Source organism: Oratosquilla oratoria, chromosome 7, assembly GCF_046742065.1.
Source record: "Oratosquilla oratoria isolate Oo_2021 chromosome 7, ASM4674206v1, whole genome shotgun sequence".
In the NCBI taxonomy this organism is placed as follows: domain Eukaryota; kingdom Metazoa; phylum Arthropoda; class Malacostraca; order Stomatopoda; family Squillidae; genus Oratosquilla; species Oratosquilla oratoria.
The window spans coordinates 44243433-44387611 of record NC_134783.1 but is presented as its reverse complement, the minus strand read 5'-3'; the positions used below and the strand labels follow the sequence as shown (position 1 = coordinate 44387611).

General features: G+C 38.0%; 1 protein-coding gene, 17 non-coding genes and 1 pseudogene across 18 annotated transcripts; 11 read left to right on the top strand and 8 right to left on the bottom strand.

The window, feature by feature from the left end:
- Positions 1–49184: 49184 nt before the first annotated feature.
- Positions 49185–70897, bottom strand: LOC143026798 (protein FAM200A-like). The gene is made up of 5 exons (XM_076187573.1): positions 70655–70897; positions 55682–55894; positions 54114–55348; positions 49320–49525; positions 49185–49273 (listed from the first exon to the last, which is right to left on the bottom strand). The coding sequence occupies exons 1-5, from the start codon at positions 70895–70897 to the stop codon at positions 49185–49187; spliced, it is 1986 nt and encodes a 661-aa protein (XP_076043688.1).
- Positions 70898–73105: 2208 nt separating this feature from the next.
- LOC143027261 (U2 spliceosomal RNA) lies at positions 73106–73260 on the bottom strand (annotated as a pseudogene).
- Positions 73261–73529: 269 nt separating this feature from the next.
- On the bottom strand, positions 73530–73646 carry LOC143027269 (U5 spliceosomal RNA). The gene has a single exon (XR_012966595.1). It is a non-coding gene; the product is annotated as a U5 spliceosomal RNA (small nuclear RNA).
- Positions 73647–74326: 680 nt separating this feature from the next.
- Positions 74327–74519, top strand: LOC143027256 (U2 spliceosomal RNA). Its single transcript, XR_012966584.1, has one exon. It is a non-coding gene; the product is annotated as a U2 spliceosomal RNA (small nuclear RNA).
- A 5090-nt stretch (positions 74520–79609) lies between these two features.
- Positions 79610–79802, top strand: LOC143027259 (U2 spliceosomal RNA). Its single transcript, XR_012966586.1, has one exon. It is a non-coding gene; the product is annotated as a U2 spliceosomal RNA (small nuclear RNA).
- A 1391-nt stretch (positions 79803–81193) lies between these two features.
- LOC143027264 (U5 spliceosomal RNA) lies at positions 81194–81309 on the bottom strand. The gene has a single exon (XR_012966590.1). It is a non-coding gene; the product is annotated as a U5 spliceosomal RNA (small nuclear RNA).
- A 706-nt stretch (positions 81310–82015) lies between these two features.
- LOC143027255 (U2 spliceosomal RNA) lies at positions 82016–82208 on the top strand. The gene has a single exon (XR_012966583.1). It is a non-coding gene; the product is annotated as a U2 spliceosomal RNA (small nuclear RNA).
- A 3985-nt stretch (positions 82209–86193) lies between these two features.
- LOC143027254 (U1 spliceosomal RNA) lies at positions 86194–86356 on the top strand. The gene has a single exon (XR_012966582.1). It is a non-coding gene; the product is annotated as a U1 spliceosomal RNA (small nuclear RNA).
- Positions 86357–88455: 2099 nt separating this feature from the next.
- LOC143027267 (U5 spliceosomal RNA) lies at positions 88456–88572 on the bottom strand. Its single transcript, XR_012966593.1, has one exon. It is a non-coding gene; the product is annotated as a U5 spliceosomal RNA (small nuclear RNA).
- A 1711-nt stretch (positions 88573–90283) lies between these two features.
- LOC143027263 (small nucleolar RNA U3) lies at positions 90284–90489 on the top strand. Its single transcript, XR_012966589.1, has one exon. It is a non-coding gene; the product is annotated as a small nucleolar RNA U3 (small nucleolar RNA).
- Positions 90490–93769: 3280 nt separating this feature from the next.
- Positions 93770–93932, top strand: LOC143027276 (U1 spliceosomal RNA). The gene has a single exon (XR_012966599.1). It is a non-coding gene; the product is annotated as a U1 spliceosomal RNA (small nuclear RNA).
- A 9295-nt stretch (positions 93933–103227) lies between these two features.
- On the top strand, positions 103228–103420 carry LOC143027258 (U2 spliceosomal RNA). Its single transcript, XR_012966585.1, has one exon. It is a non-coding gene; the product is annotated as a U2 spliceosomal RNA (small nuclear RNA).
- Positions 103421–103569: 149 nt separating this feature from the next.
- Positions 103570–103686, bottom strand: LOC143027265 (U5 spliceosomal RNA). The gene has a single exon (XR_012966591.1). It is a non-coding gene; the product is annotated as a U5 spliceosomal RNA (small nuclear RNA).
- A 707-nt stretch (positions 103687–104393) lies between these two features.
- Positions 104394–104586, top strand: LOC143027260 (U2 spliceosomal RNA). Its single transcript, XR_012966587.1, has one exon. It is a non-coding gene; the product is annotated as a U2 spliceosomal RNA (small nuclear RNA).
- A 7576-nt stretch (positions 104587–112162) lies between these two features.
- LOC143027253 (U1 spliceosomal RNA) lies at positions 112163–112325 on the top strand. The gene has a single exon (XR_012966581.1). It is a non-coding gene; the product is annotated as a U1 spliceosomal RNA (small nuclear RNA).
- A 2512-nt stretch (positions 112326–114837) lies between these two features.
- Positions 114838–114954, bottom strand: LOC143027268 (U5 spliceosomal RNA). The gene has a single exon (XR_012966594.1). It is a non-coding gene; the product is annotated as a U5 spliceosomal RNA (small nuclear RNA).
- A 951-nt stretch (positions 114955–115905) lies between these two features.
- LOC143027266 (U5 spliceosomal RNA) lies at positions 115906–116022 on the bottom strand. Its single transcript, XR_012966592.1, has one exon. It is a non-coding gene; the product is annotated as a U5 spliceosomal RNA (small nuclear RNA).
- A 9963-nt stretch (positions 116023–125985) lies between these two features.
- Positions 125986–126191, top strand: LOC143027262 (small nucleolar RNA U3). Its single transcript, XR_012966588.1, has one exon. It is a non-coding gene; the product is annotated as a small nucleolar RNA U3 (small nucleolar RNA).
- Positions 126192–129614: 3423 nt separating this feature from the next.
- LOC143027275 (U1 spliceosomal RNA) lies at positions 129615–129777 on the top strand. The gene has a single exon (XR_012966598.1). It is a non-coding gene; the product is annotated as a U1 spliceosomal RNA (small nuclear RNA).
- The last annotated feature ends 14402 nt before the right edge of the window (positions 129778–144179 follow it).

The following is a 144179-nucleotide window of genomic DNA, read 5'->3' as shown; positions in this document are numbered from 1 at the left end:
CACCATCAATGTACCTCCTTTTTTCTGACATTCTGCATAACATCCATTCAACTTAGGTGCCTTACCTGTTTTCATCATCTTAACAACTGCCTTCATTTCATCATTCCTTATTTCTCCTCCATTTTCCTCATTCATCACGGTAATTTTCTTAGCGCTTCCCACTGCAACTACCTTTCCCTCCCAATCCTTCTTCACATTTAGCAACTCCCTAAAATACTCCGTCCATCTTGCTCTTACTGCCTTCTCTTCCATTATCATCTCTCCATCTGCACCTTTTACCTTTTCTTCTCTACTTGATTTACCTCTTCTTCCTCTCTTAATTACTAAAACATTTCTTTATTTCAATTTTTTGTCATACTCTTACCCCATGTCACATCTCTCCTCTTTGCCTCCTTTATCTTATGCTTTACTTCTCTTTTCTTTGTACCTCTCATATGATTCCCTTGTCCTATTTTGTAACCAATTGGATATTAAAAGAAAGTAAAGAAGAATTTATGGACAAAATTATAACATAATAAGTTGCTCACTCAAGGAAAAATACCAAAGGACTGAAAAAATGCAAATATTGTACCAATATATAAAGGAGGGAACAAGAACCAACAAATTAAACTGGTTACCCTTACAAGCACTGTAGCCAGAATTTGTGAGAAAATGATCAAAAATAGATGGATAAAACACCTGGAAGAAAACAATATAATAAACCCAAGACAATTTGGATTCAGACAGGGAAGACAATGTGCCACAGACTTAATCTGTTTCTATGCAAGACTGATATATAATACAAGAATGGGATGGACGGGCTGATTGTGCTTTCCTAGACTTACAAAAACCTTCGACAAAGTACCACTCAAAAAATGATTAAAAAACTGAAAAACATAGAAGGGATACAAGGTAAATTACTAAACTGGGTGGAGGATTTCTTGCATGGCAGAAAAGTGAGAGTAATGCTCAGTGAAAAGAGTTCATCTTGGGAGGTGATTAGTGGAGTTCCACATGGATTGGTATTGGTTCCAATAATGTTTGCTATTTATGTGAATAATATGGATGAAGATGTGGATTGTTACATGAGCTTTGTTGCAGATTATGCTAAATTGCTGAGGAAAGTGAATACTGAAAGGGATTGTGAATCACTACAGAGACCTAAACAAGGTTTGGAAATGGAGCCAAAAGTGGGAAGTAGACTTAAGCATTAAGAAATGTAGGATAATGGAGTTTGGAAGAAAAAAATCAAGACAATATAAAATTGGAACGAAGGAATATAAAATTGGAACAAAGGAAGTAAAGAAAGAGGGATCTGTAAAAGACCAGGGAGTAATTGTTTCAAATGACATGCCCCCTGATAAACAGATAAACAAAATTGTCGGAGAATCTTACAACTTGCCAAGATCAGTAAAGGTGGCTTTTACCTATTTAGACGAAGAAATGGTAAAAAAAAAAAAAAAACTGCTAGTTACACTAATAAAGTCTAAAGTAGAGTATGCTGCAACACTGGTCACCCAGTACCAAAAAGAATATATAGAAAATTGAAAGAATCCAGAGAGCAACCAAGAAAATGGCTCCAACACTTTCAAACCTGTCATATGAGGAGAGACTGTCTAAATTGAAATTATTGACTTTGTAATAAAGAAAAGAAAGAGGCGACCTGCAGACCATTTACAGAATCATGAAAGACATGGAAGTCCTTGATAGAGAGGACTTACTATTTGGAATAAGAGAAATACAAGGGGAAGTGAAAAAAAAATAAAAAAGGACAGTAACTAAAAAAAAAAAAATCCACACACAATGGTGTATACCTGGAACAAACTGGACAAAACAGTGTGTGCAAAAACTATACATGAGCAAACTAGACACTGCAAGATATAAAGATGGGACACCATGAGCATAGCTCCCCTTCCCATAAGATATAACTAGGTAAATACACACACTCACACAAAACCTAGATCTGTCCAAGACTATATATGTCAGCAGTAGGGTCCCCACACAGTGAAGAATACGAGCATTATCAAGAGAATACGAAGGGAAACAACCAGACTGGTCCCCAGCCTAGCAGGTAAACCATATAAGGAAAGATTAATGTTACTGTTTCTGCCAACTTTGGAAAATTGAAAGAGGTGATGATTGTAAATGCAACTAAAAATATATATATATATATATATATAAAAACATGGATTTATTTATTTATTTTTTCCAGGCCCATAGACCATGATTAATTTGTGCATACCTTATATATCCTATTTTATGTGTATGTTTAACCATTCATGACTAGGAAATTTGGAGTGTTTAATCTTTGAAGATTATTCTAAGATTAAATTTTGTAAGGTAGCCATGTTGGCCCATATACAGTATCTACACTTGTTGCAGCATCTGAGTCCTGACAAAAGGTCAATTACTTGTTTATTTTTATATTGTGTCTGATGTCTCTTTGGATAAGGTAGATACGCATATGTGGAGGGAGGAATCAAGTACTAACACCTGTTTTCATATACTTGATATTTAATATCTGAACAAATTTGGATGTGTAAATTATTATTATTATTATTATTATTATTAATTTTTTTTTTTTTTTTTTTTTTTTTTTTTTTTTTTTTTTTCCATCACTGGATAACAGTATTCAGTTCACCAAAGGGGATATAATGCATTGACAGAAGAGATCTGATTAAAGATGGTAGGACTTTAAGAGGTCATGGGAGCAAATTGAGAAAGGCTACATGTCTAAAGAATGTAAAGCAATAGTTTTGCATATAGATGCATAAATACTTGGAGTAGCTTGAAAGATTATAGCCCAAGCTTAAACAATACACAAGTTCAAATCTGAATATGATAATTGGAAATCAAGGATATGGATTAAGTTGAAACTGTACATTTATTTGAGGCTTGGTATAATAAAAGATTAGAGAATAGAAGATGGGACCCAACAAGTGTTACTCCTTTTCTGTATACTACAGTTGGGCAAGTGCAATTAAGTAAATACAGGCATAGGTCTGAAGTGCATACCTCAATCTAGAGAAGGCTTTTGATAAAGTACCTCAAAGTTGACTAATTTGGAAATTGGAACACATTGGATGACTGAGAGGTAAACTACTAGAATGGAGGAATTATTTCTTAAAGGGGAGATACATGAGGACATAGTAAAGGATAAAATGTCAAACTGGAGAATAGTAATGAGTGGAGTTCCACAAGGTTGAGTGCTTGCACCTATATTGTTTCCTATCTTTGTAAATGACATAATGGAACTTACAACAAGCTATGCCAATATGGTTGCAGATAATGCAAAAACCATGAGAAGAGTGAAAAATGAGGACTGTAGACTTTTGCAAAAAATCTAGACACCATTTTTGCAAGGAGCTTAGAATGGGAAGTGAATTAAATACAAAAAAAATGCAAATTACTTGGAATGGGCACTAATGGCAGAATACCATCCATGAAGTAAACCCATTACAAAAAGAGGTAAAGATTTGGGAGTGTCGATAACATACTACTGATCACCTGACATCTATTAGCTGTAATGTGGGAGAGACATGGACTGCTGCAGAAGATTAAAGTGGCTTTTCCAATATGGATGAAGAGATGATGAAAAAACTCATTGAAACTGATCCATCCAATACTAGAATATGCATCAGTAGTATAGTCCACACAGTGAAGTAAGATTAAGAGAGTACAAAGGGCTGTAACTAAACTGGTACCCAGCCTGGGAGATCAGCCATATGAGAAAAGACTTAAAGCACTGTGTCTGCCAACTTTGAAAAACCAAAGAAAAAAGTGATATAATGAGAGTTCAGGTTACTAAGGGGGATAGATTGCATTGATAGAGATCTTTTGATTAATCTCTTCAATACAAGTCAAATCCTTGTGGGTTGTTGTTGTCGTTCCCTAGACTGTCTGTCCGAGCAGTCCCGTCTCCCCAAGGAATGCCATAGCCGAAACTGGGTTTTCCCACAAATCCTTTATAGAGCGTATGTTGTGTTGTTTGCGTGCATGATTGTGTATAATGCAGTCTTCCATTATGTGTTGTATGGTATGGGGTGAAGTGTTACATCCTGGGCAGCTGTTCACAACGCGGTCATCCAGCCTCTTCTGGTAGCTTAGAAGTGCTGGGTGGTGACTGCACCGCAGTCTGGCCAAGTGGACTCTGTCCTTTCGTGGGAGAGAGGATTCAGAAGGGTGGATATCAGGGGGTCTGGCATGCAGCAGTGTGTTAATGGAGTGGTGAGTGAAACATATTCATAATCCTTGTGGGTAGTATTAGCTGCCTGATGCCTGATGGGATCCACCTTACCCGCAGAGGCAAAGATGTTCTTACAAACCTCATTGTGGGAGTTTGTAATGAATTAGCTCCTTTTTTAAGGTAGAAGCCCAAACGGAAGGGGATATAGAATGTACTTGGGAAAACAATGTAGAGTATAGCATTAATGTAGAACAATGTGCCAGTATAGGACAAAATATAATTTTAGGATATAATGTCGCTAGAGGACGAAATGTTACATTAGGATGTAATGTCATAGGACAAAATGTCGCAATGGGATGTAATGACAGTGGAGGACAAAAGATCATGATGGGAAGTAATGATAGTGGAGGACAAAATATCACGATAGGATGTAATGATAATGGAGGAGAAAATATCACGGTAGGATATAATGTCAGTGGAGGACAAAATATAATTTTAGGAAGGGATACCGGACAGAATGTCAATGAAGGCCAAAATATCATGATAGGATGTAATGACAGTGGAAGACAAAAGATCACGATGGGATGTAATTATAGTGGAGGAAAAAACATCACGGTAGGATATAATGTCACTGGAGGACAAAATATAATTTTAGGAAGGGATGCCGGACATAATGTCAATGAACAACGGGAGGCCGGCGTGAATCACGGTGACGTAGGGGGACAAAATGTACAAAAGAGATCGGATGACCGTGATCGACCAGATGTCCGTTGTCATAGGTTGAGGCTTCACTTGAGTTGATATATTAAACTCGCTGTAATCGAACAGTGTTTATATAGTTCCTGCAATATGAGACCTCAGATTATGATCACCTCTTTAAAGGTCAGATATCAACAGATATACCATTCGCTAAAAATCATCGTATTGCTCGAAAAAGTACTTTTTAAAAGCATACAAATAAAGTTTTTACCTATTACAGAAGAATTTATTCAGAAAATTCACTTTTAATTGCGCCTCGCATACCACTTTTCCGAAGTCTAGATATTCAGAATAACAATATTGTTTGTTTGGCAACTGTGACGTCACGAACGCGGAATTCCCCGAACCTTTCCCGAAGATATCAAGACTTCCATAACTTTTTGTATTTACAGTTTAATGTACATAAAAAAACATACTGACAGTATTCTATATAATTCCACCATCTACATCTTATCAAATTTGGCAAAAAACAGTTTTGTCTTCATTTCATTGCGTCGTCTGCTATTCGAAACATTCCGCCCGTGCGCTTCGGGAAAGGTTCGGGGAATTCCGCGTTCGTGACGTCACAGTTGCCAAACAAACAATATTGTTATTCTAAATATCTAGACTTCGGAAAAGTGGTATGCGAGGCGCAATTAAAAGTGAATTTTCTGAATAAATTCTTCTGTAATAGGTAAAAACTTTATTTGTATGCTTTTAAAAAGTACTTTTTCGATGATTTTTTGTGAATGGTATATCTGTTGATATCTGACCTTTAAGGATACATCCACTGCACCAGGATAAAAAAAAAAGATGTACAAGTTCACGTAAGAATATTTACTATTATGAATTATGAATAGGCTTCTTACTTACAAAGTAACGAACAGAGGGGCGGGGAATCTGGCGTGGGTGCCTGCACCCCCGACTTTATACCTCAGCCGCACAACACCGGTGCCACAGCCCAAGTGCCAACTTAACCATTATACATTGCCCTATCTCTATCTGCACAACTCCACACACCACTTTTATCCTTTATTCATGCATGGAGAGGGCTCACAGTAATTCCCTAGCTAATATCTTAACCTATGAAACAATGAGGTAGCGAGAAAGGGGAAAGCACTACTTCGTCTTCTTCTTCTTGATTAATGTTACCCCCTTAACCTCGGCTGGTGGACGGCGTCCCTTCTGTAGCCCTCCGCCGCTTGCCCGCGAGGAGTTTCGCGCGCATTCTAGGTCAACGGTCTCGGAGAACAAGGAACCATTGTTCTAACGACCCCCCCTTCGATACAGGTCCAACGCCTTTCGCGCACATTCATCACCGCGAAGCACTGCCGCACACAAGAGGTCCGTTGTTCGTTCACACACATCCATAGGGATATGGGCCTGAGAGGGTCGGGAGAAGGAGGGGGGGGAGGTACCGTCAACTTGGCGCCACTCCATAATTGGACTCGCACTGTAGGACTCACCGAGGGTTGCATACTATAATGTAATTAAGCACAGAATCACTAAGGGTTACATACTATAACATGAGTAAGCATAATGAACAGCTATGTCACATCACAATGTGAGTACGTGACACCGTGATGGGGGAAATGTTAATTTTGATGGGAGAAATGTTAATGAGGCATTGAATGTCAATGAAGGATCAAATAATAATATAGAGCAAGGTATAAATAAAAAACAAAATGATAATGTAAGACATGATATTGAAACTCAAAATGTGTCAAAAAGAAATAATCACGATTTTCTTAAAACCATGTACTTTAATGCTCGTAGTATTAGGAACAGATTTCAAGAAATACAGGCGTATGTCAAAAGCGAAAATCTCGATATGATAGGAATAACTGAGACATGGTTAAATGGTACAGAGTTCGAAGCTGAATTTAATATTGCGGGATTTAAACACTTTCATCAGGATAGAAACCACAAGAAAGGTGGGGGTGTTCTGTTGTACGTTAAAAACAATATTCATGCTTGTGTTTTAGAGAAAGTGAAACAGGATGCATATGATAGTTTGTGGGTTGAGTTAACCCAAACAAATGGACTAAAAATGAATATAGATGTAATATATAGGCCAAAGACATTATCATTAGCAGACGACAAACTGTTATTTCAAGAACTGTCTAGTTTCTGCAACCGGGATTTATTGATAATGGGTGATTTCAATTTTACTGACATTGATTGGATGACCCTTGAACATGGCCATATAGGTAGTCGCTTGATTGATTTTCTTGGTGACAATTACTTAATTCAGCATGTAAAAGAGCCCACAAGATATGGAAACTTACTCGATCTATTGATCACTAGCCGCGAAAGCATGGTAACTGATGTAGAAGTTGGTGAATCTGTTGCAAATAGCAATCACAACTTAGATTCAAACTCCTAAACAATTTTAGAATAGATACTTGTGTTTCTAAAATACCCGATTTCAGTAAAGCTCAGTTCATAGAACTACGTCAGGAGCTTCAGCTTACAGATTGTGAGGCAAAATTAAATGAAAGACCTGTAGATCAGATGTGGGAAATCTTTCAAAATACGCTCACTAAGATGATTCAAACTTACATTCCTTTTAAGGACAGACATCCCCCAAATCAGGCTCGCCCAAAGTGGCTCGACAAAGAAACTGAAAAAAGTATTGCTAAAAAGAGACAGGCTTATAAGAAATATAAGTGCTCGGGTGCATCTAATGACTATGAAAGTTATGTATCAATACAGAGAGATTTAAAAAAGACAATAAGAAAAAGAAAACTACAATACGAAATGAACATCGCTGATAAATCCAAAGAGAATCCTAAAGAATTCTATAGTTACATTATAGATAAAAAGGTTGTTAGGAATCACATTGGTCCGCTATTATCTGCTGACGGTCAACTTGAATATTCAAATGAAGGAATGTGTAATATTTTAGCTCTGTATTTGTAAACGAAACACCTCAAAGTGAATTCCAAACTGAAACCTGTGAAAAGTCTAGGGTAAACTTACTACGGTAAATATAACAAAAGAAAAAATTAAAAGGTGTATAGATAAACTCAAAGTTAATAAAATACCAGGGCCTGACGGTTGGCATCCAAGAATCTTAACCCCTTCCATACGGTGCCGCACACGTAGGCGTCATGAGGAGCAAGTGGATTCGCGACGCTGCCATATCGGCGTCTTGATTATATTTATTGTAGTCGCCCCTGTGTTTTTATATTCTCCCAAATGTGCCCTGAATCCCATTCTCTGTGGTTTTCAAAATTCGCGGGTGAAAGAGAGAACGATCGATATAAGCGGTGACTATATTTTATGATGCGAGTATTATTATGACACGTCATACGGCTGGCATTGGCTGCTGCCCGCGAGATTTAAGTCCCGTACTGAAGTGGTTAAAGGAAATGAAAAATGAGATTGTTGTTCCATTAGAAATTATTTTCAAGAAATCCATCATATCCGGAGATGTCCCAAGAGAATGGAAGCTAGCTAACGTTACTCCCATATTCAAAAAAGGTGACAAAAAGAAGCCAAATAACTATAGGCCTATAAGTTTAACTTAAATCGTAAGAAAAATAATGGAAACTATCATCAGAGATGCTATCGAACATCATTTAGAAAGTAACCGTTTGATAAATGATAGCCAGCATGGTTTCAGACAGAAATGTTCTTGCATGACTAACTTACTCGAATTCTATAACACAGTTATCTTGAATTATGACAAAAGAAACAATATAGATTTAATATATCTAGACTTTGCAAAAGCTTTTGATACCGTCCCACACGAAAGACTACTTACTAAATTAGCTTCACACGGAATAAGTGGTAGCCTATTAGGTTGGACTACTAATTGGTAGAATGGTTGAAAACAGAGTTGTTTTAAATGGAAAAAACTTCTAGATGGAAAAATGTTATAAGTGGAGTTCCTCAGGGTTCCGTTCTTGGGCCACTTCTATTCATAGTATATATATAAATGATATAGGCCATGGACTAAAATCTACTGTTTCCAAATTTGCTGATGATACAAAACTGTGCGGAGTGGCAAATGATCACTCAAACCAATTAGATATTCAAGAAGATTTAGATAAATTACAGCAATGGTCTGAAAAGTGGCTAATGAAATTTAACACAAGTAAATGCAAGGTAATGCACATAGGTAAAAATAACAGTAAGTATGATTACAAGTTATTTGGAAATTCGTTAACAAAAGTGGATAGTGAAAGATCTCTGCATAATTATCAGTAACAACCTCAAATCATATAAGCAGTGTATTTCAGCCTCTGAGAAAGCAAATAAGATTCTAGGACTGATTGCGTGATCTTTTGATTTCAAAAGTCCATCACTCATTAACAAGCTATATAAATCGTTAGTTCGTCCACATTTGGAATATGCTGTTTCCGTATGGTCACCGAATCTCATTAAAGACATTGACAAGTACAACGGCGAGCCACAAAACGGATTCCAAATATCAAAAATAAATCATATGAAAATCGACTAAAACATATGAATCTGTTTTCCCTAAAAAAGCGTAGACTCAGAGGTGACTTGATACAGGTCTTTAAAATTCTAAAGGGAATTGACAACTTCAAAAGTGACCAAATTTTCACATTGAATGAGAATCAGACAAGAAACAATGGTCTCAAACTATCCGGAAATAGATTCAATTTGGAAGTAGGTAGAAACAACTTTGCCAACCGTGTAGTTAATGAATGGAATAAACTTCCTGCACAGGTAGTGCAATGTAGTTCAGTTCGAAGCTTTAAGAATCATTTAGATAAACACCTAAGCAAGATGCTGTAATGATTATAATTTTATATTATTTGTTTTTGTTTTGTTATCATTTGTCCGTCTGATTTTCATTTATTATTAGTTATATGTTAATTTATTATTATTTACTATTTACCTGTTTGTTTATTATTTAACTATACCTATGCATATATGTATTTGATTTATTTACATTACGAGTATTATAGTTTTTATTTATTATTTTATTATTATGTTGTTGTTTTTTTGCATCCGCCCTAGATATGGACCAAAAGGTCTCCTGTCGGCATGCTCCGCCTTTGTAATCCTTTGTAATGTATCACAATACTTGCATTATAAAATATAAAGTTACAGCTGATTACTTGTTCTCTTTCATTCTGAATGTTGATACGTACATACATATACCAAAGGCTTTTTCCCTCTTACAATAGAGGTAGCCAAAAAACAAAGGCATAAAATCCACTACCACCCATTCCATCCCCACATACTCCACTCCCATTCACCCTCTCCCTCCCTCTTTTCTGTTGATAACTACAGGAAATATGATCAGGCCAGTTCACAGAATATGGGGGTCACTCAGCTACAACTACAAAATATAATCAAGACGCTGATGCCGGCTTCCCCACATACCCATTCATTCCTCATGATGTCTAAATAGGTGTCATTGTATTGAAGGATTAAGAGTTTGAGGACTTTAAAAGGTCATGGAAACAAATTAAGGACATGTCTAAAGGATGTGAAGAAATACAATTTCCCATATAAATGCCTAAATACTTGGAATAACTTAGAAGATATGGCCTAAGCTTGACTAAAATTATTCAAAATTAAGTATATAGATTAAGTTGGAACTGTACATGAACTGGAGCCTAAATATGATAAAATTGGAAAGTAGATGGAACTCAAAGAGCAATACTCCTTTCTTGTATACTACGATTAATTAGAAACTTAGTCATCCATAATATTTATGGTTTTGATTATTTGTGAGTTGCCACCAGGATGGGATTTCCAGGGTAATGAGCAGAGCAAGCTGAGAGATCTGGGGACATATTCAGATGCTATCCATTTAAACACTGAATATACAGTATTTTTTATAGAGTGTGAAATATTTGTTATCACCCATTGTGGGGCTATGGATTTTCTACTTTGTGAAACTTAAGGTAACAATGAGCTGTTTCTTCTGATACAACATCATTTCTCCCTTATTTCTTTTCTCTAGTCTTGGATTTCTTCTTCCTTGTATGCCCAGCTGTAACATCACATTATACTTATGTCCAATTGTTGCTTCTACAACAAAGCTCTAAGGTTGGGTATAAAATGTGAAAGTCTGGAAGGTGTTATCATTTTAACTTTATTGTATCCTTTCTGAAAACTACTTGAAGTCTGTGCACAATACTATAGGAAGGCTGTATTCTTTTCCAGATATGGATTGCACACCATTACTGGATGCTTTAGGCTAGGATTAGTATGTAAAATTGCGAAGGTATGTTACATGTATTTCTTTTTCATTGTAGCCTTCGTAAAAATTACTTGTATTTTGTACACATTATCTTTAGGAAAGCTGTCTCATTCTTCAGTTTATATTGAGGAAAGAGTATAGAGAGTACATGGACAGTTGAAAATGGAAGCTTTGAGAGGGGAATGGGTGGAGTATATGTTGAATGTAATGGAGAACATGGAGGCTATTATTGTTGTGATGGATATGCTAGGATAGTGATAATTGAGAACAAAAATGAGAAAATAAAAGTAGTTTTGGAAAAAATAAAAATTGGAATGATAACTGGATTGGATGGGTGTCAAGTGTAGTGTTGGGTGGGGTGGCTGGTGGGTGTTCAGTATATGTCTAATAGAAGGTAGTGTCCCAGTGGATTGGAGGAATGCATTTGGAATATCATACATAGTGAAGAACTGCAAATATATAGTAGTTTTAGAGTGATCGGTCTGTGGAGTGTGGTTTGTAAGGTGTATGGGCAAGTGTTGATTGAAAGAATTAGATGAATAGATGGGTGAAGAGCAGTGGGTTTTGGAAGAGAAGAGTGTACATTTAGTTTTTGTTGTTAGTTACCTATGTGAAAAATACAAGGAAAAGGTAAGGATATTTATTTTTCTTGCCACTTTCAGGGACTTGTAGATGTAGAGATCACAGAGAAGTTTTGTAAAGTGTGTTGAAAATAAATAAAATATGAGGGAGTATGAAGACATTTCAGTATTTTTACATGAGTTGTAGGACATGAGTAAGGGTTGGGGATGGAAGGAATGAACGAGTTTAGGGTGAAGATGGGGCTGCATCATCAAGGTTGTGTGGTGCCGCCATGGTTATTCAGCATGTATATGTAAGGGATGGCAAAGGAGATAAATGCAAAAATAAAAGGTGAAAGTTTGGAATTGGCGGGTGAAAATGGAAGGGTATGGGAAATAAACCAGCTGTTGTGGATGACATTGATTTTTTGGTTTATGATAAACAGAGGCAGAGAGTGACAAACTTGAAAGGGTTTGTGTTGGGTGGTATCACATACTGTGGTGCCATACAAAAAATATATATATACAAAGGCATATACTATTATTATTTAATTATTGAATGGGTGGGCGAGATGTTTGTAACACTGCTGTAAAATAGTATTTAATCAAGAGCACCCTCCTATGAGGAAAATTAAATGTAATTGTGACTTAGGAAATATTTAGTAGAAATTACTTCCACCACCCAAATCTTATATATATATATATATGATTTGAAAAAGAAAAAGAAAAATGATTAAACGATATTTTATCCGTCATGAACTAGACTCAGTATTTGAGTTGGTGCATTGAATCATAAAATGTGACTCGAGCAGTTCCTGCAATCCAGATTCTAGATAATCATTTAAATCTCACTGGGATTAAGAAAGGTGGAGTGCAATTACTTAATATATACATAGATTATAATTTGCCTTTAACTTACGATGAAGTTTGGTGTGAACAGAGTGCAAGCATGGTAATCAGGGGGCCTGAAAATGCCTGCGTGTCTTTTTATACTACAGCCATACAACACCAGTCCCATGGCACAGATGCCAATGTATGCTGGTGTAACCTATCCTATCACTACCCAGCTCCACACAATTTACCCATTTCTTTATTTTTGTGTGAAGAGAGCTCACAATATATCAACTACTACTCATCAAAAATGTGAGCATAGGGGGGCCTAGAGGTGAGAGCCCTACTTTGAGTCATCTTGATTACAGAAGGATCTGATTGTGTAGTCCTCCACTGTCTGCTTCTAAATCCCCTGCAACTTGGATGACAAAATAAGATCTCTCTACAACTAGAAATCTTACTCGTTGTCATTGTCATCATTGGCAGCACTCATGTCCAAGTATATGCAGCTCACTGACATTTCCTTCTATGTGAGATGAGCCCTATATGAGCTCGGAAGAGGCGGCCACAGCCCCCCCAGGGAAAGGTTGGGGGGTTCTGGGGATTCTCTGCTCGTCTTCCATATATTTCTTTTTACTTCTATTTGCTGCCTTCTGTTGTTCTCAAAGGTCTCTGTTTTTTCGCAAATGGTTCTTCTCCAGCTCTCTATTGGTGGCCTCTGTTTCCCAGTTTGTAGGTCTATGTCAACAGCCTTCAGGATATGTTTGATATGGTCTTTAAACCAGCATTTTGGTGCACCGTGAGGTCTGTTCCCAGAGTCGAGCTCTGAGAACAGTACTTGTTTTGGCAAGCAATTGTGATGCATGCGGGCAAGATGACCAGCCCATCGTAGTCAGTGACATGTTATAGTTGCCTCTATGCTTTCCATCCTTGCGCAGAGGAGGACCTCGTTGTTTGTGACCCTGTCTTGCCACTTTATCCGCAGGATCTGACGGAGTTTGGATTGGTGGAATCTTTCCAGTTTCACTGTGCCCTTCTGGGAAAGTACCCAGGTCTCACAAGCATAGAGCAAGGTGGAAATTACAACAGCCTGATAGACCATGAGTTTTGTGTTTTGTGTCAGTCCTGGGCTGCTGAACACTGCATGTGCAGCTCTGATTCTGTTGTTGACATCTCTCTCTGCAGTAGTGTTTACATCTAGTATACTGCCAAGGTATATGAAATACCGTATATTTCCACGTATAAGACGACCCTAAAATCCAAAAATTCACCCCTTAAAATTGGGGGTCGTCTTATACTACCATTATAAAAATCAGACCTTGAATTCTACGTGAGATGACTTGGTAGGCTAGCCTGATAACCACCGATACACAGGAAATGATTCACATTATGATAAGAACTGGTAATAAAGGTAATTAAACCATATTTACCTAATATATTATTGGCATATCTTTATAGTAAATGGCAATTGTTAATAAATTCGAGGAATAATTCTATATTAATGAAATTACGGTACTTATAACTACTCTATGTAAACACATTTAACACACCTAAAAAAATGTAAACATCGAGCACTGGTTGCGTTCGTAGCAACCTTTTTCTTTCGCTAACTTTTCAGTAATTTTTAAGACTGAAAATAACAATTTTGGATTACAGTACATAAAACGTTTATTTATCAATAAAAAAATATATTTCAGTAGTTGCATTTAAAACAGAAAATTTAGAAATTATAAAATTATAAAACTTAATTTCTAATCATCATCAATATTACACATCAAACGTATTTCTAAAACCTTTATTTTCAATACAATTACTTTACATTACATTTAAAACTTAAAACATTATTAAACTTTATTTCTTTATTTATTTATATAAAACCCTTCAAACTCGTCACAATCATCACTCTTTGTTTCGAAAAGTTGTTTGAACATATCACAAGATTCCTCAAATTTGCCGTCATCGTAGGGATCCCAGTCCGGTTCCGGTGAGTCGACTTCGGCTTCGTCATCACTTTCATACAATAAATCATCTTCAGTGCCATCCATGGCATTAGAGATTCCACATTTTTTAAAAGATTTTACGATACTTTCGACCTTAACACTTTCCCAAGCTTTAATAACAAACTCGCAGAGAACATCAAGTGATGCACTATGCATAGCTCCACCTTTTGTAAATGACTTCTCTCCATTCGTCATCCACTCGTTCCATTGATACCTAACGTTATCTTTAAACGGTTTGTTTAAACTTACATCAAGTGGCTGAAGTACAGAAGTTAAGCCACCTGGAATAACAGCAATATCAGTATTGCTTCGTGCCAACCGTGTTTTAGAATTTGAAACTTGCCTCGTATTTTGTCTCTTAGTTGGTGGCTCCATGATTGATATGAGCAAGCAGCTGATTAACGCAAGATCGTTGTGTGCGGTGGAGTGAGCTACGTCGAACCAGGAACGTAAACAAATAATTTTTTTTAGTTGACGTGTGCTCTCAGAAAATCATGATACATGATTTGCTTTGTTATTTCATTTATTTTGAATTTATAAGGATACAGTAAGTAATTTATCTGGTATAAGGATACAATTAAGTAATGAGAAAGAAAAGAGAAAAAGCGGAAAAAACAGCTGATTAACGTAATCAAAACGAATTTTATATGTTAGGTTTGATACACTGATGCTTTTGTAATTTAGCAGTCGTCTGATACTACCGATATGAGATAAATTCATAAAATTTTGCTCTAATTTTGTACCTCGTCTTATACAAAGGTCGTCTTATATACAGAAATATACGGTAGTCAACATTTTCTAGCTCCAGACCTCTGATGGATATCTTGGAGTGCACGCGACTTAGACTAAGCTAGTCTCTACTTTCTTACAGCCTCTTATCTTACTCCACATTCTTAGATAAACCAACACGTTTTACAACATACCTAAAAGCGGGGGCTGTGGTTCCAACATGGCTTGGCACCATACCAGCGTCCTTTGTCAGTGACATGTCATGAAACATGACCATCCCATTCTCCTCCTTTAAGGCCATTTGTGCTGTTCTAGTAGCAGTATCCAGGTTGAGTAATTAAAGAATATCTCAAGTTTTCAATCTGTTCATTATTAAAGTGTAACAAATAGTGTAAAGAAAATATATGATCTTATTCAATAATTACAGTAAACTCAACTGAGTGCATGACAGTATTAGATGAGCCAATATGTTATTATCTCATCCTTGTCAGGGGATGTGTGGGGATCTAGAAAAGTGTCTTCTTTGGTGGGTTTATTTTGTTTGGTCCACCATTGTGCAGGGGTATAAGTACAGAAAAGTAAATAACATACAAATTTACCATGTAGTGCATGAGTATTGTGGGTGTCTAATTTGATCCTATTTATAATGGATCAAATAGCAATGTGTGAGGGTCAATTATCTCTGTTTTATAACCCTTCCTTCCCCATGAATACAAAAAGGTGATACCCAGTCTCTTTCAAATTACTGGTTTACAGATTTAGGCAAGTGTGAGGAAGTCCTTTTTTAGCCCTAGGAGGGATAGCATTACCTGGGGAAGCAATTCGTTTGTTGACGTGACTGTAATTGTTAGCCTTGATCTCTGCTTGTACAGGGGTAGCTGAAATTCCTATAGGCTCTTTAGTAACTTCCATAGCATCATAGCTATTACTGCCTGAAGGTAACTGGTCAACATATCTCATTACTTAATTTCCTTTTCCTTGTACTTGATAATGCATGTTTCCCAGTCTACTTGTAACAGCACCTGGAGTCCATTTCTCCTCTGTGCCATATGGCGACTGGAACTGGTGAAGACTGGAAACTCTTACCTTCTTCTTGAATCTCAGTTGTTCCCAACCTACATGTTCAATTTTACTTATGAAGTTTGGTAACAGTAAATCAAGTTTATTTCTAAGCCCTCTCCCTATCAAAAGCTGTGAAGGAGGTACTTTTGTATTATCATGTGGAGTAGTTTGATGCACTAAAAGAAACTTGGATATACATGAGGTAACATTTGATACAGTAGTCTGTGTACACTTCATATTGTCTTAGAAAGGTTGCACAAACCTTTCAGCCTCTCTATTAGTGGTTGGATGATAAGGTACTGACAAGTAAGATATATACCATATACAGTTAAGAAATGCTGAAATTCCAGAAAAGTGAACTGGGACCTGTTGTCTGATACAATGCGTTCTGGCAGTCCATGTGTGGCAAATAATGACATCAGAGCTCTAATAGTGGATAAAGCTGTAGTGGACTGTGTTGGAATTACTCAGGCCACTTACTAAGCATCTACTACAATCAAATAAGAATGGTTTAAATATGGACCTGCATAATCTATATGTAACCTTTGCTGTGGGTTTTTGGGATACTCCCATGGATGCAAATGGGACCATGCTGGTTCATGGTGTATTGCACATTGTACACATTTCTTTACAAAATTTCCTGTCATCATCTACCCTTGGCCACCTTACAAACGATCTAGCAATGGCATTAGAGCTAATACCTTGATGAACTGCATGAATTTCATCTGTCTCAGTGATTGTGGGATGACCACTTGACCACCTCTCAAGATGCAATTTTGCCCAACACTTGAATTCTGACCACACATCTTTGTATGGTTTACATGCCTCACTCATCGTGAATGAAGGTCCTCCAGCAAGAAGGCTTTGCAACATCTGTAGAGTGCATCTGCATTCTCCATCTGAGCAGTTTGTCTGTACTCCATTGAATAATTGTATGCTGACAGTGTAACTGCCCATCTCTGTAACCTAGCTGCTACTAATGTAGGTAATCCTACTTTGGGACCCAATTTAGGCAACAATGGCTTGTGATCTATCTGTTGTCTACCAAATAAGTACATATGGAATTTCCTTATTCCATACACTAATGTTAAGCCCTCTTTCTCTATGTAAGACTAGTTCATTTCTGCTCTTTTCAATGCCCTAGAAGCAAATGCTGGTCTTCTGCTACCATTTGGTATGGCATGTGCCAGGATGGCTCCTAAACCTACTGATGGTGCATCACAGACTGATATGGCTGATAGATCTTTTTGAAAATGAACAAGGAAATATGGAGAGGGTATTGCCCTTTTTACTTGCTCAACAGCTTCCTGACATTGTGCTGACCAGTGCCGTGGCACTTCTCTTTTTGGCAGTTCATGAAATGGATGAGCAATTGTAGCAAAGTCCTTTAAAAATCTGCCATAAAAGGTAACTAACCCTAGGAATTACTATAATTCCTTCACATTTTCAGGTGTCTAGGGATCCTGAATTCCTTGTCTTGGGTCTTGTATACTGTGTCCACCTATGATAAATCCCAAATACTTTACTGAGGGTACTTGCAGTTGGCACTTTTTTGTGTACCTTCAGACCATTTTCCTGTAAATGCTGTAGCATGGCTTTCAACCTGGTCTGTTCATGGATATCTTTACCAGCTATAGAATGTCTATGAAACCAAAAACTCCTGGCCTACCAGAGAATATTTTGTCCATGGTTATACAGGCCTTCTAGCTAATCAATAAGGCAATCTCTGAGGACAGAGTCCAAAGAGTGCACACTCTCTGGGATTTCTCATCCATGATCATTTGCTGAAAACCATGCTTCACTTCCATACACTGATGCCTACATAGGCGGCATGAGGAGCAAGTGGGAACTCGATGATGCCGGCATCGCCATCTTGATTATATTTATTGTAGTTGTCCCAATGTAACTTTCATTCTCTCTAAACTGGCTTCATCATATTTTCTATGGTTATCAAAATACACGGGTGAAAGAGTACGAACGATTGAGCATCGACTTTATTTTTTTATAATGCGATTATTATGACGCAACATCGCACGTCGGGCAGCTAATGCTGCCAGATGTGCGATGTGCCCCGGAGTGAAGAGGTTAAGGGGGTTGTCGTGCTCGAAAACGAACTTCATCAATTATGATGGGAATTTTGCAAATATTTAATATGTTATATATACATATACAGGTAAACGTCGACTTACGATGGCCGCGACTTACGATTGTTCGACTTTACGATGACGACGACGACGATATGATATATTTAACCCCTTCCATACGGTGCCGCACACATAGGCGTCATGAGGAGCAAGTGGATTCGCGACGCTGCCATATCGGCGTCTTGATTATATTTATTGTAGTCGCCCCTGTGTTTTTACATTCTCTCAAATGTGCCCTGAATCTCATTCTCTGTGGTTTTCAAAATTCGCGGGTGAAAGAGAGAACGATCGATATAAGCGGTGACTATATTTTATGATGCGAGTATTATTACGTCACGTCGTACGGCTGGCATTGGCTGCTGCCCGCGATATTTAATTCCCGTACTGAAAATACATATTATAGTGTTTGAATATGGTAAAAAGGATAAAAATAATTAAATAAACTACTGTACATGTTTAATAGGCTATATTCAGTATCTCTGGTGGTTAATATACAGGTAGGCTAGGTACAGTGACCACGGAACAGAGTGATACACAAATTGGGGATCGACTTACGATGAAATCGTCTTACGATGGCTCTATCGAAACCTAATGCCATCGTAAGTCGACGTTTACCTGTACTGAGATGTTCACCACCAATTTTCATATCATTTGGTTGAAAAACAATGAAGTTATTAATAAAAAAAAAAAGTTTTTTAACCAATTACAAACTTTCTATCTCCTCGTTTATCCATTGACTGAACATGCTGAAGAAATACTACAAATGCTCTATAGCAATACCTAAAAAATTATCGTACAGTTTTTGGAATTTCCTCATAGTTTAGGAGAAAGAATATATATATATATTTGTTAATACAATATATCGACTTCTATAAAAAAAATGAAACACCCCATGATAAAAAGTTTGCAAATTTATTCAGCTTTCAAATGATCTAAACCCCATTAGAATTGGCCAAGTAGTTACGGAGGAGATAGAAAAAATGTAGAGAAAAGGGTAGTTTTGAGATATTGAGCTTTGAAATTCAAAATACATTTCCCTACATTTTTTATATATTTCATTTAGATTTTTTTCTCTGCGACAATCTTCATGCATTCTATGTCATTCACATGTTATTAAAAAGTGTAGCTGGTACCTGGTCCCCCCTTTTACGAGGTATTAGCAGCTCAGAAGGCGAGGGTTTCAGGAGGCACCACCTCCCTCATTGTCGCCAGGTTCGCTTACTAGAAACCTCCCGGCTGGAAATCAGAGCTGAACGATAGTTTTCTCTTCCTCTTTCTGGTCTTTGGTGTCCCTTTCCGTTCTGTGTCTTTGTCTTGTTCGTCAAGTGCTTTTGTAATGATGGGATTGATTCCAACCAAGTGAGAAAGAAGATTATGTGTCCTTCCAGAGTTATAATCAATGACAGTCGCTCTTGTGACGAAAAGCACTCGGAGCGTTTCATTTGAAGAGGCACGTGATGGTACGTCACACATGCTCAATGTTTGCGGTGACGTCATTTGAGAAAAGAGGATATGGAGGGGTAGAGGAGTGAGATAATGCGCGCTCAGCGTAGCCAAGCCTGGGCGCTCGCAGCAGCACTGCTATGAGTCATCTCTAATAATAACCAAGGCAGAAGTGCACTCTTTCTCAATGATTTGATTCAGTTTCTTAGCTTTCATGAAATGCACGTTTCTTCTTCAAATGTTTAGGCATTCTTGAAATTATTATAGCTTCAAATAAAAGTAAATAAAAGTTCTCCAAGGAGCAACAATTCGCTTTCTCTGCCTACTCACAATAATTCTCTCAGTTTACTCACGAGTGCGAAGTGCTATCCCCACGTGTAGGACTAGTCTATATTAGTGAATAACAAAATACATCGCATTTGTGCCATTTTTATTGCAATGAAACAATTTAGTCGAATATATGTGCAGCGAAGGTGTACTGGGGAGTGGGTGGTGGTCAGAAAAATAGCCCTAACTCCTTTATTTTTTGGTATTTCGCTGAAATATTTCAGGACTGGCTTGCCAATGGCCTCTAGATGACAGGGATTTTTTTTTTTTTTTTTTTTTTTTTTTTTTTTTTCTTTCTCTCCTGGAAATTCATCGCGACGGCCCCTTTAAATCTATTTTTGAAAATATATACTATACCAAAGGCTTTTTCCCCCTTACAAGGGAGGTAGCAAAAAAACAAAGGCATGAAAACCATTCCCATCCATTCCATCCCTAATACACTCCACTCCCCTCCACCCTCTACCCTTCCTATTATCTTGGCACCTCCTGGATGACAGGTTGTCCCTGCATCTTACCCACTGCCCTGGGTCAGAAGCGGTGTCACAAGACACAGCACATCCACAGCAAAGGTGCTTCATTAAATTGGCAATGCCCCCCCTCTCTGTCTCCTCATGCAGAAAAGGAGAAGACTGGGAGAAATTCCTTTGGGCTGTGTCCAATTTTTGTCACACATACTCATGTTCACTCCCTCCACATCTGCCTTCCATACCTCTATTACTAGTCTTTCATCACTCATTCTTTCCATATGTCCAAACCATCCCACTACTCTTTCATCCACCCTATCTCCAACTCCCTTACCACCCCCGTTCTCCTCCTCACCTCCTCATTCCTCACTCTATCCAGCCTAGTAACCCCCCATCATACTTCTCAGACACCTCATCTCAAACACATTCCTACTCCTCTCTTATGTTCCGTGTTTCTGCCCCATACAGTGCTGTCAGAACATTCGCTCCTTCATACAATCTCCTCTTAGCATCCATTCCCAAATGTCTATTTCTCATTACACTTTTTAATCCACCAAGGCATTTACTCACTTCTCTCAATCTATATTCTACCTCCACCTCCCCTCCTCCCTTTCCTGCCACATTTGCACCCAAGTATCTAAAACTATTCACTTCTTCCAGTCGCTCTCCCTTAATGCTCACTTCCAGTCTGTTGCCACTTTCACCCCTTGTACATCACATCACCTTCCTTTTACCCACACTTATCTTCAACTTAATTCTATCACACACTTTCCCAAACTGTCACCAACTTCCTCAATCCCTCCTCTGATCCTGCTACAAGTGCAGTGTCGTCTGCAAACAACAGCTGGCTCACCTCCCACTTTTCTCCATTTTCTTTAATCATCTCCAATCCCTGACCTACCACCCTTGCATTTACCTCTTGCACCACCCCATCCATATATAAGTTGAACAGCCAGGGTGACATAACACATCCCTGACGAAGTCCCACCTTTACCTCGAACCACTCACTCTCTCCATTTCTAATCCTGACACATGCTCTACTACTCTCATAAAAACTCTTGACAGCTCCTAAAAGCTTTCCTCCTATCCTGTATATCTGCAAAACCTCCCATAGTGCCTTCTTGTCTACCCTGTAGTAAGCCTTTTCCAGATCCATAAAAGCCCAAAAAACATCCTTCCCCTTTCCTATAGCTTTCTCACATATAAAAATCTGATCTACACAACCTTTACCCGTCTTAAGTCCACACTGTTCCTCACCAATAACTCCCTCTGTTCCTCTCCTAATCCTCTCAATCAAGATCCTCCCATAAGCCTTGCCAACTACACTTAACAAGCTTACCCCTCTGAAACTAGTACACTCACACTTGTCCCCTTTTTCCCTGTAGAGTGGAACTATACAGACACTCCTCCAGTCCTCTGGCACTCTACCCTCTCTGAAACAACATTAAATAACCTCACCAGTCAGTTTTTTTTTTTTTTTCCATTCTGCATGGCATCCATCCAGACCAGGTGCCTTACCTGCTCTCATCATCTTTTTTGAAAGTACCTTGCAATTTCCTAAATGAGAACATATCCGTCAGGTTTGGCAGTGGGTGCTGTGCTACTTGGAGCTGAGGGTTCAGTGTGACCTTGTAATCACTAATCACCACACAATCTTATTCCTCCATCCTTTTTTGGTATTTGAACTAGAGGTATACCCCAATCTGAGTATGTTACTCTTATCCACCTTCCTGTAGCTTCTAATCTCTTGTTCTACAGCTGCCTTCAGCACAAAGGGTATTTGCTTAGGATAACAAAATTTTGGCTGTGCATCTGGCTTCAGTGACAGGGAAGCTTTCACATTCTTTACTGTCCCTTCACCTGTGAATAATTCTTTGAATTGTGATAACAAATTTGTCAGTGAGGCATGGTCCTTCTCTGGTTTATTACCCTTGTAAATATTTGATCCAGCCAATCAATGCTTGTTAAAGTCTGTCCTACACCCGACTAATAAGTGGAAAATCTTCACAAACTAGGACTCTTACTCAACATCCACCTTTGCCAAGCCAACTACATTAATAGAATGATTGCTATAGTCTTTAAGTACCCTACTATTAGGTTTTATTTCTATGTAAGGCAGTTTTGTGGCTATTTCTACTGGTATGGATACATCCGCTACTGTATCTATCTGCATAACTTTCAACTTGTTATTTACATGTTGTCATCATTATCATATTTCTATCCCTATTTACAGAATTTATTTGAAAAACAAGTTCCACTTCTCTTTCCTGGTCTGACTATCATTGGTATATGAGGGATCCTTTGGATCAGATTCTTGTGTACTGTATCTTTTTGTATTTATAATTCCCTTTCTTGGGTCCACATAACTTGCTGAAGTGCCCTACACTTTTAACAAGTTTGCCCACTGCTTAGACATTTATAATACTGGGGCAATGACCTGCTGTACCTCAATGATTACATGGACCTATCCTACTTGACTATTTTCCTGAAGCTGGTTAGATTGTCTGTGTGACATTCTGAAACTGTGGTTTTGTTTTTGGTTGCACCATAGCTACCTTGCCTAACTGCTGGTGTGTTAGGCTAGGTTTCCCTTTTATGCTACAAGCATGCATATTTGCAGCTTCTAATGCTCTAGCTATCTGTTGTGCTCTGCTTAACATTAACCCCTTCAATATGGGCCACATCGCATGTGTGGCAGCATTAGCTGCCAGACGTGCGATGTTGCGTCACAATACTCCTATTATAAGAAATAAAGTCACTGCTCTATCACTCGTTCTCTTTCACCCATGAATTTTGATAACCATAGAAAATATGATGAAGCCAGTTTACAGAGTATGTGGGTCACGCAGGTATGACTACAATAAATATAATCAAGACGCTGACGTCGGCATCCTTGCGTACCCACTTGCTCCTCATGATGCCTACGTAGGCGTTACCGAATGGAAGAGGTTAAATCCCTTTCCTACAGCAATCTCTTCCTCAACTCTGAGGACTTGCATTTGGCAATGATTTGATATATAAGAAGTACACGAGACTTACCTGTGATCAAGTTGACGTGTACTTGTGATTTTGGGAGTCAAATCACCTCTGCCATAGTGGAGATTTCACATGAGATGTCGCTGTAGCACTCCAGACGTCAGATTTTGTAGCAATGAACACCCATATGACCCAAACTAAAAAATTTCCAATCATAACTAAGTTATGTACATGAAATAAAAAGAAAAGGGGGTGGGAAGTGGAGGGCATGTGAAATCTCCACTATGACAGAGGTGATTTGGCTCCCAAAATCACAAGTACATGTCAACTTGACCACAGGTAAGTCTCGTGTACTTCTTAATTTCACCTCGTCAAATCACCTTCTGCCGCGTGGAGTGTTTCACATGAGGCTTTGAAGCCATGTGGGTGTCGTGCCTGTACACTTCGTCCTTGCATAAGAAATGTAATAATGGGTCGAAAAAAGCAATGATTCCATAAGTGTAATTATTATTATACATACAGATTCACTGCATATATGATATGCAATACTCATTACATTTTCTCTAATTTGCATATGTATAATAATTACAACCAACTTTTGTCCAAATATGCATAATCCTGTATAAGTGGCCTTGATTTCTTTACTATATCCACACTGTGTGTTAACCATTTTACAATCACAATTTAAGATGTAACATGATCTTAGAAAAGTAACAGTACCTATACTAGTACTGCCTCCTGAAAAGGGTCTACATCTGAAACGATGTGTTTGTCATAAAATTTTGCAAAAGTACTCTCCTGTGTCCATCCTGCTTTTGCCATAATACAAGAGATAGGTACTGCCATAGCTTTGGCCTTTGATACTGCTGCTGGCCCAACAATACCTGCTGTAAATTTTGTTGTGTCCACTTCCGACCTACTAAGCATTGTCTTAATCCATCATGCAATGGTGTCATTTGTGACAGACTTGTGTGGCTAAGTAGTAATCTATCCTTATCTTGGGAAAGGCCCCGTCTGAGTTCTTCCGTTCTTGTTAGGTAATGCTGTAATGTTGCACATACACATAAACTAGTGTCCCTGGATTAAGCTTGAAACTTCACTGCACAGACATTAAACTTGAGCCTGCACTGCTTAATGTTACCCTGTAATTGAACTAAAGTATAATCTTGCTCCATGTGAGTTCCATATGTAACCAACAGATGCAATGTTTGAACTCTAGCAGCTTGGGTCAGTGCCATTAACATACATACATACATATACCAAGGCTTTTTCCCCCTTCCAAGGGAGGTAGCCAGAAAGGGAAAGGCATAAAAACACTCCCACCCATTTCATCCCTAAATACACTCCACACCCCTCCCACCCTCCCTTTCATCTGAGCACCTCCTGGATGACGGGTCATTCCCGCACCCTGCCCACCGCCCTGGGTCAGAAGTAGTGTCGCAAGACACAGTACATCCACAGCAAGGCCGCTTCATTTAATCGGCGACCCCCCCTCTCCGTCCCCCTTTGCATATAAGGCGAGGACGGGGAGAAATCCCTTCGGGCTGCGTCAAAATTCACTCACACATACTACCCCCCCCCCCCGCCCATTCCTCCTCATGCAGTCACAACATCATCCATATACAACCATTCTCCACTCACCTCTGTCTTCCGTCCTCTCCCTTCCTTCCTCAACAGACATTCCCCTCTTCCCCAAAGCCCCCTTCACCCCATCCATCCACCTCATCCTAGGACATCCCCTCATGTTCACTCCCTCCACATCTGCCTTCCATACCTCTTTTACTAGTCTTTCTTCACTCATTCTTTCCATGTGTCCAAACCATCCTAATATTCTTTCATCAACCCTATCTCCCAAATCCTTTTTCACCCCTGTTCTCCTCACCTCCTCATTTCTCACACTATCCAGCCTAGTAACCCCCACCATACTTCTCAGACACCTCATCTCAAACACATTCAAACTCCTTCTCTCTTCTCTTATGTTCCACGTTTCTGCCCCATACAGTGCTGTTGGCACAATCACTCCTTCATACAGTCTCCTCTTCGCATCCATTCCCAAATGTCTATTCCTCATTACACTCTTTAAACCACCAAGACATTTACTCGCTTCTCTCAATCTACATTCTACCTCCACCTTCACTCCACCTTTTCCTGCTACACTTGCACCCAAGTATCTAAAACTATCCACTTCCTCCAGTCGCTCTCCCTTAATGTTCACTTCCAGTCTACTGCCACTTTCACCCCTTGTACATCTCATCACCTTACTTTTACCCACATTTATCTTTAGCTTTCTTCTATCACATACTCTCCCAAACTCTGCCACCAGCTTCCTCAATCCCTCCTCTGACCCTGCCACAAGCGCAGTGTCGTCCGCAAACAACAGCTGGCTCACCTCCCACTTTTCTCCATTTTCTTTAACCATCTCCAATCCCTGACCCACTACCGTAGCATTCACCTCTCGCACCACCCCATCCATGTATAAGTTGAACAGCCAGGGCGACATAACGCATCCTTGACGAAGTCCCACCTTTACTTCAAACCACTCACTCTCTCCATTTCTAATCCTGACACATGCTCTACTACTCTCATAAAAACTCTTGACAGCTCCGAGAAGCTTTCCTCCTATCCCATAAATCTGCATAACCTCCCACAGTGCCTTTCTGTCTACCCTATCATAAGCCTTTTCCAGATCCATAAAAGCCCAAAAAACATCCTTCCCCTTTCCTATAGCTTTCTCACATATCTGTCTTACCACAAAGATCTGATCTACACAACCTCTACCTGTCCTAAATCCACACTGTTCCTCACCAATTACTCCTTCTGTTCCTCTCCTAATCCTCTCAATTAAGATCCTCCCATAAGCCTTCCCTACTACACTTAACAGGCTAATCCCTCTGAAACTACTACATTCACACTAGTCCCCTTTTCCCTTGTAAAGAGGAACTAGACAGGCACTTCTCCAGTCCTCCGGTACCCCACCTTCTCTCCAGCAAACATTAACCCCTTCCATACGGTGCCGCACACGTAGGCGTCATGAGGAGCAAGTGGATTCGCGACGCTGCCATATCGGCGTCTTGATTATATTTATTGTAGTCGCCCCTGTGTTTTTACTATATTTTATGATGCGAATATTATTTCGTTACGTCGTACGGCTGGCATTGGCTGCTGCCCGCGAGATTTAAGTCCCGTATTGAAGTGGTTAAATAACCTCACCAACCAGTCCACCATCACTGAACCTCCCTTTTTCAGACATTCTGCATGGCATCCATCCAGACCAGGTGCCTTACCTGCTTTCATCATCTTTACAACTGCCTTCACCTCATCCTTCCTTATTACTCCTCCATTCTCCTCACTCATCACTCTCATTTTCTTCGCATTTCCCACTGCAGCTATCTTTCCTTCCCTATCCTCCTTCACATTTAGCAACTCCCTAAAATATTCTGCCCATCTTCCCCTTACTGCCATCTCTTCCATTATCATCTCTCCATCTGTACCTTTTACCTTTTCTTCCCTACTTGATTCGCCTCCTCTTCCTCTCTTAATTTCTTTCCAAAACATCTTTTTATTACTTTCAAAATTTTCTGTCATACTCCTACCCCATTTCACATCTGCTCTCCTCTTTGCCTCCTTTACCTTTTGCTTTACTTCTCTTTTCTTTTCTTTGTACGTCTCATATGACTCCCCCGTCCTCTTTTGTAACCAATCTGTGAATGCTCGCTTCTTCTCTTCTAAGGGTCAGAGTGTGCAACGGGTACATAGATTTCAATTCCTTTAGAACTGGTTGAATGTTCCATGTTTCTGTGTATCTAGGTAAGGGTGGTCTCAGATTAAATATCCCTTTCATGAATCTGATGACCAATGGGTGATTACCAGCTCTGCAGCCATCTACAACAATGCCTCAAGACGAGATAGCACTTCTTGCTGTGTTGATGGTTTCATAACCCACATTCCTGTTGAAAGTTTCAGACAAAAATTTATGTTTGAGACAGTGGGATTAAAGGTATTAACGTTCCACCTATCACAAAATTTTGTCCATCTCTTAAGGTGCGGTCGGTATTGTTTCTCTGTACCTGGTTTCCAAGAGGCCAGGATGATGTCCGTACCCACCTTAGAAATTCCTCTGTCTTGCAAGTGTTGCCTGATAGGAGGCACGCCATCAGTTGTGTGTGGCGCATGATTGGGTGCTCATCCCCTGAAGATGGGTGCATTATCACGTCCTTCTTCTGCGTAATGGCGCGAGGGTGATCGATCAGCATCCCGAGCAATGTGCCCATCCATGGTTGTGGTAACCATAGTGGAACAAAGGATTACAAAGGCGGAGCATGCCGACAGGAGACCTTTTGATCCATATCTAGGTCGGATACGAAAAAAATATCATATTAATAATAAAACAATAAATAAAAACTATAATAATGTAAATAACAAATAAAATACATAAATAAATGCATAGGTATAGTTAAATAATAAACAAACAGGTAAATAGTAAATAATAATAAATTGACATATAACTAATAATAAATGAAAATCAGACAGACAAATGATAACAAAACAAAAACAAATAATATAAGATAAATTATAATCATTACAGCATCTTACTTAGGTATTTATCTAACTGATTCTTAAAGCTTCGAACTAAACTACATTGCACTACCTGTGCAGGAAGTTTATTCCATTCATTTACTACACGGTTGGCAAAGTTGTTTCTACCTACTTCTAAATTGAATCTATTTCCGGATAGTTTGAGACCATTGTTTCTTGTCTGATTCTCATTCAATGTGAAAATTTGGTCACTTTTGATGTTGTCAATTCCCTTTAAAATCTTAAAGACCTGTATCAAGTCACCTCTGAATCTATGCTTTTTTAGGGAAAACAGATTCATGTGTTTTAGTCGATTTTGGTATGATTTATTTTTGATATTTGGAATCAGTTTTGTGGCTCGCCGTTGTACTTTTTCCAGTCTGTCAATGTCTTTAATGAGATTCGGTGACCATACAGAAACAGCATATTCCAAATGTGGACGAACTAACGATTTATATAGCTTGTTAATGAGTGATGGACTTTTCAAATCAAAAGATCGCGCAATCAGTCCCAGAATCTTATTTGCTTTCTCAGAGGCTGAAATACACTGCTTGGATGATTTGAGATCGTTACTGATAATTACGCCGAGATCTTTTTCACTATCCACTTTTGTTAACGAATTACCAAATAACTTGTAATCGTACTTACTGTTATTTTTACCTATGTGCATTACCTTGCATTTACTTGTGTTAAATTTCATTAGCCACTTTTCAGACCATTGCTGTAATTTATCTAAATCTACTTGAATATCTAATTGGTTTGAGTGATCATTTGCCACTCCGCACAGTTTTGTATCATCAGCAAATTTGTAAACAGTAGATTTTAGTCCATGGTCCATATCATTTATATATACTATGAATAGAAGTGGCCCAAGAACGGAACCCTGAGGAACTCCACTTGCAACACTTTTCCATCCAGAAGTTTTTCCATTTAAAACAACTCTCTGTTTTCGACCATTCAACCAATTACTAGTCCAACCTAATAGGCTACCACTTATTCCATGCAAAGCTAATTTAGTAAGTAGTCTTTCGTGTGGGACGGCATCAAAAGCTTTTGCAAAGTCTAGATATACTAAATCTATATTGTTTCTTTTGTCATGATTCGAGATAACTGTGTTGTAGAATTCGAGTAAGTTAGTTACGCAAGAACGTTTCCGTCTGAAACCATGCTGGCTATCATTTATCAAACGGTTACTTTCTAAATGATGTTCGATAGCATCTCTGATGATAGTTTACATTATTTTTCCTACGATTGAAGTCAAACTTATAGGCCTATAGTTATTTGGCTTCTTTTTGTCACCTTTTTTGAATATGGGAGTAACGTTAGCTAGCTTCCATTCTCTTGGGACATCTCCGGATATGATGGACTTCTTGAAAGTAATTTCTAATGGAACAACAATCTCATTTTTAATTTCCTTTAACCACTTCAGTACGGGACTTAAATCTCGCGGGCAGCAGCCAATGCCAGCCGTATGACGTCACGTAATAATATTCGCATCATAAAATATAGTCGCCGCTTATATCGATCGTTCTCTCTTTCACCCGCGAATTTTGAAAACCACAGAGAATGGGATTCAGGGCGCATTTGGGAGAATGTAAAAACACAGGGGCGACTACAATAAATATAATCAAGACGCCGATATGGCAGCGTCGCGAATCCACTTGCTCCTCATGACGCCTACGTGTGCGGCACCGTATGGAAGGGGTTAAGATTCTTGGATGCCAACTGTCAGGCCCTGGTGTTTTATTAACTTTGAGTTTGTCTATACACCTTTTAATTTTTGCTTTTGTTATATTTACTGTAGTAAGTTTACCCCCGACTTTTCACAGGTTTCAGTTTGGAATTCACTTTGAGGTGTTTCGTTTACGAATACCGAGCTAAAATAATTGTTTAAGATATTACACATTCCTTCATTTGAATATTCAAGTTGACCGTCAGCAGATAATAGTGGACCAATGTGATTCCTAACAACCTTTTTATCTCTAATGTAACTATAGAATTCTTTGGGATTCTCTTTGGATTTATCAGCGATGTTCATTTCGTACTGTTGTTTTCTTTTCCTTATTGTCTTTTTTAAATCTCTCTGTATTGATACATAATTTTCATAGTCATTAGATGCACCCGAGCACTTATATTTCTTATAAGCCTGTCTCTTTTTAGCAATACTTTTTTCAGTTTATTTGTCGAGCCACTTTGGGTGAGCCTGATTTGGGGGACGTCTGTCCTTAAAAGGAATGTAAGTTTGAATCATCTTAGTGAGCGTATTTTGAAATATTTCCCAAATCTGATCTACAGGTTTTTCATTTAATTTTGCCTCCCAATCTGTAAGCTGAAGCTCCTGACGTAGTCCTATGAACTGAGCTTTACTGAAATCGGGTATTTTAGAAACACAAGTATCTATTCTAAAATTGTTTAGGAGTTTGAATCTAACTAAGTTGTGATCGCTATTTGCAACAGATTCACCGACTTCTACATCAGTTACCATGCTTTCGCGGCTAGTGATCAAAAGATCGAGTAAGTTTCCATATCTTGTGGGCTCTTTTACATGCTGAATTAAGTAATTGTCACCAAGAAAATCAATCAAGCGACTACCTATATGGCCATGTTCAAGGGTCATCCAATCAATGTCAGTAAAATTGAAATCACCCATTATCAATAAATCCCGGTTGCAGAAACTAGACAGTTCTTGAAATAACAGTTGGTCGTCTGCTAATGATAATGTCTTTGGCCTATATATTACATCTATATTCATTTTTTGTCCATTTGTTTGGGTTAACTCAACCCACAAACTATCATATGCATCCTGTTTCACTTTCTCTAAAACACAAGCATGAACATTGTTTTTAATGTACAATAGAACACCCCCACCTTTCTTGTGGTTTCTATCCTGATGAAAGTGTTTAAATCCCGCAATATTAAATTCAGCTTCGAACTCTGTACCATTTAACCATGTCTCAGTTATTCCTATCATATCGGGATTTTCGCTTTTGACATACGCCTGTATTTCTTGAAATTTGTTCCTAATACTACGAGCATTAAAGTACATGATATTTTTTCCTCCACTATAATTACATCCCAAAGTGATCTTTTGTCTTCCACTGACATTACATCCTATCTTGATATTTTGGCCTTCATTGACATTCAGTCCGGTATCCCTTCCTAAAATTATATTTTGTCCTTCACTGACATTATATCCTACCGTGGTATTTTCTCCTCCATTATCATTACATCCTATCATGATATTTTGTTCTCCACTATCATTACTTCCCATCGTGATCTTTTGTCCTCCACTGTCATTACATCCCATTGCGACATTTTGTCCTATGACATTACATCCTAATGTGACATTTCGTCCTCTAGCGACATTACATCCTATCATGATATTTTGGCCTTCATTGACATTCTGTCCGGTATCCCTTCCTAAAATTATATTTTGTCCTTCACTGACATTATATCCTACCGTGATATTTTCTCCTCTATTATCATTACATCCTATCATGATATTATGTTCTCCACTATCACTGACATATCCTACCGTGATATTTTCTCCTCCATTATCATTACATCCTATCATGATATTTTGTTCTCCACTATCATTACTTCCCATCGTGATCTTTTGTCCTCCACTCTCATTATATCCCATTGCAACATTTTGTCCTATGACATTACATCCTAATGTGACATTTCGTCCTCTAGAGACATTACATCCTATCATGATATTTTGGCCTTCATTGACATTCTGTCCGGTATCCCTTCCTAAAATTATATTTTGTCCTTCACTGACATTATATCCTACCGTGATATTTTCTCCTCCATTATCATTACATCCTATCGTGATATTTTGTTCTCCACTATCATTACTTCCCATCGTAATCTTTTTTCCTCCACTCTCATTACATCCCATTGCTACATTTTGTCCTATGACATTACATCCTAATGTGACATTTGGTCCTCTAGCGACATTATATCCTAAAATTATATTTTGTCCTATATTGGCACATTGTTCTACATTAACCCCTTTCATACGGTGCCGCACACGTAGGCATCATGAGGAGCAAGTGGATTCGCGACGCTGCCATAGCGGCGTCTTGATTATATTTATTGTAGTCGCCCCTGTGTTTTTACATTCTCCCAAATGCGCCCTGAATCCCATTCTCTGTGGTTTTCAAAATTCGCGGGTGAAAGAGAGAACGATCGATATAAGCGGTAACTATATTTTATGATGCGAGTATTATTATGACACGTCATACGGCTGGCATTGGCTGCTGCCCACGAGATTTAAGTCCCGTACTGAAGTGGTTAATGTCATACTCTACACTGTTTTCCCAAGTACATTCTATTTCCCCTTCCCTTTGGGCTTCTACCCTAAAAAAGGAGCTAGTTCATTACAAACTCCCACAATGAGGTTTGTAAGAACATCTTTGCCTCTGCGGGTAAGGTGGATCCCATCAGAAGCGTAAAGGTCTTGGCGCCTAGAAAAGAGATACCAAGGATCAAGAAAGTGGTATTCCAATTGTGTGCACAACTGCGATATCCTATCAATGATCCCTATGGCTCTACTGTTCCAACACGAGCCTGCGTGGATCCTCGGGAGGATCCCACAGACTACGTGACGGCTCCCACGTTCCTTCATCTCCTGAAGGAGGACCTTGTATTTCCGAACAAGCTCCTCTGATCTCACCCTACCTACATCGTTACTTCCCGTATGAACAATCGTAACCGTGTTCTTCCGTCCTTGCTCCCTGATGGGCCGGGTACAATCGACGATCCCACGGCCTGGTTGACATATAAGCTTGCAATGTCGCTTAGTCTTCCGCTGCAGGATGTCGTCATAGCCTCGCACCATGGAGTCCCCCACCACCAAGAACTCCTGGTTTTCAGCAACTTCATCCTCCAGTAGAGCAAAACGATTGGCTAGAGCCAGCGGTTGCTCGACAGGGCACACGTCTACCGAACGCGGGCTCGACAAACGGGACCCCACGGAGCACCACTCGCTCATGGCAGTGACAGTAGGGGAAGAAGTGGAACGCTCTTTGGGTTGTGGGGAGGGTTCACTCTTCTCACGGAGCGCACTCCTGAGAAGACGAATTTCCTCCTCACACATACTGAGACGGACCTCTAGGTTCACGCAACCTTCACAAGCCATTTTGCTCCCCCTTTAGCAATAAAAACGGCGCAAAGAGAAAATACAAATCAACAACAACAAAAAATCAAAGCGGACTCTAATAAACTAAATATGCGAAGTTTACTCTGCTTACCTTATACTATTTCTCCTACCTTTGGAGTACGGTAACAGAAAACTGTTTTGAATTTAAATAGAACACTACACTTTATCTTATATATGTAACTGTATAGCGCTATACGTATACAATCACAAAAACACAACACAATCACTTAACACTATTCGGAGATATAAATTTCACAGGTATTCGCTAGCTGGTGTCTGTGCAGAAAAACGAGGTCTCTAGCTGAGGTCACGAGCGGACTGAGCTGAGGTCACGTGCTGACTGAAACAACCATCCACACTCTCGCCCCTTCCGCTTTTATCTTCTGACTCACAGGTTGTAAGCTGATCTGGACGCAAGTCGGACTTTATATATACAGACGCTCCTCTACTTACGTTCATTCGTTTTACGTTTTTTATTTTATTTTACGTTTGAACTGACTGTAAAAAATAATAATAATAATTTTGAGTGAATTTTTTAGTTTAGTGCGCTCTCCGAAGTTCAAATGATACTTACGCATGACGCTACATCCATTGTTTACATGGCACACACGACCGACTGAACGTGCCTTGCCTCCTCCTCCTCCCCTCCTCCTTCTCCTCCACCATCTCAATTTATGTTGCTTGAATTTAATTTATTTGAAATTAATGTTATTATTTTACAATGTTATGTTTATAATTGATGATTTAGGGGTGTTTTATAAGATACGGTAATAGAATTTATGGATGTATAGTACAGTAACAACTTACGTTCATTTTCACGTTACGTTCGGCCGTTCGGAACATAACTAAAATGTAAGTTGAGGAGCGTCTGTATACAGTATATATTACCCTTTATATATATATATATTACCCTTAAACCTCTTCACTCCGGGGCACATCGCACGTCTGGCAGCATTAGCTGCCCGACGTGCGATGTTACGTCATAATAATCGCATTATGAAAAATAGTCAGTGCTCAATCGTTCGTTCTCTTTCACCCGTGGATTTTTATAACCATAGAAAATTGATGAAGCCAGTTTAGAGAGAATGGAAATTGCATAGGTATGACTACAATGAATATAATTAAGATGGCGACGTCGGCATCATTTAGTACCCACTTGCTCCTCATGCCGCCTACGTAGGCATCACCGTATGGAAGTGGTTAATTTTTTTTTTTTTTTTTACTGTATATATATATATATATATATATATATTTAGCATACTGAAATAATCTTAGCATCTTTGAACTATGTTGTATACTATTTTTTAATCTTTTTATAATTTTATCTGATTTTTTTTGGGAAACGTAGCCTAGGCCTAAGCATACTGAATTAAATCCTATCGTCTTTGACCTATGATATTTAATACTGTATTTTTTAACCTTTTTATTATTTTACCATCAGACTAGGAAACGTATGCATACTGAATAAAATCGTATTATCTTTGAGCTATGTTGTTTAATATTCATTAACTTTTTTATCATTTTTGTTAGGAAACATAGCCTAGGCCTATGCATACTGAATAAAGTTTTGTCATCTTTGACCTACAAATACTTTTTTGTTGGTTAGATTAACATCATTCCAAGGCAAAATTAGGAATTTTATTTATTTCAAAACACATTCTTTTCGTTTACGTACTGTACCAAAAATATTGTTATCAAGAACAGACTAGGCAAAAACGAAGTTTACTGTTACATTTTATTAATCGCAAAACATAAAAGTTCAAAATGCTGCACAACAGACTAGGCATAAGAAAAGTTTTACTGTTACATTTTATTAATTGCAAAACATATAAAAATACGAAATGCAAGGCAAAATTAGGAATTTTTTTTATTTCAAAACATTCTTTTCGTTTATGGACTGTACCAAACATATTGTTATATACAACTTACTAGCCTAGGCATAAAAAAAGTTTTACTGTTACATTTTATTAATTGCAAAACATAGAAATACAAAATGCAATGCAAAATTAGGAAACATTTTACTTCAAACAAAATGAAAGAATGTTTAGCTGGCTGGGATGCTGACGCTGCCGGAAGCCTGCCAAAACTATCGTACTCGTGTCTTGCGACGTGCGGAGTAATTGTACTGCACTGCCAGGCATAACATTGCAATTCTATTACTCTATTAAATGTTCAATATTATTGCACTATCTTGTGGACGCAAGGTCGATCAGTCATAAGTCGCATAGGTCGTAAGATGACGACTACCTGTATACTCTTACACATTTTTACACACATTCAATTCACTTTTTGTTTTTCTCTGTCATTTCGATGTATTGTTTGGTTAACAATAAGGTGGAGGAAAACGTTGCACGTCAAGAGTTAATATATTGTACGTGAAAAGTACAATCTACGTCTTCACACTCTTTCACCACAGTCAAGAAAAAATGACCTGATATGCACCCTACGAGAGCTCACGCTGTTCACTGCATGCGTGACTAAGCACCGGGTGGTCTGATCCAAAAACAGTTGCTAAATCTAATTTATACAATTATTTTAATTATTCACTCGCACACAGAAATTTTACATTCATACACTTTCAGTTACATGACAACTTCAAATTTGATAGTAATAAGGATCTATATCCCATTCACTCAACTTTCGCATTACAAATAATTTGATAATTACTTAAGATGTACCAATGGCAATTATGGAAGTTCTCGAAGATTCACGCTGTGGCACGCATGTACAAACACACATACAGAATTCTAACTACGCATTTACTAAATCTACATGTAGCATAATGCTAGCAACTTAGAGTACAATAGATGTGCTATACCTCATTGCTAAGGTCAGCACCACATAGCGTACCAAGCTTTTGTTAAACATGAAAAGTCAATGTAACTGGTCAAAGTGAATGTCTTTAGACACCATGGCAGAAGCAAATATTACTATGAAGCCTGAATCCTAAGCTACATGAAATGTTTGCACAAGACATTCAGTCTTGTTCAGCATTGTTTTTAGAAAGCAGGGGTAGAATGCCGGGTTACAGGGCATTTCACTACAGGACAAGTTTGTTACCAACCATTTTGCTACATTGTTCAGTTGTTTTGGTCATTTTGCTACAATGTTCGGTCATTTTGCTACTCTGTTTTATGGATAAAAGGAAACTATTTTGACTAAAAATCTGTGACTATACCCGTTGCACTGAGATCTGGCCGTTAGGGCGGAGCACTGGGAGTTCCCCTGTGGTGCCACATATAATTATTCTATAATTTCATTTTATTTTATAATTCTATTTTATAATTTTATAATGTTGCCTCATATGATTATATTATAATTTATTGTCACACACCACCACTGAGATAAAAATCAAAGCAATGTTTTCTATACAAAGGTTTCGTTTCTTTAAGTCTAGATATGGCATATGTGCATGAGAGAGCGACGTTGCCGCTACATCTAATCTCTGGCCCCGCCCCCCTCATACTGCATTCAGAAAACATTGCATCCACATGCACGTTCTCGCCATGGATGCCCACATGTGGCAACACCGGGAAATCTCCTAGCCCCACCTTATCGACCAATTCTCCTTGCGCTGACTATAATATGTAGGTGGAAATGAAACATGACATTGCAAAGAATGTACATGATGCACAAGTACTATGTTGTAAAAAGCACACATTCATAACAAATTCAAATTGTAGCATGGGGCTTTATGACAGCAGTCATCCACACTGCACTTTTCACAGCCATCATTAGACCATGACCATTTGCATTTTTTAAATTCATGTTGCACATGTTTTTTCCTAATATTTTTGTATTATTTTAATTATCAATTATTTGAATTATTAATATTTTTTTTTTTTTTTTTTTTTTTTCCTTACGGCCTACAGAAAAGTGCTGTTGGATGCCCTGGGGGCATGCTGTTAAAAAACTTAGAGTACTTTTGACTTGTAACATAAGATATTCTAAGATGATGTGAATGATTCCCAAGACTGTCTTTGGGTTATCTGCCCACAGAATGAAATTGTAAAAGGTCACCATTCAATTTTACATTATCATGAAAATTGAAGAAATTAAACAAATAGAAAGTTTCTTATTTTATTCATTAAAGTTAACAGGAATAACAATATAATTATAACAAAAGACATAATTGAATTAAGGATTTACAAACCAATTCTAAACATGATTCCAAGTTCTTAAACACAATTTTAACAGGGGTGAAAGAAAAATAGTTACCAAGAGATTCACTGTCCAGGCTTCCTGCGTCACGACCATAGACTTCACACCTAATATCCTAATTAATAGCTGAGTTAAAATATATAAACAGGGGGAGCAAAAGACTTACATTAACACAGCTGAGGAATCTATCCGAGGCTGACACATCCTCCTAATGGGCTATCTGAATTCTTTCTCACTTCCATGTGCACAGAGTGCCCCATCGCAGAGAACAAACTCACCCCTGATTGCACCATAGAATCAGCATCTATGGAGTTTGAACCTGATTAGCCAAGACGGACTAAACTTATTTGCACGCTCGCTGGCGAAGTTACTTGTGCACATATGACAAAAACATATTACACAATACATACATACATATACCAAGGCTTTTTCCCCCTTACAAGGGAGGTAGCCAAAAAGGAAAAGGCATAAAATCATTCCCACCCATTCTATCCCTGAATACACTCCACACCCCTCCACCCTCCCTCTTATCTTAGCACCTCCTGGATGATGGGTCATCCCTGCACCTTGTCCACTGCCCTGGGTCAGAAGCAGTGTCGCAAGACACAGCACATCCACAGCAAGGCCACTTCATTAAATCGGCGAACCCCCCCCTCTCCGTCCCCCCATGCATAAAAGGAGAAGACAGGGAGAAATCCCTTCGGGCTGTGTCAAATTTTGCTCACACATACTACCTCACCCCCCATTCCACCTTATGCATCGCAACATCATCCATATACAACCATTCTCCATTCACCCCTGTCTTCTGTCCTCTCCCGTCCTTCCTCAACAGACATTCCCCTCTTCCCCAAAGCCCCCTTCACCCCATCCATCCACCTCATCCTAGGACGTCCCTTCATGTTCACTCCCTCCACATCTGCCTTCCATACCTCTTTTACTAGTCTTTCTCCGCTCATTCTTTCCATGTGTCCAAACCACCCTAATACTCTTTCATCAACCCTATCTCCCAACTCCCTTTCCACCCCCGTTCTTCTTCTCACCTCCTCATTTCTCACTCTAGCCTAGAAACCCCCATCATACTTCTCAGACACCTCATCTCAAACACATTCAAACTCCTCTCTTCTTTTCTTATGTTCCATGTTTCTGCCCCATACAGTGCTGTTGGCACAATCACTCCTTCATACAGTCTCCTCTTAGCATCCATTCCCAAATGTCTATTCCTCATTACACTCTTTAATCCACCAAGGCATTTACTCGCTTCTCTCAATCTACATTCTACCTCCACCTTCACTCCACCTTTTCCTGCCACATTTGCACCCAAGTATCTAAAACTATCCACTTCCTCCAGTCGCTCTCCCTTAACCTCTTCACTCCGGGCCAAAATCTCGTGGGCAGCATTATCTGCCAGACGTACGGTGTGTCGTAATAATACTCGCATCATAAAATATAGTCACCGCTTATATCAATTGTTCTCTCTTTCACCCGTGAATTTTGATAACCATAGAAAATGTGATGAAGACAGTTTAGAGAGTATGTCATTACGCAGGGGCAACTACAATAAATATAATCAAGACGCCGATATGGCAGCCTCGCATATCCACTTGCTCCTCATGCTGCCTACGTATGCGGCACCGTATGGAAGAGGTTAATGCTCACTTCCAGTCTGCTGCCACTTTCACCCCTTGCACATCTCATCACCTTACTTTTACCCACATTTATCTTTAGCTTTCTTCTATCACATACTCTCCCAAACTCTGTCACCAACTTCCTCAGTCCCTCCGATCCTGCCACAAGCACAGTGTTGTCAGCAAACAACAGCATGCTCACCTCCCACTTTTCTCCATTTTCTTTAACCGTCTCCAATCCCCGACCCACTACCCTTGCATTTACTTCTCGCACTACCCCATCCATGTATAAGTTGAACAGCCAGGGCGACATAACGCATCCTTGACGAAGTCCCACCTTTACCTTGAACCACTCACTCTCTCCATTTCTAATCCTGACACAAGCTCTACTACTCTCATAAAAACTCTTGACAGCTCCTAGAAGCTTTCCTCCTATCCCATATATCTGCACAACCTCCCACAGTGCCTTTCTGTCTACCCTATTGTAAGCCTTTCCCAGATCCATAAAAGCCCAAAAAACATCCTTCCCTTTTCCTATAGCTTTCTCACATATTTGTCTTACCACAAAGATCTGATCTACACAACCTCTGCCCGTCCTAAATCCACACTGTTCCTCACCAATTACTCCCTCTGTTCCTCTCCTAATCCTCTCAATCAAGATCCTCCCATAAGCCTTCCCAACTACACTTAACAAGCTAATCCCTCTGAAACTACTACATTCACACTAGTCCCCTTTTCCCTTGTAAAGTGGAACTATACAGGCACTCCTCCAGTCCTCTGGCACTCTACCCTCTCTCCAGCAAACATTAAATAAACTCACCAACCAGTCCACCATCACTGTACCTCCTTTTTTTAGACATTCTGCACGGCATCCATCCAGACCAGGTGCCTTACCTGCTTTCATCATCTTAACAACTGCATTCACTTCATCCTTCCTTATTTCTCCTCCATTTTCCTCACTCATCACTCTCATTTTCTTAGCATTTCCCACTGCAACTATCTTTCCCTCCCTATCCTCCTTCACATTTAACAACTCCCTAAAATATTCTGCCCATCTTCCCCTTACTGCCTTCTCTTCCATTATCATCTCTCCATCTGCACCTTTTACCTTTTCTTCTCTACTTGATTTGCCTCCTCTTTCTTAATTTCTTTCCAAAACATCTTTTTATTACTTTCAAAATTTTGTCATACTCCTACCCCACTTCACATCTGCTCTCCTCTTTGCCTCCTTTACCTTTTGCTTTACTTCTCTTTTCTTTTCTTTGTACCTCTCATATGACTCCCTCATCCTATTTTGTAACCAAAGTGTGAAAGCTTGCTTCTTCTCTTCTACAACCTTTGTTTCCTCATCCCACCATTCACTACTCTTCCTTATATTTCCTCCTGTCCTTCTTGTTCCACACACCATCTTTGCACACTTTGTGACTCCCTTCTTGAACCATCCCCATTCCTCCTCCACACCTAGCTCTATTCTATCCTTCACTCCCTTGTACTCCTTCTCCTTTTCCTTTTCTCTAAGCACCTCCCTACCTTTTGTCCCTTTCCTCTTTCTCCATCTATCCTCCACTCTCAACTTACCTTCCAAAAAATGATCTGATATTCCCCCACCCTCTCCCCTTAGCACATGTACATCCTTAACTCTTCCTATCATAGTCCTATTTACCACTACATAATCCATCAACGCTCTATCTACCACCCTTCCATCCACCACCCTCTCCCATGTGTACTTATGCTTGACTTTCTTCTGAAACACTGTATTTGCTATCATCAACTCTCTAGACACATTTCCACCATCAACTCTCCACTACGATTCTTTCCTGGAACTCCACATCTCCCAACCACTCCATCAATTGGACCATTTCCTACCCTAGGATTAAGGTCTCCCAGTACTATTACATTGACATTTCTCCCTAAATCCTCTATGCACTCATTTAAATCTATCCAAAAGGCCTCCCTTTCTTCTACATTCTTCTCACTGCCAAGCCCATATGCACTTACGAAGACCCACATCTCCTTTCACAGTTTCACCTTCATCCACATTATCCTTGAGGAAGGAAACCTCCTTCCACTCCACTACATGTTTACCTATCTCTTCACTTACTAGAATAGCCACCCCTTCACTCCTGATAACCTCCCACTTACACTCCCAAACTTACTCTCACCCTTCCCTTTCAACTGAGTTTCACTCAAAGCCAATACATCCATCTTTCTTCTCACAAACATACTACCTATCTCTTCCCTTTTACTCTCATCTGTACCACATCCACGCACATTAGAAAACTCCCAGACCCTCTTGTGCCTTTACTTTTTTGTTTAGGAATGTCCCCTGTAGGGCTACAAGGAGAAGGATGCCTAGTCCCAATCCCCGTCCCTTTCTTCACGCCTCTTACGATCCAAGTGGGAATACTTGGTGGCAGTATTCTTTTCCCCCACCACAGGGAATTCCCCCACAGCAGAAAATGAATACTCAGAGAAATGGTACAGGACAGCAGCAAGGGGTTGGGGGACAGCATAACGGAGGGACAGTCATAGTATAAAAGCGTCATAATTTCTCTATGAAGAGTTTTCCTTTATCATAGGCAAAATGATGTGTGACTCTGGTCCATAGGGGTGCCCCATATAGACCCTAAAGTATCTACTGCATGCTACTTTGCCACAATAACAAGCAGCCAATACCCCAGACACAATACCTTCAACTAATACATAATTTACATTACATCGACAGAAAAATATAATTTTGTCTTGACATGTTTACAGAATAGTACACAAAAATAATAATGCATCTTATGGAACTAAACATGGTTCAATAGAACATCAAGATGTTGACCCAAAACGTTTGGATATCTCCCCACATGTGACATCCAGAACGTAACACTCGATTCCCATTCTTTAGATAACTGACGTCATTTCACAAAATAGTAATTATATTTCTACATATTATATATATATATATATAGGATACTCATATATGTAACAATGTGTAGTTGTGCTTATTACAAAATCATGAATTTTGTTTGGTTGCAAGAAACATAATTGTAATTTGATAGGCCGCGCCTATGCCATAGGTTTACTGTTTGCACTAAATATAAGCCCTGGCAATGTAAGTTGAATCCTGCAACCCGATTGGTTTAAGCTTTAAACGGAATATTTTGAATTAAAGTTTTTATAGCAAGAATCGTACAGTTCAACCAATTGTGTTTCCAGGGTCTGACAACAGGATCCGAGATTGGAGGAAGACCCTGGGTACAAGGTTGATGGCCCCTTGACCAGGTAACGCTACCTCCATGGTTTAGGTATTTCCAGGTCTATACAAAAATATTTGTGATATTGGTTGGTCATATCTCTGTGCCCCAGGACTGATGATGCATATCTTTGGTTGCCTAAAAAGGCTGGAAGATATGCTTCATATATGTATATATATAACCACTCCTCGTTTAACGACCTACTCGGTTAACAACAATGCGGAGTAACGATGGGCTTTATGACAGACCAATATTCGTTTAACGTAAATCTCCCGAAGTTACGACGTCATGTACGATTAGTTGGCTGAGGCAAATTTGTATGATGTTATAAATGAACTTGAACGGTGGATATTAGCTGTGAGGTAAAGTGTTCTAAAGCTTAGATCTACATTATCATCCTGCAAGCTGCAAAAACTACCGGTATTGGTAAATTTTTAGTTTCGACCATGGGCGCAATATAGCAATAGAAAATTAATTATTAATTTTGTAAATTATAATGTATCAATGTAATGTGCAATTTTGTGAGCGGAAAAAAAAAGGTGCTAAAACAGATTTCATAAGTAACGAAGTCATGTCAGATGAATGGTACGCCATGTTTGTTATGATAGATGCCGACGTCGAAGAAATGAAAGGATGATAAATTCGTCTAACCTAAACTAACGTAACCTAACATGTATTTGATAAATCATTACCTGCAAATTAAATGTCATCCGGCTCGTCATCGTTGTGAGAGACGTTGGCAGGCTTTTCAACCACTCTCTCAGCTTGCGGGGTATACAATGTTCTTGCATCTTGAAGGAATCATGTATCTCTGCTCCATAACACTCCTTCAAGAAAATATACCTGGCGAGGTACTGTCGGAAGTACCGAGGCTGTCAATTGACAGACAAGATGGCGTCCCGATCCTATGCTACCGACTTCGTTCATTAGCATATTTGCTTGTAGCAAGGTATTTTTTATTTTCATTTCCGCCCACAAAATTGCATATTACGTTCATACATTTTAATTTACAAAATTAATAATTAATTTTCTATTGCTATATTGCGCCCATGGTCAAAACTAAAAAAAATACCCCGGGATTTAATATGGAATGTCAGCATATGCAGATTTGGTCATACACGGTAATTTCAGGGACCTAACCACCGCGTTATTTGAGGGCTTTCTGTACTATCAAAACAGTAAATAAAGCTTTAACCTCTTCAGTACGGGCCAAAATCTCGCGGGCAGCATTATCTGCCAGACGTACGATGTGTCGTAATAATACTCGCATCATAAAATATAGTCACCGCTTATATCGATCGTTCTCTCTTTCACCCGTGAATTTTGATAACCATAGAAAATGTGATGAAGACAGTTTAGAGAGTATGTCATTACGCAGGGGCAACTACAATAAATATAATCAAGACGCCGATATGGCAGCCTCACATATCCACTTGCTCCTTGTGCCACCTACATATGCGGCACCGTATGGAAGGGGTTAATGTAAAGTATAAAAGAGGGAAAATACACGAAAATAAAGATACTTGTATTGCTGGACATTGTACATACAGTATATGTATACACTTTCAGTTAACGACGGCGACGCGGGTCCCAATTGTCGTCGTTAAACGAGGAGTGGTTGTATATATATATATACAGTATATATATATATTTAACTATGCCCAGTAGGACCTCATCACCTGGGAAGCACAGGGCAAAAGAATACTTACAAAGGATTACAAAGGTGGAGCATGCCGACAGGAGACCTTTTGGTCCATATCTAGGTCAGATGCGAGAAAAAAAATCACAATAATAAAATAATAATTAAAAACTATAACAATGTAAATAACAAATAAAATACATAAATAATAAACAAACAGGTAAATAGTAAATAATAATGAATTGACATATAACTAATAATAAATGAAAATCAAACAGACAAATGATAACAAAACAAAAACAAATAATATAAAATAAATTATAATCATTACAGCATCTTGCTTAGGTGTTTATCTAAATGATTCTTAAAGCTTCGAACTGAACTAAATTGCACTACCTGTGCAGGAAGTTTATTCCATTCATTAACTACACGGTTGGCGAAGTTGTTTCTACCTACTTCCAAATTGAATCTGTTTCCGGACAGTTTGAGACCATTGTTTCTTGTCTGATTCTCATTCAATGTGAAAATTTGGTCACTTTTGATGTTGTCAATTCCCTTTAGAATTTTAAAGACCTGTATCAAGTCACCTCTGAGTCTACCTCTCTTAAATTCCAAGTCTCTGCCCCATACAGTGTCACAGGCGCAATCATTCCTTCATATAGTCTTCTCTTTGCATCCATTCCCAAACGCCTATTTCTCGTGACACTCTTCAATCCCCCAAGACATTTGCTATCACTACAATTTACCTTCACCCCCACTCCTCTATTTCCTCCCACATACGACCCCAAATACCTAAAACTATTCACTTCCTCCGGCCTCTCTCCTTTAAGACTTACTTCCAACTCGCTGCTATCCTCTCCTTTTGTACATCTCATCACTTTACTATTACCCACATTTTCTTTCAACCTCCTCCTATCGCATACCTTCCCAGAATCCGTCACTAACTGCCTTAGACCCTCCTCTGCAATTATAGAAAAAATAGTTGAATCTACTCTTATCAAACAGCTACCAAATTTTTACTTCTGAAGGACAATGGTCCCCTGGTCCCCTCATTTCTAAAGTTGTTCAACCAGACCTGACGCCATCTTCAACCAACGCTCAAACCTGACCACATGTAGTATGGTTGCCTTCCAACGTCCCCACTATCCTTCATCAGAGTATATATACTCTACCATTATTTACAGCTTCGCCCATCATATTTACTTTTGCCACCATTTATCTCCACTTGGATTGTAAGAGACGAGAAAAAGGGACGGGGATTGGGACCAGGCATCCTTCTCCCTGTAGCCCCACAGGGGACATTCCTAAAAAAAGTAAAGGCATAAGAGGGCCTAGGAGTTTTCCAACCAGCACCCTAAGGTTTGGGTCTTTAAATGTGCGTGGATGTGGTACAGATGAGAGTAAAAGGGAAGAGATAGGTAGTATGTTTGTGAGAAGAAAGATGGATGTATTGGCTTTGAGTGAAACTAAGTTGAGAGGGAAGGGCGAATGTAAGTGGGAGGTTATCAGGAGTGAAGAGAGAGCGAGGGAGAGAAGGGGTGGCATACTAGTAAGTGAAGAGATAGGTAAACGTGTAGTGGAGTGGAAAGAGGTTTCCTCAAGGATAATGTGGATGAAGGTGAAACTGGGAAAGGAGATGTGGGTTTTTGTAAGTGCATATGGGCCTGGTAGTGAGAGGAGTGTAGAAGAAAGGGAGGCTTTTTGGATAGATTTAAATGAGTGCATAGAGGGATTAGGGAGAAATGTCAATGTAATAGTACTGGGAGACCTTAATCGTAGGGTAGGAAATGAACCAAATTACGGAGTGGTTGGGAAATGTGGAGTTCCAGGAAAGAATCATAGTGGAGAGTTGATGGTGGAGATATGTCGAGTGAGTTGATGATAGCAAATACAGTGTTTCGGAAGAAAGTCAAGCATAAATACACATGGGAGAGGGTGGTGGATGGAAGGGTGGTAGATAGAGCATTAATGGACTATGTAGTGGTAGATAGGAGTATAATAGGAAGAGTTAAGGATGTACGTGTGCTAAGGGGAGAGGGTGGGCGAATATCAGGTCATTTTTTGGTGGAAGGTAAGTTGAGAGTGGAGGATAGATGGAGAAAGAGGAAAAGGACAAAAGATAGGGAGGTGCTTGGAGTGAACTCTTTTTATGAAAAGGAGAATGAGTACAAGCAGAAGGTGAGAGAGGAGTAGGAGGGAGTGAAGGATAGAGTAGAGCTAGGAGTGGAGGAATGGGGATGGTTCAAGGAGGGAGTCACAAAGTGTGCAAAGATGTTGTGTGGAACAAGAAGGACAGAAGGAGATAGAAAGAAGGGAAGTGAATGGTGGGATGAGGAAACAAAGAAGGTTGTAGAAGAGAAGAAGCGAGCTTTCACAGATTGGTTGCAAAAATTGGGAGTCATATGAGAGGTACAAAGAAGAAAAGAGAAGTAAAACACAAGGTAAAGGAGGCAAAGAGGAGAGCAGATATGAAATGGGGTAAGAGTATGACAGAAAATTTTGAAAGTAATGAACAGATGTTTTGGAAAGAAATTAAGAAAGGAAGAGGAAGTGAACTAAGTAGAGAAGAAAAGGTAAAAGGTGCGGGTGGAGAGATGATAATGGAAGAGAAGGCAGTAAGGGGAAGATGGGCAGATTATTTTAGGGAGTTGTTAAATGTGAAGGAGGATAGGGAGGGAAAGATAGTTGCAGTGGGAAATGCTAGGAAAATGGAGGAGAAATAAGGAAGGATGAAGTAAAGGCAGTTGTTAAGATGATGAAAGCAGGTAAGGCACCTGGTCTGGAGGGATGCCGTGCAGAATGTCTAAAAAAAAAAAAAAAAGGAGGTACAGTGATGGACTGGCTGGTGAGGTTATTTAATGTTTGCTGGAGAGAGGGTAGAGTACTGGAGGAGTGCCTGTTTGGTTCCACTTTACAAGGGAAAGGGGGATAAGTGTGAGTGTAGTAGTTTCAGAGGGATTAGCTTGTTAAGTGTAGTTGGGAAGGCTTATGGGAGGATCTTGATTGAAAGGATTAGGAGAGGAACAGAGGGAGTAATTGATGAGGAACAGTGGATTTAGGACAGGTAGAGGTTGTGTAGATCAGATTTTTGTGGTAAGACAGATATGTGAGAAAGCTATAGGAAAGAGGAAGGACGTTTTTTGGGCTTTTATGGATCTGGAAAAGGCTTACTACAGGGTAGACAGGAAGGCACTGTGGGAGGTTGTGCAGATATACGGGATAGGAGGAAAGCTTCTAGGAGCTGTCAAGAGTTTTTACAAGAGTAGTAGAGCATGTGTCAGGATTAGAAATGGAGAGAATGAGTGGTTTGAGGTAAAGGTGGGGCTTTGTCAGGGATGCGTTATATCGCCCTGGCTGTTCAACTTGTACATGGATGGGGTAGTGCGAGAGGTAAATGCAAGGGTAGTGGGTCAGGGATTGGAGATGGTTAAAAAAAATGGAGAAAAGTGGGAGGTGAGTTAGCTGTTGTTTGTGGACAACACCGCTTGTAGCAGGATAAGAGGAGGGACTGAGGAAGTTGGTGACAGAGTTTGGGAGAGTGTGTCAAAGAAGAAAGCTGAAGATAAATGTGGGTAAAAGTAAGGTGATGAGATATACAAGGGGTGAAAGTGGTAGCAGACTGGAAGTGAGCATTAAGGGAGAGCGACTGGAGGAAGTGGATAGTTTTAGATACTTGGGTGCAAATGTGGCAGGAAAAGGTAAAGTGGAGAAGGAGGTAGAATGTAGATTGAGAGAAGCAAGTAAATCCCTTGGTGGATTAAAAAGTGTAATGAGGAATAGAGATTTGGGAATGGGTGCTAAGAGGAGACTGTATTAAGGAGTGATTGTGCCAACATCACTGTATTGGGCAGAAACATGAAAATAAGAGAAGAAGAGAGAAGGAGTTTGAATGTGTTTGAGATGAGGTGTCTTAGTAGGATGGGGGTTACTAAACTAGATAGAGTGAGAAATGAGGAGGTGAGGAGAACAGGGGTGGAAAGGGAGTCGGGAGATAGGGTTGATGAAAGAGTATTAGGGTGGTTTGGACACATGGAAAGAATGAGTGAAGAAAGATTAGTAAAAGAGGTATGGAAGGCAGATGTGGAGGGAGTGAATGTGAGGGGACATCCTAGGATGAGATGAATGGATGGGGTGAAGGGGACTTTGGGGAAGAGGGGAATGTCTGTTGAGGAAGGACAGGAGAGGACAGAAGACAAGAGGAGAATGGTTGTGGTTGTGAATGGAGAATGGTTGTGAATGGAGAATGGATGAGGTTGTGATGCATGAGGTGGAATGGGTGGAGGGATGGGGGACAAGGTAGTATTTGTGAGCAAAACTTGACACAGCCTGAAGGGATTTCTCCCCGTCTTCTCCTTTTATGCAGGGAGGGGACGGAGAGGGGGGGTCGCTGATTTAATGAAGTGGCCTTGCTGTGGATGTGCTGTGTCTTGCAACACTGCCTCTGACCCAGGGAAGTGGACAGTGCAGGGATGACCTGTCATCCAGGAGGTGCTAAGATAAGAGAGAGGGTGGAGGGGAGTGGAGTGTATTTAGGAATGGAATGGGTGGGAATGATTTTATGCCTTTTTCTTTTTGGCTACTTCCCTTATAAGGGGGGGAAAGCCTTGGTATGTATGTATGTATTTCATTTATTTTTTTCTTAAAAAAAAAAATATAATTGGATTCTTCAGCTTTTGATCACCCCCCTATTATTTCCCAAAAACTAAGCAGAAAATAGGCAAAATTATCCAGAATTTCAGATCCCTAGCATGAAATAAAACAGTATTTTCATTGTTTTGAAACAAGAAAATAGGATGGTTAATATAAAATGCTATGCACATAGTTGGGAAATCTAAAAGTTGAAAGTAAATAAATAGCACAATCAGACTGCCCATGTAAAGTGCGACAGATGAGTTGTTAAAAGGACTAGGCCTAAGTAAAGTAGCACACTTGAAAAACGGGATCGATAATTATAAGAAATAGCACATACTAGTAGGGGAAAATGTCATACCGTGAGCACGTTGCATGGTCCTAATCATTGTTTCCCCACCAAAGCTATTGACCAGTAGGAATCTAGCCAACCCTTGGTGGCCTATGCATAAAAGTAGCACACTTGAAAAACGGGAAAAATTGTAGGCCTACAAAAAATATATAGGTTCATCGATTCTCATTCTGGATTATCGTTCAGCTGCTGGTAAAAGTTTAGGTAGGAAATCATTTCCATCACTGTCCTGACCCTTAATTGCACTGAGAGGCCTGTGTGACCACAAAGAGCAACAGACACAGAATGGATAAGACTCACCCTCACTGGGAACAGCAATTGGTCTTCTGCCCTTCATTCCTCCAAACTTTGGCAGAATCGCCTCGGCATGTTTGTCTACTTTGTGGATGCCATCTTGATATTTGTTAAAGCTAGGTGGTGCATTAATTTGAGGGACTTTACAAAGGAAAAATTCTTGTCTTGCTGCCATCTTCAGGAGCTCGATATCATGAGCAATGTCATGTAGTCTGGCATGTTAGCATGAAGTCAAAGTTGTCAGGTGCAAGGGTTTGTCGGATGCACTGCTGGCACCATTATCCGAGGAGCATGTTTCCCAATTTCTCAAGCATGGCTTGCAAAAGTTCTAGACATGTCCTGTGATACCATGTATTGCAACCCTCACACATGATAACATCAGACCAACACTTATGCTTGCAATCACTGCATGGATATGACTTCCACCTTGGCATCCTGTTTGGTTTGACGATGTTTTCTAACGAATAACAAAATAATTCAGCATGTAAAAGAGCCCACACGGTATGGAAACTTACTCGATCTTTTGATCACTAGCCGCGAAAGCATGGTAACTGATGTAGAAGTCGGTGAATCTGTTGCAAATAGCGATCACAACTTAGTTAGATTCAAACTCCTAAAGAATTTTAGAATACAGACGCTCCTCAACTTAAGTTTTAGTTACATTCTGAACGGCCAAACGTAAGTTGTTACTGTACTATACATCCGTAAATTCTATTACCGTATCTTATAAAACACCCCTAAATCATTAATTATACACATAACATTGTAAAATAATAACATTAATTTCAAATAAATTAAATTCAAGCAATATAAATTGAGATGGTGGAGGAGGAGGAGGAGGCAAGGCACGTTCAGTCTGTCATTTGTGCCATGTAAACAATGGACGCAGCGTCATCCGTAAGTATCGTTTGAGCTACGGAGAGCACGCTAAAGTAAAAAAAATCACAAAAAAAAAAAAATTACAGTCAGTTCAAACGTAAAATCGAAAAAACGTAAAACGAATGAATGTAAGTAGAGGAGCGTCTGTAGATACTTGTGTTTCTAAAATACCCGATTTCAGTAAAGCTCAGTTCATAGGACTACGTCAGGAGCTTCAGCTTACAGATTGGGAGGCAAAATTAAACGAAAGACCTGTAGATCAGATTTGGGAAATATTTCAAAATACGCTCACTAAGATGATTCAAATTTACATTCCTTTTAAGGACAGACGTCCCCCAAATCAGGCTTGCCCAAAGTGGCTCGACAAAGAAACTGAAAAAAGTATTGCTAAAAAGAGACAGGCTTATAAGAAATATAAGTGCTCGGGTGCATCTAATGACTATGAAAATTATGTATCAATACAGAGTGATTTAAAAAAGACAATAAGGAAAAGAAAACGACAATACGAAATGATAAATGATAAATCCAAAGAGAATCCCAAAGAATTCTATAGTTACATTAGAGATAAAAAGGTTGTTAGGAATCACATTGGTCCACTATTATCTGCTAACGGTCAACTTGAATATTCAAATGAAGGAAAGTGTAATATCTTAAACAATTATTTTAGCTCGGTATTTGTAAACGAAACACCTCAAAGTGAATTCCAAACTGAAACCTGTGAAAAGTCTGGGGTAAACTTACTACAGTAAATATAACAAAAGCAAAAATTAAAAGGTGTATAGACAAACTCAAAGTTAATAAAACACCAGGGCCTGACGGTTGGCATCCAAGAATCTTAAAGGAAATGAAAAATGAGATTGTTGTTCCATTAGAAATTATTTTCAAGAAATCCATCATATCCGGAGATGTCCCAAGAGAATGGAAGCTAGCTAACGTTACTCCCATATTCAAAAAAGGTGACAAAAAGAAGCCAAATAACTATAGGCCTACAAGTTTGACTTAAATCGTAGGAAAAATAATGGAAACTATCATCAGAGATGCTATCGAACATCATTTAGAAAGTAACCGTTTGATAAATGATAGCCAGCATGGTTTCAGACGGAAAAGTTCTTGCATGACTAACTTACTCGAATTCTATAACACAGTTATCTCGAATTATGACAAAAGAAACAATATAGATTTAATATATCAAGACTTTGCAAAAGCATTTGATACCGTCCCACACGAAAGACTACTTACTAAATTAGCTTTGCATGGAATAAGTGGTAGCCTATTAGGTTGGACTAGTTATTGGTTGAATGGTCAAAAACAGAAAGTTGTTTTAAATGGAAAAAACTTCTAGATGGAAAAATGTTATAAGTGGAGTTCCTCAGGGTTCCGTTCTTGGACCACTTCTATTCATAGTATATATAAATGATATAGACCATGGACTAAAATCTACTGTTTCCAAATTTGCTGATGATACAAAACTGTGCGGAATCGCAAATGATCACTTAAACCAATTAGATATTCAAGAAGATTTAGATAAATTACAGCAATGGTCTGAAAAGTGGCTAATGAAATTTAACACAAGTAAATGCAAGGTAATGCACATAGGTAAAAATAACAGTAAGTACGATTACAAGTTATTTGGAAATTCGTTAACAAAAGTGGGTAGTGAAAAAGATCTCGGCGTAATTATCAGTAACGACCTCAAATCATCCAAGCAGTGTATTTCAGCCTCTGAGAAAGCAAATAAGATTCTAGGACTGATTGCACGATCTTTTGATTTCAAAAGTCCATCACTCATTAACAAGCTATATAAATCGTTAGTTCGTCCACATTTGGAATATGCTGTTTCTGTATGGTCACAATAAATCTGCATTGTCAGTTGCTTGTTTCACCGAGATCCAATTTTCATCTAGTTTTCTGTACAATTGGGTGATAAATATTTGTTATGCTTATTTGATAGAAATTTTTCTTGACTAATACAAACTTTGATGTGGTGGTCAAAAATTATATCTGTGCTTTGGAATGTTTGCAATCTTTGTTATCTCTGCATATTTTTTACTAGATTTTGAGTCCCTGTATTCATCAAACACAGTGACTGTATTTGTGTGGTAGTACTGTTTGATGTGAGAGATGTATACATCATAGACCTCATCATGAGTCATTACTTAAATGTGTGATGGCCATACAACATGAAGGAGAAAATCTCCATCAACAATGAAAACTGCATCATCCAGATCTTGAAATGTGCTAATATAATTGAAAACACTAAACATTGCAGCTTTGTTTTTCTCATGCCCTGTTCAGTGGCATAGGAGCAAACTCATATTCAAAATATTTCTGCAGATCATCAGCACTGTCTAATGCAGTGGTTCTTAACCTTTTCATTACCACGCCCCCCCCCCCTACGAACTACTATTTTTTCACGCCCCCTTGCATATATAGGTAAATATTATTCTCTAATTTAAAAATAGAATAGAAACGACAATGTCTTTTTAGTCCATTTATTAAGTATAAATTGCAATAATTTGATATTTGACACTTTCGAATAGGTACATGATTAATGAGATTCTGGATTCTGGATTCCAAGGAAAGACCACCTCGCTTGCGCGGGATCGGGTTTTGTGGGAGGGGAAAAATGTCTGTAGGAAAATGAAAAGATAGTAGCGTATAAAAGAGGGCTATTGCCACCGAGCGATTTGCAAGCGATTAGGGGCTTGTCGGTGGTCGTGACTCGGGAGAACTGGCCTGGGAGCTTGGACGGCGGCGTCAATGCCGGGAGGAAGAGCAGATTATATCACCAACGTAAGTTTGGAAAATGGTAGGAGACGTAGTAAGAGAGAGGTGGAAAAACGGATAAATCTTTAGTGGGAGGTAAACTGAAATGAGAAGATGTAGTATAAGAGAAAGTTAGAAAGGAAGCGAATTTTAGTCGAAGGAAAAGTAAGTGTAGATGTTTGTGCGTGGGATGTGGCTATGTTCGTGAGAGGTGTGTGTGTGTAATTTACGGTGAGTAGATTTCACTTCCCGCGTGTAGAGGGCGTTCCTGATTAGCCCCAGGTAAGGCATGAGAATTCCTGTTTTACCCCAGGTTGGGTTTGAGCTGTTTGCATATTTTTGTAGCCTGTCAGTTAATGGGCTACATGCGATATTATTATTATTATCATTATTACCATTACTATTATTATTACATTATTATGGCTATCACCAGTCAAGCTGGAGAAGGGGTGTATTATTTGTAGGTACAGTTATACACGTCATATCGTGTACACCGCACGTGGGACGGGCGCAGCTGACAGATAGTCTGTACGGTGTGGTCTAGGTGTAATATGTTGTATCAGATGTTTGTGTTTGTCGTGCAGTTTTTCTAGGTGTCTTGAGTGAAGTTTGTTTGTGTTGGTTGAGTGGACGGATGTTGGAAATTTGGTGTAGAGACTCAGTGGTTCTGAAGTCGCTCCATCGCGAGCCCATGATGAACTGGACAGCGGCATTCTGAACCTTCTGATGCTCGTAGTTGTTAGTGGCACATGTCAGCTGGCTTAGTCCCGGGGACTGGCACAGAATCGGTCTGACGAGGGCTAGGTACAATCGACGTTTGGTTCTCAGTGTTGCAGTTTTGAAGCGTCTGAGCTTACCCAGCACAGGCCTAGCCTTCGCTCCCTACTTGCGGAAGTGTGGGGTCCAGGTAAGGCCACTATCAAGTGTGCTACCCAGCACACGGGTATGGTCCTTCGCTGGGATGTTTGTGTTGTTTATTTTAAGAGGAGTGTTTGTGATTGTTCTGTTGGTTCGTTTGCAGCAGAAGTATACAGCATTGCATTTCGACGCGTTGGTCTTAATGCGCCACTGTTGCTCCCACGCGTGTGCCCCGTCTAGGATGTTTTGCTTTACGTGTAACGCTCCCTGCAGCGTTTTTAATGAGATATTTGGCACTGCTTCTTAGCTACCCGATCTAGAATACGCGGTCGAATGCTCGAGAGTGCACAACGCAAGTCGCCTTCAACGTTGAGGTGGCTTCTGTACTTAGTCTTGATAGAAACGAGCGTGGAAAATGCCGTTTCACACATATATGTGGATCCAAACATTGTTAGAATCCGAAGAACCTGGTGTGAGGTCAAAGGGTAAACATGAAGGTATTTGACCCAGAAAGTCTCCAAATCCATATCTTTGAAGTCTTCTTTAGCTGTGGAGTCGAACTTCAACTCTAGGAACTCTTCTTGGACTTCTTCAGCTACATCAGCTACTTCACATTGAAATGGATTCCTGATGAATTTCCATGCTTCACGCTTGTCGTCTATATCTGGGAAGTATCTGACAAATTCCGATTTCAAGTCACTTAGATGAGTGATTATTTGCTCTTTTAACTCAGAGTCAAGGTTACTGTCAGCGAGAGCCGTATCTAAGTTTCTAAAACTGGCTACATATCCCTGTAGAACTCGACATTTCCAAAGATCGAGTTTGGCCATGAAGGTATGAATGGTGTCATGGTGCACGAGGATATTGATGTTTTTTCCTTGTAGTTTGAGGTTCACAGCATTCAATGCCTCAAAAATATCCACCAGGTAGGCTAAGGTTGCATGAAAGCCTTCAGACTGAAATTTGTCATAAAGGTCTACTTTCTGCTGTGAATCTAGAAATATTTCTACTTCTTCTTGTAACTCATAAAGCCTTCCAAGCATATTTCCTTTTGACAACCATCGCACGTTCGTGTGAAAAAGCAAGGCTTCATGTTCGGATTCCATATCCTTACACAGCAGTTTAAAAAGACGACTGTTCAAGGCTCCAGCTTTGACAAAATTGACAATCTTGATAGCCACATTCAAGACGTCCATCATTTCAACAGGCAAAGTTCTGGATGCTAAGGCTTCCCGATGAAGTATGCAGTGTGTACTCATTACGGAAGGATTTCTTTCTTTCACCTTTGTGACAAACCCAGACCATAAACCACGCATGGCTGGTGCTCCATCAGTACACACTCCTACCAGCGACTCCCAAGAAAGCTGATTTTCCTGGAAAAAATCTGATATAACATAAAAAATAGCTTCTGCTGTTGTGAAACTTTCCATCGGGTGACAGAACATAATTTCCTCTTTTATATTATTGCCTGATACAAAACGAGCATACATCAGAAGCTGAGAACACTGAGCGACATCAGTCGTTTCATCACACTGGATGGCAAAAACAGGGGAGGCTCTTACTTGGTCGAGAGTCTGAACTTTGATATCTTGAGATAATTCATCTATCCTTTTCTTGACTTATCATTTGACAGAGAAATCTGGGAAAGCTTATTTGCACTATCTTTCCCCAAAACGAGTTCTGCTGCACATAATATACTTGGTTTTATGAGAGACTCTCCAATGTTATGACTCTTCTTACTCTTTGCAATCAACATAGCGATCTCATAGGAAGCCTCAACAACCTTTGAAGATTGCTGCCGAAATGACCCACTGTTGTCCAGTTTAGCTCGCTTCAAGGTGTCTTTTTTTAGTTTCAAAGAATGCCTTCGGCTTGTCAACTAAAGCAGGATGTGATGTTCTCAAGTGGCATTCCAGGCGTGAAGGCCGCATTCCATCATTGCTCAGAGTCTTGTAACATATCACACACTGTGGAACCTCGGTGTCACCCCTTTGGAGAGACACAAATCCAAATCGAATGTAATCTTCAATGTACTTCCGTTTCTTAGCACTCATTGCAAAATACTTGATGTTTTGTATCTATGTAAATATGTAGAACAAATGAGGCCAACACAACAATAAGCAATAATCACACAATGACTGGTGAAATGCAATTGTCTCAGTCACACCGTCCCACACATTGATAGCATCGCGCGAGAATTTACTAGCCAATCAGCTTCCGTCTTATCATGACGTCATCGTACGATTCAACCGATGAAGACAACCTCGGAAGAAACGCTCTGCCTAAACGGGTCTCACTCTAACGGTTCATTAGTAAGAAAGAATTCTGTAATAATTCATATGCTTATGCTTATAGTACTGGCCCATGCTGTTGTAAAAGTAATCACTAACTGGAAAAACTTATACTTTTCATCTGAAAGCTCGCGCCCCCCCTGGAAATGATCCACGCCCCCCTGGTTAAGAATCACTGGTCTAATGTGTGTATTATTCTTTGAAAGAGAAGAGTTTTGCTAACAGGAACTATATCTTCTGGAATTGTGACACTTGAGTTAATTGTTGCCAGAGGTAACACACAGGAACAAATCGAGACTGGATTTAATACTTATGTCAGAACCAGAAATTGTGGACAGAATTGATAACAAAACTCCAATAGGAAAGAGTAACCATGTGCTAATAGAATTTTAACTAAAAGACTTAAGAAGAAATGAGAAACATAGAAAAGGAAGACTAATGTACAACAAAACGAATTTTGAGAAACTTAAAAAATTCTTTTATAATGCAAACTGGGAAAAATTCCTAAATGAAGAAACAAAGATGGAAGAGAAATAGAATATACTAAAAGAAATTTATAATGAGGGAGTGAACAAATATGTACCACAACAAAAGCAAGAAAGAGTAAACATAAAAAGCTGGTGCAACAAAAAATGTAGTGAAGCTAAGGATAAAAAAGACAAAGCTTGGAGGGGGGGGGAAATGTCAAACATATATGAAACTAAGAAATGATTATGTAAAAATATGCAGAGATGAAAAGAGAAATAATAGAAAAATGCAACGAACCTAAACTATTTTACAGGTATGTAAATACATCATACATATACCAAAGGCTTTTTCCCCCCACATGGGGGGTAGCCAAAAAGAAAAAGGCACAGAAACCACTCTACCCCCTATACATTCCACTCCCCTATCTTGGCACCACCTGGATGGGTCATCCTTGCATCTTGTCCACTGCCCTGGGTCAGAAGCAGTGTCGCAACACACGGCACATCAGCAAAGGCCGCTTCATAAATTTGGTGTCCCCCCATGTAGAAAAGGAGAAGATGGGGAGAATCCCTTCGGGCTGCATAATTTTGTTTTTTTTTTTTTTTTTTTTTTTTTTTTTTTTTTTTTTTTTTTTTTTTTTTTTTTTTTTCTCATACATACTTCCTCACCCCCACTCCCCCTCATGCATCACAGCATGGTAAATGGTAAACTGAAAAATAAGAAATAGAAAAGCTGTGCCAGGGAAAATATGAATGTACAGAAGAACTAGAAATGGCAGAAATTATGAGCAATCATTTCAAATATGTATTCACAATTGAGAACCCAACTAACTGTGAGGGAATAGAGACAATCCCCCCATGAAGAAAATAACTGTAACACACAAGGAAATCAGAGACCAGATAAAAAAAAAAAAAAACCTTGATGTCAGAAAATCACATGGTCCAGGTGGAATTGTAAATTGGATACTGAAAGAATGCATAAAGGAGTTAACGGATAAAATATACAATATAATTAAATACTCACTCAAAGAAGGAAAGGTACCTCGACTGGAAAAATGCAAATATTGTACCAATATATAAAGAAGGAAACAAGAAGATCCAACCAACTACAGACTGGTCTCCCTAACAAGCACAGTAGCAAAAATATGTGAAAAAGTTATCAAAAGTAGATGGGTTAAACATCTGGAAGAAAAAAGTACACTGAATCCAAATCAGTTTGGATTAAGACAAGGAAGATCATGGATAACAAACCTGATCTGCTTCTATTCAAGACTTAATAGAAATAATACAACAGATGGATGGATGTGCAGACTGTGCCTTTCTAGACCTACAAAAAGCATTTGATAAGGTACCATACAAGAAACTAATAAGAAAAATAGAATCAATAGGTGGCATCAGAGGAAAATTATTGGAATGGAAGGAAGACTTCCTATCTGGGAGAAGAATGAGGGTAGTAATTAGAGATAAATACTCGAATTGGAAAGAAATTATAAGCGGTGTCCTGCAAGGTTCGGTACTGGCTCCAATTATGTTTGGCATATATATAAATGACATGGATGAAGGAGTAGTGTTGTATGAATTTCTTCGCAGATGACACAAAAATACTAAAGAAAGTAAGAATGGAGGAGGAATGTGAATCATTAGTTGGACCAGGACAAAATCTGGAAATGGACTCAAAAGGGGGAAGTGAACTTCAGTATCAAGAAGTGTAGTATAATGTAGTTTGGAAAAAATAAAAACAGAATATGAAGAAATTATAAAATTGGTGAAGAAGTCAAAAAAGTGAACTCGGAAAGAGACCTTGGAGTAATAATTAATCAGCAAAGACATGACACCAGACAAACATATCAATAAAATAGTCGGAGAAACCTTCATTCTATTTAGGTCAATGAAATTGGCATTTGACTACTTGGATGAGGAAATTATTAAAAAATATTAGTTACACTAATAAGACCAAAACTGGAGTACGCAGCAACACTATGGACACCCAGTACTAAAAAGAATACAAAATTGGCACCAACTCTCTCCAAATTAACATACGAACAAAGATTGTCCAAATTGGAATTACCAACTCTGGAATAAAGAAGAGAAAGGAGATCTGCTGACTATAGAATCATGAAAGGAATGGAAATCCTAGATAGGAATGATTTACTAAAATGGGACAATGGAAAAACAAGGACACAAAAAGAAACTCAAAAAGGATAACTATAGAAGAGATCTGGAAAAAAAATAGCTTCCCACATAGAATACTGGATACCTGGAATAAGTTAGATAAAGAAACTGTGTGCAAACACTATTCAGGATTGTAAGAAAAAACTAAAAGATACAAAGATAGGTCACCATGAACATAGCTCCCTTCCTGTATAATACAACTAGGTAAAACCTTCTCATACCACTCTTCATGAGGGGCATTTTCCATATTCCTCAACTCAACTACTTAACTAACTTGTGTACTCTTCTGAAGTGTTTATATACTCGCATGGTCTTGATGTCACTAAAAGAGTTTGTTAGGGATATTCGAATCTTTTCACACATGGATGTCTAGACTATACAGGAGTCCCTCAAATAATGCGGATTCGAATAACACGGATTCAATCATACTCGGATTTTATTTCAAAACCATCTCAAATGTAGAGAACCGTTTTAAAATTCGCGCTGAGTCGGGCACGCATATGCACACACGTGGCAACATCACAAACATTTGTGGTGACTGCTTTCTATTTTACCATATACAGTCGATCCTCATATAACGCAGTCATTATGTACACTGGGAACTGTTCAAACAAGGGTGTGGGGCGAGGGGATAGCCATGAGTGGCTGCCTGCGGTTACGTGTCAACATACGGGTACTGATGCAGGAGGGAGGGAGGGGAGGAGAGGGGGAGTAGGGGGGTAGCCAACAAGCTTTAGCTTGTCGCTTCCACCACCTACGCCGTGCTATCGTGAAATTTTACCGCCCTAACCTGTTGAAGTGTAATGTTTCTTTCATTTGGAACACAACTCATAAGTCTGATAATGACTGTGCTTGTCGTGTCTTAATTTCTCTTATGAGGTTCTTGTTGTTGTTGTTGTTGTTGTCGTTCCCTAGACTGTCTGTCTGAGCAGTCCCGTCTCCCCAAGGAATGCCATAGCCGAAACTGGGTTTTCCCACAAATCCTTTATAGAGCGTATGTTGTGTTGTTTGCGTGCATGATTGTGTATAATGCAGTCTTCCATTATGTGTTGTATGGTATGGGGTGAAGTGTTACATCCTGGGCAGCTGTTCACAACGCGGTCATCCAGCCTCTTCTGGTAGCTTAGAAGTGCTGGGTGGTGACCGCACCGCAGTCTGGCCAAGTGGACTCTGTCCTTTCGTGGGAGAGAGGATTCAGAAGGGTGGATATGAGGGGGTCTGGCATGCAGCAGTGAGTTGTCTTTCAGTGTGTTAATGGAGCGGTGAGTGATATGATTATGAATATGTTTCCGGAGGCTGGTATTTGGTGGTTGTGGAGGAAGAGAAGAGAGTATCTGTGCGTGATAAAGGTCTTTGGGTGTTGTTTTAATGTTTCTTGGTGTGTGTGGGTGTTCTGCTATGTAGTGTAGCGGGTGTAATGTGTTTGTGGTGGCTGCGGCAAGTGTTTGTGTGCCTCTCATGTCGAGGTGGTCCTTGACTTTGAGGACTTTTGTTTCATGGTGTAAATGGTCTGTAGGTGTTGTATTTGTGCAGCCTGTAATTGTTTTTAGGGCTTTGTTTTGTATGATTTGAAGGGTGTTGTGGTGTGTCTCACTGAGATTAGGAGCCCATGCAGGACTCGCATAATTCAACACTGAGCGTATGCATTGTTTGTATATTGTTATATTAGTTTCTTTGTTTTGTCCAAATGTTGTTCCAGTGATTGACTTAAGTGCATTAAGTCTGGGTGTGCATTTGTTTTTTATGTTTGTGATGTGTTGTTTGAAAGACATGGATGTATCGTATGTTACACCAAGAATTTTCGGTGTGTTTGTGTGTGGTATTAGAGTGTTGTTGATGTAGAGATGAGGTATGTATTTGTGTTCTTTTGTCCAGTTGGTGAGAAGTGTTGCTGTAGATTTGGTTGGAGCTATTTTGAGTCTGTTTGTGATGAACCATGTGTTGAGTGTGTCAAGGTATGGCTGGATTATTTCTGCAGCTTTGTCTGTGTTACTATGTGTGCATGTGATTGTTATGTCGTCTGCGTAGGAAGAGATTTGTATTTCTGAGGTGTCTGGCGTGGGTAAGTCATGCATGTATAGATTAAATAGTGTGGGGGATAGAACCGAGCCCTGTGGTACTCCGTTCTTAATGTTTCTGATGTGCGATGATTGGCCATTATATGACACGTAAGCATTCCTACCTGCCAGATAATTGGCCAGCCATCTTTTGGTGTTATTGTGCATGTCTGTGTTATATATTTTATTTGTTAGGTTGTGGCGGGGGATAGCATCAAAAGCTTTACTAATGTCTAATGTTATAAGAAGTGTTCTGTGGTGGGGCCTATCTGAATTGATGCCATCTAAAATTCTTTGTGTGAGGTTTGTCAGGAGAGTGTTTGTGGAGTGTAGTGGCCTAAAACCGTGTTGTGAGTCAGCAAGGGGAATATGTGGTGTGACAAGTTTAAGTATTAGGCGTTCAATGACTTTAGAGGGGGTGCAGAGAAGTGTGATTGGGCGGTGCGATGTTGGGATTGTTGGGTCTTTGTTCGGTTTTGGAATGGTGATTATTTTACCATGCTTCCAGATGTCGGGTATAGTGTTGTGTGAATAGCTGTAGTTTGCAATGTTTGTGAGTGCGTGTATACCTTGTGGTCCAATGTGTTTTAGGTGGATGTTGCTTATGTTATCAGGGCCACAGGCATATGAGTGCTTGAGACTATGTATTATGAGTTTTGTCTGACTGTCTATGAAGGGTATATAGTCTGAGTCTGTGGGAAAGTCTTTCTTACGTCGAATGGTGCGTCGGTCGTCAGGGTGAGAAGTGAGATGGCTTGTCTGTGCAAAATGACGTATGAGTGCGTTTGCTTGTTGTCTGTTTGAGGGTAGATTATCTGTTGTTGTGATTATTGCTGCGTGAGAGCGTGTAGTGTTACTGTTGGATAGTGTAATGCTGTTGAGTGTTTTGTACAATTTGCTGGTGTTTGTTCTGTGATCAAGTGTATTGATAAAGTTTTGCCAATTTTGTGTTTTTTGTTCATGTATTTTAATGGCAATCACAGTGTTTAGTGTTTGTATTTGGTCTGCTATGTTTTGAGGGGTAGGTGTGGGGGTACCGTGTTTAAGTGTGTCACGTTGTCTGATGAGGCTTTGGATTTCTGGTGTGAAGTTGGGGTTGTGTGATATTCTGTTGCCTCTAGGGATGTATCTCGTCTGCATTTTGTACGATTGTATTAAAAGTGTGTACAGCATTGTTTATGTTTGTGATTGGTGTACTGTTAAGTGTTTCAAAATGTTGTTCTGTCTCTTCAGTAAAAGCTTCCCAGTTAGCTCTCTTGTAATTGGTGTAAGTGTGTCTGTGGCCGACTGGGGTGCATCTTGTTTTGGTGGTGATGATGATTGGAAGGTGGTCAGAGCCAAGGGTTTCGACCACTCTCCATGATGTTGTTGGGGTTAGGCAGGGGGAGCAAAAGGTGATATCAGGAGAGGAGGGAGTGTAGAGGGCTTGGTGTGGGATATGTGTGTTGTTCATGATAGTCAATGAGTCAAACTGAGTCTGTATATCAAGCCCTCTGTCTGTGTCAGGGTTGTCGACATACCAGGCAGACGACTTGGCGTTGAAGTCTCCACCCATGATCAGGTTGGGGATTGAGGCTAGTTGGCTAAAATGAGGCCTGAAGGTGTCTGGAACTGTGGGGGATGATTGGGGGGGAATGTACATGTTAACTATTGTCAGTGTTGATTTGTTACCTGTGCGGATTCGAATGGATTGGATTTCTGTTGTGTTATCTGTGGTAGGGAGGAGAATTTTGGTTGTGGCACTTGTGTCCACAAAACAGATGGAGTGGTGGATCAGGGTGATGAGTCCACCGCCATAGCCGTCAGTCTGGTCTTGTCTGATGGTGGTGTAATTATGAAATGATGGTGTTTTGTGTGAGTGTCTTAGTTTTGTTTCTTGTAAAATCGCAATGTGTATTGTGTTGTTTAAGAAAGTGTTCAAGTTCATGTTTTTTCGTGTTAATACCGTCAATGTTGTGTTGTAATATGTTGATGTTGTGTGTTTTGTATGTGTTGTATGTTGCCGTTTGGGGTTGAGGTTGGGGTAGTAGTGGGGAAGGTGTAGGATCTGGGTCAGAGGGGGGGAAAGGAGAGATCGGGGACAAAGGAAGGGGAGTACTAATCGGGGGTAAGGGCAGAGGGAAATTGTGAGTGGGTGAGGGTGCTGGCTGTGGTTGGGGAGGTGGGAGTGGAGTTACTGGAGGGCAGGTAGAACATGTCCAAGTGTTTGTGTATTGGTTTGTGTCAGCAAGTGTTGTACTAGTGAGGTGGGCCCAGTTTTTGCACATATTGCACTGAACTGAGCCCTTTGTCTGTCTGCTCGAAGTAATGGGTTTAGAGCATGTTGGGCATGTGTATTTTGTGGTGGGCCCAGGATTGCTCTCTACATCTCCAGCTAAAAGTAGAAGAAGAGGGGTGATCGCCGGAAAATCACCCCTTGGTGCAGAAAAAACGTAATATTGCATGTTGGGAAAAAGGATTGTGGTACTCCCCAAGGTGGCGTAGCTCCTCTTGGGGATCGGTGCCACCTGCGTAGAGCCGGTGGCCAGGGGTAGTTGCTGCCGTTTGGCCCCCAACTCTTGGGGTTGGGGGGTGGTCCCACGACGTAGACGCTGCAGCTCCAGGACCTGAGGTTCTTGTTGTTACTGGCGGTGGTGGTTTGGGAGATTAAAAACAGACATATACATGCTTACACACGTGTATACACACACATGTAGACACATGTTAGACAACCAGTGTACACCTACTCGGTTAACGACAACTCGGAGTAACGACGGTCTTTTTAACGTAAATCTCCCGAAGTTACGACGTCGTGTACGATAATTAAGTGGGCTGAGGCAAATTTGTATGATGTTATAAACGAACTTGTACGGTGGATATTAGCTGTGAGGTAAAGTGTTCTGAAGCTTAGGTCTACATTACCATCCTGCAAGCTGGAAAAACTACCTGGGGTACAATACAGGTACTCCTCGTTTAATGACCTACTCGGTTAACGACAACTCGGAGTAACGACAGGCTTTATGACAGACCAATATTCGTTTAACGTAAATCTCCCGAAGTTACGACGTCGTGTACGATAATTAAGTTGGCTGAGGCAAATTTGTATGATGTTATAAATGAACTTGTACGGTGGATATTAGCTGTGAGGTAAAGTGTTCTGAAGCTTAGGTCTACATTACCATCCTGCAAGCTGGAAAAACTACCTGGGGTACAATATATACCGGTAGTGGTAAATTTTTAGTTTCGACCAAGGGCGCAATATAGCAATAGAAAATTAATTATTAATTTTGTAAATTATAATGTATCAACGTAATATGCAATTTTGTGAGCGGAAATAAAAAAAAATGTGCTAAAACAAATTTCGTAAGTAACGAAGTCATGTCGGACGAATGGTACACCATGTTTGTTATGATAGATGCTGATGTCGAGGAAATGAAAGGATGATAAATTCGCCTAACCTAAACTAAACTAACCTGTGTTTGATAAATCATTACCTGCAAATTAAATGTCATCCGGCTCGTCCTCGTTGTCGTCGTCGTGAGAGACGTTGGCAGACGACAAGATGGCGTCCCGATCCTATGCTACCGACTTTGTTCATTAGCATATTTTCTTGTAGCATGGTATTTTTTACTTTCATTTCCACCCACAAAATTGCATATTACCTTGATACATTTTAATTTACAAAATTAATAATTAATTTTCTATTGCTATATTGCGCCCATGGTCGAAACTAAAAAAATACCCCGGTATTCAATATGGAATGTCAGCATACGCAGATTTGGTCATATACGGTAATTTCGGGAACATAACCACCGTAAATAAACAGTAAATAAAGCTTTAATGTACTGTATAAAAGAGGGAAATACACGAAAATAAAGATACATGTATTGCTGGACATTGTACATACAGTACATGTATGTATATGTATACACTTTCGCTTAACGACCAATTCGGTTAATGACGGTGCGCTGGTCTCAATTGTCGTCGTTAAATGAGGAGTGGTTGTATGTTGTGAATGCGCGTGCGTGTACACACAAATACGAACACAGACATACGCACGTACATGCTTACTTGTACATGTGAACACAGACACATACATGCACACACACATACATACACACACATATACATACACACACACACACACGTGTATACGCCACATACACACACATATGTATATACGCCACATACACATATGCATATACGCCACATACACACACATGTATATACGCACAAACACATACACCACAAACACCACATACACACACACACGCATGCACACACACACATGTACACATACACATACATACGGTTCTCGGTATTTAATATGGAAAGTCAGCATACGCGGATTTGGTCATACGCGGTAATTTCAGGAACCTAACCCCCACTTTATTTGAGGGACTCCTGTACCTATAAAATGAACTTATCACTAACGTCTGTGATCTGACAAGATGTTCAAAACGTACTTTTCTATGTTTGGTACATTCGTATTTATTCTATTTGAAATATGATGTGAATTATTATACAGTACTGTATATTCATGCAAAGCCATGACACCTCTCTCCTTAAAATCTGATAACTCGTATATCAAAAAGGACATTTTGGTTGCCAAATACATGTTTTAATATTTATATTGAAAGTTTTCAAAAACAAATTCCATCTCGTCAGATGGGGCTTGGATCTTGATATGGCCATGTTAGTCAAGAAAACAAAGAGGGTTATGATCAGCATGTATGGTTAGACCAGGCTCTGGCGGTCATAGGCTGGAGGAATTTTATTTTGTCTTCAGGGTTGCCCAAAAATTACACAATTATAAACAAAGTAAATAAAGTATTTTGACCCCGAAATTTACCTTAATTTCCCTAAGGGCGCCCTTAGGCATGTTTTGTACGTCAAAACTATGCATTTTCTAAGGCTGATAACACAGTTATAATTATCAAGATATTGATTTGAAATTTATGTTACTATTACTTCTTGTGTAGATTAACAATTTGAAACAGCCATTTTTTTTTATTATTATTTAGGGTCAGAGGAGGGATTGAGGAAGCTGGTGGCAGAGTTTGGGAGAGTATGTGATAGAAGAAAGCTCAAGATAAATGTCGGTAAAAGTAAGGTGATGAGATGTACAAGGGGTGAAAGTGGCAGTAGACTGGAAGTGAACATAAAGGGAGAGCGACTGGAGGAAGTGGATAGTTTTAGATACTTGGGTGCAAGTGTAGCAGGAAAAGGTGGAGTGAAGGTGGAGGTAGAATGTAGATTGAGAGAAGCGAGTAAATGCCTTGGTGGTTTAAAGAGTGTAATGAGGAATAGACATTTGGGAATGGATGCGAAGAGGAGACTGTATGAAGGAGTGATTGTGCCAACAGCACTGTATGGGGCAGAAACGTGGAACATAAGAGAAGAAGAGAGAAGGAGTTTGAATGTGTTTGAGATGAGGTGTCTGAGAAGTATGGTGGGGGTTACTAGGCTGGATAGAGTGAGAAATGAGGAGGTAAGGAGGAGAACAGGGTTAAAAAAGGATTTGGGAGATAGGGTTGATGAAAGAATATTAGGATGGTTTGGACACATGGAAAGAATGAGTGAAGAAAGACTAGTAAAAGAGGTATGGAAGGCAGATGTGGAGGGAGTGAACATGAGGGGACGTCCTAGGATGAGGTGGATGGATGGGGTGAAGGGGGCTTTGGGGAAGAGGGGAATGTCTGTTGAGGAAGGAAGGGAGAGGACGGAAGACAGAGGTGAGTGGAGAATGGTTGTATATGGATGATGTTGTGACTGCATGAGGAGGAATGGGCGGGGGGGTGGGGGGGGTAGTATGTGTGAGTAAATTTTGACGCAGCCCGAAGGGATTTCTCCCCGTCCTCGCCTTATATGCAAAGGGGGACGGAGAGGGGGGGTCGCCGATTAAATGAAGCGGCCTTGCTGTGGATGTACTGTGTCTTGCGACACTGCTTCTGACCCAGGGCGGTGGGCAGGGTGCAGGGATGACCCGTCTTCCAGGAGGTGCTCAGATGAGAGGAAGGGTGGGAGTGGTGTGGATGGTATTTAGGGATGAATTGGGTGGGAGTGTTTTTATGCCTTTCCCTTTTTGGCTACCTCCCTTGGAAGGGGGAAAAAGCCTTGGTATATGTATGTTTTTTTTATAATTTTTCACGAAAAAAACAGTAAAAAAAGATTAAAATCAATATTTCAAAAACTTGGGTCTTAATTTATCATCAGAGATATCGATAGTTATTGCACCATAAAATTCATGGAATTTGAACAGTAAATAAAGAAGTTATGACACTTTATAATAAAAAAAAAAGTTAGTTTTGAGATACGGCTAATTAAAGATTCGGAAAGAATTTTTACACAAATTTTTTTCTCAAAATCAATTAATGCTATGCTGAATATTCTATTACAACTACTATCTTATTTATCTTTGTATAGAGAAGACTGGATCTCTCATATTTTGGCTCTAGGGTTCAAGAAAGGCACTTGGTCCCCCCTACCCACCCGGGCAGAGTATTACTTCAGAGGGTATTGGAACTGCCCTCCTGCAGAGTAGTCTCTTTTGTCAATTGTTGCTCTCATCTTCTTATTAGAATCCTTCTGCAGAGTAGTCTCTTTTGTCTATTGTTGCACTTCTTACTGGGTCCTCTTTCTGAGGATAATAGCCTTCTTTTCTCCATCTTGCTTAGGCTTCTGTCAAGTGCCTGTGACCCGAGCTTGAGCTCTTTCAATAGCCTTCCTGGTAACCAAAGCTATGGCTTAGAATTACACTTCTTGCAATAAAATGCAGCTATGACAGTCCCAACAGCTTGTTCTTCCCTTCAAGAAGGCTTCTTTTTGTTTTCTTCCCTCCTTTGCACACTATCTCAACGTTTTCTTCCTCTACCAACTTTCTCATCTTAGTGCCAAACTTTTTTTGATAGTGATTTATGCACTCCAGTTTATTTACTTGCACATTATTATATGGTCCTTTACCATCATTTAGGGCAATAACTGCTTTGTAAGCAGATGAATCTGTCCTATAAAGTTTTCATACTGGAAATTATAATCCGTTGAATGACTGAATAACTTAATGGCACCCTCCTTCTCCATGGCACCACTAGTGCCTTCAAAATTCTTGCTGCACTCGTGATTTCTCCCGAGTTCTGTAAACTTTTCTTGTGATATATATATTCTTTTTCTTTAGCTTTCCTTCCAGTCCATTACACTTTTCACAATACTTACTCAGTATCTCATAATCCACCACGTGTCCAGTATTTACTTCAATTATGAATCCCATACCTTTAAGAGAAGTATGCCCCCTCTTTTGCCATGTACCATTGTATGATATGTCAATATTTAGATTATTATTTTCATCAATAACATTGTTAGTATTTTCTAAATAATATCTCCTTATGGCTTGGTGCATTTCTTCCTGCTTTTTTGCAAAATAATCATGCATTCTTTCTTTCAAATAACTAACATATCTATAGTACTTGTAACAACCCATTGGATACTTTGCTAATATACCCTGAAGTCTTTTCATACCCTTCCATAATTGAATGATAAACAAAACCAACATTTCTTACAAAATAATTATCATCAGCAACAGTCTCAGGTTCTGATATAAATTCATTATTGCACTGTCCACACATAATTTTGATTTTATCTTCAAAACCATCACTATTATAGTTTAAAGTTTTTAGAAAAAGGACAAATAATAATGATTATGTACATTTTTACTCTGCTACGGATAAGAAAACTAAAATAGGAATTATCATAGGTTTATATCTTTGAGCCTTAAGAATATGTTCAGAGGATTATTTGGATGAAGAATTTAAAAACATTTTGAACGCTTTTACTGAAATAAAATACCCTCCTTATTTTATCCTTAAAGCCAAGAACAAAGCTGGAATTATTCATAAAAGAGTAGGAAAAATAAAAGAATGTACGAGGATCATATTACCTAATACCTCAGTTGCAGACAATATTTCCCCATTATCAAACAAGGCTGGTGTTAATGTTGTTAAAACCAGCTCGGTAACAGTTGGCAATCTTATTAAAAGCCGAAATAAGAGCAGGGAAAATATTCGTCAAGCAGGTATTTACTGTGTGCCATGTCTAGGTTGTGAAAAGGTCTACATTGGTGAAAGTTTCCGTGGTATTGATAAAAGAATATTAGAACATAAATATGATATGAAAATGTACAATATGAATAATGCCATTGTTAAACATAGATTCGATACAGGCCACAATGCTGACTGGAATAATTCCAAGATTATAAAATATGAAAACCATACAATGAAACGTAGATGTTTTGAATCTGTGTTTATATCCCTCATTGATAATATAAATCAGAACAGTGGATTTTTTGTAATAAATAAACCATTGGCAATTTTAATAACCAAGTAACAAGCAATTTGCGCAAATTGTGTGTACACCATTTTTATGTTTGTTTCTCCCCGCAAGCTCGGGCTATATAAGGAGTAAAATGTTTCTCAACTGTGTTATTTCTGAAGAAGCCCTGCTGGGCGAAACGTCAAATATATGGGATCCCATACCCTGCGTTTGGCCTCTCTCCTAAAGGACATCATCTATCTTGAAATTCCTAATCTGTGAATTTTTATCATAATGACTTTTCATTCTGGATTGGGCTTGTTTCAAATGTTCCTTAGCTAAATTCCAAGCTTGTTTCAACTTTCCCAACTGTCATTTTGATTAACTTCTATAGGATTTTCAGGATTTGTCCATTTAACTTTTAACATTGTGTCCAAATATGAGTTCAGCAGGGGAAAAACCTATACCTTCTTGTATTGAAGTTCTAGATGCAAACAGCAAAGAAGGGAGTCCTACTTCCCAGTCTTTTTCATTTTCTAGCATATTTCCTAAGCATAGATTTTAGAGTACCATGAAATCTTTCTAATGCATCTTAAGGGGGTACACTACACCTGGGGTCATTTTCTAAACTATTTAGAGTAAATAGCTGAAACTTCTCAGGTAAATAGCTATCTATGTTGCCTACATTTTAGGTGAAACAGAATGATGTATGTACACATGTGCGTATACCAGTAGCAACATTTAAAAGTGCACAGCACCATAATACATTGACCAATTTGTTTTATACATTTGGCTATGATTAGTCAGTAGGTACAACTAGGGCTGGTCATTGAGTAATTGAACAATATCCTTTATACTTTTGCATACAAGCATTTAAATTTTAATGTCCGGCAAAAATTGTGAAAAAAAAAAAAAATTGATCTTGCTCCCATTATTACTCCTAACTCTTTTATCCTATTCAAAACATTCGAATGACTGGCCGTAGCAGTTACTAAAAGCAATATTCCCTGTAAGTTTCATCCAAATCTGATGTATTTTAGATTTTTTATGATTAAAAAATATATATATATCAAACAGAGATGTGGCAACTTGAAATATAAATATATCTGTAACTTGGTTATAGTTTCACCAATTTGACTGAATTCTGCATAGCTTAATCCTTATTATATAATGGGTAAGTACAATAAAAAATCGTCAACATATTTCAATTATGAGTACTTTAGATACTGAAAAACTAAAGTATAAGTATATCACAGTAGTGACGACGCACAGACACCATCATATAATTTGCCTTTTTTGCACCTTTGTCGGTTTCTTCATATGAAACCTCACTGCTGGGGGTCTTCAGGGTATCTAAATCATTGGAAAGAGGTTTATTTTAACCAGCAGTGGGTGCCTTCTCTTTCCTCATCAGATTTCATTCACCAGGCAATCTATGTTGGTAGGGCACCCCCTCCAGTATCATATGATGTCCCCTCTTCTTCCTGTGCCTTGATCTTTTTCCTCTTGCTTTCTTCTTTGCACTCAACCTTCCTCTTTGAATTGTTTAGTCTAATATTGTCCTTTACCTTTGTCACTTTTGCTGCAATTTCACCAAGGTTCTCCACCTCAGCTGCTGTATGGCCAAGGTTGAAATTTGCTACACCGCGATGCACACCGTACAGCATTCGTTGTAGACCATCTCCACAGTGTAAGCCGGCCTCCACAGCTCTGTTATGTACTTCATAACTTTCATTCCCACCGCCAGGTGAAGTACACCATTTGCTTTTTTCAGAGCACAACTTACATTCTGCCTGAAATGTCTTCACCATTCCACATTCTCCTATCACTTCAACACACATCTTCTCACCACACTGGCATCTAGCAAGCGAATTTATCCACTGCAAAAAACTGCTCTTCTCCACAATCATAAATTCACATTCATTCTTATCTCCCCTCTGCACAATTTCAGAACTAATATCTAATTTTCTTGCTACATTAGAGATGAATGAAGTAATTGATGGTGTAGAGCTGGCCACAGGTGTCGGAAGAGGTGAAGTTTTGGCTAGTCTTCTTTGACCGATTGCCATCTTTATCTGTTGTTTTTTTGTCATTGTGGATCTTCTTGTATTCTTTTTGTTACCCATGATGACTGTACTAATGAGTAATATACACTATCTAAGGTAATAAAGTGCTAGGAAACCCCACGAGACATGCGCCCTCACCCTTTCAGAGCTGAGTTGGTAAACAGTCAGCCAGGCTATCCCTCCACCTTCCTCCCTTCCCCTCCACCGGTCCACCCTCGTACGGTCCGTTGAAGCACTGGGCGAGCGTAAATTCAGCCTAATTTCAACTTTATTCGATGAGCCTGAAGGTCCTAAGTGGCATGCCTCCCTCTAGTGTGGGTTGTGCCTTTAACTCCATCTATTTACCCCCCCCCCCCACCTTTAAATTGCGCGCGCGCGGCTGGAAAATTATTTGTCGGCATTTATTTCTAAATGGTATACGAACATTTTGAACCCAGTTTGGAAAAATGCTATATCTTAACCAAATTCACACACACCCAGGTGTCGCATACCCCCTTAAGATTGAGGGTGGTAGGGTGAAAATACATTTTGATGTATTCCTAGATTTCTAAGAGTTTTTGAAATCTGAATATGTAGAATTACTACTTTGATCACTGTATTTCTTCAGGAAAGTCTACTAAGGAGAAATATTTAAATAACTTCAATATATATATATATATATATACTGTATATATGTATATATATATATATATATATATTTTTTTTTTTTAATTAGGGAGGTATTGAATATATTTTGTGACATCAAACACTACCTCTTCTGACTGATTGATAGGTTTAGGATCTATTCCTGCCCTAATTTTCCTGGTCAAACTTCAGCCTCAGCATTCACTATCTGTCCTACAACTTGAGTTTTGTTATGTTGTGACTGAGCTAATTCTATTTCTAATATTTTTTAACTCCAATTGTTCAATTGTAGCACCTTTGTGTATCCATTCATTTTCTTCCTCCTCTGACACTATACCCTCATCTAATATATAAGCTATTAATTCATTAAGGATTTCTCCTCTACTGGGATAAATTTGTAACCCATATGTTTCTGTTTTCTTGATTAGCTCAGGCTTTTTTATTTCTTTTATTGACTCATTTTCATTTCTCCTTACTTCAGTAAAGTTTACTCTTCTGATGCATTATTCATTTTTGCAAATGTTAATTGTTCAGACTCTCTCTTGATCTTAGGCAAAGGTCGCCACCTATCAAGTCACTCTCTTGGGGCTATATTACATATACCAAAGGCTTTTTTTTCCCTTTCATGGGAGGTAGCCACAAAGGCATAAAATCCATTCCCATACAAACCTCATATATTCCACTCCCATCCTCTTATCTTGGCTCCTCTTGGAGGATGGGTCATCCTTGCATCTCACCCACTGCCCTGGGTCAGAAGCAGTGTTGCACATCCACAGCAAAGCAGCTTCTTTAAGTCGGCGACCCCTACCCTCTCTTAAATAAACATTAACCTCACAAGCCAGTCCACCATCATAGGAGAGGGGGGAAAAATCCAACCCAGGTGCCTTACCAGCACTCATCTTCTAAACTACATTCACTTCATCTTTCCTTGTTTCACCTCCATTGTCCTGATTCATCAGTTATTTTCTTAGCGCTTTGCAATGCTACCTTTACCTCCCTATCCTTCTTCACATTTGTCAACTCCCAAAAATACTCTGCCCATCTTCCTGGGTGTTTAGACTAAACATATACAGTAAAACGAACTTATCAGAAACGTCCGCTGTCTGGCGAGATTTTCAAAACGTAATTTTTTGTGTTTATTCCATTTGAAAAAGTATGAAATATGATATATAAACATTCAGATATGAAAACCATTATCGCCAAATGTTCACATCATAGTACATGTAATTATGGTCACGATACATATGTTGTATCTCAATTCTCAGGAAGTGGGGAGTGAACTTTCCTCGCAATTTAATATGTTTTCATAAGGAATTTGTTTCTCCCCATGGGGAGTGGACCGATCCCGGAGGTACTGCAATACCAGGCCAATCCGCGGCAAAGGTGGAGTAAGCCCCGAGCAGTTCGCCAAGACACAAAAATCAGATTAATATCGTAGACCCCACACGACAAACAGCGTTTGTGTGACATTTAACCTAAGGAATACTGAGCCTCGTCCAACAGAAAGCAGTACGTCAAGTCAGCAAGCTACCGGAATTACTTAGCAATCTCAGCAGACTTTATTGACACAGAAGATAACATGATCCCGAAGTTGGTTTTCTCAAGATGAGGCACTTTATCACATTATTGAAACGTTAATTGTTGCTATTACTCCAAATGTGGGTAAACCGATCTTACATTTTTAAAGCGAGGAACTTTGCTCACTCCTTGCTACATAACCACTTTTGTATTCCGATCATATTTAGAAATTTTGCCAGCCTACAGAGTGGGCTCAAGTAAAAACTGCCTGGACTCATTATGTTGTTTCCCTCCACGGAAATCTTTAGGAAAAGGCGGAAGATTTATGCGTTTTGAAGAGAAACCAGAGTTACCCCCCCAACCACCTCCCGGCTGCGGTCGTTGTGGTGACGGAGTGCACAAGATTTGTATATGCAATTGTATCTTTGTAATTAATAGTGTTGGTAGCACTTACATCGTGTATTTGCCATGTAATATTGCCTTTTTCGAACGCACTGACTTGATATTAATAATGTGGATTTTAAAGTATGAATTGTTTATGCCTTTGCAGCTCTTACAAGTTGGTTTGAGAAGGGAACACATTCTGTAGATTACGTGTAGTAGGTAGATGTTTTCACAGTGGTTATAGATTACTGATACTGGTGTATGAAAATTAAATTTTCAATGTACGTACCTGTAGACACCTCTATTAAAGAGGATGACCCAGGAAGATCACTCTCCCACCCCTCCTCCCTCCACACCACTGCAACCCTATTTCGCAACCTAGAGTTGCCAGTTTGGTAAAATTGAATAACTATGTAGCGATAAGTATACTATTATTGTATATGTATTGATCAGTGGTGTGTATAACTTTTTCTGTATATAGGATTAGTTATTTTCAATGGGCCTATAAGGCAAGGAATAAGTAAAATACAATAGATGAGTGAAATGAAAGTAATATTTCTTTGGATATGCCCTTTTAGTGCGGGAATTAGTTTTACCGGGAGGTGTTCGGACAAATAGGATTGGAGGTGTTGGAATGTTTTTGTGGGTATCGCTTCTCGGCCTTTTGGCTAAGATCAAAGTGTAGTATCTGTTCTTATCAGCTTAATATCTGATACGGTCCCCATGTGGGGCCTACGATATTAATCTGATTTTTGTACTTAGGCGAAGTGCTCGGGGCTTGCTCCACCTTTGCCGCGGATTGGCCCGGTATTGCAGTACCTCCGGGATCGGTCCACTCCCCACGGGGAGAAACAAAATACTTGGTGATGAAAAGTTCTCATGACATGAGGGATATAGGACATGTCTTCATCCTAATACAGTGGAGAGGCTACAATGACAGATGTTAGGTGGAATGTACGTGTGATCAGTATTCGGGTCTATCTTTGAAAAAGGTGCACCCTCCACACACAAGTTTCCTGATAATTAAGGTGCAGCATGTGTACCGTGACCATAGTTACATGTATTATCCTATATTTTTTGGCGGTGACGGCTGTCATATCTATGCATGGTTTTATAAATAATATAATTCACATTATATTTTATTATAAGTAAAATGGATAAACATACCGAATGTACAATACGACGCCCCTTGGGTTTTAGGGTGGAGGTGTAGAGGGCTCGTCTAGCAGGCTGTGGCAACGGAACGGCTGGAGGCTGAACCACCGCCTCAGTTGGCTCCTGCTCCCTCTATGGTGTGATAACTGCACTCACACCATCACTAGGTTCTGCTGTACACTCAATCAATGTCTCTGGCGATTCAGGAGACACAGAAGATGGCAACACAATGGGTGGTGATGCTACCACATTCCCCTAGTGGTCCACCTCCCACAGCACCCTCTTCCACAGTCCCAGTGTGATATCGGCTTCACTTATTGAGTCTACAGTCATCACATTAACATTATGACGTGACTTTTTTCCTCCACCACATTCGAACTTCTCAGAGTTCACAAACAACACCAACTGTTTATCTGTGTAGTGTTTTGTTCGTTCCATGGCTGCCAGCACTACTTACAAAAAAAAAAAAAAAATGTAACACTTCATATTGTATCATGTGAGTCATGTTTACGAGCGGAGTGTTCATTATGACTTTAAAACACACTCAAAACTTTTTGTCAGTCATCACATTATGACGTGACTTTTTCCTCCAATCTAACGTAATAACACGAGATATGCCATATGGATACACAAACTTACCTGGGCTGTATACAAATGCAGAGCAGGGATTTCAGTCTCCTCACACTGGCAGCACATTCATTACTGACGCCGTAAACAATAGAATTTGCCAAATATCAATTTATGTGGACACCACAACCCGCGAAAATATAACTATGCATTACGTGATTCCAAGTGGCACACGTCTAGTAATCCAGGGTTAACGACCTAAGTGAATCGCGACAACCTTTTCAAAGCCCCAAGTGTAGGCCCGTACTCGGCGGGTGCGGGACAGTTGCTCACCGTACAAGTTACAAATAGGACATTTGCTCACCAAAGGATTATTTTTTACTTTTCTTGAACTTAATAACAAACAATATGACGTCAACCTGGCAGAATGTCTCAACAAACAATATACAGGATTTTTTTTTTGAAGTATTATTACAACAATAATACACAATATACAATCTTTCATGTTTAAGTTTTTAATTCATTATAAAATTCAATACCAATTTCTTCCATCAATATATAGTGATTACAGTTATACAACTGGTGCAGTACTGAAGTGAGTTCATTGTCCTTTGCGGTTTACAAGTCCAGTCTAATGGTGTGGCCAACTGCATTTAGAAAGTCAGAAAGACACTGACTTCCTGCAGCATACCCCTGGCACAGTTGTGGACTTCCGACAGATTTCCCGTCTCTCTTAATACGAAATGTTGACGGTGTAAGTTAATCTAGGTGACCGTCCCACCGAGTTAATACTGGGATACTCTGTGTAAACTTGTATACAACTTTCAGCAACAACAAAACTACGTACCTGTGATCGGCAGGGAACTCATCGAACAAAGCATCATGTATATTTATGTAATTATTTAAATCATTCATATTGGTTTGGATATTTCATGTAACTCAATTTATGACTTATCGTGTCCTTGGAGCCACTTGGAAATCTTCTTCGTCTTTGTTCTGGTTAATGACGGTGATGTGTGCGACGACTTCGGGCGTGGCATGGAGTATGAGTATGGGAATGGGAAAGGATAAAGGAGAATGGTTCTCTCACAGAATCATCTCACCGGTTTAAGACACGCTTCGTCGTATATGCACTTCACACATATATGAGGTCTGTGATTGTGGTAAATTCATATCACTCCCCAGTCACGAATCATTAACACTTTGATCAATTACATTTCTTGTCTTGGACTTGTCTTGTCCTCAACTAGTCTATCTAGTCTATGAAATTCGGGAGTGAAGCTCCCACGGGCTTTGGTGTGACTAGTACTCAAGTGCATTATAGGGGCGAGAGGGTCCCTTGGTCCCGAACGCCTAGTGACCTTTGACCTCTCGTTGCCAAGGGTCTACGGGAAGTATTGATTTGATTTGATAAATTTATTACGCCTAATGGCGGCAAGCAATTTACAAACTGAAGCAGTTACAGTGATGAATGTCGCGCAGGACATTGTGGAATATAAATAAATCAAAAGTCACATAACATATACAATACAATATACTATTTATATAATCCTTATGTAATTGTGATAATACTTAATTACATAATTATACGGTGCACCACCAAGATACAATACTATTATGATATATGCATTGGAATTTGCATAGTTAGTAAAATGCTTTGCTCAGTAGCGGTAAATAAAATATAAACTTATTGAGTTACAGAAAGAAACGTGTTGCGTGGGACATAGTAGAATTCAAATTGATAAACAACCACCAAAATATGGATATCTCATTAGTAGTACATCTAAATTTTCATTCTGTAAGAGATATTTACAAACATATATTAGATCTTGTCCCTGTGGTAGTAAGTCTTTTACTGTGGGACATGCGAGACAATAATGTTCGAGTGTGTTGGCCTTGGCGAGGTGACACAGCTTGCAGGTAGAGTAGTGAGACACATCCTCAGTCTGGCAGACCTGCCACACTGGTCGGTAACCCAGCCGGAGTCTAGCACTCACTATATTGTGTCTACGGACCAGTAGTCCGTGTCGACGATATTTGTGTGAGGTGTCAATGAAGTTATCATAGTGCTGTATGGAGACACTGTGAGCTCGCTCGGCGTTTCTACGATTCGCTGTTAGGGTATGCATGGCTGAACACAGGATAGTTTTGTAATGACGTAAGGAGGGCGGGGTACGTATCACTGGTAATTCGAGATCACACGCAGCCTTTGCGAGACTGTCCACAGTATCGTTACCCGCGATGCCTACATGAGATGGCACCCATAAAAAGGACACAACCAATGTATTATCATGGGCATAGGCCAATCGACACAATATATCTCGCACTATATGGTTATCAGCAGGTCTTGGAGAGGAAAGGGCGTGAAGGGCAGACTTAGAGTCGCAGATGATTACCCCATTTAAACGTCTCTCAGTAAGGAGGGTAACAGCATCTAACAGTCCATTTAGTTCACAGTAGGTGGAACTTGATGTGTCGGGCAAGCGACGGCCAATCCACCCATCTCCCCCTGGTGGTTCCAGAGTGGGGGAGAATACAGCACACGCAGCACTCCCGTCCGCCTGCATTGAGTACGGGAAGTAGAACTTCACCTTAACTGAAGTGAAAATGTTGCACGATACATATTATATAATCCCCATGCATGGGAACTATAGATGGGTAATGCACCAGAACCAATATTCAAGACGGAGAAGACACCAAGTGGTAAATAAAATGATTAATAATGAAAATGACATATCGGTAACTCGACATTCCTTAGAGGGGTTAGACAACCGGCTTGGTAACTAAGGGTGTCGAGTCCTTACATAATGCTTTATATAATGTTTTCGTATATAGAAACAAAAATGATAGGCCACTCTATCTAAATGGAAAAAGTAAGACTATAATTTGTTATGCATGCTTTCATGCACTAAGTTTCTAGAATACAAATTTCATACAGCTTGATATGCTTAATTGCTGTATTTCAATCTTAATCCTAATTGTACAGCTATTAATTCACTAAATTAACTGAGGACGTAACCACAGATGCCTATATTAATTTGTAATAATAGTTTATTTACTCCAAAAAATGCCTCTGTCGGGATTTATTCCCGACAACAGATTCCAGAGGCGGTTCTGCATCTGATGAGACACCTTCTTCACTCGCTTCTTTCGTGGTTGCCTGTATATTATGTTATTAAGTTTGTATATTATTGCTGTAATAAACTTCAATATAACTAAGAAAATAATGTATATTATTTGTTAAGTTCAAGAGTAGTAAAAATGAATCCTTTGGTGAGCAAATGTCCTATTTGTCACTTGTTCGGTGAGCAACTGTCCGTACCCGGTACTCGGCTAGCGCCAAGCAAGGAGTAACAAGCTTTTCAAAGTTCCAAGGGTAGTGTCTTTACTTAGCGAGTTAAATTTTGTGAGAACCATTTATCTATATAACAGGTTATCAGTTGTGCAAAAGCAAGAAAAGAAAAGAAAATCTTGTCAGGCTATAGAACACCAATGTGTCCCGTATTTAATCATAATGTCCTTCATGGTCCACTGTGTTTGGAGACCAATGTATAGTGTAGAAAGTAAGTTTGAAAACGTGCATAATTTGAAAGCTTTGGACTATATAGGAATTAGTAATCTCAACAGGAAATACCATGATGACGAAGTTGGTTTTCCCAAGACGAGTCCCTCCATTACATTCCTGAGGCGCTGGCTGTTGCTTTTACTCCAAATGTAGGTAAAGCAGTCATTAATTTTTAAAGCAAAATAACTTTGTTCGCACTCTACTAGATACTGTTTGATGAGATGTTTTTCATTCATATTTATGAATTGTGTCTGCCCACTCGAGAAGAATGTACGTACCTGTAGACTTGCACCACTATTAAAGAGGATGGCCCAGGAAGATGACTCTCCCATCCCCCCTCCCTCCACACCACTGCAACCCAACATCGTAACGAAGAGTTGCCAGTTTGTTAAAATTTGATAACTATGTAGCGATATAAGTATACTATTATTGTATATGTATTGATGACTGGTGTGTATGACTTATTGTGTACATAGGATTAGTTATTTTGAATGAGGTTATAATGGAAGGAATAAGTAGAATACAATTCGAATAGTGAAATGAAAGTAATATTTCTTTGGATATGCCCTTTTAGTGTGTGAATTGGTTTTGCCGGGAGGTGTTCGGGCAAATTGGATTGGAGGTGTTGGAATGTTTTTGTGGGTATCGCTTCTCGGCCTTTTGGCTAAGATCAAAGTGTAGTATCTGTTCTTATCAGCTTAATATCTGATACGGTCCCCATGTGGGGCCTACGATATTAATCTGATTTTTGTACTGAGGCGAAGTGCTCGGGGCTTGCTCCACCTTTGCCGCGGATTGGCCCGGTATTGCAGTACCTCCGGGATCGGTCCACTCCCCACGGGGAGATACAAATGACTTATTGATGAAAAGCTCTCATGAAATGAAGGGTTTAGGACAGGGGTTCTCAGCCTTACTTGGCCCATTCACCCCTTCCACCATTTGTCAGAATGTCACCCCCCCTCCTTTCCAAGATTGTCTGTTTCAAAAGGTGCATTCTAAATAATATGCAAATATGACTAAAAACCCTTTTATTTTTTCCAAATTAGTATATATTTTTCCCAAATTAGTATAAATCCAGCCCAGGTGACAGGCCAGATAGGCCAAAAGCTATAATTGCTTTCCTCACCCCGTAAGCTGACTGTGGTCACAAATCCCCAAATTCCCCCCTGGGGGTGAATTTCACCCCTAATGAGAACCCCTGGTTTAGGGTATGTGTCAACATCCTAACACAGTGGAGAGCATACAATGATGTATGTAGGTGGAATGTACGTGTGATCAGAAGTCGTTTGTACCTCTGTAAAGGGACAGCCTCCACACATAGTTTCCTGAGAATTAAGATGCAACATGTGTTCCTTGGCCATAATTGCATATAGTATCCTATATTTTTTGGCGGTGGTGGCTGTCTCGTATATTTATGGTTGTATAAATCATATAATTCCCATTTTATAAGTAGAATAGACAAACATACCGAATGTAGAAAAGCACGTTTTGAACGTCTCGACAGACCGTGGATGTTTCTGATAATTTGGTTTTATATATAAACCGAACACCCATGTTATTCATCTAGGGGAGGCGTGAGAGCGGAAGGAGTAGTAATTTACACGATGAAAAAAAGTGTGTGTGTGTGTGTTTGGGGGGGGGGTGCTTAGGGTGGAAGTCATTCCAACCTAATTTAGATATATTCTCCCGATCACTGCATAACCGTTAGGAAATCGTATAACTTCCATATTTCGTGTCACTTTTTATTTAATTGATCTCCTGTACCTAATGCACGTATGAAGTATGTCTTGTGTAAATAGTTTGTAATGCACACCTGGATTTTTAAGTTTTGTGATAACCATGTATCTATATAAGAGTTGTGCAAAAGTAATGAGATAGAAAAAAAAAAACATCATGTGTCAGACTATAGAATACCAATGTGTCCCGTATTTAATCATAATGTCTTCATGGTCCACTGTATTTGGAGACTAATGCATAGTATAGAAAGTATGAAAACCTGCATATTATGAAAGCTTTCGTCTGTAAATAATTAGTTGGCAATCTCAGCAGACTTGCCTGACGCAGGAGATACATGATCACGAAGTTGGTTTCCCCAAGACGAGGCCCTCCATTACATTCCTAAGGCACTGAATGTTGTTATTACTCCAAATGTGAATAATTCGATTACACATCTTAAAGCAGGAAACTTGTTCAAGCTACCTCGTTTTCATTCCTAATCATGAGTTGTGTCAGCCCACAGAGGGGCTCAAGTAAAAACTGCTTAGACTCGTTATGTTGTTTCCCTCCACGGAAATCTTTAGTAAAAGGCGAAAGATTTATGCGTTTTGAAGAGAAACCAGAGTTCCTCTATTTACTTGAAATTAAAAGTGCCTCCATCCCGGCTGCGGTCGTAGTGGTGACGGAGTGCATAAGATTTGGATATGCAATAGTATCTTGGTAATTAATAGTGTTGGTAGCACTTATATCGTGTATTTGACAGCATGTAATATTGCCTTTTTGGAAGGTACTCGACTTGGGATTAATAATGTGGATTTTGAAGTGTGAATTTTATTACGCCTTTGCAGATTTGACATGTTGGGTTGAAGGAAAGACCTTCTATAGATTACGTGTAGTAGGTAGATGTTCTCACAGTGGTTATAGATTACTGATACTGGTGTTTGAAAATTGAATTTTGAAAGTATGTATCTGTAGGCTTGTACCTCTATTAAAGAGGATGGCCCAGGAAGATGACTGTGCACCCCTCCTCCCTCCACACCACTGCTACTCCACTTCGTAACGTAGAGTTGCCAGTTTGGTAAAATTTAATAACTATGTAGTGATATAAATATACTATTATTGAATATGTATTGATGACTGGTGTGTATGACTTGTTGTGTATATATGATGAGTTATTTTCAATGAGCCCATAAGGCAAGGAATAAATAGGATACAATTAGAATAGTGAAATATGAGTAATATTTCTTTGGATATGCCCTTTTAGTGTGTGAATTGGTTTTGCCGGGAGGTGTTCGGGCAAATAGGATTGGAGGTGTTGGAAGGTCTTTGTGGGTATCGCTTCTCGGCCTTTTGGCTAAGATCAAAGTGTAGTATCTGTTCTTATCAGCTTAATATCTGATACGGTCCCCATGTGGGGCCTACGATATTAATCTGATTTTTGTACTTAGGCGAAGTGCTCGGGGCTTGCTCCACCTTTGCCGCGGATTGGCCCGGTATTGCAGTACCTCCGGGATCGGTCCACTCCCCACGGGGAGAAATATAATAAATATTGAAAGAATGGTCTCAAGATATGAGGGAAAGATGTGTTAATTACATCCGAACACAGTAGAGGGCATGGAATGATGGTGTTATACAATGCACGTGTGATCAGTAGTCGGTTCTACTTATGTAAAGGTGCACCCTCCACACATGGTTTCCTGAGAATTAAGATGCAACATGTGTTCCGTGACCATAATTACATGTAGTATCCTATAATTTGTTGGCGTTGATGGCTGTCGTATATGCATGGGTCTATAAATAATATAATTGACATTATATTTGAAGTAGAATAGACAAACAGCGAATGTAGAAAAGCACGTTTTGAAAGTCTGGACAGACCGTGGATATTTCTGGTAATTATTGTTTTATATATAAACTAAACACCCATGTTATTCATCTAGTGAAGGCGTGAGAGTTTTTTGTTGTTGGATCTTAAGGCTATGGACCTCTAAGGGGGGTCATTAATCCTAGTGTGAACCTGCGATCCTCTAAAATTGACCATTACAATTTCCACAACAGTCCTGTAACATGTGCGCAAATAAAGCACTACTTTGTCATTGGCCAAAAGATTTGTCACGTTTAAGTGAATGCTGTTGAGTCTGCAGTGATGTATAAACGCCTTGCGCTGTGTGCTATATTTGGTGCAGTGTATGAGTATGTGTCTTATAGATAAAGCACTACTTTGGCATTGGCCAAAAAAATTGTCACGTTTAAGTGAATGCTGTTGAGTCTGCAGTGATGTATAAACGCCTTGCGCTGTGTATTCTATTTGGTGCAGTGTATGAGTATGTGTCTTATAGATAGTGTAGTGTTGTAGGTGTTGCACTGGGGAGGAAATATGCCAGTGATATAAGGATCTAGGTGAGTGTATATGGAATTCATCCACAGCCTTGCTATGGCGATTAGCTCTTGTGTATAATGTTGACCAGTGTGTTATGTGCTCATTTTGTTTATGTTTGATGTGGAGATTGTCCTACAGGTGTTGCCAGTGGGCGTGTAATTGTTTTCTCAAGATAGAATGAAAAGTGCCTATATCTATATAATAGAGTCATATTGTAACGCAGATTTGGCCAGCGTGCCCGCTTTCTCGTTGCCGGAAATCACAATGTGGGTGGGAAGACAAGAGAGAAATTGACTTGTTGGTCGTCGGAAGTGCGCTAATGTTTTTGCCCAAGAGGGAAATCCCCATTTGGTTACCTGAATTAACAGCCGCGTTGAATGACACGCTGTATGCAGTGTGGGGACGGGGTCTACTCTAAAGTACGACAGATTGCTACTAGATTTGGCCGGGCCGGAAGACCTAGAAGTCTCACGAGCCAGGAAGGACTCGTGCGGATCCCGGAGAGGTACGAAAACACAGAAAGATCAAGGTGAGGCAGCTGGGAAATGCCCAGAAGCCCCGGGTATAGTAGCAGTGTTAACTGCCAATATGAAAGCCATCCAACGTTATGTTGGATTATGAGAACTAGTCAACTCTAGAGAGTAGTTCTAGCAAGTATGACTATGTGCTGCCAATTGCTGCTGACGTCTGATGATTAGATCTCCAATTCAGACGTTCATTATTCATTTGCGAGTCATCAAGATATCCGTCCAAGTTCCGAGGCGCTTCAAAAGTTCCTGTAACTTTGATATTTTTACTAGGTAGGGGTGTGCCCAGTGGGGACAGGATCTACGCTAATATACCCGCACAGACGGTTAGAAAATTAATAGTTCAGCTTTACTTTTGTGAACTTTTTCACCATTTTTTGAGGAGTGTTATTATTTAAAAAGTAACATACCTGATGAAAGTAATCATTAAGGTCAGGATGCCTATATTCCATTACATAATGTTGGAAGGTATGTGAATTTGTTTGTCTACACAACTTACATGGTACATCATCGCCTACATATTGCCAACAATATCTGTATCCCAGCCTCATTCTCATGGTTAATATTGTATCTACTGTACCTTCGCTCCAGCCTTACCATAAGTGACTCTTGTATTTTCTTCAATTACGTACAAATAATGTTCCATACTTGCAGTTCCACTGTTTAAGATTCGTTGAATTTCTTTTGCCTCCCATTCGTTTCTTTCGGCCCATTGACTTGTTGATTTCACTGAAACTTACTATGTTTTTAATATCTATATGTTTTTGACCTGTGGCCTCTTTTGCCAGTTTGTCAGCTACTTCGTTCAAATGTATGCCAATGTGGGAAGGTATCCAAAAGAAGTTCACAGAATAACCTAACTCATACATTTGAACCACCAGTTTCTTACATTTTTCTATCACTTGGGCATTCGATGGGTTTGTATTGCAAAGAGTGCACTCTGGTTGTCGCTAAAAATATAGATATTCTTTTTATGATAAATTACCCCCCTTAGTCCTTCATACATAGCATGTAATTCTGTGACTGTCGTTGAGGCTTTGTCCTCTAGTCTCTTTGAGATTAAAGTGTCCGTACTTATTTCGTCTTGCAAATATGACTACACCACACCCTGCTCTAATCCCATTTACTAATCCATCACAGTAAATATGTATGGAATTAATTCTTTGTACTTTATTGATTTGGGACAAGAATTGCTGCCTCAGTTTATTAGTGTTCAAATCACATTTCTTAGTGTCCAACTTGTTTATGTTTATTGGTACTTTCAGTGTGGCCCAAGGTTTATTTATTATTATTTTTTTTTTTAGGTAGTGTAGGACAATATTCGAGTACTTCATAGCCCATTACTGCTTCACGCAGTCTTGTCAGGTATTTGTTCTTTCTAACCGTGTCTGAAGCTATTTCCTCTCGTAATTTCCTTTCACCGTTTCTTATCATTCTTACAATTGACCTTACTGCTAGTTCTTTTACTGTAATTGTGATGCTTGAAAGATTTAGTTCTAGTCTCATGATTTCGATTGGTGTAGTTCTCGGACAGCCTAATATAATTGTCATGGCTTTATTTTGTATCGTTTCTAGTGGTTTCAGTTTGTTTCTATTAGCAATGGTGCAGCATAGCCTATCAACGATCTGATTGTGGTTATATACATCATTCTTAGGACAGGGATTCCAATTCCTGTATTGGCCAATACCTGCAACGGCTTTAGTCTTGATGTGCAGACATGTTTCAAATGGTCTATTTCATTATTTCTCATCAGAAATACAATATGCATACCTAAGTATTTATAATTGAAGACTTTTTCTAAATTGATTCCATTTATTTCAAAGGTTTTTATCATTCGTGTTTGTACTTTGCTTTTATTTTCATTTATTACTAATCCCATGTCTAAACATAGACCCTTAAGTTCTGCCAATGCCTTTTGAATTATGCTTTCGTTTGCACAATGTAGTACTATATCATCCGCATAACCGTATGAAATTGCGAAAGTAGGATTAGAATAAATAAAAGAATTGGCAACTGCAGCACGACCGTCTGACGTCATCGTGAATGCCGAAAATACCAAACATATGAATATTATTTACTAACTTTATCAGGATCACGGAAATGTTGAATGATGGTTTTATGATTGCGAATTAAGGTGTAGCTTATAGATTATACTGCTAATAACAACATATCACTTTGGGGCAAAAGACACGTCTGCCAAGAAATGAAACTGCCGACAGTAATAATAATAATAAATACCAGTGAAGTCAGTTGAACCGGTCGAAGTTAATGTTAGACACCATTGGAAAAACAAATGTTATTACAAAGTGTAAATCCTGAACTATACGAAATGTTTACACAAGGCATTCGGTCTTGTGCAGCAGTGTTCATAGAAAGCAGGGCTGGAATGCTGTGGCCACTGACAGTAATAAGAAAAGTAATCTTGTTATATATAATTTTTAAATCGACAGGAAATAGTATTTAACAACAAACTTACAATATGGTAGTTATCATATATATATATATATATATATATATATATATATATATATATATATATATATATATAAACGCGGTGAGTGAGCAGCGTCATGTGATTGGGGCCCGGTAGAGTAAAAGTTGAGCATACTTACCTGGCGCAGGAGATACCATGATCACGAAGGTGGTTCTCCCAAGACGAGGCTCTCCATTGCACCTCGGAGATGCTGACCCTTGCGATTGCCCCAAATGTGGGTAACTCGAGCGCGCTATTTGTGGTAGTAGGGGACTGCGTTCGCGCTATCCCCTTATAAAGTTTGATACATGAAAAAAAAAGAGAATATATGGTAAAGAAAGGTATGTTATTCATTGTACACTTACATTCTATACCTATGTATATAGTACGTAGTTGCACACTTTTTTTGTAAGTTTCATACAAAGGCGGAGCATGCCGACAGGAGACCTTTTGGTCCATATCTAGGTCGGATGCGAAAAAAAAATCATAATAATAAATTGATAAATAAATAAAAACTATATTGTAAATAACAAATCAAATGCATATAGTTAGATAATAAACAAACAGGTAAATAGTAAATAATAATAAATGAAAATCAAAACAGACAAATGATAACAAAACAAAAACAAATATGAAATGAATTATAATCATTACAGCATCTTGCTTAGGTGTTTATCTAAATTATCTTTAAAGCTTCGAACTGAACTACATTGCACTATCTGTGCAGGAAGTTTATTCCATTCATTAACTACACGGTTGGCGAAGTTGTTTCTACCTACTTCCAAATTGAATCTATTTCCGGAGTTTGAGACCATTGTTTCTTGTCTGATTCTCATTCAATGTGAAAATGTTGTCACTTTTGATGTCAATTCCCTTTAGAATTTTAAAGACCTGTATGAAGTCACATCGGAGTCTACGCTTTTTTTTTTAGGGAAAACAGATTCATATGTTATAGTCGAGTTTGGTATGATTTATTTTTGATATTTGGAATCAGTTTTGTGGCTGGCCGTTGTACTTTTTCCAGTCTGTCAATGTCATTAATGAGATTCGGTGACCATACGGAAACAGCATATTCCAAATGTGGACTAACTAACGATTTATATAGCTTGTTAACGAGTGATGGACTTTAGAAATCCAAAGATCGCGCAATCAGTCCTAGAATCTTACTTGCTTTTTCAGATGATTTGAGATCGTTACTGATAATTACGCCGAGATCTTTTGTTAACGAATTTCCAACTAACTTGTAATCGTACTTACTGTTATTTTTACCAACGTGCATTACCTTGCATTTACTTGTGTTAAATTTCATTAGCCACTTTTCTGACCATTGTTGTAATTGATCTAAATCTTCATGAATATCTAATTGATTTAAATGATCATTTGCCATTCCGCACAGTTGTGTATCATCAGCAAATTTGGAAACAGATTTTAGTCCATATATACTATAGAAGTGGCCCAAGAACGGAACCCTGAGGAACTCCACTTGTAACATTTTTCCATCTAGAAGTTTTTCCATTTAAAACAACTCTCTGTTTTCGATCATACAACCAATTCCTAGTCCAACTCAATAAATAGGCTAGCACATATTCCGTGCGATGCATGGTTGTTATTAGAGGGGCAGTTTTACACATTGAAAGACATTTGTGGAGCAGGCATCTGTAGGATGTTCGCCTGCACACTTACCGCACATGGCTAACATTTAGGGGGGGGGGGTTCCTCCAAGGCAGGCTGTTGTTGATCATACACGAGCGATGGTAGTGGCGGTGTAGTCTGCCTTGCAGGTCTCCCAGATGGCTCTGTTGATGTTGTGCAGGGCGTCGCTGACCGTGAACTTGATGGAGATCATGTCAAAAGTGACCAAATTTTCACATTGGTAGTGGACAGCGTTCTAAAAGTTGAATTCAGCATCTTTTTAGCGAATTTATGAAGAGTTCACTGTCTGTGAGTACCTTGAAGAGATCTTTTAAATTGTCAGGTCCTGGAGTTTTGTTATTCTTTTTTTATCACTATGATTGCTTGGACCGTTACTTGTTTCTATATTTTTTGTAGCCAGTCTTTTGGGCAAAACCACTATGGCATCGTAATGTTCAATTAGGTGTCATGGAATATTGGTGAGACAACAAATATAACTTGCGGAGGGAGATACGTAATGTTCACCCACACTTTTGAATAGAATAAATATATCATGTATTATGAAAGTTTTCGACTGTAAATGAATTTCTTGGCAATCTCAGCAGACTTTCGTTAAAGATTAAGTTTGTTTTCCCAAAACGAGGCCCTTCGTTACAATTATCTTTGCCCTAACTGTTCCTATTACTGCAAGTGTGGGTAAACACATTTAGCATTTGTAACAGACTACCCACATCTCATACTTCATACATATCAACAATTTGTCAGCCCACATAGTGGGCTCGAGTAAAAAGTGTCTAGACTCATTAAGTTGTTTCCCTCCACGGAAATCTTTAGTAAAAGGCGAAAGATTTATGCGTTTTGAAGAGAAACCAGAGTTACTCCTACCACGTGAAAGTGAAACTATTTCAATCCCTTCTGCGGTAGTAGTGGTGACGGAGTGGATAAGATTTGTGTATGCAATTGTTTTTTGTAATTAATAGTGTTGGTAGCACTTACATGGCGTACTTGAAAAGATGTAATATTGCCTTTTTCCAAGATACTCCGACTTGGGATTAAGAATGTGGATTTTGAGGTGTGAATTTTTTATGCCTTTGCAGCTCTTAATTAAATATTGTGTTAAGAAGGGAGTACATTTTGTAGATTACGTGTAGTAGGTAGATGTTTTCACACTGGTCATAGATTACTGATACTTGTGATTGAAAATTGTATTTCCGATGTTCGTACCTGTGACCTCTACTTCTATTAATTAATGAGGATGTCCCAGGGAGATCCCTCTCCAACCCCTCCATCCACCACTCCACTGGAACCCTACTTCGTAACCTAGAGTTGCCAGTTTGGTCAAATTGAATAACTAGCGACATACTTATACCATTATTGTATATTTATTGATTACAGTTGTGTATGACTTGTTCTGTATATAGGATGGCTTATTTTCATTGAGCCTATAAGGCAAGAAATAAGTAGAATATGATTAGAAGAGTGAAGTTACAGCCCAGGTGACAGGCCAGACAGGCCAAAACCTATACAGTATTTGCTTTCCTCACCCCGTAAACTTACTGTGGTGACAATTGACCCCCAGAAAACCCAAATTTCCCCCCTGGGGGTGAGTTTCACCCCAAATGAGAACCCCTGGCCTAGTTGCCTTATGGTTTCTTGCAGTATCCTTCATTATGTTCCTACGAAGTTAGATAACTTTATGGATAGGAATGGTAGGTGATAAGGGACATGAAACTGCTTAGTGTATGCCTTATGGTCTGTAGTATCATTCATTCGTTTCTGTGGTGCTTACAGCAACCCTTTTCATAACCTGAAAGTATTTGTTCAGAACACGCGTTGCAGATTGATTTGTGAAGGACTGACGATTCTACTAAACAAATCACTAAAAGCGGTGTTATAGCCATCGAAAAGAACCTTACTCTCACGCAAATAACGAAAAACGCAGAGACTGACAACTTCACACCCTTACGGGTCGATACCCCCCCCCCTAAAAAAAAAAAAAGTTTGAAGTCAACGCACTATTGGCAGTTGTTCTCAGTCATTATGGTGGTAGATGAAAATTCTTGGTTAATATGTGTTGTGTAAGCCTTTAGTTAAAGAAGGAAATGACATTAAAAATGAATCAACAAAAGTTTTTATGAAGGAGTGACTGTGCAGCTGTTTTTAGGTACTTTGCGCTACTATCTGTTATTAAGATAGTTAAGCTTGCCGTACACTATAAAGAAATGTATTGATGATATTTCCATTTTTGATATACGACAATTGACAGAATATGGCAAGGTCATTCCAATGACGCAATAGAGGAAGTGTAGGGTTAAGGTAGGACTTGAAAAGTTAATTTCCACCGAAAGTCTTGATCTATTTGTATTGACTGAAGAATGCATTGAATTGAAAATAGATAAAAAAAAAAATTGTGTCCATATTTGGTGAATTTGGCCAAGAAGCAAAAGTGTTTTTTACAGGCATGATGAGTTGAAATTTTTGTTTGAATTGAAGAAAGATATATATTTGTATAAAGAATGTATGAGGAAAGACCGACCTATAAGTCCTGATCCGTTGTGAATTAGGTGTAAGAAAATTTGTGTTTGAGTTGAAATCATACTTCAAAGGATCATTTCTATAGTGTGATTGCCGAGTTCCTCGTCCGTAACTCGGTTGATTTCCCCCCACGATGATGTGGCTTAGTGTATTCCTCTGAGCGGGAAGCGGCCGTTGTTTCTTTAGGAATGACGGCATTGAGGACCGTTCCTGCTTGCCTTCGGGCAAGTTGTGGAAGAGGATTACACAGGCTGAGTGGCGGGAGCAATCCACTAGGAAGTACTGTTTTTTTACACCAGGTCTGTAGACCTAATAAATCATCATAATGAAATATATTAAATGGACATTTGCGATGGATAGATGTTGCATGCTTCGCGCGTTGAGTTATACTTCTGTTCTACTAATACTCTTAAGTAAAATGTGTTACCACAACTCGCAAAACATTAAAAAGGATGAGATCTACTGTCGGCAATCTTGTGTTGTATAAAATTGCCATTGTAAATATATGTATAGTGAATTTTGTTATAGCTGGTGTATATGAATCATGTTACTAATGATTGGAGGTGTGCTGAATGTGTATGGTCACCAAATCTCATTGAAGACATTGACACATTGGAAAAAGTACAACAGCCAGCCACAAAAGTTATTCTAAATATCAGAAATCAATCATACCATAAAAAAGCGTAAACTGACGGGCGATTTGATACAGCCCTTAAGATTGTAAAGGGATGACAGCGTTAAAAGTGACGAAATGTTCACAATGAATATGAATCAGACAAGCTGTCATGAAGTAGATTGAGTTTGAAAGTGGGTAGAAACAACTCCTACGGTGTAGTAAATGAATGTAATAATTTTCGTGCACAGGCAGCGCACTGGAATACATTTCGAAGATTTAGAATTAACATTTAGATAAACACCTAAGCAACAAGCTGTGAGGATGGTGAGCTTCAAAGAGAAGATTTCCATAGTTTTCGCGTCTCCTCGTTTTATACCAAGGCAAGGGACGCACAACAGGTGCCATTTTATAATTATAATCCTAATCTATCTCTACCTGGCTTCACAGTCCATCAGCTTTATTTTTGTGCGAAGAAGGTTTACAAATGATCAATTTCTAGTTATTTAACAAGAAAGGAGAACACCTATTTTAATGCGGACACTACCTCAAGTCATCATTGATGGCGACCTCGGACAGAAGTACCCGAGTCGTGTAATCCGCTGATGGTCTGTTAGACCTGCAACTGGGACACTCATGAAAAAGCTTAATTCATGTTTAAATGGGATCTAATTGAAGGTAGCCTAGCAATTGGTTGAATTTAACATCAATAGACATTTTTATTAAGGATAGCGTGCAAAATTGAATATTGCTCGTGCTAGAATGTTGGTTAATGCGCCGAATCTATGACATAATACCTCCGCCCAAAATACTTCCAGCCAAAATCCCACACCCAAAAGACCTCCTAAGCCATCCATAATGCCTCCATGCAAATGATAAGTGTTATGATAAGGATATTTGGGAATGATATTGTAAACAACATGTAGAGTATAGAATCCTATAGAAAGTATCATTAGTTTCCATTCAGAATTATAGTAGTATGGTAGATCAAAGGAATAATCAATTCTGTATAGAAATTGTTAATCAAAGGAATAATTAATTCTCTATAAATTTTTAATCAAAGGAATCGGACAAAATAATACAATTACTTCTGTTGACATTTTCACCCATAGGTAATTATTTAATAAATGTGATACAATTGTCCTTAAAATCAGAAATTAAATGAAATAATGTATTTTACCCTATATCAGTACCTGGTCGCCATCTGTAATGGCATATGATTAAGCCGATTTTCAATCAAATAAATAAATAAATAAAATGAAATATCTCTGACTCCAAGACAACACTACTTCATTAATCAGGGGGGATCTAAACAAAAAATACAATTTTATCCTATTTCATCAATTATTCACCCGTCATGGTCTATTTTCAAAGGCATACACCATTTTATTTATTCCTGCAATTACATTAAAAGGAACTTAACCAATGAGAATGCTTAATTACTGAGTGAGTGGATTTCTGTATAATAAACCATGAGGATCATCATATTTTTCAATTGTCTCAATTATTTTTACCTATGTGCATTACCTTGCATTTTACTTGTGTTAAATTTCATGAGCCACTTATCAGACCATTGCTGTAATTGATCTAAATCTTCATTCCGCAAATTATAATTATTCCAATAATCTTGAGAATTTAAGATTATAACCTTGTAAGCAGTACAAGCAGCACAATATGCATGGATGTATTTTGGGCATTTTTGGAGGTATTTTGGGTGGAGGTATTTTGGGCGCCTTCCTATGGCGCAATATCTGCGAATCTTTGTGTCAGTGACGCGTTATGGAATATGACACAAATGATTAATTTGTGAGTGTCAGGCCACTACATATAAAATTTGCAGTGATGACTGTGTCGTGCATTTTATTTTATAGTGCCTGGTGGTTCATGACGTAAGAAGACAAAAATGTGTTTAGTATACTGAGCATGAGAAATGGCATGACAAGTATAAATAGTCAATTGGCAAAGGCATAATAACCCTACGTAAATTAATCTATTCACTCCCATGAATGATTGCAAGGTAAAATAGTTATGCGAATAAGTTACACAATAATGTGAGCTGTAGGTGTTTACACATTACGTGATCGTTGCAAAGTTGCCGCCGAAGATCGACATCTTAAATCTCCCAATTTTCTACACCTTTTTCTTCCATGCCAATTCCACCACGGATTGTAACTGGACTTTATTTGTTCATCAATTTATATGGTGTCTATATAATTGTTATTTTGTTGTATTATTTTGTTAGGTATACTGTATTGTTATTGATTTTTTATTTGATTTTTGGTAGTGTGTTGACAAATCCATTTCCTGGTCGATGTATCTTGGATGCTAGTTAAGGATAATTATTTGTTTTTGTGCTTCTTTTTTGAATTAGCAGTATAGTTTCCAAAGTAGCTTTGAAAATAAACTTCCATAGTCCTGAAAATAGAAAGTTTGAGACCAATGAAAACATTTGACATTTTGTGCCATCTGAAAGGACGCCCGTTTTCTTTAAGTCCCAGACGGTCGAGTACTGAGGTTGCCAGTTAAGTTTGTGTATGCTTTATTTTTTGATTTGCTGTTTATTGTTATGATCATAGTTGTGTAATTCCACAAAGTTGCTAAATTTGTTGGTTACACTTTGTGTGAATATGAAGAATTGCAAGGCAGCATATAATATAAGAAATTAAGGACCGTTGTAGTGTTTGGAAATAACAGTATGTCAAGTGCCGTAACATTTTGAGTAAAGAATAAAGTATACACTCCATGCTATATGGCATTTCCATTGATCTTGATTTAAAATGAGTAATGGTAATGCAAGTTGGGATAAAATTTGTACAAAACCTAAATACATGAGTGTATTATGAAAGATTTGCATAAGACATTGTGAACGGGTAGGCGAGGAGTCAGCGTCCCCATTTGGTAGGAGACCAGGAGAGAGGAGTGTTATCATACTTACCTGGCGCAGGAGACACCATGATCACGAAGGTGGTTTTCCCAAGTTGAGGCTCTCCATTGCACTCCGGAGGTGCTGACCCTTGCGATTGCCCCAAATGTGGGTAACTCGAGCGCGCAATTTTTGGTAGTAGGGGACTGCGTTCGCGCTATCCCCTTACAATATATATCATTCAAGAAACCCAAGAATATTTGGTACCGAAAGGTACTAATGCTCTCCATATTACACTTACACTCTTTACATATCAAGATAGTACGTAGTTGCACACTTTTTTCTAAATTTCATACACTGGCCTGCGTTTAATTTTTTTTTCAAAGGTCGAAGGTTTTTCAAGTGATTTATTGTTTTTTTGGTGCGCTGAATCAAAAAATGCCATCCGTTTCCTTGGATCAGGTCTAGTTTTTTAGATATGAGAAGTGCGACTTTTGGGCCTTGTATAGTACTAAGTATAAGGAAAACGAGGCTGCAGGTATAGCCTATTCTTATTATTATTATTTTTTTTTTTGCATAAAAATTATACTGTAGCACCCCGAAACTTATAGTGAAACCTAATGATGTTTTTGTTTACTTTCAGGAAACTGAAACTGCATTGACAACACTGAAACTGAAAATGGTTTAGAAAAGTGTGATCTCCAATCAATGTGACTGATTTTATAAGAATCTGTGCTTCTTGTGTTTCTATTTTGGACACGTATCTTAGATTGACAGAAAATGGAACGCAAATGCACAAATCATCCTGATAGGTTCTGCTACATATGTGGTAATGTGATTCTTCCTCGTCGACTAGCAAATGTAACTGATTTTGTGAAGAAGGCATATCATGCTTACTTTGGAGTTAAGTTTGGGGACCAGGACAAGCCATTTGCACCCCATGTTAGCTGCAAAACATGTGTCGACAACTTGCGTGATTGGAGAAATAAAAAAAGGAAGAGTATGCCATTCGCTGTTCCAATGGTTTGGAGAGAGGGTAAAGATCATGTGTCAGACTGCTATTTCTGCATGACTAATCTTAAAGGAGTCAACCGCAAGAACAAGCATTGTATTCAGTATCCTAATGTTCCGTCTGCCAGGCCTGCCCGTTCCCGAGCCAGATGTTGCAATGGAATCTAGCTCTGAATCGGAATCTGATAGCGCACTAGACAGGGCAGAGGGTGGAGAATACATGCCAGAAGAGAATGACCGGCCAGGGCCTCTAACACAAGCAGATCTCAATGACCTGACACGGGATCTAAACCTATCAAAGGAATCAGCAGAGCTGGGTTCTCGTCTTCGTGAGAAAAATTTGCTAGCACCTGAGACAACATTCTTTTGGTACCGAGAGCGTGAAAGAGAATTTAGACAGTTCTTCACAACCCAGAAGGACTCTCCATTAGTTTACTGCAACAACATTGCTGGTTTGATTCAATCAATGGGGCTGGACTATGTTGCTACTGAATGGAGACTGTTCATCGACTCTTCCAGCAGAAGTTTCAAGGCAGTCCTCCTTCACAACGGAAATAAATACTCTTCAATTCCAATCGGTCATTCGGTGCAAATGAAAGAAACTCATGACAACATGGATCAGCTACTGTCTGCTCTGAACTACAATGACCATGGTTGGTTGATCTGTGGAGATCTTAAGGTAGTTGGATTGGTTTTGGGACTACAGGGTGGGTACACAAAGTATCCATGCTTTTTGTGTTTGTGTGATAGTCGGGCTGATGATCAACATTTTGTCAGACAAGAATGGCCACCACGACAACGTTTGGAACCTGGTTCACACAATGTTCAGGCTCGTTCTCTTGTTGAACCAAACAAGGTCTTACTCCCACCTTTATATATCAAACTGGGACTGATGAAGAACTTTGTGAAGGCAATGGACAAGGACGGCATGGGATTTACTTTTCTTCAGCAGAAGTTTCCTTGGATCAGTCTGGAAAAGCTAAAGGCTGGCATCTTTGATGGGCCTCAGATAAGGGAACTTATGAAGGACTCTATGTTTGACGATGCACTGAATGCAGCTGAGCTGTCCGTTTGGTGGTCGCTTAAGTCAGTGATAAGAAACTTCCTAGGAAATAACCGAAGTGCAGAATACGAGAAAGAAGTCGATGAGCTCTTGAACAGCTATCAAAAATTAGGGGCTCGCATGTCAGTCAAAATGCACTTTCTACGGTCCCACTTAGACTATTTCCCTCAGAACTGTGGTGACTTCAGTGAGGAACATGGAGAACGTTTCCACCAGGATATTCGTGTCATGGAAGAACGCTACCAAGGCCGGTGGGACGTGAACTTTCTTGCGGACTGTTGGTGTTTGAAACGAGACGTGGTGGCTGCCCAACACAGGAGAAAGTCACTGAAAAGGCCCTTCATCCATGATTAGATTTTCTGTAATATATCCTCTTTATCTTCTGAACTATGCAAGAAAAAATTATTTCTTTTGTCAAGATAATTTTTTCCAAAATTAAAGGGAATAAATAGCACTAAATGGCGTTTTTAATTATTTTTACCGCCTCGTATATCAAAAACGTAACCTGATTGAACAAAATGAGTGTGATTTTTAGATTCTGCATAGCAAATTACCCTAGAATCAGTTATCAGATGCTTTACCTTTGAAACTTCGCAGGCCAGTGTTATATATATGAATATAGTATGTAGTTGCACAATTGTTTCAAAGTTTCATACATTATATATATATATGAATATAGTACGTAGTTGCTCACTTTTTTCTGTTATATATATATATATATATATATGAGTATAGTATGTAGTTGCAGTTTTTTCTAAGTTTCATACTTAGATATGCACAGAAATGTGCATGACAAATATGGTTATTGTCGCGTATCCAAATGTTCACGTGTTTTTTTTTTATAATTTTTTTCTAAGGCTATCGTTCTATAATGAGGTCATTAAGCCTAGTGTGAACCTGCGATCCTTTTTAATCTACCATTATAATTTCCACAATAGTCCTGTAGTGCGCAAATAAAATACTACTTTGTCAATAAGTAAACGGTCATCGGTCAAAATATTTGTAGTGCTTAGCTGATTTTTTTTTTTTTTTTTTTTAAGTTTACAGTGTTGTATAGGCGCTTGGCGCTGTGTGTTGTATCTTGAGCAGTGTACGCGTATGTGTCTTATGGATAGTATAGTGTTGCAGGTGTTGCATTGGGGAGGAAATACGCCGTTTATGTATGGGTTTAGGTGGGTCGAGTTCCTCCTGAGTGTTGCTATGGCGATTTCCTCGAGTCTGTTGTTTCTGTATGATGTCGACCAGTCTGTTATGTGTTCCTTTTGTTTGTGCGAGATGTGAAGGTTGTCCCACTGGAGTTGGCAGTGGGCGTGTAATTGTTTCCTTAGTATAGAGTTGAAGGTTCCTATGTCCAGGGGGTATGTCTGTAATAGAGTCTTTTTGTAAGGCAGATTTGGCTGGGAACCCAAGAGAGAGTAATGATACCGAAGAGTTGGGCGATATATATGCTCGTATGGTCCGGCAATCTGAAGATGATCCGGGTTTCGGTGGTGTATAACCCTGTCCCAGTTTTGGGGCCGCACTTGGAGCCATCAGTGTACAGTGCCCTGTGGTCATTGTACTTGTTGATGGTCTCCAGGGTCTTCTGTCTAAGTTGTTCTGTGGAAGACGATTTTTTCTTGAGGTCTTGGTTGATGTTGACCTTGAGGGCGATGTTTTTTCCACGGTGGTAAGTAGGTGGTTTCCATCTGTTCTATTGACCAGAGAGGCACTGAATACTGAAACCACATTGGGCAGGAACTATTAAATTTTGAGACTAGAATGAATTTTAATCTGTTATTGGCCATACGTTCTAATACTTTGCATAAGCAGTTGGTAAGCGCTATAGGGCAATAAGAGGAAGGACTCTTTGGGTCCTTCCCTTTTTTGAGAATAGGTATGACGTGGGAATGTCTCCATGTTTTTGTGAATTCTTGATTAATCCAAATTGCGTTGTATATTTGTAGTACTTTTTTCAGTTAAATTGAATTGAAATGTTGCAGCATCTCGTACCTAATCCCATCTGGGCCAGCAGAGGTTCCTGTGCACGAGCTTAAGGCTTGTTGAAGCTCGTGTAGTTGGAAGGGGGTGTTATAGTCGTGGTATGTCTGTGTATGGAAGATGAGTGGTTCTGCTTCCCGTGTTTGTTTGTGTTGTAAGAAGGTTGGAGAATAGTTATTGGTGTTGCTTGTTTGCGTAAATGTGTCTGCTATTGTGTTTGCGATGTCCATGGGAGCATCTACAAAGGTGTTTCCAATGGTTAGGGTCTTGATGTTTGGGGTATATTTGCCGTCGATTTTTCGGACGGCTGACCAGATTTGTGTTAGAGGAGTGTTTATATTTATTGTGGAGATGTAATCATGCCAAGACTTTGGTTTGGCATGTTTTATTGTTTTACGGGCCTCTGCTTGAGTCTTTTTAAAAGTAATAAAGTTTGGTGCAATGGGGTTATTTTTAAAAGTACGGTAAGCCCTATTCCGTTTGCAAAGTGCTTTTCTGCAGTCTGATGTCCACCAAGGTACCGTATGCTCTTGAAATACCGATGTTTTTGGTACATGCTTATGCGCTGAATTCAAAATTGAGTTTGATAGATTTAATATTTTGTCATCCATATTATCCCCAGTGAACTTGACGTTGGTGGTTGTGCGATACATTTCCCAGTTGGCTTTTGTGATGTTAAATTTGGGACAGGGAGGGGGTGGGTAGTCTCCGTAGGCTTGAGTAGCCGTAGCGTGGTCACCCCCTATTTTTAGGATTACTGGGAAATGATCGCTAAGCATGGTGTCGTGATGCGTGGTCCATTGGATAATGTCAGACAACGCAGGAGATGATATGGATAAATCAATACATGTGAAGGAACCCCTAGTATTGCGTACACGAGTGGGACTGCCAGTATTTAGGAGGACCAAGTTGTTAGTATTTAGCACCTCTTCCATGTGCTCCCCTCGACGAGATGTTTTGTTGCTACCCCACATGTGATGGTGGGAGTTGAAATCTCCCTCTATGAGTTTGTGGTGGGGTAGTTCTCTTCTCAATTTATTTACCTCCTCTAGTGGGAATTGAGGGTCGGGAGGTAGGTAAATGGAGCAGATAGTGACGAGTTTGTTTCCACTGGGGGAAGGCAGTCGCTGACTGCAACTGCGACCCCCCCCCCCTCCAGACGCTAACCTGTCCTTCCTATATATGGTAGTTTTTTAGTGTGAACTCTACACTGGGCTTGAGGAGTGTTTCTTGTAGACATATTACTGAGGGGTTGTTCAAGGAGTTGAAAATGACAAGGTCATTTAATTTACTTCTAACACCTCGGCAATTCCAGTGGATTATTATTATTATTTTGCTTCGGTTTCTTCCTTTCTTGGCCTTAGTGGGAGAGGTGTGTTTAGCCCCGGATTTTCGTTGTGGGGTAGAAATGGGACTTAAAAGTCGCTTATTGGAAACGGAGGTCTCCATGTGGACATCCTCTTCCGTACGTGTAAGCACACGCTTGGGAAGCTCTGGGATGGCCGGGGAAGGAAGGTGCGAGTGGGTTTGCTTGGTAGTTGGGCGTTGATCTTTTTCCTTATTGGAGTGTTTGCTCTCTGTTTGTGTTTCAATGGTTCTAAAAGTTTTCTTTACTGCCGAAGCATAGGAAGTTGCTCCGGAGGTACTCGTTGGGGTAACTAGTCTTTCCATCACACGCTTCCTTGCTTCGGAAAAGGGTATGCCACAAATTGCTTTTTCCGTAGAAATTTGTTTTTCTATTTTGAAAGTGGGACAGTCTCGGGAGGTGGATGCATGGTTGTTATTGGAGGGACAGTTAACACATTGAAACACGTTAGTAGAGCAAGCATCCGCAGGATGGTCGCCTGCACACTTAGCGCATACGACTGATTGTTTGCTGCAGAATTTGGCAAGGTGACCATATTTGAAATAAGTCATTAAATAAGTCGAAATTTTTACTTTCATAGTCTGAATTGACTCCTAACCTTAACACTTCTAGTTCATGATCTAGAAGTGTTAGGGTAAGTAGTCAACAAAAAAAACTAAAAACAATGCATTAGATTATATTGTAGAGTTTGATAAGTTCTTGGCCTCTAACGATTATGATAAAGATTTACTTTATCTGTGCCAGAGGTATTCTGCAGGAAGTCAGTGTCTTCCTGACTTTCTAAATGCAGTTGGCCACACCATTAGACTGGACTTGTAAACCACAAAGGACAATAAACCTACTTCAATACTGCACCAGTTGTAAAACTGTAATCACTATATATTGATGAAAGAAATTGGTATTGAATTTTATAATGAATTAAAAACTAAAATATGAAAGTTTGTATATTGTTTGTGTATAATTGCTGTAATAAACTTCAATATAACAAAAAAAATCCTGTATGTTAGGTTATCAGGCTTGTATATTGTTTGAATATTATTGCTGTAATAAAATTCAATGTAACTAAAATAATCCTTTGGTGAGTAAATGTCCTATTTATCACTTGTTCGATGAGCAACTGTCCGGTGAACAATTGTCCGGTGAGCAACTGTCCGTACACGTGAATTTGCTGATCTCAAACACTATTTTCATTCTTTTCTCATTTCTTTATTTTCCAGTATTTTAAAATGAAATTTTAGTATGTTATTCTTTGAAACCTTCCCTGTCCAGTGATATTAAATGTTTTGAAAAAGTCCCATGTTGAGGTGGGTGTCTTTGATGAAATATACGAGGCCGTTTTTGCGCATTTTAAAGGACCATTTTGGATTTTGCTGATCTTTTTTCCCAAACTAATTTTTAATATCATCTCTTTAGTTTTTGAGATTTTGTTGTGAAATTTTAGCACATCTTTCTAAAGGCATCAAGCGTTTAAAAAATCCCACATTTATGTTTATTTTTTATCATATATACGAAGCCGTTTTTACCGCACTTAAAACGGCCACTTTGAATGTTGCTGATCTTTTTTTCCCAAAGTATTTCTAATATCAACTCTTTAGTTTTTGAGATTTTTTTTGGTGAAATTTCAGTATATTATTCTTTATAACCTTAATTTTCCAGTAGTATAAATGTTTTTAAAAATTCTACATCTAATTGGTTATTTTTTATATCAAATTAAGGTTATAAAGAATAATATACTGAGTATATCTGATAAAAAATAACCAATTAAATGTAGATTTTTTTTAACATTTTATACTACTGGAAAATTAAGGCTGTAAAGAATATTTCACAAAAAATCTCAAAAACTAAAGAGATGGTATTAGAAATACTTTGGGAAAAAAAGATCAGCAAAATTCAAAGTGGCCGTTTTAAGTGCGCTAAAAACGGCTTCGTATATATGATAAAAATAACCATTTAAATGTGGGATTTTTTTTAAACGTTTGATACCTTTAGAACGATAAGGTTATAAAGAATAATGTGCTAAAATTTCACATAAAAATCTCAAAAACTAAAGAGATATTAAAAAATAGTTTGGGAAAAAAGATCAGCAAAAACACCCACCTCAACATGGGACTTTTTCAAAACGTTTAGTACCATTGGAAAGGTAAGGTTTTAAGGAATATAATACTTAAATTTTAATCTAAAATACCGGAAAATAAAGAAATGAGAAAAGAATGAAAATAGTGTTTGAGATCAGCAAAATCCAAAATGGCCGTCTAAAATGCGCAAAAACGGCCTCGTATATTTCATCAAAAACACCCACCTAAACATGGGACTTTTTCAAAACGTTTGATACCATTGGAAAGGTAAGGTTTTAAGTAATATAATACTTAAATTTCATTTCAAAAACTACAGAGATGGTATTAGAAATACTTTGGGAAAAAAGATCAGCAAAATTCAGTGGCCGTTTTAGTGCCAAAAAACGGCTTCGTATATATGTTAAAAAATAACCACCTAAACATGGGACTTTTTCAAAACGTTTAGTACCATTGGAAAGGTAAGGTTTTAAGGAATATAATACTTAAATTTCATTTCAAAACCTACAGAGATGGTATTAGAAATAGTTTGGGAAAAAAAGATCGGCAAAATTCAGTGGCCGTTTTAGTGCGCTAAAAACGGCATCGTATATATGTTAAAAAAAAATAACCACCTAAACATGAAACTTTTTCAAAACGGTTGATACCATTGGAAAGGTAAGGTTTTAAGTAATGTAATACTTAAATTTCATTTCAAAATACCGGGAAATAAAGAAATGAGAAAAGAATGAATATAGTGTTTGAGATGAGCAAATTCATCAGCATTTTACACCCACCCGTTATAGGGGCGAGAGGGTCCCTTGGTCCCGAACGCCTAGTGACCTTTGACCTCTCGTTGCCAAGGGTCTACGGGAAGTACAACTTCACCTTAACTGAAGTGAAAATGTTGCACGATACATATTATATAATCCCCATGCATGGGAACTATAGATGGGTAATGCACCAGAACCAATATTCAAGACGGAGAAGACACCAAGTGGTAAATAAAATGATTAATAATGAAAATGACATATCGGTAACTCGACATTCCTTAGAGGGGTTAGACAACTGGCTTGGTAACTAAGGGTGTCGAGTCCTTACATAATGCTTTATATAATGTTTTCGTATATAGAAACAAAAATGATAGGCCACTCTATCTAAATGGAAAAAGTAAGACTATAATTTGTTATGCATGCTTTCATGAAACTAAGTTTCTAGAATACAAATTTCATACAGCTTGATATGCTTAATTGCTGTATTATATAACAGGTTATCAGTTGTGCAAAAGCAAGAAAAGAAAAGAAAATCTTGTCAGGCTATAGAACACCAATGTGTCCCGTATTTAATCATAATGTCCTTCATGGTCCACTGTGTTTGGAGACCAATGTATAGTGTAGAAAGTAAGTTTGAAAACGTGCATAATTTGAAAGCTTTGGACTATATAGGAATTAGTAATCTCAACAGGAAATACCATGATGACGAAGTTGGTTTTCCCAAGACGAGTCCCTCCATTACATTCCTGAGGCGCTGGCTGTTGCTTTTACTCCAAATGTAGGTAAAGCAGTCATTAATTTTTAAAGCAAAATAACTTTGTTCGCACTCTACTAGATACTGTTTGATGAGATGTTTTTCATTCATATTTATGAATTGTGTCTGCCCACTCGAGAAGAATGTACGTACCTGTAGACTTGCACCACTATTAAAGAGGATGGCCCAGGAAGATGACTCTCCCATCCCCCCTCCCTCCACACCACTGCAACCCAACATCGTAACGAAGAGTTGCCAGTTTGTTAAAATTTGATAACTATGTAGCGATATAAGTATACTGTACTATTATTGTATATGTATTGATGACTGGTGTGTATGACTTATTGTGTACATAGGATTGGTTATTTTGAATGAGGTTATAATGGAAGGAATAAGTAGAATACAATTCGAATAGTGAAATGAAAGTAATATTTCTTTGGATATGCCCTTTTAGTGTGTGAATTGGTTTTGCCGGGAGGTGTTCGGGCAAATTGGATTGGAGGTGTTGGAATGTTTTTGTGGTTATCGCTTCTCGGCCTTTTGGCTAAGATCAAAGTGTAGTATCTGTTCTTATCAGCTTAATATCTGATACGGTCCCCATGTGGGGCCTACGATATTAATCTGATTTTTGTACTGAGGCGAAGTGCTCGGGGCTTGCTCCACCTTTGCCGCGGATTGGCCCGGTATTGCAGTACCTCCGGGATCGGTCCACTCCCCACGGGGAGATACAAATGACTTATTGATGAAAAGCTCTCATGAAATGAAGGGTTTAGGACAGGGGTTCTCAGCCTTACTTGGCCCATTCACATCTTAAAGCAGGAAACTTGTTCAAGCTACCTCGTTTTCATTCCTAATCATGAGTTGTGTCAGCCCACAGAGGGGGCTCAAATAAAAACTGCTTAGACTCGTTATGTTGTTTCCCTCCACGGAAATCTTTAGTAAAAGGCGAAAGATTTATGCGTTTTGAAGAGAAACCAGAGTTCCCCTATTTACTTGAAATTAAAAGTGCCTCCATCCCGGCTGCGGTCGTAGTGGTGACGGAGTGCATAAGATTTGGATATGCAATTGTATCTTGTAATTAATATTGTTGGTAGCACTTATATCGTGTATTTGACAGCATGTAATATTGCCTTTTTGGAAGGTACTCGACTTGGGATTAATAATGTGGATTTTGAAGTGTGAATTTTATTACGCCTTTGCAGATTTGACATGTTGGGTTGAAGGAAAGACCTTCTATAGATTACGTGTAGTAGGTAGATGTTCTCACAGTGGTTATAGATTACTGATACTGGTGTTTGAAAATAGAGAATTTTAAAAGTATGTATCTGTAGGCTTGTACCTCTATTAAAGAGGATGGCCCAGGAAGATGACTGTGCACCCCTCCTCCCTCCACACCACTGCTACTCCACTTCGTAACGTAGAGTTGCCAGTTTGGTAAAATTGAATAACTATGTAGTGATAAAAATATACTATTATTGTATATGTATTGATGACTGGTGCGTATGACTTGTTGTGTATATATGATGAGTTATTTTCAATGAGCCCATAAGGCAAGGAATAAATAGGATACAATTAGAATAGTGAAATGAGAGTAATATTTCTTTGGATATGCCCTCTTAGTGTGTGAATTGGTTTTGCCGGGAGGTGTTCGGGCAAATAGGATTGGAGGTGTTGGAATGTTTTTGTGGGTATCGCTTCTCGGCCTTTTGGCTAAGATCAAAGTGTAGTATCTGTTCTTATCAGCTTAATATCTGATACGGTCCCCATGTGGGGCCTACGATATTAATCTGATTTTTGTACTGAGGCGAAGTGCTCGGGGCTTGCTCCACCTTTGCCGCGGATTGGCCCGGTATTGCAGTATCTCCGGGATCGGTCCACTCCCCACGGGGAGAAATAAACTAAATATAGAAAGAATGCTTCTAAGATACGAGGAAAAGAGGAGTTAACATCCGAACACGGTGGAGAGCATGGAATGATTGTTTTAGGTAATGCACGTGTGATCAGTAGTAGGTTCTACGTATGAAAAGGTGCACCCTCCACACACAGTTTCCTGAGAATTAAGATGCAACATGTGTCCCGTGACCATAATTACATGTAGTATTCTATAATTTTTTGGCGTTGATGGCTGTCGCATATGCATGGGTCTATAAATAATATAATTGACATTATATTTGAAGTAGAATAGACTAACAGCGAATGTAGAAAAGCACGTTTTGAAAGTCTGGACAGACCGTGGATATTTTTGATAATTATTGTTTTATATATAAACTAAACACCCATGTTATTCATCTAGTGAAGGCGTGAGAGTTTTTTGTTGTTGGATCTTAAGGCTATGGACCTCTAAGGGGGTCATTAATCCTAGTGTGAACCTGCGATCCTCTAAAATTGACCATTACAATTTCCACAACAGTCCTGTTGTGCGCAAATAAAGCACTACTTTGTCATTGGCCAAAAGATTTGTCACGTTTAAGTGAATGCTGTTGAGTCTGCAGTGATGTATAAACGCCTTGCGCTGTGTGCTATATTTGGTGCAGTGTATGAGTATGTATCTTATAGATAGTGTAGTGTTGTAGGTGTTGCACTGGGGAGGAAATACGCCAGTGATATAAGGATCTAGGTGAGTGTATATGGAATTGATCCACAGCCCTGGTATGGCGATTTGCTCTCGTGTATTGGTTGTGTATAATGTTGACCAGTGTGTTATGTGCTCATTTTGTTTATGTTTGATGTGGAGATTGTCCCACAGGTGTTGCCAGTGGGCGTGTAATTGTTTTCTCAAGATAGAATGAAAAGTGTCTATGTCTATATCTATAATAGAGTCATTTTGTAACGCAGATTTGGCCAGCGTGCCCGCTTTCTCGTTGCCGAAAATGACAATGTGGGTGGGAAGACAAGAGAGAAATGGACTTGTTGGTCGTCGGAAGTGCGCTAATGTTTTTTGCCCAAGAGGGAAATCCCCATTTGGTTACCTGAATTAACAGCCGCGTTGAATGACACGCTGAATGCAGTGTGGGGACGGGGTCTACTCTAAAGTACGACAGATTGCTACTAGATTTGGCCGGGCCCAAGGTCTAGATATACAGGTCAGACCGTTGGAATTCTTCTGCCCAGCTTCTGACGTCATTTGGCTGAGTCCATTTTCTCTTTGTGATACACTGAAGAAAACTGTGAAACGCCAAGGAAGACAGGAACTATAATATTTTATATATTATATATTGTTACGGGACGGGCTGGTTAGTGAAGAGACGTTACGTATAACGGATAAGTGCTTAAGAACCAGCTCACTTCTAGAAGCCACTGTAGGACTGAACTATCTGGTCAGGGCCTAGATAATTCGTAAGACTAGAAGTAAAGGTAACAAAGAAGATTCCAGGAAAGGAATATTAAACGAGCGATAAAACTAGTAAACGAAATTATTAATATGGAAAATATTTACAGGCAATCAACACAAAAGAGAATGGGCAGTAGGGTCAATGGGACCGTTACACGATTATAAGAATATGGAAATTATCGTTCAAATAAGAAACACAAGATACGTATACAATATGGTACTATCTAAGTACAAAGAGATCAGGAACATGCATCAAAATAAGTAATAAGTACAAATATAAGTATAAAGTAATGCAATGTATATCAGACACGTAATGTAGGCAAAAAGGGTGATCACTTCACACCAATCGTCTCATGAATCTAAACTTCTAGTTTTTATCAAGAGATCAATATGTGAGAAAATGACAAGGAGTGAGCGATTTCCACCGCTTATATACCATTGGACCGGAAGCGGGATACTTCCGGTTAAGGGTGCGGGTGAGCGAAAAGCGGGGAGGAGGGTAAGTTAACACACGTCAACATGGGTAGTTTTAAGACCCTCGACTCGCTTGAACAATCTACTTATTTAGTAACTGTCAAATCTGTGCGCTCCGAACTATTCAGGATTTCGCTTGTCTGTTTGTTCTACAAGAGTGCGCACCTTTCTCCGCACGTAGGCAAGATTACATATAGTGGACGGGCGTTACTGCTTAACATTGTTACAATACATACATAGACAAGAAATATGAACATAGTTATGTAATACAAAGGAACACAATTCTATAACATAATTACACATATGACGTAATATCTAATATTACGTTACAATATATATATATCATATATATTATATATTCATATATATAGACAGGAACTATAATATTTTATATATATTCATATATATATATTATATAATATTTGTCAGAATATAACTAATTGCGTGGAGCAGTGCGAGCGAAGGCAACGTCATTTATGAACGACGGACCAGCTTCAACTGACAGCTATAGGACCCGCTAACCCCACTTTGAGCAGCCAGGTGACGTTCACGGGCCCGCTGCGCCAACTCATTCTGGATTCTGGATTCCAAGGAAAGACCACCTCGCTTGCGCGGGATCGGGTTTTGTGGGAGGGGAAGAATGTCTGTAGGAAAATGAAAAGATAGTAGTGTATAAAAGAGGGTTATTGCCACCGGGCGAATTGCGAGCGATTTGGGGCTTATTTGTTGTCGTGGCTTAGGAGAACTGGGCTAGGAACTTGGACGGCGGCGCCCATGCCGGGAGGAAGAGCATATTATATCACCAACGAAAGTTTGGAAAATGGTAGGAGACGTAGTAGGAGAGAAAGGAGGAAAAACGGAAAAATCTTTAGTGGGAGGTAAACTGAAATGAGAAGATGTAGTATAAGAGAAAGTGAGAAAGGAAACGAATTTTAGTCGAAGAAAAAGGAAGTGTATATGTTTGTGCGTGGGATGCGGCTATGTTCGTGAGAGGTGTGTGTGTGTGTAATTTCCGGTTAGTGAGTAGATTTCACTTCCCGCGTGTAGAGGGCGTTCCTGATTAGCCCCAGGTAAGGCATGAGAATTCCTGTTTTACCCCAGGTTGGGTTTGAGTAGCCTGTCAGTTAATGCGATATTATTATTATTATCATTATTACCATTACTATTATTATTATTATTACATTATTGCGGTTATCACCAGTCAAGCTGGTGAAGGGGTGTGTTACTTGTAGGTACGGTTATACACGTCTTATCGTGTACACCGCACGTGGAACGGGCGCAGCTGACAGATAGTCTGTACGGTGTGGTCTAGGTGTAATATGTTGTATTAGATGTTTGTGTCTGGCGTGCAGTTTTTCTAGGTGTCTTGAGTGAAGTTTGTGTTTGTGTTGGTTGAGTGGACGGATGTAGAGACTCAGTGGTTCTGAAGTCGCTCCATCGCGAGCCCGTGATGAACTGGACAGCGGCATTCTGAACCTTCTGATGCTCGTAGTTATTAGTGGCACATGTCAGCTGGCTTAGTCCCGGGGGCTGGCACAGAATCGGTCTGACGAGGGCTAGGTACAATCGACGTTTGGTTCTCAGTGTTGCAGTTTTGAAGCGTCTGAGCTTACCCAGCACAGCCCTAGCCTTCGCTCCCTGCTTGCGGAAGTGTGGGGTCCAGGTAAGGCCATTATCAAGTGTGCTACCCAGCACACGGGTATGGTCTTTCGCTGGGATGTTTGTGTTGTTTATTTTAAGAGGAGTGTTTGTGATTGTTCTGTTGGTTCGTTTGCAGCAGAAGTATACAGCATTGCATTTCGACGCGTTGGTCTTAATGCGCCACTGTTGCTCCCACGCGTGTGCCCCGTCTAGGATGTTTTGCATTACGTGTAACGCTCCCTGCAGCGTTTTGTGTCTGCTTATGTGGTTAGTGTCGTCCGCATACGAAAGAGTTAGAGCCTGGTTGCGAGGATAAGCTGGCTCTGGCAGGTCATTCGTATATAGATTGTACAGAGTGGGGGCAAGGACTGACCCTTGCGGTATTCCAGCCTTCGGCACAAAAGGTTGGGACAGACAGCCCCGCCACTTTATTCTTATTGACCTGTCGTCCAGGTAGTTGCAGAGCAACCTTGTGAACGGCAGGGCAAAGTCGAAGTTGTGGTACAATTTGTACTTAAGGCCTCGAAATTCGGTCGGAAGTGGTTAGACCTTATATTCTTAGATCTTGGCCGGGCCGGACGACCGAGAAGTCTCACGAGCCAGGAAGGACTCGTGCGGATCCCGGAGAGGTACGCAAACACAGAAAGATCAAGGTGAGGCAGCTGGGAAATGCCCAGAAGCCCCGGGTATAGTAGCAGTGTTAACTGCCAATATGAAAGCCATCCAACGTTATGTTGGATTATGAGAACTAGTCAAATCTAGAGAGTAGTTCTAGCAAGTATGACTATGTGGTGCCAATTGCTGCTGACGTCTGATGATTAGATCTCCAATTCAGACGTTCATTATTCATTTGCGAGTCATCAAGATATCCGTCCAAGTTCCGAGGCGCTTTAAAAGTTCCTGTAACTTTGATATCTTTTACGAGGTAGGGGTGTTAGCCCTCCGCTGAACCCTCCCCATTTATCCGGACTTGGGACCGGCACGTCAGGTTATGACACTGCCGTGGTTGGTTTAGAAAAGCATGCTTAACTTGATACGTGGAGTGACACGCTGTGTGCCCGCCCAGTGGGGACAGGATCTACACTAAACTACGACAGATTTATACTAAATTTCGCCTGGCCGGACGACCGAGGGGTCTCACGAGCCAAGAAGGACTCTAGCGGATTCCATAGAGGTATGAAAAGACAGGAATGTCAAAGAGAGAAAGCCCTGGGAAAGGCCCAGAAGTATGTGGCAGTGTCACCTGCCAAAAAGAAGGACCATACCAATTTTCAGTTGGGTTTTACGAACAAGTCAACTCTAGATAATAGCACTAGCAAATGTGTCTGGCGCTGGTGTGCTTGATCGAAATTCTTTGAAATGCCATATGCAAACTTTAAATAATGTAGGTCCGGGTTTAGGTTTTGAAACAATTCACAGGATATATTTATTTGCATTCATTATGAATGGGGAAATAAATATGATAGAATATGAAGTGTATATTTCATTCTTTACCATTAGTGTTAGGGCAAGTGAAATTGTGTTACATCCAAAGTAAACACCACGATTTGGTCGTATTATGTAGTACCCTACAAATAATCAAATTAAAACAATGTAACCAAGGCAGTTTTGAACCGTATGAAATTTCAATTTCAAAAGATTTATTGACCTAGAAATACATCAAAAGGGGTGTATTAGCATGCTAATATACCCGCACAGACGGTTAGAAAATTAATAGTTCAGCTTTACTTTTGTGAACTTTTTCACCATTTTTTGAGGAGTGTTATTGTTTAAAAAGTAACATACCTGATGAGAGTAATCATTAAGGTCAGGATGCCTATATTCCATTACATAATGTTGGAAGGTATGTGAATTTGTTTGTCTACACAACTTACATGGTACATCATCGCCTACATATTGCCAACAATATCTGTATCCCAGCCTCATTCTCATGGTTAATATTGTATCTACTGTACCTTCGCTCCAGCCTTACCATAAGTGACTCTTGTATTTTCTTCAATTACGTACAAATAATGTTCCATACTTGCAGTTCCACTGTTTAAGATTCGTTGAATTTCTTTTGCCTCCCATTCGTTTCTTTCGGCCCATTGACTTGTTGATTTCACTGAAACTTACTATGTTTTTAATATCTATATGTTTTTGACCTGTGGCCTCTTTTGCCAGTTTGTCAGCTACTTCGTTCAAATGTATGCCAATGTGGGAAGGTATCCAAAAGAAGTTCACAGAATAACCTAACTCATACATTTGAACCACCAGTTTCTTACATTTTTCTATCACTTGGGCATTCGATGGGTTTGTATTGCAAAGAGTGCACTCTGGTTGTCGCTAAAAATATAGATATTCTTTTTATGATAAATTACCCCCCTTAGTCCTTCATACATAGCATGTAATTCTGTGACTGTCGTTGAGGCTTTGTCCTCTAGTCTCTTTGAGATTAAAGTGTCCGTACTTATTTCGTCTTGCAAATATTCTCATATGACTACACCACACCCTGCTCTAATCCCATTTACTAATCCATCACAGTAAATATGTATGGAATTAATTCTTTGTACTTTATTGATTTGGGACAAGAATTGCTGCCTCAGTTTATTAGTGTTCAAATCACATTTCTTAGTGTCCAACTTGTTTATGTTTATTGGTACTTTCAGTGTAGCTCAATTTTTTTTTTTTTTTTTTTTTTTTTTTTTTTTTAGGTAGTGTAGGACAATATTCGAGTACTTCATAACTCATTACTGCTTCACGCAGTCTTGTCAGGTATTTGTTCTTTCTAACCGTGTCTGAAGCTATTTCCTCTCGTAATTTCCTTTCACCGTTTCTTATCATTCTTACAATTGACCTTACTGCTAGTTCTTTTACTGTAATTGTGATGCTTGAAAGATTTAGTTCTAGTCTCATGATTTCGATTGGTGTAGTTCTCGGACAGCCTAATATAATTGTCATGGCTTTATTTTGTATCGTTTCTAGTGGTTTCAGTTTGTTTCTATTAGCATAGCCTATCAACGATCTGATTGTGGTTATATACATCATTCTTAGGACAGGGATTCCAATTCCTGTATTGGCCAATACCTGCAACGGCTTTAGTCTTGATGTGCAGACATGTTTCAAATGGTCTATTTCATTATTTCTCATCAGAAATACAATATGCATACCTAAGTATTTATAATTGAAGACTTTTTCTAAATTGATTCCATTTATTTCAAAGGTTTTTATCATTCGTGTTTGTACTTTGCTTTTATTTTCATTTATTACTAATCCCATGTCTAAACATAGACCCTTAAGTTCTGCCAATGCCTTTTGAATTATGCTTTCGTTTGCACATTGTAGTACTATATCATCCGCATAACCGTATGGAATTGCGAAAGTAGGATTAGAATAAATAAAAGAATTGGCAACTGCAGCACGACCGTCTGACGTCATCGTGAATTCCGAAAATACCAAACATATGAATATTATTTACTAACTTTATCAGGATCACGGAAATGTTGAATGATGGTTTTATGATTGCGAATTAAGGTGTAGCTTATAGATTATACTGCTAATAACAACATATCACTTTGGGGCAAAAGACACGTCTGCCAAGAAATGAAACTGCCGACAGTAATAATAATAGTAAATACCAGTGAAGTCAGTTGAACCGGTCGAAGTTAATGTTAGACACCATTGGAAAAGCAAATGTTACTACAAAGTGTAAATCCTGAACTGTACGAAATGTTTACACAAGGCATTCGGTCTTGTGCAGCAGTGTTCATAGAAAGCAGGGCTGGAATGCTGTGGCCACTGACAGTAATAAGAAAAGTAATCTTGTTATATATAATTTTTAAATCGACAGGAAATAGTATTTAACAACAAACTTACAATATGGTAGTTATCATATATATATATATATATATATATATATATATATATATATATATATACACTGTAAAATGTTTGCATAGATTATTGTAAGTGGGTGTAAACGCGGTGAGTGAGCAGCGTCATGTGATTGGGGCCCGGTAGAGTAAAAGTTGAGCATACTTACCTGGCGCAGGAGATACCATGATCACGAAGGTGGTTCTCCCAAGACGAGGCTCTCCATTGCACTCCGGAGATGCTGACCCTTGCGATTGCCCCAAATGTGGGTAACTCGAGCGCGCTATTTGTGGTAGTAGGGGACTGCGTTCGCGCTATCCCCTTATAAAGTTTGATACATGATAAAACAAAAGAATATATGGTAAAGAAAGGTATGTTATTCATTGTACACTTACATTCTATACCTATGTATATAGTACGTAGTTGCACACTTTTTTGTAAGTTTCATACAAAGTTGGAGCATGCCGACAGGAGACCTTTTGGTCCATATCTAGGTCGGATGCGAAAAAAAATCATAATAATAAATTGATAAATAAATAAAAACTATATTGTAAATAACAAATCAAATGCATATAGTTAGATAATAAACAAACAGGTAAATAGTAAATAATAATAAATGAAAATCAAAACAGACAAATGATAACAAAACAAAAACAAATATGAAATGAATTATAATCATTACAGCATCTTGCTTAGGTGTTTATCTAAATTATCTTTAAAGCTTCGAACTGAAATACATTGCACTACCTGTGCAGGAAGTTTATTCCATTCATTAACTACACGGTTGGCGAAGTTGTTTCTACCTACTTCCAAATTGAATCTATATCCGGACAGTTTGAGACCATTGTTTCTTGTCTGATTCTCATTCAATGTGAAAATGTTGTCACTTTTGATGTCAATTCCCTTTAGAATTTTAAAGACCTGTATGAAGTCACATCTGAGTCTACGTTTTTTTTTTTTTAGGGAAAACAGATTCATATGTTTTAGTCGATTTTGGTATGATTTATTTTTGATATTTGGAATCAGTTTTGTGGCTGGCCGTTGTACTTTTTCCAGTCTGTCAATGTCTTTAATGAGATTCGGTGACCATACGGAAACAGCATATTCCAAATGTGGACGAACTAACGATTTATATAGCTTGTTAACGAGTGATGGACTTTAGAAATCCAAAGATCGCGCAATCAGATCTTTTTCACTATCCACTTTTGTTAACGAATTTCCAACTAACTTGTAATCGTACTTACTGTTATTTTTACCAACGTGCATTACCTTGCATTTACTGTACTTGTGTTAAATTTCATTAGCCACTTTTCTGACCATTGTTGTAATTGATCTAAATCTTCATGAATATCTAATTGATTTAAGTGATCATTTGCCATTCCGCACAGTTGTGTATCATCAGCAAATTTGGAAACAGATTTTAGTCCATATATACTATAAATAGAAGTGGCCCAAGAACGGAACCCTGAGGAACTCAACTTGTAACATTTTTCCATCTAGAAGTTTTTCCATTTAAAACAACTCTCTGTTTTCGATCATACAACCAATTCCTAGTCCAACTTAATAAATAGGCTAGCACATATTCCGTGCGAAGCTAATTTAGTAAGTAGTCTTTCGTGTGGGACGGTAGCAAAAGGTTTTGCAAAGTCTAGATATATTAAATCTATATTGTTTCTTTTGTCATAATTCGAGATAACTGTAGTTGCACAATTGTTTTTTCTAAGTTTCATACATTCTATATATGTGAATATAGTACGTAGGAAGGTGCGAGTGCATGGGTTTGGGAGGTGGGCGGAGATCTTTGTCGTTGTCGGAGTTGTTGCTCTCAGTTTGAGTTTGGGTGGTTGTGTACGTTTTCTTTACAGCCGAAGCGTAGGAAGTTGCTCCGGAGGGACTAGTTGGGGTAACTAGTCTTTCCATGACACGCTAGGGTGCTTCGTAGGAGATGCCACAAGTTGCTTTCTGTGTACAAATTTGTTTTCGTATTTTGAAGGTGGGACAGTCTCGGGAGGTGGATGCATGGTTGTTATTAGAGGGACAGTTTTACACATTGAAAGACATTTGTGGAGCAGGCATCTGTAGGATGTTCGCCTGCACACTTACCGCACATGGCTAACATTTAGGGGGGGGGGGTACAGAGGGGAAGGTGGAGGGTTTTCCTCCAAGGCAGGCTGTTGTTGATCATCCACGAGCGATGGTAGTGGCGGTGTAGTCTGCCTTGCAGGTCTCCCATATGGCTCAGTTGATGTTGTGCAGGGCGTCGTTGACCGTGAACTTGATGGAGATCATGTCAAAAGTGACCAAATTTTCACATTGGTAGTGGACAGCGTTCTAAAAGTTGAATTCAGCATCTTTTTAGCGAATTTATGGAGAGTTCACTGTCTGTGAGTACCTTGAAGAGATCTTTTAAATTGTCAGGTCCTGGAGTTTTGTTATTCTTTTTTTATCACTATGATTGCTTGGACCGTTACTTGTTTCTATATTTTTTGTAGCCAGTCTTTTGGGCAAAACCACTATGGCATCGTAATGTTCAATTAGGTGTCATGGAATATTGGTGAGACAACAAATATAACTTGCGGAGGGAGATACGTAATGTTCACCCACACTTTTGAATAGAATAAATATATCATGTATTATGAAAGTTTTCGACTGTAAATGAATTTCTTGGCAATCTCAGCAGACTTTCGTTAAAGATGAAGTTTGTTTTCCCAAAACGAGGCCCTTCGTAACAATTCTCTTTGCCCTAACTGTTCCTATTACTGCAAGTGTGGGTAAACACATTTAGCATTTATAACAGACTACCCACATCTCATACTTCATACATATCAACAATTTGTCAGCCCACATAGTGGGCTCGAGTAAAAAGTGTCTAGACTCATTAAGTTGTTTCCCTCCACGGAAATCTTTAGTAAAAGGCGAAAGATTTATGCGTTTTGAAGAGAAACCAGAGTCCTGGATTCTGGATTCCAAGAAAAGACCACCTCGCTTGCGCGGGATCGGGTTTTGTGGGAGGGGAAGAATGTCTGTTAGAAAATGAAAAGATAGTAGTGTATAAAAGAGGGCTATTGCCACCGGGCGAATTGCGAGCGATTAGGGGCTAGATTGTTGTCATGGCTTAGGAGGACTGGACGAGGAGCTTGGAGGGAAGCGCCTGACGCCGGAGGTTAGGAGGTTAGGATTACCAACGGGGTTAGGATCACCAACGAAAGTTTAGAAAATGGTAGGAGGCGTAGTAGTAGAGAAAGGTGGAAAAACTGAAAATTCTTTAGTGGGAGGTAAACTGAAATGAGAAGATGTAGTAGAAGAGAAAGTTAGAAAGGAAGCGAATTTTAGTCGAAGAAAAGGTAAGTGTATATGTTTGTGCGTGATTTGTGGCTCTGTTCGTGAGAGGTGTATGTGTGTATCTTACGAGAAGTGAGTTGATTTCACTTTCCGCGTGTAGAGGGCGAACCTGATAAGCCACAGGTGGGGCGAGCGTACCCTGATTATCCCCAGGTTTTGGGTTTGAAGTCCTTTTAGAGCTGATCAAGGGGCGGAGCGAGGGGGGGCAGACGGGCGGTGTACACCCGCCTGCCGACGTCAACGGAGAGATCAGTGACCAGAACGGGAGCGGCAAGGAGATAACTCCCCGCCGCTACCGCTTCTGTCCCTTGATACGTAATGTTCACCCACACTTTTGAATAGAATAAATATATCATGTATTATGAAAGTTTTCGACTGTAAATGAATTTCTTTGCAATCTCAGCAGACTTTCGTTAAAGATGAAGTTTGTTTTCCCAAAACGAGGCCCTTCGTAACAATTATCTTTGCCCTAACTGTTCCTATTACTGCAAGTGTGGGTAAACACATTTAGCATTTATAACAGACTACCCACATCTCATACTTCATACATATCAACAATTTGTCAGCCCACATAGTGGGCTCGAGTAAAAAGTGTCTAGACTCATTAAGTTGTTTCCCTCCACGGAAATCTTTAGTAAAAGGCGAAAGATTTATGCGTTTTGAAGAGAAACCAGAGTTACTCCTACCACGTGAAAGTGAAACTATTTCAATCCCTTCTGCGGTAGTAGTGGTGACGGAGTGGATAAGATTTGTGTATGCAATTGTTTTTTGTAATTAATAGTGTTGGTAGCACTTACATGGCGTACTTGAAAAGATGTAATATTGCCTTTTTCCAAGATACTCCGACTTGGGATTAAGAATGTGGATTTTGAGGTGTGAATTTTTTATGCCTTTGCAGCTCTTAATTAAATATTGTGTTAAGAAGGGAGTACATTTTGTAGATTACGTGTAGTAGGTAGATGTTTTCACACTGGTCATAGATTACTGATACTTGTGATTGAAAATTGTATTTCCAATGTTCGTACCTGTGACCTATACTTCTATTAATTAATGAGGATGTCCCAGGGAGATCCCTCTCCAACCCCTCCATCCACCACTCCACTGGAACCCTACTTCGTAACCTAGAGTTGCCAGTTTGGTCAAATTGAATAACTAGCGACATACTTATACCATTATTGTATATTTATTGATTACAGTTGTGTATGACTTGTTCTGTATATAGGATGGCTTATTTTCATTGAGCCTATAAGGCAAGAAATAAGTAGAATATGATTAGAAGAGTGAAGTTACAGCCCAGGTGACAGGCCAGACAGGCCAAAACCTATACAGTATTTGCTTTCCTCACCCCGTAAACTTACTGTGGTGACAATTGACCCCCAGAAAACCCAAATTTCCCCCCTGGGGGTGAGTTTCACCCCAAATGAGAACCCCTGGCCTAGTTGCCTTATGGTTTCTTGCAGTATCCTTCATTATGTTCCTACGAAGTTAGATAACTTTATGGATAGGAATGGTAGGTGATAAGGGACATGAAACTGCTTAGTGTATGCCTTATGGTCTGTAGTATCATTCATTCGAAAAGATTAGAATGTGCCAATAATTACAAGTTTAAAGAGTACTGTTCAAGACAACTTTAATTTGTACTAATAATAAGCAAGTTTGTAATATACTAATAAAGACAAGTTTAGAATGCACTCTAATGAATTTAATGTGTACTAATAATAAAAAGTTTAGAATATGGTAATGATAACAAGTTTAGAAGGTACTATTCAGATCTTTAATGTGTACTAATAGTGACAAGTTTAGAATATAGTAATAATGAGAAATTTAGAAGGTACTATCATTGAAAATATTATCAATGATAACGTTAATGTTATACTAATAAATACAAACAAATAAAAAACTACAAAATACAACAACAAAAAATACAAATACAAATGTATAGGCTATCAATAATAGCTTTATTATGTTCTGAAAATGAAAAGTTAAAAGTTTAGAATATACCAATAGAATAAGCTAATAATGACAATTTTAGAATGTACTTTTAACGATAACTTTAATGTGTCATTATGACAGGTTAATGGTACTATTAATAGTAACTTTAAAGTGAACTAATAATGACATACTTAGAGTATACTAATACTAAGTTTAGGATATACAAATAAAGGACGGGTAGGTACTATTGATGATAACTTTAATGTGTACCAATAATGAGATGGTTAGAATATACTATAAATGACAATTTTATAAGGAACTATTAATGACAAGTTTAGAATATACTAGTAATGACAAGTTTAGAAAGTACTATTAATGATAACTTTAGAGTGTACTAATACTGTAAAGTTTATAATATACAAAAAATAAAAAGTTAAGAATAAAAAATAATGAAAAGTTTAGAAGAAACTAATACTGACATGTTTAAAATATAGCAATAATGATCATTTTAAAAGATCCTATTAATGTATACTAATAATGGCACGTAATAATAAGAAGTTTAGAAGGTACTGTTAAGTTTAGAATATACTAATAATAACAAGTTGAGATGTTACTATAATTGTTAACTAATATGTGCTAATAATGAATTTAGAATATACTAATAATAATAAGTTTAGAAGGTACTAATAACGTTAATATGAACTAATAATGACAAGTTTAGAATATACAAACAGAAAATTCAGAAGGTACTATAAGTAGTGATAATGAATAAAATAGAATATACTAATAATGACAAGTTTAGAATATAACAATAAAAACAAGATTAGAAGGTATTTTTAAAGATAACATTAATGCGTACTAATAATGAGAATTTTAGAATATACTATTAATGAAGAGTGTGAAAATACAATTAATATCTTTATTGTGTATTAATAATGACTAATATAGAATATACTTATAACGACAGGTTGAAAAGGAACTGTTAATAATAACTTTAATGTGTACTAATAAAAACAAGTTTAGAATATATTTTAGCAGTGACAATTTTTTAACGATAATGATAACTTTAATGTGTAATAATATTGACAAGTTTAGAATATACTAATAATTAAAAGTTAAAAGGGTACTTGTATTGATTAGTGTAGAAGTTACTATTAATAGGTACTATTAATGATATATTTAATGTGTAATAATAATGTCAAACTTGGAATATAGTAATAATGAAAAGATTAGAAGATGCTATTAATGATAAGTTTACTAATAATGACGAGTTTTGAATATAGTAATAACGACATCTTTAGAATATACTACTTTAAACTATAATAATGCCAACTTTAATATATATTGCCAAGTTTAGAATATACTAATAATGATATATTTAATATAAACTATTAATGGCAAGTTTTGAACATACTAATAATGACAAGTTTAGAATATTCCAATGTAGATATGTTTAGAATATACGTATAATGAGAAATTTGTAAAGTACTATTAATGATAACTTTAATGTGTACTAATGATGAAAAGTATAGAACATTCTAATGATAACAAGTTTAAAAGGTACTATTAATGATATCTTTGATGTCTACTAAATAATGACACGTTTAGAATATTCCGATAATGATGCTATTAATGATAACTAATCATGACGAGTTTTGAATGTACTAATAACGACATCTTTAGAATATACTACTTTAAACTATAATAATAATGCCAACTTTAATATATATTGCCAAGTTTAGAATATACTAATAATGATATATTTAATATCAACTATTAATGGCAAGTTTTGAACATACTAATAATGACAAGTTTAGAATATTCCAATGTAGATATGTTTAGAATATACGTATAATGAGAAATTTGTAAAGTACTATTAATGATAACTTTAATGTGTACTAATGATGAAAAGTGTAGAACATTCTAATGATGACAAGTTTAAAAGGTACTATTAATGATATCTTTGATGTCTACTAAATAATGACACGTTTAGAATATTCCGATAATGATGCTATTAATGATAACTAATCATGACGAGTTTTGAATATACTAATAACGACATCTTTCGAATATACTACTTTAAACTATAATAATAATGCCAACTTTAACATATATTGCCAAGTTTAGAATATACTAATAACGATATATTCAATATAAACTATTAATGGCAAGTTTTGAACATACTAATAATGACAAGTTTAGAATATTCCAATGTAGACATGTTTAGAATATTCCAATGTAGACATGTTTAGAATATACGTATAATGAGAAATTTGGAAAGTAGTATTAATGATAACTTTAATGTGTACTAATAATGAAAAGTATAGAACATTCTAATGATGACAAGTTTAAAAGGTACTATTAATGAAATCTTTGATGTGTACTAAATAATGACACGTTTAGAATAACTTCTCGTTGATAGTAAACACTAAACTTATCACTATTAATGGAAATTAAAGTTATCCTTAATAGTACCTTCTAAACTTGGCATTATTAGTATATTCCAAGCTTGTCGTTATTAGTACAAGTTAACGTCATCAATTATAGTACACATTAAAGTTATCATTAATAGTATCTTTCTAAATTTGTCATTTTAGTACACATTGAATCTATTATCAATAGTACCCTCTACACTTGTCAATTTTTGTATATTATAAACTTGTTATTATTAACACATTTTTAAGTTATCATTAAAAGCATCTCTTTATTAGTGCACGTTAAAGTTATCATTAACAATACTTTCTAAAGTTGTCATTGTTCGTATATTCGAAAAATATCAGTATTAGTAAATACTAACATATCTTCTTTATTATTCTAAACTTGTCATTATTAGTACACATTAAAGTTATCATTATTAGGACAATACTAATATATTCCAAAGTTTATAATTATTTAAAACTTGTCATTATTAGTATATTCTAAAATTGTGAGTATTAGTACGTTAAAGCTACCATTATTACTGGCTTCTTAATATGACATTGTTAGTTTTTTTTCAAAACTAATCATTATTAGTACATATTATAGTTATCATTAATAGCAATTTCTAATTATGCTATTATTAGTATTTACAAAACTGCATTATCAATATAATTAAAACGTGTCATTAACATTATTATTAATATAACCTTTTAAACTTTATTACAATATTGTAAACATGTGATTATGTGTACATAATACATGTATTATAATAACATGTGAATAATAACATAATAACATGTGAATATGTGTACATATTCAAGTTATCATTAATAAAGCCTTTAAACTTGTCATTATTAGTATATACCAAACATTAATTATCAGAAGACATTAAAGTTTTTATTTATAATACATTCTAAGTTTGTCATTATTGGTACGTTCTAAACTTGTCATTTATTAGTACAAAATATAGTTATCATATATAGAACCTTCTAAAGTTGTCATTTTTAGTAATTTCTATACTTTCCATTATCAATTTATTCTAAACTTTTCCACATTAAAGTTATCATGAATCTTCTAAGCTCATCATTAGTATACTCTAATTATGTCATTATTCTAAACTTGTGATTCTTAGTATATTCTAAGCTCGTTATTATTGGTACATACTAAATTTTTCATTAATGATACCTTCTAAATTTGTTAGTATTAGTGTATTCTAAACTTGTCATTACAATGTCATTATTAGCATATTCTAAATTTGTCATTATTGGTATATTCAACACTTGTCATTATTAGTAAATATTAAAGCTTGTCAATTGTATATTCTAAACCCTCATTACTAGTACACATTAGTTATCACTAGCAATACTTTCTTAAGTTGTCATTATTCGTAAATTCGAAACATCACTCTTAGTAAATACTAAACATATCTTTTTTGGTATTCTAAACTTTATTAGTATACATTGAAGTTATCATTACTAGGACCTTGTATCCTTACCATTATCAGTATATCCTACACTTGGTAATAATAATATATTCCGAGTTTATCATTATCCTAAACTTGTCATTATTAATATATTCTAAACTTTTGAGTATTAATACATATTAAAGTTATCATTAGTAGTGTTCTAAACATGTCATTGTTAGTATATTCAAAATTAATGAAAATTTTAATTGATAATAATATGGGAAATTTATAAAAAAAAAAAAAGTATAGCGTTTAGCAGGTACTATTATCAAAATATTTAATGTGTACTAATAATTAGTAATGTCTTTACACATGACATTGTTAGTTTATTCAAAACAAATCATTGATAGTATTTTCTAAACTTTGCATTATTAATATAATTCAAACGTGTCATTACACATTAACGTTATCATTAATATAACCTTCTAAACATGTCATTATTGCTGTTTTTTAACTTTTCTTTATTAGTATTTTATAAACTTGCCATTATTCATACACATTAAAGCTATTATTAGTAGTATCTTCTAAACTTGTCATTATTTGTATATTCTAGTATCATTAGTACACAGGAAACTTTCATTATTAAAAAGTTGCTATTATCATTATATGATAAACTTTTCATTAATAATACAAATGAAAGTTTTTGTTATTAGTGCCTTCTAAACTTATCACTATTGGTATATTCTAAAATTCTCATTATTAGCACTCATTAACAGTGCCTTCAGAACCTATATATATATTCTAAGCTCGTCATTTTAGAACACATTAGATTTATCATTAATAGTACCTTCTAAACTTGTCATTATTATTATATTATAGTTAACAGTTATAGTAACTTCTCAACTTGTTATCATTAGTATATTCTAAACTTGTCTTAATTAGTGTATTGTAAACTTTCATTATTAGTACACATGAACGTTTTCATTAACAGTACTTTCTAAACTTCTCATTATTACGTGTCATTATTTGTACATATTTAAGTTATCATTAATAGGATCTTTTTAAACTTATCATTATTGCTATATTTAACATGTGAGTATTAGATTCTTCTAAACTTGTCATTATCTTTTATTCTAAACGTTTTATTACCTGTATTTCATTAAAAGTACCTTCTTAACTTCTCATTATTACGTGCCGTTATTAGTTCATATTTAATTTATCATTAATAATATTAGATTCTTCTAAACTTGTCATTACCTTTTATTCTAATATTTTTATTACTTGTGTATTAAACCTTTCAGTATTAGTACATTCTAAATTAATAGTATTTTCTAAACTTGTCATTATTAGTATATTGAAAAGTTATCATTGATAGTATTTTCTAAACTTGTCATTATTAGTATATTCAAAACTTGTTATCATTAATAGTTCCTTCTAAAACTGTCATTTTTAGTATATTCTAAGCATCTCATTGTTGGTATATATTATAGTTGTCATCAATATTACTTACCCTGTCTTTATTTGTATATTCTAAAATTATTATTAGTATACTCTAGATGTCATTATTAATTCACTTTAAGGTTACTATTACTAGTACACATTCAAGTTATCATTAAAAGTACATTCTAAAATTGTCATTATCAAATTATTCTAAACTTCTCATTATCAGTATATTCTAAACTTTTTATTTTGATAACACATTAAAGTTATTATTATTAGATTATTTATTAGTACACATTAACGTTATCATTAATAATATCTTCCAAACTTTTCATTATTAGTGCATTATGAAACTGTCAATAATACTACCTTCTAAACTTCTCATTATTACTATATTCTAAACTTGTCACACATTAAGGTTATCATTCAATGACAATGACAAGTTATTTACCTTCTATACTTGTTATTACCATATTCTAAACTTTTTATTATTAGTAATTTACTATTAGTATATACTGAATTTATCATTTATCTTCTAAACTTGTCTTTATTAGTATATTGTAAACTTGCTTATTAATTATTAGTATAAATCAAAGTTATCTTCAACAGTATCTTTTAAACTTTTAATTATTGGTATATTCTAATCTTTTCATTATTAGTACACATACCTGTACCTTCTAAACCTCTGATTAATTATTAATATATTGTAAACTTCTGATTAATTATTATTACACATAAAAGTTACTATTAACAATACCTTCGAAACTTGTCAAAGTTTAGACGTTAATACTAGTAGAACCTTCTAAACTTATCGTTATTAGTATATTCCACACTTGTCATTATTTCTAAACATTAAAGTTACCTTTAACAGTATCTTCTGAACTTGTCAATCTTAGCATATTCTAAATATCATTGTAAGTATATTCTAAACCAGTGATTATTAGTATATATTAAATTTATAGTTAATAGCACCTTGTTAACTTGTCATTGTTAGTACATTATAAACTTGTCATTATTAGTACACATTAAACTTATCCAAACTTGTTAGTATTAGTGTATTCTAAACTTTTCTTTATTATAATAGTATATTATATAGTATATTATAAACCTGTTATCATTGTTACATATTAAAGTTATTATTAGTAGTATCTTCTAAACTTCTCATTACTTGTACATTAAGAGTTTTTTCTAAACATTAGTATATTCTAAACTTGTCGTTATTAGTACACATTAACGTTATTATCAATATTACCTTCTTAACTTGACATCATTAGTATATTGTAAACTTGTCTTACCAAAAATACCTTTTAAACTTTTTTATTAGTACTTGTTAAAACTATCATTAATGGAATTTTCCATTTTTTTTATTGAAACACATTAGAACAAATTAAAATTACCGTTCTAAACTTGTCATTAATAGTACACATTCAAGTTATCATTAATTGTATCTTTAATCTGATCATTATTAGTATATTCTATAATTATCCTTATTAGTACACATTAAAGTTATCATTAATATCACTTTCTAACAATTAGAATATTCTAAACACATCTTAATTGGCATGTTCTAAACTTTTTATTTACAGTGTTCATTAAATATATTCTAAACATGGCAATATTCTAAAGTATTCTAAAGTTGCCATTATTCTAAACTTGTCATTATTAATATATTCTAAGCTTGTTAGTACTAATACACAAAATTGGTAGCACCTTCCAATTAGAAGATACTACTAATAATGACGAGTTCAAAATATACTAATAATTACAATTTTATAGGGTACTGTTAATGATGAATTTCGAAGGTACTATTAATGACTTTATTAGTATGTTCTAAACTTATCATTAGTTTAGAATGTTTAGAATATTCTAGTTTAAATGATAAAAATAAAGACATTTTTAACATAAAATTGCCAAGTTTAGAATATACAAATAAATATAAGTTTAGAACGTCCTATTAATGATGAATTTAATATGAAGTATTAATGACAAGTTTAGATCATACTAATGATGACAAGTTTAGAATATACTAATGAAGACATGTTTAGAATATACATGTTTAGAATATACTGGAGTTTAGATAGTACTATCAATGATAACTTTAATGTGTACTAATAATGAAAAGTATAAAACATTCTAATGATGACAAGTTTAAAAAGTTTGATGTGTACTTATAATGACAAGTTTAGAGCATTCTAATAATGACAGGTTTAGAAGATACTATTTACTATACTGTACTATTTAAAGGGTACTGTTAATGACAAGTTTAGAAGGTACTATTAATTACTTTAATTTTTACTAATGATAAGTTTAGAACATACTAATAATGCCAAGTTAGAATGTACTAATAAAACAAGATTAGAAGGTACTTTTAATGATAAATTTAATGTGTACTAATAATGGCAAATTTGGAATATACCAATAATAAAGATTAGGATATACTATCAATGATACGTCAACTAATAATTACGAGTTTTGAATATACTACTAATGACTTGTTTAGGATATACTAGTTTAAATTATGATAATGACAAAGTTAGAATAATGACAACTTTAGCGTATTGCCAGGCTTAGAATATACTAATGATAACGTCCCATTAATGTGCTTACAGCAACCCTTTTCATAACCTGAAAGTATTTGTTCAGAACACGCGTTGCAGATTGATTTGTGAAGGACTGACGATTCTACTAAACAAATCACTAAAAGCGGGGACTTGCGCGGTCTCAACCGTATTTTAGATATATGGACAAGAAAGCCATCGAAAAGAACCTTACCCTCACGCAAATAACGAAAAACGCAGAGACTGACAACTTCACACCCTTACGGGTCGATACCCCCCCCCCCCCAAAAAAAAAAAAAAGTTTGAAGTCAACGCACTATTGGCAGTTGTTCTCAGTCATTATGGTGGTAGATGAAAATTCTTGGTTAATATGTGTTGTGTAAGCCTTAAGTTAAAGAAGGAAATGACATTAAAAATGAATCGACAAAAGTTTTTATGAAGGAGTGAATGTGCAGCTGTTTTTAGGTACTTTGCGCTACTATCTGTTATTAAGATAGTTAAGCTTGACGTACACTATAAAGAAATGTATTGATGATATTTCCATTTTTGATATACGACAATTGACAGAATATGGCAAGGTCATTCCAATGACGCAATAGAGGAAGTGTAGGGTTAAGGTAGGACTTGAAAAGTTAATTTCCACCGAAAGTCTTGATCTATTTGTATTGACTGAAGAATGCATTGAATTGAAAATAGAACAATTTTTCTTTGTGTCCACATTTGGTGAATTTGGCCAAGAAGCAAAAGTGTTTATTACAGGCATGATGAGTTGAAATTTTTGTTTAAATTGAAGAAAGATGTATATTTGTATAAAGAATGTATGAGGAGAGACAGACCTATAAGTCCTGATCCGTTGTGAATTAGGTGTAAGAAAATTTGTGTTTGAGTTGAAATCATACTTCAAAGGATCATTTCTATAGTGTGATTGCCGAGTTCCTCGTCCGTAACTCGGTTGATTTCCCCCCACGATGATGTGGCTTAGTGTATTCCTCTGAGCGGGAAGCGGCCGTTGTTTCTTTAGGAATGACGGCATTGAGGACCGTTCCTGCTTGCCTTCGGGCAAGTTGTGGAAGAGGATTACACAGGCTGAGTGGCGGGAGCAATCCACTAGGAAGTACTGTTTTTTTACACCAGGTCTGTAGACCTAATAAATCTTCATAATGAAATATATTAAATGGTCATTTGCAATGGACAGATGTTGCATGCTTCGCACGTTGAGTTATACTTCTGTTCTACTAATACTCTAAGTAAAATGTGTTACCACAACTCGCAAAACATTAAAAAGGATGAGATCTACTGTCGGCAATCTTGTGTTGTATAAAATTGCCATTGTAAATATATGTATAGTGAATTTTGTTATAGCTGGTGTATATGAATCATGTTACTAATGATTGGAGGTGTGCTGAATGTGTATGGTCACCAAATCTCATTGAAGACATTGACACATTGGAAAAAGTACAACAGCCAGCCACAAAAGTTATTCTAAATATCAGAAATAAATCATACCATAAAAAAGCGTAGACTCACGGGCGATTTGATACAGCCCTAAAGATTGTAAAGGGATGACAGCGTTAAAAGTGACGAAATGTTCACAATGAATATGAATCAGACAAGCTGTCATGAAGTAGATTGAGTTTGAAAGTGGGTAGAAACAACTCCTACGGTGTAGTAAATGAATGTAATACTTTTCGTGCACAGGCAGTGCACTGGAATACATTTAGATAAACACCTAAGCAACAAGCTGTGAGGATGGTGAGCTTCAAAGAGAAGATTTCCTTAGTTTTCGCGTCTCCTCGTTTTATACCAAGGCAAGGGACGCACAACACGTGCCATTTTATAATTATAATCCTAATCTATCTCTACCTGGCTTCACAGTCCATCAGCTTTATTTTTGTGCGAAGAAGGTTTACAAATGATCAATTTCTAGTTATTTAACAAGAAAGGAGAACACCTATTTTAATGCGGACACTACCTCAAGTCATCATTGATGGCGACCTCGGACAGAAGTACCCGAGTCGTGTAATCCGCTGATGGTCTGTTAGACCTGGAACTGGGACACTCATGAAAAAGCTTAATTCATGTTTAAATATGATCTAATTGAAGGTAGCTTAGCAATTGGTTGAATTTAACATCAATAGACATTTTTATTAAGGATAGCGTGGAAAATTGAATATTGCTCGTGCTAGAATGTGGCTTATGGCGCCGAATCTATGACATAATACCTCCGCCCAAAATACTTCCAGCCAAAATCCCACACCCAAAATACCTCCTAAACCATCCATAATGCCTTCATGCAAATGATAAGTGTTATGATAAGGATAATTGGGAATGATATTGTAAACAACATGTAGAGTATAGAATCCTATAAAAAGTATCATTAGTTTCCATTCAGAATTATAGTAGTATGGTAGATCAAAGGAATAATCAATTCTGTATAGAAATTGTTAATCAAAGGAATCAGACAAAACAAAGGAATAATTAATTCTGTATAGAAATTTTTAATCAAAGGAATCGGACAAAATAATACAACTACTTCTGTTGACATTTTCACCCATAGGTAATTATTTAATAAATGTGATACAATTGTCCTTAAAATCAGAAATTAAATGAAATAATGTATTTTACCCTATATCAGTACCTGGTCGCCATCTGTAATGGCATATGATTAAGCCGATTTTCAATCAAATAAATAAATAGAATGAAATATCTCTGACTCCAAGACAACACTACTTCATTAATCGGGGGATCTAAACACAAAATACAATTTTATCCTATTTCATCAATTATTCACCCGTCATGGTCTATTTTCAAAGGCATACACCATTTTATTTATTCCTGCAATTACATTAAAAGGAACTTTAAAAAACATGCAGTGTATTTAATATTATTTTTTGGAAAATAAAAACGAAAATGCACCTGTGAGTATTGTCATGACAAATTCAATCAAGTTTATTGAAGATTAAAAAAATAATAATAATTTTCCTGATTTCCAAAAATACTGGCAAGATTTTCAAATCAAATTGGCCATATCCCGGTAAAACAATGAAATTTCATAGAAATAAACCAATGAGAGGGCTTAATTTATGAGTGAGTTGATTTCATTAAGTAATTAACCAATGAGAATGCTTAATTACTGAGTGAATGGATTTCTGTATAATAAACCATGAGAATCATCATATTTTTCAATTGTCTCAATTATTTTTACCTATGTGCATTACCTTGCATTTTACTTGTGTTAAATTTCATTAGCCACTTTTCAGACCATTGCTGTAATTGATCTAAATCTTCATTCCGCAAATTATAATGATTCCAATAATCTTGAGAATTTAAGATTATAACCTTGTAAGCAGTACAAGCAGCACAATATGCATGGAGGTATTTTGGGTGTGTGATTTTGGCCGGAGGTATTTTGGGTGATAAATTTGTGAGTGTCAGGCCACTACTTATAAAAATTTGCAGTGATGACTGTGTCGTGCATTTTATTTTATAGTGCCTGGTGGTTCATGACGTAAGAAGACAAAAATGTGTTTAGTATACTGAGCATGAGAAATGGCATGACAAGTATAAATAGTCAATTGGCAAAGGCATAGTAACCCTACGTAAATTAATGTATTCACTTCCATGAATGATTGGAAGGTAAAATAGTTATGCGAATAAGTTACACAATAATGTGAGCTGTAGGTGTTTACACATTACGTGATCGTTGCAAAGTTGCCGCCGAAGATCGACATTTTAAATCTCCCAATTTTGTACACCTTTTTCTTCCATGCCAATTGCACCACGGATTGTAACTGGAATTTATTTGTTTATCAATTGATATTGTGTCTATATAATTGTTATTTTGTTGGGTATACTGTATTGTTATTGATTTTTTATTTAATTTTTGGTAGTGTGTTGACAAATCCATTTCCTGGTCGATGTATCTTGGATGCTAGTTAAGGATGATTATTTGTTTTTGTGCTTCTTTTTGGAATTAGCAGTATAGTTTCCAAAGTAGCTTTGAAAATAAACTCCCATAGTCCTGAAAATAGAAAGTTTGAGACCAATGAAAACATTTGACATTTTGTGCCATCTGAAAGGACGCCCGTTTTCTTTAAGTCCCAGACGGTCGAGTACTGAGGTTGCCAGTTAAGTTTGTGTATGCTTTATTTTTGATTTGCTGTTTATTGTTATGATCATAGTTGTGTAATTCCACAAAGTTGCTAAATTTGTTGGTTACACTTTGTGTGAATATGATGAATTGTAAGGCAGCATATAATATAAGAAATTAAGGACCGTTGTAGTGTTTGGAAATAACAGTAACATTTTGAGTAAAGAATGAAGTATACACTCCATGCTATATGGCATTTCCATTAATCTTGATTTAAAATGAGTAATGGTAATGCAAGTTAGGATAAAATTTGTACAAAACCTAAATACATGAGTGTATTATGAAAGATTTGCATAAGACATTGTGCATGGGTAGGCGAGGAGTCAGCGTCCCCATTTGGTAGGAGACGAGGAGAGAGGAATATTATCATACTTACCTGGCGCAGGAGATACCATGATCACGAAGGTGGTTCTCCCAAGTCGAGGCTCTCCATTGCACTCCGGAGGTGCTGACCCTTGCGATTGCCCCAAATGTGGGTAACTCGAGCGCGCAATTTTTGATAGTAGGGGACTGCGTTCGCGCTATCCCCTTATAAATTATGGTCTTTGAAATAAATTAAAGTAATGCTAATGCAGTATGGGGGTTACGAAGTGTAATGTTCTGCTTGATTGGCCGCTTCACGTTCCATCCACAGGGAGACCATTAAAACACTCCTTGATATCAAGTATTTATGATATCAGAAGTTAAATGAATATTCTTACAATGTTGGTGGCCACAATTGCAGTGTTACGGGGGAAATTCGTTTAGAATCTGTTCCGGCTTGACTGAACGGGTTGATGTTGACTGACATGAATTTGTTTTGAGTGCATGATTCCTCTATATTACGATTATTCATTGTTGTGTCTCCACTTCATATATAGACACTGTCATTCCTCTTCTCTGCATCATTCTTATATTGATAGAATGTCTTATATATGTGTTCTATTTGATAAATATAACTTACTATTATAATGAGTGCAAATTGAAAATAATTTCTGTATAACATACATGGAAACAGGATAGGAAAAAACTCTTGCAAGAGCAACAAGTGTGCTGCGGTCGTGGCGAGTGTCGCAGTGGCGTGTTGAGATACATTCACCAGTGATACCCACTTCATATATTTGGATTGTTTTGCTGGCGAGTAGCTTGTGCCTATGTCGTGATAGTGTCTGGTCTGACCATACGTGTCTTGGACTTTTCATTCAAGAAAAATGTTGTGAAAATGGGGACTTGGTTTAGTCTGTGGTGCTCAAGACCAACCCCTTCATAGCTTGACATCAGTTTTCAGTTTATTTGTACGTTGCTGAAATGTTTGTAAATACAAGATAGCTTTACGATAGTGTCAACCCTCAACCCGTTATTTACGTGTTGGTAATATTTCAGTCGTCCTTGAGGACGAATATCAAATTGAAATCAATAGATGTTTTGAGGATCCAGAAATTGAAACAAATTCCGACATTGGTTATGAGACGAATAAGGATTAATAGGCGAGCAATATTATCTATAGATACCGTGTCGAACTTATGAGGAGGTGGTCGTATGTTCGATTTCTATGACCCGCTGCGAGGTGTGTCGCGGTGGTTTCCTACAGCCCTGGCCAGGCAATGAAGCGACCAGTGTTGCCACTCACAAAATGTTAAAATGCCAAGATGACCCTACGAATTAATCCAAGAAAATCCAAGGATTATTGTTTATACTGATACTTGCGAAAAACAAGGTGACATGGCTCTTGAAATGGATTTTGACTTATTTAAAATAGGAAATTTAGCTAGAAGAGGAAGTTCTACTCACCAAATACTTTACAGACAATGGTATTATTGCAGGAAGAAGGATACTGGCATAGGGTCCTCCTCTAATTCCTCATCATCAACATCATCGGCTTCACTATGATATAAAGTTGCTGTGTTACACTTCTTCCTGGACTCTTCCCTCTCTTTATATCTCATGTGACAGTGACCCAACTTTACATCTTTGATTAATGAAATAGATGGTTCCCACTTTTGGCAAGTCACTTCTTGTCTTGTGATGGCTTGCTTGGCCTATAGACGGTTTGCAACTGTATTTGTGTGTAGTCTGTTGCTTTGCTTAGTTTTAACTTGGTTTATTTGGGAATAATTTCTTTCAATACATGCAGACGAGTGTGGCAGAGCTAATAAGTTGCACATAAATGTTGCAAGAAGATTAAACTTTTCTTTATTATTCCCATCTTTCACTGAAAGTAAATCATTCCAGAAAACAGTTGCAGACTGACTTAACTTATGCCTTTAAGTGTGTCTCTTGTAGAAGATCTCGCCATTGCTCTTGCAGCAAATCTAGCTCATCCTACTTTATCAATGTTGGAAAATGTACAGCAAGTTTTCAAAGAGATTTCAAGTCCCTCTTTGTAGAAAGAGCTTCAGCTGGTTCCACTACCTTTAACGTAGCAATGAGGCTATTTTCTTCAAAAGGAAATCTCTTTTTCATCTGCATGCACAATTCTATTAGAAACTGCTTGCAGTCATATCGAAAAAGCTCTTCCTTTTCCTGAAGAGGTTCACTTTCCATGCTTCATGGAAACTTTGTGTGCCATCAGAGACGACTTGATACCACGTCACTTTCGCTTTTCTCTTTGGTGGGGTAACATCACTATACCCTGGTTCTTCAGAGTCACTCATAATGATTTCTAATTAAATCATGTAGGGTTGAATAACTATCAACAGGTCTCACATACCACACACGCACGACTTATGAGCTAGAGAGGACTGGCGGACTAGGAGAGAAACGTCTCAAACGTATTGAACGTGTTATGGACGCGTCAACTCATAGAAGACAACTAAGTTGGCAATTCGTGGTTTCCAGCCTTAACTTTTCAACAATCTCATGAATTAAAATTTAAAACTTAATTTGTCCTTTGTTGTTAACATAGTGTACCTCATACTTTATTAAGTGGCAAAGAGAATATTCTATTATTAAACTAATATTTTAAGCAATTGTCTACAATTTGGCGAAAAAATCCAAGATTTGTTCATTTTTTATAGTTTATTTCCAAGATTCCAAGTTGATGGCAAAAATGCCAAGATATTGGGAAAAAAGCCAAGGAATGGCCACACTGGAAGCGACCCATCGGCATAAAATGCACCTCTTGGTCGGATTTAGAGCAGAATTCTTTCAAGGCTTGGTAAACAGGCGTAATGTCATTTGCATTAAAAGTGCCCCTGATATCCCCAGTTCCCCTGATCCTCTCCATATCCATCCTCACGTTATTTTTTCTTCTTTTATTGTCAAGCTGTATTATAATATATAGGAGCTACGTTTATGTTCGGTTTATCGTCCGCATAGAGTGTTTATTTTATCAAACAAACTTATACATGTTTGCAATCATGTAAAACACCTATTATCGAAAACGTAATTAGACACCCGGCTTATCTGATACCTAGATAATTGTAAAACCCCATGTTTTGATAACATTCCTAGTATATCAGTACTTACATAAGGGGATAGCGCTAACACAGTCCCCTACTACAAAAAATTGCGCGTTCGAGTTACCCATATTTGGGGCAATCGCACTGGTCACCTCTCGTGTGCAATGGAGAGCCTTGCCTTGGGAGACTACCTTCGGTTTTTTCCTTTAGCATTATACAACCATCATATTGATTGGTCTAAGGCAACAATTTTAGCTAAAGGAAAAAGCCTGCAAGAAAGAAATATAATAGAATCTTGCTTAGTATCTGGCACGTTTGACAAAAATATAAACTTAAGCTATGGTCATTTTAAATATGATAAATTGATAACCCAAATGGTCACCGAGATCTTTCCGCCAGATTGACCCTTATGTGTTGGTCAGGTCGATAGGGGTAAGGTCATCCCCCCTCCTCACATTATATATTTAGTCTGAAGATGTAACATACGAAAGTACTTACTGTCTACAAGTTTCCTTTCTCCTGTGGTTATTTTGCATTTTTGTATCACGGTGATGTGATTGCTTGCATATATATATATTTATATATATATATATATATATATATATATATATATATATATATATATATATTTCACCTCCTTTGTAACCAGTCACCACCACTGTCGGTCCTCGACCGTTACACTATAGTAGTCTCGTAATTTCACTCACAAGGCCCCTTGCCTTCGTTACGTCATATCCTCTAACTTTTCAAGTTCTTCTTATGCAGTAGGCCCCATGCCTAGTAATTGTCATGTACTTCAAATCAGTCCTGAGGTTAAGGAAAATGGATTAGTTTTCTTTTCTTTCCACTATAATTACACTGTCTTGGTACACTCAGGATCTCTCTCTCTCGACTGCTCGAGACGACGCCAGACCACCTTCGTTCAGACGTCACTTTTTTTTTTTTCGTCCAATAGTCTTTTACTTTTCAAAACAAGTGACACACCTTAAGGGCGTGTCTTTTTCCCTTTAGGCCAATAATATTTGTTTTTATACCCATTTACCTCCAATCCGAGAGGCTGTTACAGTCCTTCCAGAAATATTGCTGCATAAGCAAAAGCAAGAGCATGAGCGTGAGCATGAGGTGACGTCATTGCGCAAATGGTTTGCCGCTAACATTGAATTGATTACAGCAGCAATTATAAAAGTCACCTCCGTCGGCCGTGTTTATGTAGACAGAACGGCGCCTTCAATGTTATCAAACAGTAGGCGTCGAGTCTTGACTCGTTGACTCAGTATTTCAATACCCATGTATTTCTCAACCTAATTTCCATTCGTACAACTACCGGCCTCTTACAATATATACATATATATATATATATATATATATATATGTATATATAAATATATATATATATATATATATATATGTATATATAAATATTATATATATATATATACATATATATATATATATTGTAGGTTGCAACTAAGGTACAATTGGACTGTTTAGGAATTATTTTGGTAGTTTTTGCTTTTGTGTCGGCTGTTTTATTTCCTTGTCGATGTGTCTTAGAGCATGGCTGAAGATAATTGTTTGGTATTATGCTTCTGTTAATTGTTAGGAGCATTATAATTTGATAAGTAATAACTTAATTCAAAACCATAAAAATTATCCTTACACATTTCTATAATTCTGAAAATGGGAACAGTTTGAAAACAATAAAATATTTAACATTTGCTAGGTAAGGGTGGCAATAAAAAAGAGTTCACTTCACGAATATGTTTGATTTTTATAACAAAATGTACACAAGAAACAGCGTGCGTGAGTCTTCGACCAACGCCAAAGCAAGACTGTTTACTCCAAGGTAAAACGAATACTACAAGGTACGTTAGCGGGGGGGCGGGGGGCAGAAAACCTCTCCACTGCGCAGGTAGATGATGACGTCAACGTAAATATCGAGACCAGGGTTCTGCGGGTCGAGAGCTGTCAGTCACTCACACACTAGTGTGTGGAGCGAAGCTTCATCTTCTGATTAAAAGGGTAGCTAAGGCAGACAAATAAGATAAAAAATGCCAACAGTTTCTATAGTGCAGAAGTGCAATGCCGTTAGACTGAAAGGTGATAAAAATATAGATTACTTTTCACTACCCAAAGATAATTTTTTTTTTAGAAAGAAATGGATTGAATTATGTGGCGCACACAATACTCGGTCATCTGGATATGTATACAGCCGTCATTTTGAAAGTAACTATTTATTAGCAACATTTCCTGAAATTTTCATTCAATTGTAAATAAAGACTAAATAATCCGGTTAAAACATAACTGAGCTTGTGGAGATAAAGGTCTACATATAAAATCCACGCTTGACATGTCATCCCATCTAATAACTCGTCATATTAATATAATCCACCTAATGTGAAAGCACGGAAAACATTTTTATAACTTTTCTGGCGGTCATATCTCAGATACTGATAATTTGAAGATAAGAAAGTGATACTGTAATTTCAGTATTGTGAGTATCATAGTGTAATTTTAAAGTCTACCATACATATGGATGGTTTTCTTTAAATTTTACATTTTTCACCTCTCACTCTCCCCCTCTGCATTTCCTATGACGTCACGGTGGAGGTGCGCGGAGTGGGGGGGGGGGGGGCTGTTCAACGTACCTTATACTATTCGTTTTACCTTGGTTTACTCCGCGTGGGTTAGGTCTGACGCGTATTTACAGTTCGTTCTAGCGCAAATCGGTGGACAGGGGTTACACATTGGGAACATTGAGCTTTGGGGGAGACTGGGTAAATGCAGGTATTGGCACCTGAGTTTTCTTATGCCTATCAGAATGCAGAACCTCACTAATTCCCTGAGATGGTAAAAAAAACTCTGAGCTTGCTGGGATGAACCCTCTATGTCACCAGAAAAGGACCAGTAAATTTGTTGTGCAATTTAGATGATCACCGACTTGGATAGAAATAGGTGTAGCCTTACTATGTTGTTTCTGTATCATCCTGGATCTAGACTCCTGACTATCCAAAAGATCATACGGAAACCTCCTCTCAGAACCATAAATGATAAAATGAGGTGTCTGTCCCTTTGCTACATTGATAGTGCTGTTAATGCATGCACTGGCATGGAGTAGCCAGTCTTCCCAAGTTTCCTGCAGAACACTAGGAATATGCCTTAATATATCAAGTATTTTCTTATTTGTCAACTCTATCAGACCATTAGAAGAGGGATGGTAAGAGGTTATAAAAGCCTGGGTGATGTATTGTTTGCAAATGTCAGCTATGACCTCATTCTTAAACTTAGTCCCATTGTCACTAAGCAACACAGGAGAAGTGGTGTAAGGACGGAAAACATGGGAGACTAGAGCACGAGCAAGTACTGGAGCAGATTTGTTTCGCAAGGGAGCCAATATCACAAAACGGCTAAAGTGATCAACACATACAAGAATGTACACTGGGCCTTAAATGCTACGAGGCAATTACAAGAGATCTATGGCGGTAGTGTGGAAGGGGTGAGAAGGAGTATATTCTAGAATAGGAGCAGTGTGATTAGAACCCTTGTTCTGAGCACAAGAATTGCATTGGGCTACGTGAGTGGCAATGTCTACACACATTTTAGGCCAAAAATATCTTTTGCGAGCTATAGCCAGATTTTTTGTTACGACCTTGTTGACCAGCTTTAGGGGAATCATGAGCAAGAGATAAAACAAGAGGGACTAAAGACTCAGGGATCACTAACTGTGCCACATCTTGCTCAAACACTTTCACATTACGAGTGAGAACACTGTCTTCCAAGAAGAATTGAGACAGAGGTACAGGCAATTTTGTCAAGGCAGTATCATCGTCGGTTTCTAAGGCCTAAATGACAGCAGACCAAACAGGGTCCTCACGTTGAGTTGTGGCTAAATCTCGCAGGGAAAAGTTTTGAATCAAAGCAGCAGCTATGGGTACATTACGTGGAAGTGTATCAGCAATATTGTTTGCAAGTCCCGGAATATGCATAAAGACTGGATGGAACTCCTCAATAGTAAGAAATCATCTGGCTAGGCGGCCTGAAAGGTTTTTTGCCTTTGAAAAATTGTGTTACAGATGTGGTCCGTGTAAACTGTGATGGGATATCCAAAAACGATGTCACGAAAATGCTTTAAAGCCCACACCACTGTTAAAGCATCCAGATCTGTAACAGAGTAGCAAGACTCAGCATGATTGTGTTTGCGGCTAGCGTATGTAATGGCATGTGAACGACGATCATTTCCTTGCTGCATTAGGACAGCTCCTATACCTAGACCAGAAGCATCAGTGCAAATGGTAAAAGGATTAGTATAATCTGGGAAAACTAACACAGGCGTCTAAGTAAGTGCCTGCTTCAAGGTGTCAAAACTTTTCTGATGAGCATCGTGCCACTGGAAGGAAACCTCTTTTTTGAGGAGACAAGTAAAAGGTGATGCTATGAAGGCAAATTGTTTTAGAAAAGCATGGCAGTATCCTGCCAAACATAGGAAAGAACGTACTTAGTCAACTGTCTTAAGTGTAGGAAAGTAGGAAAGTTTCTAACAGTTTTGATCATGTCATCTGTAGTATGAATGCCATCTTGGTCTACTACATGACCTAAGAATTGGATGCTGGACTTAAAAAATGAACATTTGGGTTAATTGAGCTTCAACCCAGCTTAATCAAAATGCTGCAAGACTAAGAATAACTCATGGAAGTGACTTTCCACATACTTGGAAACTAGAATCAAGTCATCCAGATACACAAAAAGGCCATTACCCACTATTCCACGAAAAAAAAAAGAGTTAATAAGACGCTGACATGTTATAGGAGCATTCCGCAAACCCATGAGGTATCGAAGCTATTCATAATGACCTGACGGAGTCGAAAAAGGAATCTGCCAAAAGCCAGCCTTTAAGTCCAAGGTGGAGAACATTGTATTACCTGATCCTATGGACTGAAGAAGACCACTCAACACGGGCAGAGGGTAATAATCTGGAACTGTGACATTATTGACACGCCTTTAATCCACAACAGGGCTGAATGATCCCTTTTTCTTGGGCACAAGAAGGAATGGGGGAGTTCCACTCGGAATGAGACCCTTGGATGACACCTTCACTCAACAACTCGCTAACCAAAGACTGAGTTTCGAGTCTACGAGAATGAGGCAACCTGTAATAAGGTACATAGACTTGAGGCACTCTTAGTTTAACATCAGTGCTATGAACAACACGATCCGTAACTCCCAGCCGGCCAACAGGTAAGGCCAAACTATGCCGATGGTCAATAACAATGTAATGAGACAGTCCCTTACCTCAGGAGAATCACTGTTACCTACACATGTCGCATACTGAGAGTCTAAACGAGCTGTGTCAGTTACATGTGTAGACGATTGAATAGAATTTGCAATAAGAGGTGAAATCTGGACATTGTCGACTTCAAGGACATCAAAAGGATTCAATTGAACACCAGGAGAGAGTGTGATGGGAGTACCAGTAACGTTGGTTATCATAGCCGTGGTAACGTGATCCTCAAACAGTGGAAAGAGTACCCTCTAAAGCAAGATGTTTAACACGAACAGAGTCAGGTTGAGATAAGACGTCTGAACCAATCGGAGCATCTGAAATGAGCACTAGGATTCGAACTGCACTGGAAGGACTAATATAATGCTCACCTGCAACAACAGCAACACAAGAAAGTACAGGAGGACCTAAAAGTTTTGAACCCTTAGAAGATGACTGCCTGGACAGATCATACACCGAAGATGAGCTATGGATAGAAAGAGTACCGGCTACTGCAGAAATTACATTGTTGTCAAAAGTAACCATATGGCGCCGATGAAATATATCTATGGCATGAGTTGCTGAAGTGTCAAAGCCTAAGAGACAATCGCACTGAAGTACGAAATCAGAAACTACTACAAAGTTAACATAAAACACTTAAGCATAGAAAGAAAACCTTAAGGGAATGCAAACCGAAACAAGAATAAACAAGGGAGAGCTTTGTACAGCTTGCAAAGCACTACAAGAAGGTATAATGGTATGTTATACAAATCCTTAAGAGCTGAATATGTTCTCTCACTGATAATACTACATCCTGCCCCAGTGTCTACTGTTTATGAGAGTATTTGGTCCACATAACACTGAAAGGTAAGTAGTTATGAAGAGACAGCAGCAACTAAAGGAACGACTTTGGACTGATCATAGTTAGTCTTTGGAATTGTGATATGGGCGCTTGTGAAAACGGGACTGAGTATGTTTAGGGACAACTACTGTCTACTGTAAGCTGAAAAATATTGGAACACTGATCAGTAGAATGGCTACACTATCCATGGACATGACAGTAGCTAGATTGTGGCTGAGATGGTAGTCTTGCTAAGTCATGAGCAAGATTAGCAGAGAAAGTAGTAAAACGTCTACTACAGAAGGCTGCTTAGACTTTCGCTCATGACGCTTACGAAGGAAAGAGTAACCACTAGTATGACCTACTTTGTTACAATACGTGCATTGAAGCGTGGTAGAAGTAGATGTATCAGTACTCTCTGTAGGCTTCGAAGACATAGGTGATGAAGAAGTACTCTGTGTAGGTGTCGAGGATATAGGAGGTGATGAAGGAAGGGGAAGAACCTCCGTAGTCTGCTGTAAATGTCTAGGGATTCCAGGTACGATGAGGCAATTCTTTTAACTTCCTAGAAAGCTTTGCTGCAAATGAGAGAAAAACAATCCTTCGTTCAGAAGGGGTAACAAACAAGATGTAGAATAAGTATCTCAAAACAAGTTGGAGTCTATCCAGAGTGATTACATTGTTTTCTGTCCATTGTGAATGTATCAAAGCATTTAATGCTTCAGAGACCACTGTACTGGCTCTAGCTTGAGCACGCATAAAATTCTTAGTGCTCATGGAGGAAGCAAGCACGTCAGGTAATTTGTGTCACCAGAGAAAATTATCATCTATCAATTTACTGTCAAATAACTTAAGAAAATTGGCCTTAAAAGTGTCGTAATCACAGTTTAAAGCTCTAGGGTTAACGCATGAAGCTGACATCTCAGATATTAGTGAATTGGGAACAAGTTGAGACCTTACAAAGTAGATTTTATCGGACACTGTAATTACATTAGTGTTGATGATACTATCTGCGCATTGCTATAAGAAAGCAGATGCCGTGTAATTAGGATCTTCCCCCCGAGAATTTGACCACAGAAGGGTCCTGGAGTAATAGTGTAAGAATGGGGTGAGGCATATTTGGGGATGCCATTGCGTTACCTTAGAAAAGGATGGGGCTTTGTCACTAGATATGTTACAAAGGGGGGGTCGTTCGACCCCTTTTTTTTTTTTTTTTTTTTTTTTTAAAAAAATATATACAATTTGAAATTAGTCATAAAGATGTATACTTCTAGAAAATACAGAATTGTAAGCGTCATCTACTTGGAGTAGAAAACTTGCTTCGTGAAGAAATATCTTCAGAATACACGCTAGGAGACCAGTGAATGCAGTCTGGCTCTCGTCCACACAGGGAGAAGCTGCAGATCAACAGCTACGCATGTGATCCTGGCTCACACATCTCTACAAATATACGGTAAATGAACATCGAAAATACATAAATAATAAGGGAGGACGATAAGGGGTAACAATAATATTTAATGTGGCCAAAGAATGAATCAAGTAATGGATACTACGTGGGCCCGAAAGTCAATACTTATCCTACAACAGAATTGCGCCCTTCGATATAAACATATCGATAATGTTACAGGAAGACGTTGAAGAGTCTCGTAGCACGCTGATGATACAGCCTGGGCCGATGGAATTAGCAAGGAGCCGGGAGACAAGGCACAAACTTCGAAGGCGATAATGGCTGTCGTGATGTCCCGGAAATATGAAGCAATCCCAATGTCACACTTTCAACTTCTACAAGAATGTTTTTGCAAGTCCGTAATAGTTTCCTTGCACTACAGCAAGTTTAGGAGGCCAACCTAGCTGCGGAATTTGTTTTTGGAAGTTCGTATTAGTTTCCTCGCACAACCTAGTTGTGGAATTTAAAAAAAAAAAAAAAAAAAAAAAAAAAAAAAAAAATCCGCTAGAAAATACGAGGTGCTAAACAGTCCAATAGTGCAATATTACAAGTCACTAAAATTATCTCAAATCGAAATTAGTTGTTTTTACCGCGCCATCATAATTGTTCTAGGTAAGGGTGGCAACAAGAAAGAGTTCACCTAACGATTATGTTTGATTTTTATAACAATATGTACATAAGAAACAGTATACGTGAGTCTTCGACCAATGCCAAAACAAGGCAGGGATGCCGCGTTTTTTACACTGCCGTGTAGAATGGGAGTGTTGCCATACCGGGGCATACATTTTTCTATGGCGTGTGCAGATTTTCATAGCAAGATATACTTGTCAAACTTGGACAAAATGTTGGTTCTAGTTTTTCATTCTTGAATGTATATAAGAACCCCATGCCCTAATATATATATATAATATAAAATATAAAGATATAAAAAAAAATTATATTATCGCAAAAAGAAAGCTGAAACTTGAGCGTAGAATTTTTTTCTACACCGTAAAAACGTATCTTTTGGGGTACAATATATTATAATTAACATAATTACAAATAAAAGTCATATTTTGATGTACCATTTATTATTTGATAACTAGTTAAGTGTTTTTTAAACAACAGCTTGAGTTTTTAAATGTTTTGAACAGCCTACTGATATGTAAAAAAAAAATCATCGTGTCCTCGTGCAGTTTACGTAGTGATTTCTTCTAATACGAAAGAAGAAGAACAGATGATAAGTTTTCTTGCTTCACAATTAGTAACAAGTTGTAAAAATTTGATTGGGAAATGTTTTCCACTAAATCAACTCTACGTAAAAAATATCGAGACAGGTGTGGAGCTATGTACTATATTGAAATATAGAGAATGTGGAATGGACAAGTAAGATCGCCCCGGAGCAGCATACATGAGCCTGGCTCAATGCCCCTGCTTTCTCACCACCTCCCCCCCCCTTTGCTCCCTCGCAAGCAGATCGCCGGAGACACGACTTGAAAGACAGTCATCACCTCCCTCGCCATCTCGTTCCTCCTCCCCCCACCCCACTGGCGCCCAATATTCATTGTTAAACCAATTCTATCTTCACCAGAATTTCAACCAGCCTAACATTTGACTGCCCAATGTGAGGCATAGACCACCAGCCTAACACCAACATATAAGCAAAACAGGCAAAATATATTCCTAAATCGCCCATTACCATAGTCACAACGTACCAAAAATAAGCATCCCTAATCATATTAATTGGACAGATAAAATTGAATGTCTTCAAATGCGATGGCTTCGATACAAAGGCAAATGTTGCTACAAAGCCTAAATCCAAATCTACATCAAATAATGTTTACTCATGACATTCTAAAAACTTAAAATACGGTTACACTAGTCGACAAAAGCTTGCGGTCCAACTTTTGTATTCTTTCATCCTATAAAAGGAGCTACAGGAAGCTCCACCCTCTATCTAGAATGAAAATTTCTCATAGGCAGAGTTAATGTCCGTTCCACTTTCTCAAATATTTTATCCCAAATAACACTGAACGACTGACGATCTCTCTAAAATGCATAATTGACGATCTTTGCATATCTTATACACACACTCGCGTTGCTCCTTTCATGTATGCTAAAATTAGGTAACACACACATGTATTATCGAGCACTAGTCAGAAGATATTTGTCATCCACAGAAAATGGTAATTGAAGGGCTGACTCAGTGAGAGAAATTATATTATAATTATTTTTTACTATAGTGGTATGCCTCACATCCCAAAGCGTCGCTTGTCGTATTCTCTCTGTTAGAGCATGGGTAACTTCAGTATTCCACTCCACGGCAAAAAATGTAGATATTGAGTAAATGGTGAGAATTTTTTTCGCGCGTAAGAAAAATTATATATGTTTACATACAACAATGTTCAAACGACTATTTTATTATTGCCACAATATATATTCCAAGAAAATTATTTCCTATTCCTATGTAATTTTATACTATTAAATAATATATATCATATTACTGAATAAGTTGTGTGTATATATATATATATATATATATATATATATATATATATATATATATAGTATAGATATGTCGTAAATATGAATACTATTAACATATATCTTAAATTTCTCTCTCTCGTATCTCTTCCGAAATGTGGACTACAACGGTATTGCGTTGGGCGTCCCTAGGCTTGGATTCCAACCAATATCCTCACACATTGAACGAAACTCATCCCTAGGCTCGGAGTCCAACCCATCCATTGACCAGTGCAACCGTACCTTTATGTCGCACTATCCGTTGAAAGCAGCGGTGGGGTGTCGTGGCCACTCACAAGAAACTATACTAAATATTTATTCGTTATTCTTCTTCACAACCGACAAACAGAAAATATTCACTTACTGGAATATATACATATACAAATCTACACTGCGAAGTGTTTGTACATCCCATTTTAAAAGGGTGTTCACCCGAGGAGTCGGCTGCATCTTCTGATTGCTCACCGGCATACTGTAGGTACAAATTAATTACCAAGAGTGGTTCTCTCAAGGTGATAACGAGTCTTAGCGGCGTGCGTGCTTAGCATGGTAAGGGTGTGAGATTGTGTTACTACGATTGGGAGGTGGTCACTTGTGCAGTGATCTGGGTGTCATATGCATGTTCATGACTACGTCATTGTTGGTGAGCATCACATCTGTTGACGGGGCGCTGTTCTGCTGACTCCAAGTAGGGGAATCTAGGCTTATGTGTCATAGTTTCCCTCTTATATATATATATATATATATATATATATATATATTTTTTTTTTAACACCAATTAGCAATAAAAACAATTACCTCATCAGTTGTGTCGGTTATAACAGTGGATAATTTGTTCTTCAGGTCCACTGCCCTTGAATAACATTTTCTGGCCATTTTTACAAGTGCTGGGCTATGTACAATATCCTGGAGTTTTGTGTACATAGGTACTGAAAAAGTACTAGAAGGGGGCATGAAAGGTCCTTGAAAAGTATTAAAAAAAAAAAAAAAAAATCTGGCAAAGAGTGGGAACCCTGTTCCTGTTAATTCAAGAGTGAGGCAAGGGTGTGTCCTCACCCCAACCCCTTATCGGCTGAAAGAAACCTGCACAGCGAAGCTATAGCGATAATCCCATACCACACTCCTGGTCATATGGCCATTTCCCGAAGGTTGAGTGTGGTTTGAATTTTCCGCCAAAATCATCGGAAATTTAAAATTCCCGGCTCTGTGCAGGCATGCGCATTGTCGACCCCACCTCCCCCTCCCTATCCCCTCCCTTCTTACCCGGCTAGCTCGAGCCGGGCGTCGCGTCACTTAGATCGCGGAAACGGGACGGAGTGGTTAACTCGCTGCCCACATGGGAGCAGGCGGTCCCGTTTCCTGCTGGTTAATCGTCTGTTAGTTTTATCGCTTTCCGCTTGGCTGCTGGTTTGTCCCATTCTTCGACTTTGATTTTATACGAGCACAATCCGTCCCCGTCTTCGAGCCGTCCCTGGTAAACAACCCGGGTCCTCTCGGAGGACAGGG

Bases quoted from the DNA above. Each gene is read 5' to 3' on its own strand.
- LOC143026798 (XM_076187573.1), bottom strand. From the start codon at position 70,897: ATGGTGAAGACATTTCAGGCAGAATGTAAGTTGTGCTCTGAAAAAAGC. The intron at 55,895-70,654 runs GTAAAGGACAAT...ATATTTACATAG, and splicing joins TTGCAGCAAAAGTGACAAAG to ATACAAAACATCAAGTATTT. The intron at 49,526-54,113 runs GTGCCAAATATC...CTAACATGCCAG, and splicing joins GATCGGGTAGCTAAGAAGCA to ACTACATGACATTGCTCATG.